The 142,168-nt window shown below is 37.7% G+C and overlaps 2 protein-coding genes, 1 long non-coding RNA gene and 1 pseudogene across 4 annotated transcripts; 1 reads left to right on the top strand and 3 right to left on the bottom strand.

The window, feature by feature from the left end:
• The first annotated feature begins 82,042 nt into the window (after positions 1–82,042).
• On the top strand, positions 82,043–111,154 carry LOC149192936 (SNF1-related protein kinase regulatory subunit gamma-like PV42a). Its single transcript, XM_089404746.1, has 2 exons — positions 82,043–82,385; positions 110,520–111,154. Exons 1-2 carry the CDS (start codon positions 82,044–82,046, stop codon positions 110,907–110,909), a joined length of 732 nt encoding a protein of 243 aa, XP_089260872.1. The 5' UTR covers position 82,043; the 3' UTR covers positions 110,910–111,154.
• Positions 111,155–114,630: 3,476 nt separating this feature from the next.
• On the bottom strand, positions 114,631–115,846 carry LOC149192935 (uncharacterized). The gene is made up of 2 exons (XR_016254920.1): positions 115,296–115,846; positions 114,631–115,195 (listed from the first exon to the last, which is right to left on the bottom strand). It is a non-coding gene; the product is annotated as an uncharacterized LOC149192935 (long non-coding RNA).
• An 11,728-nt stretch (positions 115,847–127,574) lies between these two features.
• Positions 127,575–130,959, bottom strand: LOC149192934 (uncharacterized). The gene is made up of 4 exons (XM_089407161.1): positions 130,903–130,959; positions 130,014–130,250; positions 129,832–129,879; positions 127,575–128,232 (listed from the first exon to the last, which is right to left on the bottom strand). Exons 1-4 carry the CDS (start codon positions 130,957–130,959, stop codon positions 128,062–128,064), a joined length of 513 nt encoding a protein of 170 aa, XP_089263287.1. The 3' UTR covers positions 127,575–128,061.
• On the bottom strand, positions 130,153–134,833 carry LOC149192933 (uncharacterized; annotated as a pseudogene). The gene is made up of 14 exons (XR_016254399.1): positions 134,702–134,833; positions 134,248–134,497; positions 133,933–134,046; positions 133,795–133,842; positions 133,403–133,500; positions 133,156–133,270; positions 132,988–133,070; positions 132,764–132,788; positions 132,608–132,705; positions 132,361–132,475; positions 132,193–132,275; positions 131,096–131,933; positions 130,903–130,939; positions 130,153–130,250 (listed from the first exon to the last, which is right to left on the bottom strand). The product of XR_016254399.1 is annotated as an uncharacterized LOC149192933 (transcript).
• Positions 134,834–142,168: the final 7,335 nt, after the last annotated feature.

Genomic DNA, 142,168 nt, shown 5'->3' with positions numbered 1-142,168 from the left:
TAACACCAACAAAATTTAACCTCAAAGTCTTTCTTTATTATCCAGACAAAAGATTACACCAGAGCTTCTTGCTAAGCACTCGACTCAAAGATCAGATAGATCGATTGACAAATGACCTCCTATTTAAAGATAAATTCTTTGATAGCTAGTTGGAGTGATCCTCATCAAAGTAATCTCGATCATTATGAAGATCAAAATTTCTTTTAATCTCATCCGTCGAAATATTTAATTTTGTGAGGAAATTCAAAATTTTCATTTAAATGCATTTTAATTGACTCAAAAAATAGAATTTTTGAGTTAATTTCCCAAAAATTTGACTTTGACTTAACCCCAGGGATCAAAGGTTTAAAATTATCAAAATAAATAATTTACCTTAGTCCCGGAACCTCTTAAATTTTTTTTTTTTTAGGACCTAGGACTTAGAATTAATTAAATCTCTGGCTTAGGATTTTAATTAGTTTTGGGCCAGAAAAAGAATACTTTGAGTTGCTTATGGGATATTGATATTGTATTTGAACAATCTAAGCTTCATCTTTTCCCTTTGATATCTAATCTTGTTAACATCAAAAATTTTGGTGAAGAAGTGCTCTCATTTTTTATTTTTATAGCTAATACCTTTCGTTGAATGATAGCTTTACATTGGCATCCTTAAAAGAGCATTGATAATCTTGTGGTATTTTTGGCTGTTTTATAAATAGATAAATGCTCTAAGCGTTACTTTGGATTTATCTTGAGCATATTGATTATTTTGTTGAGCACATCTTGATATCATATTAGCACTTGTCTTATGGTTAAGATTGTCTTTTGAATATCATTGTCAAGTACTTGTTTCCTTAACTCAAAATTTAATTATAACTTAAGTACTTAATCATTAAGCAAATCTTAACCTAAGACTCACTCAATATCCTTGCATTGCATCCTAAGTTTAGTTGCATTAATAACTTACCTCCAAGCATAAGCTTGGTTGATAGACTTCTAGGGCCACCCTTCTCATCTAGCTTGAGGGGCTTAACAACTCTTCGGTGGTTAACACAGTGACCTTGCAGTCATCAAAGCCACAGTCTCTGTAGCGCCGGAGGCATCGGGTGATAGGAGCCTAACAGAAGGTATCGTTAATCAAGCCCTTGCTTGCTTCCTGTTGGCCTCCTTCCCACAACCTACCTTGGAGCCTAGCTTCAAAATAGTTAAGGGAAGGTCATACTTAGATTAGGCATTTAATTAAAAATAACCAAGATCTTTGCATCACACCTAGGTCTTAGGATTTGCATTTCATATAGGTTAGTGAAGCATCAAAGCAACAATTGTCCATCCAGTTACTTGTGCAAAGTGTTGATTTGGGTAGCATCAAATGTGCTCTTGAAAATTGGTGGAGAGGCTAAAGCACATGAGATCTCCAAGACTTAGAATGGTTTGGGGAAATTCCACCCGGTTAGAGAGATATTAAAATAATTAATATTTTTAATGGGTTCCTAAGTCTAAACTTAGGAAAATAAAAATATTAATGGGTATTAATATAAAACTAGGTGAGAAGGTTCTAAATGACATGGATCAAGCCAAATCTAATCTTAGCCGTTGATTAGAGATTTAATCTCGGCCGTTGAAGACTCAACAAAAAAAGTATAAGAGGAGGCTTGAGGGTCAGTTGGAGACACACCAAGATTGATCAGTTAGTTCGATTTTCTGGAGCGGGGTTTGCTGAGAGAAATCGAACAAGTGATCTGAGTTGCAGCGAGGGGCAGTGAGTGCATAGTAGAGAGGCAGAGATAGTGTCGAAAGACCAGCGCAAAGGCAGAGGAGGCTACGCAGAGCCAGCAGGAGCCACACAAAGGGCCAGAGTGACTGTGTAGAGGCTAGCAGGGCCTGTGTGGGTGACGCAGAGGGCCAGAGAGCCAGTGCAGAGCAGCGGAAGGCGGACACAAGGGCTTCTGAGTGACGCAAAGGCCAGGAGGGCTGACACAGAGCTTCAGAGAAGCATCAGAGAGATTTTCGTGGAGCAGACTTGCTGAATATCTACTTCTGAAGAGAGGTATTACTGCCAGATAGATATCTCTGTTGGGTGAGCCAGTTTGGCACCCTAGTTGTACTCTAAAAAGCTGCTTAATAATAAAACCCTCAGAACTGTTGCACCGGTTTTCCCAAGTTGGGTTTTCTGGGGACGATTGTCCAAAAATAACGGTGTCCCTTGTGTGTTTTTCTATTCTTTCAGTTGATGATCTGTAGATGGTTGAGACTGTACTTGTGTTTATTTTCAGTATTTATATGGTTAAATAACTTGTTAAGTAATTAAACAAGTAGGTGAAATAAACCAGATAGTGCAGGAAGAATTATAATGGGTTAGACTTAGAAATTCCAACACGAAGTTTGTTGCCGGGAAGCTGAAGTGAATGCGAGTTTGGGGAAGTCTAAGGAGAAAGGAAAAATTGAAATTTTGGTGCCTCTCTTTCTCTGTTTTTTGGTCTGGATTGGGAGATCAAAGTCTTCTAAGTTTCAATGTTGCCAGAAGCTGCTGCCTAGTCGGAAGTTGCTGGAAGGGGTCGAAGCTGGGAGGCTGACTTGGCGTGGAGGGAAAGTCTGGTCTTTGTCTAGGGGTTTTTCCCTGGCATGTTCCTATATCTTGTGTCTCTTGTTTTGTGATCTTCATACACACATAATATGGTAATTGCTTGATGAAAGATAAGATAATAAAGAAGTAAAAGACGCCGACATGCTCAAAAGTAATTATCAAGAAAGGATAATCAAACCCTACTATAATTGCTTTAATTTTCCAACATGGTATCAGAGCTAAGGTCAGGAAGAGTCGAAGATCAGTTTGTTGGCATGGATTCTCCCTCTATGATGAAATACATAAGAATGGGTTTCAACACTGCTGGAAGTTGGATCAAGAAGGTGATCTACTACTTGTTCAACAAGGTCAAGAGTCAAGGATTCTTGATTGCTTTTACAGGTTCTCTTACTGGTGACTATGCTATTAGAGGCCTGGGATCAACATCGTTAAAGTTTGATAATGGATCGAAGATGCATTCTATATGTTCTAGGTTTGAAAAAGAATTTTCTTTTTATTGTTTAGAAGATAAAAGGGAAAGAATTGTTTTTGTTGATGGAAAAGTATTGGTTTGAGAAAAAGACTAGTATTGATAATGCTAGGGTTATTAGAGTTCGTGAGACTAGTGAAACTAGGTCTAAAGAGATTAGACCTCATCCATTCCGATGTGTGTGGGTCCATGTCTGACAAACCACTTGGAGGTCATCTCTACTATGTAACATTCATTGATGACCATTCTAGAAAGACATGGCTCTACCTCCTCAAGACAAAGATGGAGTATTTGATAAGTTCAAGGAGTTTAGGGCTGAAGTGGAAACCCTAATCGAAAGAAAGATAAAAACTCTGAGGTCTAACAATGGTGGGAAATACACTTCTAATGAATTGATTGCATATTGTAAGGAAGTTGATATTAAGAAGGAGCTCATTATCCCGAACAAAATTGATTGGCCGAAAGGAAGAATAGGTCAATTGAAGAAGGCATTCGAACTATGCTCCTTGATCAAGATCTACCAAAGTTCTTATGGGAAGAAGCAACGATGACAACCATATACATTCAAAATAGGAGTCCTCATAAGAGTCTTGATAATACAACACCCGAAGAAGTATTCACAGGAAAGAATCCGAGTGTGGATCACCTCCGAATCTTTGGAAGTCCAACATATATTCATGTGTCGTAAGACATTTGCTATATTCTCAAGAAGTATGAAGGAGAACCTCTCAGGACAAGGTAGGTCAAGGAAAAAAGGTATGCTTTATATACATTGATTTCTTTATATTGAAAGGATTGTTCATGTGACAGTATATTACTAACATTGTTATGTCTAGCTGTATTGCATCATAATGATTCTTGTTTTTGGGTAATTCATCTCTTGATAAATCTACCCACCCCCTCTCATACTCTGAATTGATTTTGTAGGACCCTACACAAATTCTGGAAAACCCTAACCAAAGGTTATGCTAATGTGAATGTTTGAAACCCTAAACTGCTTAGGGATATTATGAAATGCTATTTGAAGTTTGATGATTTCATGTTTGGGATTTTGGTATGATCAAGAAAACCTGACTTGTTAGGGTTGAATGATAAGGTCTAAATTCCCGAACCTTTGAAGTTTTGGTGATGCTAGGTTTGCTATGTTTATACATTGAAACCCTAACTCATTAGGGTTTGGTGGAATGTGTAAGCAAGATCCTTATATTGTCTTAGAAATGATTTACTTGGTATGTGTGTGTTTGTCTGATCAAACCCTAGTGTAATCAAGATGGTTGTGTGTCTAACTCTTATTGATCATTGTGAAGTTGGGTTTGACTAACACATGATATGAAAAGTCTTTGCATGGTGATGAAATCTGGGCATGTATGGATTCGTCTTTTTGGTCGAAACCCTAGCTTGGTCTAGGTCAGATATATTAATGTTGTTGAACATATCATATGATTATGAATTCCTAGATACATGTGTTGACCTATTTATTTATGGTCATAAGTCTTAGGATTTAATGGAAATCCTTGTCTGAGATTCTAGGATGATGATATTTGGAAATCTAGGGTTTTGTAGCTAAACACTAGTGAAGTTAAATTGTCTAGTATGTGTGATATAACCTGAAATCTATTAAATGATTGTTGAAAATGAAAATCTAGGGTTTTGCAGTTAAATCCTAGTAGTAACATTGTCTAGTGTGAAATGTAACAATCTGAGATCTATGTATTTAATGATTGTTGAGATTGTGAAAATGGAATTCTAGGGTTTTGGAGTTGAACCTTAGTCAAAGTAAAATCTCTAAAATATGATGATTTGAGATTTGTGTAAGATTGTTGAAATTGTGAAAATGGAATTCTAGGGTTTTGGAGTTGAACCTTAGTCGAAGTAGAAATCTCTGATGAATGTTGACAATATGATAATTTGAGATTTGTGAAAGATTGTTGAAATTTGAGTTTTGGATGGATTTGATGATTGATCGGAAATCTAGGGTTTGCAACTAACCCTAGTGGAAGCTGGTCAGGTTAATGACTAAGCTGTGATTGACTTTGATTGATTCTTTTGTATGAAATCTAGGATTTGTATGAATCCCTAGTGAGAAGTCTAACATATGAATTTTGAAAGGTTGTTAGATGCCTTGTAGATCTATATTTGTGTGAACTGTTTCTAGGGTTTTCTATATGTTGAAGTAAGGTATGTCATACCTTTGGAAGAAACATTGAAACCCTAGATGGAATGAAAAGTGTTATGAAGTAGTCTAGGGTTTATGATAAAGTCCCTAGCAAGATGTTGAAGAGTATATGTCTCTTGTTTGTAATTAAGTTTGGGTATCTGATATGTATAAAGATGAAATGCTTCTGTAATTCTGATATGGCTAACATCATGCTTCTATAGATTTGGTTGTACTTGCTATCTAAGTTGTGCAGGTACACAATCTTCAATTTGGTGAAGATGCTCGTTGATAAGCATGATGAGGATGATAGTAACTTTGATGAAATGGTTGGAAGCCACAAAAGATTCTCCTATGACGAAAGAAGTAGAAATCCCTAAGTTAAGAGGGACTCCAGATGAAATCTCCCTAGGTTAAGAGGGAGCTTGAATGAAAGGAATCTCCCTAGGATAAGAGGATGGTGACAATATTCCTTGTATAGGAATGATTAGATCCTTTTCATTTAAGAGGGAGTGACAGATATGATTCTCTGCTTCATGTGTCATGCACTAGACCAGGACTAACAACTGTAAGTTTTAGTGAAGGCCATGAGTAGGAGAAGGAAATTGGAGAATGCATTTTGAGGTGTTGCTGAAAGAAGGAAAGCAGGATCCGATTAAAGAATATGTTGCTGCATATGAAGTAGGAAGAAAAATGTATGATTGAGGAATCTTCTATCAAATATTCGGTTGATAGTCCTACTATGAAAAGTTGAGAAGCAACATCAAGTTGTTTGGAAGACCTCGAAGGTTTGTATTTGATTATGTACATATGAAAGTATTATTGATTGGGGTTCTGTTTGAACAGGTGAATCTCTCAAAGGTTTTGATAGCATGCTGGTTACCAATTAGTTTGATTGGGAGAGATTGGTCATTCTTGATGTTGGATCAAAGGGTGTTGAGGCTTTATGAGTGAAGTATTTCCTGGGAAGACATCTCGCTGGCATTTTGTGCTGATGTTTGGGTCCCGAAGTTGGAAAAGTGGTGTTTTGGATACACACCTAGATTTTTGGGTTGATGGTTAGCAAGTAAGCTTGAGGGTACCTAAAGGGGATGAAAGCTTGAGTCCATCTTAGTCCCACCTGGATAGATTGCCTTGGTCAGGAATCTAGTCCATGGCATTGCGATGCCTAAATTGTTGAGTGACTATTTGGATAGATTGCCCTGGTCAGGAATCTAGTCCATGGCATTGTGGTGCCTAAAGTTCTTCATGGTTCATATAGTTTGATATCTTCCATTGTATTTGTACATTATGAATACCTCCCTAGTTAAGAGGGAGTGTTGGAAAATGTAACTATGTTCGGTCTTCAATAATGTACTTGAGTCATCATGTAATGTACTTGTCAAAAGAATAAAGAAAATAATTATTATTATTATTATTGTGACTTATTAAAGCATGGGTTTCATGCTTAGGTCACCATGTTTTAGGTCAAAGTCCCCATTGAGGACTTCTAGGATTTATTCTGAGTCTATAGAGTCATTGTACATTTAAATAGACCCTTCTTGGGCTTTTGAATCATGTAAAAAGGTTAAGTATTGAGTCAAATATGATTTATGTAACCTCCACACCATGTTGGCCTAAAAGAAGATTAAGTCAGCCTAAGGACCCTATTCGACCCCACATGAAGCCTATAAAAGGAAGCTCATCGAATTCATTTGGAGCATCATTCTCTCACACAAGTTCGAAATCTCTTGTAGCTGGGAAAAAGTGCGAAGTTCTCTTGTAGCTGGGAAAGAGTGCAAAGTTTGTTGCCGAGAAGCCGAAGTGAATGCGAGTTTGGGGAAGTCTAAGAAAAGGAAAAATCGAAATTTTGGTGCCTCTCTTTCTCTGTTTTGTCGTCTCAATTGGGAGATCAAAGTCTCCTAAGTTTGTTGTTGTCAGAAGCTGCTTGTTGCGGAAGCTGCTGTCTAGTCGAATTTGCGGGAAGGGGTCAAAGATCTGGGAGGTTGACTTGGTGTGGAGGGAAAGTCTGGTCTTGGTCTAGAGTGAAAAGTCTCAAAGAATACTATTGAAAGGAAGAATTATCTTAAGTGGGTTTTCCCCTCGAGGGGGGTTTTCCTTGGCATGTGCCTATATCTTGTGTCTCTTGTTTTGTGATCTTCATACACACATAATATGGTAATTGCTTGATGAAAGATAAGATAATAAAGAAGTAAAAGAAGCCAACACACTCACAAGTAATTATCAAGAAAGGAGAATCAAACCCTAATATAATTACTTTGATTTTCCAGCACCCCCGAAATGAGTCGTTGTCATAGTGTTTGTACAATTTGAGAAACAACATTTTTTGGCGTCGTTGTTGAGGACCAATTTATTGGACCTTGGCTTTGCAACATTCGTATTAATCATCTTCATCTTCTCTTCTCTCATTTTTCATCCCTCACCACGATAAGTTCCTTGTCCTTGGTTCCCTTTACTAACTTCCTTCCTAGCATCTTGGGTTTCTCAGAGTTAGATTTCTGTTCGAGTGGCGACTCCAGTTCTTTCATCTTCTACAAGAACATGTACTAGTAGCATCCAAGAAGCTTGGCTAATCCTACTCCGGACACTGAAAAGGTTCTCAGAGTTCGATTACACAAGCTCTCTTCCCATACACTTCTTGTTATTCTCAGATAGGAAGCCCTCTCTGATATCCATTTTCTTTTCCCTTACCTGACTGAGAAAGACATCATGGATGACTTGTACCTTCCTTGTAATTTTGCTAACATTCAAGGTTATCTGCATGGCCTTCTTGATAAAGGTATAGAAGTTGCCTTTTTTCCAAGACAATAATGCGATAACTACTAAATCTCATCTTAACAATTTCAGGGATTTCATGAATAAATGGTGTGGTGGTGCTAACTTTAATCATGAGGATGTAAAGATTAATCTTTTTGTTCTCTCTTTGGAAGAATATGCTTTAGAATGTTTCAATAGGAAACCTGATCATTCCTTTAATTCATTGTAAATATTATTGCCTTTAAGGACAAATATGGAGAAAGGAGAGAAGAAAGGCACCTGGTTAAAGCTATTAGTGTCATAAAGAAGAAAGAAAATGAGAATTTGGAGGAATTCAATAAAAGGTTTGATGGTATTGTTAAAGAGTTACCTCAAGATTACAAATCTCCTGATAAGTCTCTTTTGGATTTTTATATTAATGCCTTTAATGCCGATACTTCCTATGAGTTGAGACGTGCTAAAACTAATGATTATAAATATGCCTAGGTTTTAGCTGAGGAACCTGAGAAGAATAAGAGAGCATCTGGGAAGTATGAAATTCCAGGTTTTGATAGGGGTCCAAGTAAATTGAAAGAACCTAAGGGAAAATAGATTAAAGAATCTGATGATGACGGTTACCAACCACTTCGTGGGTGATATCCCCACGAGAAATTTTTCTCCATGATGAACCTCAGCTGATAGCCAGTAGCCGCTTGCAGCCTCCTACTAGCTCATTGTGCCATTTCTCTGCCACCTATATTGATCGTATGTTTCAAGGTGGGCCTCTCAAATCTAAAGGTATGTCTTGTCATTTGGTAATTGAGTATTGGGTTTACTTATCATGGATACTTCTAGGTGTGGATTGATGGGGGGATTTGGCGGAAAGGGTGGACTTAGTTTGTGTTCTTGGCCCCTTGATCTCTTTTGCATGTTACCCTTGGATCTGAGTCCCATGGGATCTCCTTTATTAACCATATGGCTCTAGGGTAGTACTACTTGGGAAACCCCGACTTTAGACGTGTGGTCCTGCTCCTTTATTCGCATATATTACTCCCTTTTCACTCACTATACCCCCCCATGCATCATTTCTCCCTCCTGGGTCCACATTTCCATTTTGGGTCCACATAGGACCAACCTCTCTATCCCCTTGCCCCCACCTTGGGTTAGGCCTGGAATGATGCCCCAAAGGTTGAAGCAGTTAAAAGAAAAAGGGAAAAGCATAATTGGCCACATTTAACAGGAAATTGTACCACAAAATGCAAAATATGGTCAGGACAAAATAAATAGCATGTGGGCAAAAGCCCATACATGAGCTCTACCCTAATCCATGGTCATCACCCTAGTTCCATAGGCCCTAGATGAGCCTCATTTATCATCAAGAACCTATGATTGTCCCAACCCCTGGAGGGCAATGAACCACCCTACCTAAAAGGGGGTAATCATTGAGATATCTTACACATCATGCTCTTGTCCATTGAGCCCCAAACAATTAATTAACGAAAATTCCTAAAAGGCAAAAGGCATATAAAGAAGGGAAAAATCAAGTTCGGGGCACCTCATGTATCACGATTTCTTCCTCCTACACATTACATACCTGGGTGTGGGCTTCCCCTTATCTAGCTACCCCTATGCCCCAATATGTGGCCCAAGATTGCCCCTCTCATTCCCTACTCCATTCCACTTATTTATCACTCACCATCCCACATTAGAGGGATGTACCATGAAGATATAACAAATCCTACTCCCAGGAATATTGTAGCTTTGGAGCAACATTTTGATCGACATGATGCCACAAAGAAAAAAGAAAATAAGATGGATCCAGGGGAGTTCATTGAAGTAAACATTGGTACCTCTAGTGACCCTAAAATTGTGAAAATTGGTAAAGGTACTAGTGATGAAGAGAGAAAAAAGTTGATTGATTTACTTCATGAATATAGGGATGTTTTAGCATTTTCTTATGATGAGTTAAAAGGTTATAGGGAAGATGTCATGGAACACACTATCCCTTTAAAAGATGAAAATGCTAAACCCTTTCGTCAAAAACTTAGGCAAATAAATCCTAAGTTGGCTCCCTTAGTCCAAAAGGAACTTTCAAAGATGCTTGCAGTTGGTATTATTGCTCAAACTAGGCATTCAACATGGTGTTCTAACTTGGTGATTGTTAGAAAAAAGAATGGAATGATCAAACTTTGTGTCGATTTTAGAAACCTTAATCTAGCATGTAAAAAGGATAATTACCCTTTGCCAAACATGGAGACTATGTTGCAAAGAGTAACGGTTTAGGAATGATGTCATTGCTAGATGGTTTTTCTGGATATAATCAAGTATGGGTTAAGAAAGAGGATCGACACAAAACTACTTTCACCACACCATGGGGTACATTCGAATACATTAGAATGCCTTTTGGATTAACTAATGTTGGAGCTACTTTTCAAAGGGCTATGGACTATGATTTTAAGGGTTTAATTGGTAAAATCATTGAAATATATCAAGATGATCTTACGATTTTTTCTAAGGATGGTATTAGTCATATAGATCATCCCAGGTAAGTTTTTGACAGATGTAGAGAGTTTGGAATCTCCTTGAATCTTGCTAAATTTATATTTGGAGTGACTGAAGGGAAGTTGCTTGGTCACATCATCTCCAAAGATGGGATCAAATCCCTTCCGTCCTTCCTTTGAAAGACAAACTTTCTTAGAATATTCATTCCAAATTATGCAGAGATAGCTAAACCTGTTCAAAGTCTTTTGAAGAAAGATGCCAAGTTTTTGTGGAAAGAAGACAGTAAAAAGGGGTTTCAGGAAATCAAGGGTGCTATTGTAGAAGCTCCTGTTCTAGCTAGCCCCGATTATTCAAGAGATTTCATGATTTTTTTCTTTTGCTTCAGAGGATACAATTGTTGCTGTCTTGTTACAAAATAATTGTTGAAGAAAGTGTAACTAGGTTCGGTCTTCATAATGACGTGATCTTTGTAAATGATGTAATATAGAGAATAAATTATTTTTGTATATCTTGCTACATGGGTTTCATGAGCAAGAAGAGTCATAGGTCAAAAGACTTCTTCTTGATGTCTTTAGGATTTTATTTATATGTTAAAGAGTCATGTCATGTATTGAGAAGCTCTTTTATGAGCCTATGTGTAATGTACTCTAGTTTACAAAATGTGTAGAAGCCCTCCAAAGACCAAGCATAATCCTCCAATAAGTCTGCAAGTGAAAACAAGAAGGAATTCTTTATGTCGGCACAAAATAGAATTAATTGGATAAATGGAAGTCATGTCGGCTCAAGGAAATAGACATGTCGGTTCATGGATTCACGTCGGCTCAATATAGAGGCACAAACCACTATAAATACCCACTTAGGGTCAGCGCAAATCACACAAGAAGAATTCGCAATTCTTTGAGATTTCGTGTGAATATGGGTGCAGGATCCGCAAACAGGAAGATACAGAACTCGCATTTCTTTGAACTGTGGACAGATACAAGGTGCATGAGGGAGATCTCGATTGGGTATAAGATCTTGGAAGGCCTCATCAGATGCCTAATGATCACAGTGAGGAAGGATGATAATCCCCTCCTCCTCGGTGATGTACCTCTCAACGAAAGGAAACATAATCATTATCTCTCAGTGATAAAGAGATCTCTGGAACCCTACAGGAGCACTAATAGCCTCGGCATGATCACAACAAGCAGAAGTCTCAAAGGATATCACATTATAGGAATCGGATCTGTCTCCAACAATCTTGACATTCAAATGATGAAGTGATATCTCTGTTACAGTCTCGGCATCATAAAAGGCAGTGACAAGGGTTACATCGAAAATCCTACAGGGATCAATGATGAGGATCACGATGATCCCACAGTAGCGTATAGTTGTTATCCCTCTTGACATACTCATAGTTGTAACGATAATAGTTCACTCTCCTTGTTGACAAACATAGTATATGATGACTTGTATCACAGTAGTATACTCGGTGATCACTGTATCGTTGAATATAATCACAGCCTTAACATATTAATGATAAGGAAGGATCTCTGTGATATACACAGTCTTGTTCCTAGCATGGAGAATTATGGGATCATGATTTTGATATCTCAGTGACCTCATTGTTTCGATGGTACTGATGTGAATGTACATCAATGATGATCCCACACGAAAGGAACAGCAAGTGAAGATGCAACAGTAGTGTGATGACAGTGGTATGGTAGCAGTAATGATGATGATCTCAATGAAGACAAGAGATCTCAGTGACATGATGAAGAGACAGTAATGAAGATCTCAGTGATGCAGCAGTGATGGCTTCAATGGTGCAGCAATCATGATGATCTCAGCAGTGTTCGAGGAAGAGGATTGATGTCTTGGTCTTGGAGAGGCAAAATGTGTCAAGGGTCATGGTCTTGGTATTCATCAATTGGAATCTCTATAAGAAGAATTTTGCGTGGGTTTTCCTCTCCAAGAGGGAGAGGTTTTAGCCCTGGCAGAGAGCCAAATATCTTGTGTTCTTGTCTCTTTGTTTTGATAGCAGTTTGATGAAGTAATTACACACACTAATAATAATAAGAAGATCAAGCTAAGAAGAATTGTAAAAGAACTTCACAAATTTGTTATCATGCTAAGAAGAATCACCTTAATTCTGAATGCCCTAGATTCTTCAACAAGAATAAGGAAGGTCACGAGTTATTTCTTTCATGAGTAGACCACTTCAGAATTTTGAGTTAAACTCTTCTCCCATGGAAAAGCAAGCATATGCCTTGGTCAAGTCTCTTGAGCATTTCAGGATTTATGTGGGTTATTCCAAAATCTTTGCTTTTGTCCCACATTCTACTATTAAAGATATATTAACTCAGAGTGATTGCTTAGGGACTCGAGCTAGGTGGGTTACTAAGATCCAAGAGTATGACTTGGAAATTAGACCTACTAAGTTGGTCAAAGGTCAGGGATTGGTTGAGATGTTGGCTAAAGGTAATGAAAAAGCTCTTGGTTTGATTTGTCTTAATGATTCATCTTTGCCTGAGCTGCAAATATTAGGAGAGCATGATTGGTACAAGGACATCATTTATTATTTGTTAAATCTTACATGTCCTGACCATTTAGTTGCTCATAAAAGAAGGGCTCTTAGATTGAAAGCAACTAAGTATTGCCTCATGAAGGATGGCCTTGGATGGAGGAATCTTGAAGGTATAATACTTACGTGTGTGATGAAATTGAGTCTAGAAAGCTAATTTCCAAGTTTCATTCAAGATTTTGTGGTGGTCATTATGCTGCAAAAACCACCGCCCACAAAATTCTTAGAGCTGGTTATTACTGGCCTTCAATCTTTTCTGATGTGCATAAGTTTGTTAGGAGTTGCCAAGCCTGTCAACTATTCACTAGGAAACAAAAGCTAGCTGCCCTGCCCTTACAACCTGTGGTTGTTGAGGCACCTTTTCAGCATTGGGGTCTGGATTTCATTGGGAAATTTCATGAAAATTCTAGCAATGGCTACTCATGGATATTAATTGCTACTGATTATTTCACTAAATTGGTAGAAGCCATTCCTGCTAAGAATGCCACTAAAAAGGTTATTATGGATTTGATTGAAAATCAAATCATTAATAGATTTCGTGTCCCAGCTAAATTTACCACTGATAATGCCAAAGCCTTTAGTTCTATAGAGTTTTCATTTTTTTCTTAAGTATGGCATTTTTTATCTCATTCATCTAACTACTATCCTTAAGGTAATGGCCTTGCAAAATCAAGTAATAAAAATCTTAAACCATTATCAAGAAGATAGTAGTGTTAGTTTTTGTAGCATCGGATGTGTTCTAGCTTTGAAATTTTGTGGAGAGGCTAGAATACATTAGATCTCCAAAACCCAGAACTGGAAATTCTACCTAGAAATGACTTAATTAAATTATTAACCAATTTTTAAATATGTCCTAAGTCTAAACTTAGGGAATATGGTAAATTAATTAGAATATATTATGTCAAGGAGAGAATCATCTAAAAACTCACATGGATCGATCCAGAGATGATCTTAGCCATTGATTAAGTTTTAATCTTGGTCGTTGGTGCTCCAACAGAGGATTATAAGAGGAGGTTGATGTGGTGATGGAAAAGACACTTGAGAGGTTCAATTTCATGACCAGATTGATTTCCAGAGTAGCAACAATCAGTTGCCGAAGAGAGAGCCTGAGATCGAAGCAGTGTGAGAGGGGCAGAGACAGTGAAGCCGGAGGAAGGTTTCTAGATCCAGTGAGTGCATTTGCAGAGAGGTAGAAGAGACACAAAGACGCTGGCGTTGGGGCAACGCAGTAGCCTCTAGAGGCAAAGTCGATTTGCTGAGAGAGATTGACGTTTTCAGTTCCAGAGGCCAGGAAGGAGTCCCAGAGTGCCAGAGAAGCGTATTTCTAGTCAGCAGAAGGCAAAACGACTTCATCAGAGTCCAGTCCAAGGCTAGACGTCGAGCCAGCTATGCAAAGCAGTGCAGAGACTGACACAAAGTCTTAGAAGGTTGAAATTCTGAAGGCAAGTTGTGGTGGGAGATTGCCTGTGGGGTGAGGAAATTTCCTCACTAGATTTTTGCCAGTATTATATTTGCAGGATTGCCAGTATTCATCATCCGGATTGTACTCATATTATTTCACTGTTGTTTAATAATAAAACCCTCAACTGCTGCACTGATTTTCCTAAGTTGGGTTTTTTTGGGGACTGTTGTGGCACAAAATGTCTAGGCACCGCGACAACGGCTCAGATCGGGGGCTGTCACACTGATCTCCAATCACTCTGTTTGAGTTGTCTCCCAATAGCAGACTAAGGGGGGTAGACCCTATGGAAATGGAAAAAGGAAAGATTAGTTGGGAACCAACCAACCTAGGAGACACAGCTAAGCAACCAATACTTGTTTTAGATTGTGCAAGATTTTAAGGATTCAAAATGATTTGAAGAAAGTGATACCAGTGCCTTGTGGAGTCTACTATCTTGCGAAGAAAATAAGGTTCAAGTAAAGGAGGTTGCTGAATAGACTCGATTGTCTCATATGCAAATGCAAAATTAAAACTATGTGAAATGCAATGACTTGGTTAATTTTAGTTAAATGTTAGCCTAAATTTATTTCCGAAATATGTCTTAAATGTTACTTAACTTAAGACTTAGAAAGGTGGTGATCTAAATGTGAAAGCAGGTACTTATACCAGCACTGCAAAATGTAAAATCTGCACAAATAATTACTGAAATGCACAATGGACTGAAATGTAAAATGTTGGAATAAAACACCTTTAAATTCAAAAATTCATTTGTATGAAATACCCAACCAAGATCATTAGATGCATAAGTAAAACTAGATTAGTCCTACTTGCATAAGCATGTAAAAAACAAATGAATTTCAGAAATTAAACTAAATGTTTTAAACTCAGATCACATTAATGAAATATCAGTCTAGTAATTTGCTCTTACATCAAATGTTAAAACCAACAATATATTCTAAAACAACAGTCCTGTAACCATGCAATATTCAGAAATTTCTATGTATAACAACAGAAAATTTTAAATGACAAACTGATAACTACAATTCAGAAAATTTCTGAGTTTAATTCTTTCTGATCTATTGATGTATTGGATCTAAAAAACTCAGAAATAAACTATTGAACAACAGTAAAACAATTTGCAGAAATTTGTTTGCAAAAGTTACTGAAACTAACTTCTATTTTTGCAATTAAATAACAATAAAAATGTAAATTAAATCTGCTGCTAAATTTAGAAAATTCATGAGTTTAATTTTTTCTGATCTATTGATGTATTTGATTTAAAACTCAGAAAATTACTGAAAAAACAGTGAAATAATATTCAAAAAATAGCATGCAAAAGTTTCTGAAAGTAATTATATTTCTGAAATGTAATGCAGTGAAAGATGAAAACTAATTTGCTGCTAAATTTCAGATAACTAAAATTTTATGTCAGTGTTAATCTTTCTTTCAATTAGATCAATGAAAGAGGTAAGGGTTTAGAGGATGTGCACCAGTCATCCCTTAGGGGCTTGAAGACACCTGAAGATATGTTGCCCGAATCATTGAAAATCCTCAACTCAGAAATCTTTGGTGAAAAACTTTGTTAAAAACTTTTTGGTAAATTTTAGGAAAAATTAGTGAGAGAATTTTGGTGAAAGAGGGGAGGCCATAAGGCTGAAAGGGAGGCCGAGAAAGAGGCTGGAGATGGCCAGCGCAGGGCCTCAAGGCCCTAAAAAAAAATTGCCCACGATCTTCTTGAAATTTATCTTCAACTTGCAAACAAAATGGAGATGCCCTCTGGGGCTTAAATCTCTCTCTGGAATCCACAAAAATCACCTGCAATTTTCAGATCTGTTCCTGTACAAAAATATGAAATACCCAAAACCCCAATAAATTAAAAAATTTGATATTTACAAATCTACAATAATATTCTACAGATCTAATAGTTCTTCAGATCAAAGCCCTCTATTAGCGATATTTAAACAATTTTTTTGCACAATATTTAGAAATAAATTTGAAATTTTAAAGAGGCACAAGGCCAAGAAAAACCCTGCAAGTAAAATATTTTATAAAATGATTTCAGAAATTTAAAAAATAGTGGGATCTTTTAGATTCTGTAAATTGAGAGTCAGTTGGTCTAGCTGAGGACTTCCCCAAACACCCAAATTCTGAATGATAAATTCTGTACACTTAAATCTGCTTGTTAGATTAATAGAGATTTAAAAAATGATCATAAAATTATCAATAAATAGAGATACCTGCTACTTCTATCAAATTAAAATGATATTCTAGAAAACCCAGAAATTTGTGCAAGATATCTGTACACAGATCAAACCTCAAAGGCTATTAACCAACAAATACAAATAAAAATAGTAAAGTATTACGAACAATATTACCACATAAATATGAAGGAGGAACACCACAATCTGAAACCCCAAAGTCTTTGCATTTTATTAACCAGAAAAAGTTACAAGAGCTTTCTTAGAACAAGTACACGATTTAAAAATCGGATGCACATAATTGAGAGAGACTTCTCATTTATAGGAAAATTCTCCAGCGGCTAGTTGGCTTGATACCCGTCAAAACAATTTCAACTGTTGATGAAGATTAAATGACCTTTTAATCGTCATTGTTGAAATAAAGTTACTTTTTGAGGAAATTCGAATTTCACTTTTAATTAACTCAAAAATGATTATTTTGAGTTAATTGCCGCAAAAAGTTGACTTTGACTTAACTACTATGGCCCAAGGGTTTAAAATATCTTGAAATTTTCAATATTCCCTTGGCCGCGGACCTCCAAAAATTAAAAACTTCAAAACCTACGACTTATAAATGTTGGAGAATTTAATTTTTCCTAGGACCTAAATTAATTAAATTTCTGGCTTTAGCATTTTAATTTATTTTAGCCAGAAATTTTAATTAATTGACTCATGAGGGGATTATTAATTTTTCCAACCCTCTAATATTTAGCCATGGTGTCTAACTATGAGGGACCATGCAATAAATATTTTTTATATGAAATATTACATTTCTAAACGATGAAGGGGGAACACCCATTCGTTATAGACCGTCAATAATTACCCATTTCTGCGACACAAAATATAATCTAGTAGATTAAGTGACTTGTAATAAAATAATCTAACCAAATAGTTAGAATTATTCCCAAATCACTTTTACAGAGACTCGATAAATAACAATAGGACTCATTTAAAATCCCGATGACAAAATCCACCCTAGCTTTAGGGTGAGGCTGGAGGGAAAAACTCTGTCGATCATCCGTGTTTAGAAAAACACATGAATCGGTGAGACTAAAAACCTCCTAGGATAGAAATCATCATCAGAAAATAAATTTACCTAGGTTGTTACATACATTTGTCTTACTAGGATCATTTACATTACAAAATGCAGAATGGGTTTACAAAACTCCAGTGTACATATAGCTGATAATGATGAATCTGTGGATCATCTGAGTGCTCGGACACGATGGAAATCCATGCGCGAAAAGATATATACCTATGGGGTAGTTGACATGGAGTGGTCAACAGGGACATTTGTCCAAAAATAACTGCGTTATTTTTATGTGTGTGTGTTAGCATTTCTTCCAGCATTTATTCTTCCGTAGTTTTATTTGTGTAGATTGCAGTGTGATTTATTTAGTATTTGTTGTAGCATAGAGTAAATAAATTGTTAAATTAAATTAACAATTAGGAGTATAATATCCAATTGGTGCAATAGGATTCCAGTTTGGAATTTTCACATGGTATCAGAGCGTAGTTGATTAGCCGGAGAGAGAGCTCAGAGGCGAAGAGAGAAGGAATTTCGCTGCTTAATGTGGGTAGAGGGCCGAAATCCCCAAGGGCAGCGCAATCATTCTGCCAGGAGGCCGAATTAGGTGAGGAGGTTCGATTTTTCTAATTTAGGGGCATAAAAATTGATCTTTCTAGATCTGGTGATTCCAGAGGCAGAGGGAGCAACTCAGATTTTTCGTTGAGCAGATCTCTAGCTGGATACAGTGGTTTTTGCAGCAATTTGCTAGAGCAAAGCTAGCGCCGTGTGGAAGGAAGAGGAGATCACATAGAGGGAAAATTTTCCTTAGGGAACTTCTAGTCTCAAGAAGTTCGATTTTTCCTTGTAGATCAATAGTCATTGTGAGCAGGTCTTCTCACTCCCAAAGGGAGTGTGAATAGAAAAGCAACAACTGAGCAGAAGGAAAGAGGATATTTTCGACATTTGATTGAGATGGCCACTGTTGGGCTTCGTGATTAGGACAGGTTGGATGGGGCTTCCAACTATGTCATCTGGAAGGCAAGGATGCCCTTCGTTCTAGATGAGTTTGGCCTGAAAATGTATATGGATGCAGTGGTAGCAGTTCCCTAGGACGTAGATCAGCAGAAGGAGATGGCACAGGTGAAACGTTTGATCCTAGATGGAGTTCAGGATCATGTGGTTTCACACATAGTTGGAAAAGATACTGCCAAATAGGTTTGGGATGCCTTCTCTACGTTGTACTAGAATACTTCCGATTAGCAGAAAATGTACCTAGAGGAGAAGCTTTGGTGTGTTAGGATGCAGAAGGGGGAAGGCATAGACCCCTTCCTCACTAGGATTTAGGAGATTTGGCACCAACTTGCAACTGTTGGGGCAACACCTCAACCCACAGAGCTAGTACGATTGACACTCAACAATGTCTTAGAGGAATGGCAGGTATTTATCCAAAGTATCTTGGGCAAAGATACCTTGCCAAGGTGGGACATGATGTGGGCCAATTTGCAACAGGAGGAGTTGAGACAAGCTCTATTGAAGTGCTCCATCAATGGAAACAACAATGAATCGAAGCAGGTGAAGGAGGAGGAGAATGTGGCCCTCACATCGAAGGGTCCTAGTTAGGGACAGGGGGAGTAGAGGAAGAAAAAGGAGGACCTGTCGAAAGTCAAGTGTTTTAGATGTGGTGAACATGGTCACTACAATACCCAATGTCCTCTCAGGAAGAAGGACAAGGAGGAGAAGTAGGACCAACAGGCAGCTTCAACAGAGATCAATAAGCTATCCTCCAGGCTAGAGCAAGACTTCTTCAGTTTGCTGATATACCTCCAAGAGTGAGGTGGGGAGATTTGGTGTTGTATCCCTAGAGAGCTACAGAGATTGGGCAGGATCCTTGAGGAGCCCACCTCATGGATCAATACCTTGCTATAGGGGCCCACAGTTTTCAATAGCAGGATGGATTAGTGACAATTGATGTAGTCAAATGCTAGAGTGACAATTACAGAGACTAGTAACAGTGAGATGTTGGGGAGCACAGTTCAGAGTTGGTAGCAATTCAGTTGGCACAATGCAGAGTCAACAGCAACACAAATTCTTCAGTGACAGTGCAGATACTAGCAATAGTCAGACACTCGAGTGATAGATGCATTATACTCATCATAGTTGATTCAATATTTTGGATGCTTTTCAGTTGCAGTTGCAGCAACAACAGATGAGAGGGAGTTGTAGTGCAGATGCAGTGTTGGCAACAGTTCAGCGGGGTCAACTGCAACACAGATGAAACGTATATCAGAGTTGCGCAGTGGTTGGTGGGCAGTATGGCCAGACATTAGCATCGTGATAGGAGATGATGCAAAGACATGGTGCTGCTATAGGGTGTGCAATGGCACTAGAACACATTCTTCGCTAAGAGGGAGTGCTAGTTTTTGTAGCATCAAATGTGTTGCAGCCTTGAAATTTGGTGGAGAGGCTAGAATACATGAGATCTCCAAAACCTATAAATCGTTTCTGGAAATTCTGCCTAGAAATGACTTAATTAGATTATTAACAAGTTTTTAATATTTCCTCAGTCTAAACTTAGGGAATATGGTTAATTAATCATAATTAATTAAGTCAAGGCGAGAATCAAGGTTACTCGGGAGCGGGAGCAACATTTTCATAAGCTTCTAGTTCGGGAGCGAATTTTTATATAATATATATTTTTTTTATATTTTGATGCATATATGTCGACAAAAGCATGTAGAATGATGAATTAGATAAAACAAGCATAAAAACATAGATTGAACCATATAACATCAATCATTTAGAAGTTATAATCTTCATCAACCACGTCCACAAGTTAGTAACATACAACATCTTGAGTCTCATGATTCATCAATCTTAAAGTTTCAAGCTTTCAAAATTCAATATATAACATTTATCATCACTGATCACCAAAGTTATACTTGTAAGCTAAGTGTAACCATTACAACAAAGAATATCTAACATGAAATGAAATGTTATAAAATGAAATGAAATGAAACAACTTTCAACTTTCACGAAGCATTATATTCGTAATTCATTACCAATGACTTATAATTGCCAATTCCAAAATTCAAATTTAAATTGTCATATATTGTCTACAAAAAATATCATAATAAATATGAAATAGTCAACAATTATAAAAATTACTAGAAACTAGAAAAGACAAGTAAATCTATTATCTATTGCTAATGCTTGGGCCTCTTGTCGCCACGAGAAATGTCTAATTTTTTAGTCTTGTTGGAAAATTAGGATCTTTGTCATTAATATCACCCTCTAAGCATTAATATCTAGAGGTATCTTTGTCATTACCTCTGGATCTGTATAGGGATCTTTGTCATTAATATCACCCTCTAAGCATTAACATAAGATAAAAAAAACATAGCATGTCAAGTCAAGATTTTGTTTGAGTGATGGGTACATTTTTAGTAGGGTCATGATAGAGGAGTTTGACAACCAATGTCACTAACATCAAGGTACATAGAGGGATTGGTGCTCTTGATTAAATACGAGTTCCATACCCTAATACATGACAAAATCCAATGGAAACATTGCAATCCCCCCAATCTTGAAATCTTGAAAAACTGATAAGTCTGCTGGATTTTGAATGAGATCTAAAATTCTACTTTCTCCATATGAAATCCAATGAGGTCAGAACCACTCTCAAACATCCTGATTCATTTCATGGTAATGTTAAAAATTTAAGTAAAAGGATGAAGATTAAGGAGAATGTCATTTTACTTTAAGAATTTAATATTACCATGAATTGCATATCAATACTAGGCCATAGGCTTGATCATTAGGTTTCTCCACTAAAAAATTATTTGTTTCTTTGAAAAAAATTGCATTTGGAATGTTATTGCAAAACAAAAATTGAAAAAAGGGCTAGGGCGCGGAAATTTTGCTCTCAAAGGGAGTGCACTTTGGGAGCGGGTTTTTGGGGTGGAGCCACTCCCCCGCAACCTTGGCGAGAATCATCTAGAAACTCACATGGATCGATCCAGAGATGATCCTAGCCATTGATTAAGTTTTAATTTTGGCCGTTGGTGCTCCAACAGAGGATTAGAAGAGGAGGTCGATGTGGTGATGGAGATGACACTTGAGAGGTTCTATTTCCAGAGTAGCAACAGTTAGTTGCCGGAGAAAGACCCTGAGGTCGAAGCAGTGAGAGAGGGAAAGAGAATGAAGATGGAGGAAGGTTTCCAGATCCGGTGAGTGCATTTGGAGAGAGGCAGGAGAGCCACAGAGAGGATGACGCTGGGGTAGCGCAGTAGCCTCTAGAGGCAAAGTCGATTTGCTGAGAGAGATTGACGTTTTTAGTTCCAGAGGTCGGGAAGGAGTCCTAGAATGCCGAAGAAGCGTCTTTCTAGTTAGTAGAAGGTAGAACGACTTCATCAAAGTCCAATTCGAGGCTAAACGTCCAACCAGCGATGCAGAGGCTCAGAGGGTTGAAATTCTAAAGGCAAGTTGTGCCGAGAGATTGCCTGTGGGGTGAGGAAATTTCCTCACTAGATTTTGCCAGTATTATATCTGCAGGATTGTCAATATTCGGCATCCAAATTGTATTCATATTATTTCACTGCTGCTTAACAATAAAACACTCAATTGTTGCACCGGTTTTCCCAAGTTGGGTTTTTTCCGGGGACTTTTGTCCAAAAATAATTGCATTATTTTTATGTGTGTGTTAGCATTTCATCCAACTTTTATTCTTCCGCAGTTTTATTTGTGTAGATTGCAGTGTGATTTATTCAGTGTTTGTTGTAGCAAACAGTAAATAAATTGTTAAATTAAATTAACAATTAAGAGAATAATTTCCAGTTGTTGCATTAGGATTCTAGTTTCGAATTTTCACAAGTAGGAGATAATAAATGGTCCTGGGATAACAAAATCAAGTATGCATTATGGGTAGATAGGATTACAACCAAAAAGGACACTGGTAAAAGTCCCTTTGAATTGGTTTATGGTTTGGATGTTACTCTGCATGTGCACCTTAAATTTGCCAGCTTATCAACTCCTTCATCATTTTCCACTGATAAATATGTTTTTTTTTTTTTCTTGGTAAAGACTAATTCTATTAAGAGAAATATAGTACAATCAGGATGAACAAAAACCGGCAAACCGGAAATGATGGAGCCATCAACCTCGGTTCCGGAAGAAGGACTCATAATTACATCAGAAGACAAGAAATCACAGAATGCCTGATTACCCCTTAGGGCCAGAAACTACAACACATTGTTTTTTTCCTTTCTTTTGTTGACTTTTGTCCAGCCATCATGGGAGAATGAGCTAGGACAACTTGAAGACTGGAATTCCCTTCCATCTGGAAATCCTTTTTGATTCAGAGAGGTCTCATGGGTGCGTTTCTGGGCTATAGCTGGGTCCTGAGAGCGCCCATAGGATCCGTGGGCGGATCCATCGGCTGAGGCACCTGTTCCGAATCCGAATCGCTTTCCCCTTCCTCTGGATTGGGGGGAGGGCTGGATCTTCGATCTGGCTGCGGTGTACAGGGAGCCCACCGCTTGGGTTTGGTTTTCGCAAAGATTCCCTTTTTCGATCTTGCTGGTAGCGCTGGGCAGGAGGTCTGAAGATGCCCTGTTAGGTGACAATGGCGGCATCGGAAGGCAGTGTTTTCGTAATCGAGAAACTGGGTCCAAACAGTGTCATTGATCTTGAGATGGATTTGCTCTGGCAAACCCTTGCTGAGATCTAGCTCTACACAAATTCTGGCATAAGTGTAGAGACCTTGGATTTCCCGCATGTAGTCTCCCATGAGAAAGCTGCCCAAAGCGTTGCCTATTTGCCTGTATATTGCTGTGCACCATAGATGTAATGGGAGATTTGGAGCCTGATCCAAACAGGGGCTTTTGTGATAACTGCAGAGGCTGGGTCAAAGTCTGGGAACCATGGAGTTAGGAAGAGGCCTGCCGCTCCCATGAACCAAGGGCCTTCCTCTAAGGCATCTTCATAGTGCTCGAGGTTATCGAACAACACTATAAAATATCCCTTTGCGCAGAAGTAGACCTTGCAGCTGCGTGTCCAGTTGTCATAGATCCAGTCCAGAAGATCCTTTGAGCGTGGCCAGAGCCCATTGAATCTGCATATGATGGCCCTTTCTGCGAATTTTTGGGTTTCGTCTGCCAGTTTTGGGTAAGAGATCTCAATAGAGGGAATCTCCTCCACTTTGTCAACCAAGAAAGGCTTGGGAGCAGCCTGAACTGGTGGAGTTGTCTTTTCAGTCTTCTTGCCATGGACGGCATCTTTATATGAAAAAGCATTGGTTGAGGATGGTTCTCCTCTCAGCTCCTCCTCTTAAACGAAGGGTTAAAATGATAAATGCATCTTTCTTAATGCCATAAAAAGAAATAGGAAAGAGATCCTCAAGTTGTTTACCTTCATAGAGAAGCCGCTGAGCTGCAGAGGGTATCCCTAGTTTGATGTCCAGTGCATGCTTGAGATTCTGCACTTGATCCGTCGGGCTTACCCATTGTAGCATGGTTTTGCCCGTTATGAGCTTGATTTGAACCTGGAAAGGTGAGGAAGGTTCTGAAAGCTCCTTCCCCTGCAGATCTTTCCAAAAGCTAAGGTCAGAGGAGATACTAGGGGATCTGCCTGATCGTCCTTAGCCACAGCACCGACAATCTGAAAAGGGCAGCCAACTCGCGCTTTGGAAGCAGGGTAGCGGGCCAAGCTATCTTTGAACTCTCGGCCACGAGAGTTGCTGGTGCATTTGAGTCTGCGGCACAAGTTTTCATGGCGCAGCCATCTTTCACGCCGCGGCTGGGGGAATGGAGGCCGTGGCGATAAGTTCCGGGCCAGCGTTCATGGCCTGTCCATCTTGCGAACCTATATCTGAGCTACAGGACCTGACTATTTGCTTGGATCTATTGATCCCCTGCGTAGCCCGAACGATCAGAGACCCAACTGAGGCCGAGGGCAAGACGGCGGAACTAGGGATCAGAGACCCAACTGAGGCCGAGAGCAAGACGGCGGAACTAGGGTTCATTCTTGGAGCTCCGGTCGATTTCCGTTCATGAAGAGACCTCCCACTGATAAATATGTTGTCCAAAATAGAATTGATCAAATTATGGAGTTAGATGAAACTCGAAGAAAAGCTTTTGATAATATATGTAAAATTCAATCTAATGTTAAGAAAAGTTTTGATAAATCCTCTCGAGCTAGATCTTTGCGGGTTGGAGATATGGTGCTGCCTTGGGATCGCAAGAATGAGAAACCAAGAAGCCACAAGAAATTTGACAGTTTGTGGTTGGGACCTTACATTATCAAAGGCATTGTTGGACCAAATTCATTTCACTTGAGTACATTGGAAGGTGAACCACTTGATTTACCTACAAATGGCCAAATGCTCAAGCTGTTCTTCAAAGATGATATTTGATGCCATAGGGCATCCTCTGTTTTGTATTTCTAACCCTATTTGTTATTTCAACATTCTGTTTCATAGATAAAATTTCATTTATGTCTTTAGATTAGATTTATGTTTCATGTTAGTAGAATTATTACTGGTTACAGAGATTCTATTTCATGTACTTAATTTTGTATGATGATTTTTGGGTTATATTTGGATGGACGCTACTTATATGAATTTGTGTGTTGCTTGGGTGCAAATTCTGGATTCTCACATTCCTTTAGTGAAGCAACGTGTCCCCAAGTAGAGCCAAATGTTGACCACTCCGTGTCAACTACCCTATAGCAGTACACATTTTTGCAAAGGAATTCCATCATGTTCGAGCAGTCAAATATCCTGGATTCATCATCATCAGTCGTCAATTTATCAGAGTTGTAAACCCATTCTGCAAAATTTTAATGTAAATGATGCTAGTAAGACCATATATGTATGTAACAACCTAGGTAAGCCTATTATTTTGGCGACGAATTTCATCCTAGGAGGTTTTTTGTCTCACTGATTCATCTGTGTTTCTAAACACGGATGATCGACAAAGTTTTTCCCTCCAGCCTCACCCCAAAGCTAGGGTGGAATTTATTGTCAAGGTCTTAGGTGAGTCCTAGTGTTTTAGTCGAGTCTTTTGTAAAAGTGATTTGGAAATAATTTAAGTTAATTGGATAAATTATTTTATTACAAATCACTTGGTCTACTAGATCATATTGAGTTGTAGAATTGAGTAATAAATTGAGGGTCTATAACGAATGGGTGTTCCCCCTTTGAGGATTGAAATGTAATTATCTTATGTAAAAAATATTTTAGTACATGGTTCCTCATACTTAGACACCATGGCTAAAATATTAGAGGGTGGAAAAATTATTAATCCCCTCAAGTGTAAATTAATTAAATTTTCTGGCAAAAATAAATTAATTTTTAAGCCAGAAATTTAATTAACTACAGTCAAAATTAAAGTCCTAGAGAAATTAAATTCTGAATGGAAAAAATCGTGGGTCTTAAAGAAATTAATTTTTGGAGGTCCCCCATCAAAAGAATATTGGAGATTTCAAGAAAAAATGGACCCTTGGTCCTTGGTGGTTAAGTCAAAGTCAAATTTTTGAGGAAATTAGCTCAAAATAACTATTTTTTGGGCTAATAAAAAATGGTTTTTATGAGAAATTCAAAAATTTCTCAAAAATAAAGTTTTTTGACGTGGAGATTAAAAGATGATCAAATATACCCGGATGCGGGTGATTATTACGAAGTTAATGCAGATTAGACAGAGGGACGACAGGCGGCCAGGCCACATTACCACCTGCGTCCCCTTCCAGGCCAATTTATGGCAAGTTATAGTCGACCTGCAGGCACCATTACTCTGGTGCTCAAGTCGAGGATTTTGCAGCAGGCATAAGGCCATGGCTTCCACAAGACATAATTCAGTCACCCCTTCCCCGCTAAACTGCTCTTGCCCCCCTCAAGTTGCGGAGCCGAGCTCACGCACAATTATTGGGCGGCGATGTTGGATTCTCAGCTGTGTTGATTTGGGGAATGGCTTCCATTTCTCTCAAACAACTCACTGTGCACTGAATTCTGCCCAGAACTCCTTTGTTTCTCTTCTGAATAGCTCCATCAACTCCAGAGTTAACTCTACCTCCCCAATTGCAATCACTGAACACAACACTGCCATTTTGGCCCAGCTCAACAACCATCATTCAGCCATGACGTGTATTCGCCATCGAATTCGTAGTAGAATAGGTGGTAGTTGAGGCGGAAGCACTTGCCTCCCCTCGATGCCCAGCCCTGAACCAGCTACTTCTTCCTCATCCCCTTCTACTACTCATTCCAGAGGTCATTTCTTTGGCAGATACCCTGACACTCGCAGTGGTAGAGGTCGGGAACAGGCCCATGGCGCCAGAAGATTGAACGCTGCTACCCAAATGGCCAATCTCCTTACCCCCCCCACCCCTCTCACCACTCGACCCAATTTCGCTTCCACAGCACGTTGCATCGCCCTGATATCATAGCCGCTGTCACTGTGACCTTCAATGAGGAAATTAGTCCGCAGGATGAGCGGGATGCTCAGACCCATGACCTTGGACCAGAGAAAAGGAACAGCAGCGAGCAGTAGAAGAACAAGGATCACCGTGAACTAGAGAAAGGAAACAGTAGAAGCAACAGACGACAGAGAAAACGAGCAAGGTTGGTCTTGACAACATTCCGCATGGAGGGGAGCTCGCTGGAGGCAAGCATGTTATCGAAGGTAGTTCGGGTGGAAAGCAAGCAGTTGGTGGCATCCCGGGTGGCACGTCAGGAAAGCGTGCAGTGGAGGGCAGCTCAGCAGGCACGTAAGCAGTTGGTGGCCTCCCGCACGGCATGTCTACAGAGGATGATGACTGGTATGAGTACGTGTGTCGCATTGTGGAAGAGCCTCCACCAAATGACACCTAGGGGGTCTATTCAGACTATTGAGCCAGTTGTTAGGTGTCCATTCAGACTGTTGTTTCATGGGTTTGTTTTCATGGAGTTTTTCTCTACTGTTTTTTTTTTAAAAACCATGTTGCTAGTTTTGATTGGTATTGATTTAAGACCCCTGTGTGGGCCTTTTTAAGGTAAGTTCTGAGACCCCTGCTTGGGCTTTTTACAATGGGTTCACTCGGACTGGTTTCCCCTCAGTGGGCAGTCGAGTTTAGTCTTTTTGATTAATTTTGACATAACTTTGTTCAGCACCGCAGAGGCCGGAGCTTCGCTGTATTTTTATTTTTGCCTTTCTAAATAGAATAGTATTACTTAGAAAAAAAAAGAAAAGATGATCAAATATTTATCAACGAGCGAGATTATTTTGATGGGGATCTAGCCAACTAGCTGTTATTTTCTACTCTGAGGATATATCTATAAATTAGAAGTCATTTGCTTCTCCAAATAAAAAAATATTGTAAAAAAGCTCTAAGTCAAGCTCTGCTAGTTGTAATACTTTTTGATCAATAAAGCAAAAGACTTTGGGGTTTATTCATGGTGGTGTTCCTCTTCTACTTCTTGTGGTAAATTTTTGGATCATGTTCTTAATGCTCTATTGAATAATATTTTATAAGTTATTATTTCATTAGCCAATGATTGGATTAACTATTTGCACAAGTATCTTGCTTTAGTTACTAGGTTTAGAGAAACATTTTAACTTGATTGATCTAGCAGGTATCTCTAGATCTTGAGGGTTATGGTGTTTATCTAGCCCCTATTGATCTAATAACTTGATCTTAAGTGTGTAGAGACTTCAGGGATTCAGATCTTGGGCGTGAGGGGAAGTCTTTGGTTGGACCAACCAACTCCCAAGAAAGAAAGCTTAAGAGCCCACTTTGTTAAATTTCAAGGCTTATCTAACAATTGGTTTTGCAAAGATCTTGGTCATTGCTCACCCATTTAAATTATTTTACTCATCTATTTTTATCTATTGTGCATTTAATGAATAGATCTGCTTATAAGAGCCATAAATCATTGTGAATATTGTAAAATAAAATTTTGTAAATAATATCTTCTAACCCTTGTTTGTAGTTGGGGTTTTTGGTATTTTGGTTTTCATTTGTGCAAGTAAGATCCAAGTTATTTTGAGAGAATTTGCTGGGGTTTGAGCTAGATCTAGGCCTTGGAGGCCAAGATCTAGTCTTATATTTGTTTGTAGGGCCAACAATAAAGGATTATTCGGTGAAATTGATCAAATTGAAGATTTGAAGTTGGAGGAAATTTTTCGCAAGGGTCTTGTGAAATTTTTGGGCCTCTAGCCCTAGCGTTGAGCCCTCCATCCTCCTCTGAGTCGCAAGCCAAAACAGGCCTCTCAGCCCTTGTTGTGGGCTCCTTCTACCCTTGTCGTCTGGCTTAAGGGTTGGCCACAACTTCTCTCCCTCCCCTGCTAGCCTCCCTCCTCCGTCTTTCCTCTCGGTCTTCTCCTTGAAGCTTGCCGCAACTTTGCTGTGAGCTTTCCCCTCTACCTCTGCTCCCGTTCAGCCTTCCTTTGACCTCATTCTCTTTCCAACTTGCCTGTCGTGCCCTCCTAACCTTTCCCCTTGCCTTCTATCCTCAAACACAACCCTCTTTCCCTTCATTTTGGCCTACCGCAGGCCTTAGTGGCCTTGTTTCCTAGGCCGCAGGGCCTTACGCCATATTTCCTGCCCTCTCTCCCTTACCACAGACCTAAGTTGCCCTCAATCCCCTCTCGGCCAGCCTGTCCAGCTCTGCTGTGAGCTCTTTTGACTCCTCTCCCATCACTCCAGGCCTAAGAGCCCTTGTCCCCATCTTGGCATCCTCCCTTTGTCTCAACGGTAGAATTTTAGGGCTGAGCGTTGCCCCACCTTGGCCTTCAATTGCCTCTCCTAGGTCATTGTGGGAATTATTGAAAATTTTCTGAGTTGAATAATCGTTGTGTGCAGAGAAATTGGGGTAGAATTTGTGTTTGATGGAGGACTATCTACTCAAAGAAATTCGTGAGCAAGATTCCTAGCCTCATCTAGCCCTTGGGCTGACTGGTTTTCTTCTCTTTCTAACCTTACTAGCTCCCTTTTTCCTTGCAGCAGTCCATCAATAAATAAATAAAATACTTACATGAGTGGTAGACTATAGGTCATATTAATAAATCATTCAAGTAAGTTGGGCATCTATCATTTGGATTATTTCATGAGTTTTTGATGAATGTCAGATTGCATAACAAGGTCTGAAACTATAGCAGTAACATAAGTACCTCTCCACTGTTGGAATTTCACATTAAGAAAAATTGAAGGTTTGGGACTGCTTTGGGTATTAATTTGTTCACTTGGTATCATAAGAAATTCACTATTATCATTGCTAATGCTAGATATGATTGGAATGAAAGTAGCATAGAGAAATTTCCTTACTCATGCTCTATAGATCATAGTTGCTACTTGTTTCTTGGTTGTATGTGCCATTGTGGAAAAAAATAATTAGCATTACTGCCATGTCTAAATTATTTCAAGTACACTAATTGCTTGTCTTGAGTTGCCTAAATTTCAAAGTCTACACTAAGATCTCACAGTCTCATAAATATTGGTTGCACATTAGCATTGAAAATCCCGAGGGAATTGCTGATGTAATCATATAATTGCAACTTTGACATGATCTTGGCAAGTTCATTGGTTGCATTGTTTCATATCTCTTAAAGCATCTAAGTAGACATTGGCATGAAGCACATCCTCTTTACATATGCTCTAACTAAATCTAACTCTCTGCTGTCATAAAAACTTATCCACTGCTGTTATAACATTGGAAAACAAGTGACATAAAGGTTATCGTTGGTTCATGTTAAGTTGACAATAAGTGCATATTGTGGAAGGGACAACTAGCATTAAAGTGAGCTTATTGTTGAGTTATTGTCACATTGCTTCTATTGTCTCAAGGATATTAATTCATTCTTGCCTTATGTGATCTCTAAAGGTTTCAAGTTTTGCACTAACAAGTTCACTCTTTAAAAGGTACATTCATCTCATAATCTAATAAGCTTGATTGCCTAAGAGAATAATCTGAGTTGCTCATTGGATATTGATATTGTATTTGAACGATCTAAGCTTCATATTTTCCCTTTGATATCTAATCTTGTTAACATTGAAAATTTTGGTGAAGAAGTGCTCTCTTTTTTTATTTTTATAGCTAATACCTTTCGTTGAATGATAGCTTTACATTGGCATCCTTAAAAGAGCATTGATAATCTCATGGAATTTTTGGCTAAGTATTCTAAATAGATAAATGCTCTAAGCATTATGTTGGATTTATTTTGAGCATATTGATTATTTTTTTGAGCACATCTTGATATTGTATTAGCACTTGTCTTATGGTTAAGATTGTCTTTTGAATATCATTCTCAAGTACTTGTTTCCTTAACTCAAAATTTAGTTATAACTTAAGTACTTAATCATTAAGCAAATCGTAACCTAAACCTCACTCAACATACTTGCATTACATCCTAAGTTTAGTTGCATTAATAACTAACCTCTAAGCATAAGATTGGTTGATAGGCTTCTAAGGCCACGCTTCTCATCTAACTTGAGGGGCTTAGCAACTCTTCTGTGGTTAACACGATGACCTTGCAGTTGTCAGAGACACAGCCTTTGCAGCGCCGAAGGCATTGGGTGATAGGATCCTAACAGAAGGTATCATTAATCAAGCGCTTGTTTGCTTCTTGTTAGCCTCCTTCCCACAACCTACCTTGGAGCCTAGCTTCGAAACAGTTAATGGAAGGTCATACTTAGATTAGGCATTTAATTAAAAATAACCAAGATCTTTGCATCACACCTATATCTTAGGATTTGCATTTCATATAGGTTAGTGAAGCATCAAAGCAGCAGTTGTCCATTCAATTACTTGGTCTCAATTTTATAACAAGCAAGAGTGTTGAGTCCATAAGGCACTGGTCTCAAATATAAATTCAATCTAATCCTTAAAATCTTGCTAAATTTAACCAAGTAGCTAGGTCACTCAATTGTGTCTCTCGGACTTGTTGGTTCCCAACTTGTCCTTCATCATCTCATTTTCATAGGGTCTACCCCCCATAGCTTGTTGTTGGGAGATAACTAGAATGGAGAGGTAGAGCTCATGCTTGGCTTTTGCCCACGTGCTATTAATGTCCTGGCCATACTTTTCATTTTGTGATTTTCTTTCTTTTGTTTCTTGCTTGTGGCCATGATATGTTTTTTTTTTACTTTTCTTTTAGCTGCATCAAACTTTTGGGGCAAAGTTGTAGGCCCAATGCAGATGTGTGGATAAGGGGATGGGGTGTGCTAGAACCCAGTGGACCCATGGTCATGTGGATGCAGAGACGGGAGATGAAGCATAGGGTTCGTAATGTACGGAGGGAAGTGATAAATATGGAATGGGGAAAACGGGACCATGCTATCTTGATCAGGATTTCCCAAGTAGTGCCCTTCCTAAAGCCATGGGCCATTAGGGGAGGTCCAATTTCACTAGGATTGAAGATTAACCCCCCATTTAAGGCGAGGGAACAAAACCACGGTCAAAACCCTTCCTTCTTCCATGTCACCCAATAATCCATGCCAGATGTCCAAGTGAAAAACAAGCATAAGAACTCAATTGTACAATGAATAATGTACCTTTTGGATCATATTTCCCACCTTTGAACATGTGCTCTTGACAAATAGGTGAGAAAGCATATGGTTGATGTAGGTGGTGGAGATAAAATGGAACACATCAACTGCGAGGTGGCTATCAGGGGCTGCCGATTGGATGAAGATGATTAGGAGAAAATTTCTCCTAGGCGTAGCCACTTTTGGTGGGAAACACACCCTATTGTGTCAAAATCTAGCAGGTCTTGTGAGATGACTCACAAGGCAAAAGCTAGACTAAGACACAACAATAAGGTGGATACCACTGTCACCTCAACAATCCACCTCTTCTCTTTAGTGGAATTTCACCACATGGCAGGCTTCCCAGTTTAGATCACCTAAAGGATATTCTAGGTTCAAGGTTCAAAGGTGACATCAATAGGCTTACCCAAGGTACTTAGGCTAAGAACATGGCTCAATTTCAGGAGATAATGAATAGCGTAGCTACAAAGAAACCTACGAGGATGGACTTGTAGCCTAGTGTTTTCAATGTATGACTCAAAAATAGCTTGACTAGGCATACAAGGAGAGAGAAAAGGTTTGCCTAATGATATGATCAACAACAAGAGCCACAAACCTTTAAGTGACCCTAAATTGAAGCACTAGTGCAGAATTAGGGTTTTTTTAGCCCTAAAATTGCTTAGGCTTGATGACATCATCCTTAGGGAGGGACTTTCAACCATGCTAATTGCTAGATTTAAATGTTCTAAAGCTCAACAAGGTAGAACGAATTCCAACCAGCTCAACGCGCATGCTCAATTTGAATTTAGCCTCAAACCCTAACCCTAGCTTGTGAGGAGGCAAGCTTTGAAGTATTATTTTTCCTCATCCTTTCCTATCGAGTAGTTTTTCTCTTGAACCAATCCGTCCTGTTAGTAAAATTTAGTGAGGTCCCTGAATCAATATACCACGTAGATGACCTCGACTGATCGTGATCTACTTGTGTCGTGCCATGTGGGTTCCTCGGATATTCTCAGGTGTGAAATGGTCCAATGGCTTAGGTGACACGATCGTTCGGGAGTGCGAAGGTCTCACAGCCTTAAGGATCGGTTTACCCTTTGCCGTATGCAATGACGAGAGGTGCCTTAAGAGCCGAAGTAATAAAAAAGGTAAAAAGGTAAAATTTTATAATTTTTTACCATCAATATGGATGCCAGTGCCTTCTATCTACTTGGTTGAAGGAGTCTTAAGGGAATTTAACCATGGGGAAAACCCTAGGTTTTCACTTGGTAACCTTGGCTATCACTTTATGTAGGGATGAATTTACTAGAGAAGCTCTATCAGAGGTTCTCTAGGGAAGTTCCAAGATATAAATTAAAGCATGCAAACATTAACCAAGTATTTCATCTAAACATAAGCATTTAGACTTGGAACATAGAAAACCTTAACAACATTACATGCAATAATTATGAAAGATATTCAACAATAAGGTACTCACAATATATCCAAGAAACGAGCCTTCTTTATCCCAAAATGACATCTCCACAACAAGCAATTGTTTCTAGTAGCCAATTATCCCCAAATGATCATATCTCCACAAAGTAGCAAAGTACAACAAGCTAGGTCGCAATCTCTAAGAGAGGTTGAGTTCTCCACAAGTGATGATGAATAAATGAGTGAGGGTTACAAGCCAACCCACTAGCTTTACATCATAATTTGCCAATATAAGCCTACACGTCTGAGCCATAGGGCTAAATATGTGATAATGTCTTGCCCTCTCCAATGTGCTAGGTGTTCTTTAATTCTATGGATTCCCCCACCTTTAACTTTTTTCCCTCAATAGTTGCAGACTTTTACTCCTTGTTCATTTAAATCGTAGTGAACCCAAGCTGGATCATTCTTGTTTTTGGGGGCCATAAGGAAGAAATGAAAAATTTTCATAGAAAACCCTAGGGTTTTTAGAATTCTATGGCATTTTTTAAGAGAAAAATAAAATAGTAGAGACAATGAAATACCTGGAGAAGATCTGTAAATTTTGAGAAGTGAAGAAGCTCCAACCAATCTGAAAATAAACTCTTCAATTAGCTCCAAAATCTCCCTGAGGAATTTGCCAATGAAATCCTTCAAAAGAACCCTGCAAATTTCAATAATTGTTGAGAAAATATAGAAGAAAATAAAGGCCAAAAAAATTACAAATCTGAATTTTGCATAAAACACCAAGGTTTTAAAATTTTTAGGGAAAAAAAGAATAGATTTTTGAAGAAAAATAGAACATTAATGGTTGAAAAAAATACTTCGAATTTCCCTTTTAATTTTATAAAGAAAATCCGCTGCAAAATCCCCCAAAATCAACTGCATAAAAACACTAGGGTTTTTAATTTTTCTGTGAAAAAAACACTGATTTTGAAGAAAAATGGAACAAAAAAAAATGGAAAAAATTTCCTTGATTTCCTCTCTAATTTTTTTGGAGAAAATCAGCTCCAAAATCCTTTGAAATCATGGATGTAGCAATCCCAACAAAATAAAAAAAATTCTTCCACCAGCTCCAAAAACCATTAAAGAGAACCCAAAGATCTTTGTAAAAAAAAATCTTTGAAGTAGCTCGAAAATCTTCCAACCCAACAACTCTCCAAGACTCCAATACGTTCTTCAAATCTGCAAAAAATCTCCCTCAGAACAAACCTGCAAAAAACACTCTAAATTCTTCTCACCGAACTTAGTTCAAGCTAGATTAGGTTAGAAATTAGGAAAAAAAATTATAAAAAATAATAAAAAACAATTTTTTTAATGCCCGGGCCGTGCTCACCAAACCGGTCTAGATCGGTTCAGTATCGAACTGGCCGATTTGGTACTGAACTGTTCTTTTACAGTTCGGAGGGCCCATTTGGACTGGTTTTGCCTCCAAACCGGTCGGACCAGCCGGTTTTGCTGGAACCGGTTCAGTTCCGATAAAATTGATTTTAATTAAATGCCTAATCTAGGTGAATCCTTCTTCTCAATTATTTCGAAGCTAGTCTCGAATGCAAGTTGTAGAGTGAAGTCCACGGGAAGGAGGCTAAGGCCTCATTAACGATACCTTCTCTAGAGTTCTAACCACCGAAGTGTCTTCGTTCCTACAAGGGATTGCCCACAAGAGAACTGCAAGGTCACCTGTGTTAATTGTGAACGAGGGTCTAGACTTCTCAAACTGGGTGAAGAAGGTGGTCTTATCTCTCTTACAACCAATCTTATGCTTGGAGGTAAATTTTAAATATGCAATTCTACTTAGGATGAAAATGCAAATGATGTTAAGATTTGCTTCAATGAGACTTATAAAGATGCTCCAAGATGACAATATCAAATCACTTGTAAACAAAATGCTTACGAATTCAAAATCACAAGATGACAATAGTAGTAGATGAAGAACTTTAAAGATTATCCGAATGAAACAAGATTAGCAATATCAATCACTCAATGATGCTTATTAGAATTCCTCTTATGAGCAATATCAATCACTCAATGATGCTTATTAGAATTCCTCTTATTAAATTATAATGTGACGATTAGGATCAAGAAAAACTTAGAGCACAATAATGAGAGCAATATCCCTTATAACTTATATTATGAGCTAATCGGAAGCAATAGAGATTTGCAATGTTCCTTTAAGCATGATAGCAACAAGCACGAATAGAGATAAGCACAAGGAGAGATGACATTGCTAACAGTGATACACAATGTATGAAGAAACTAACAAATGCAACTAACTAACATGAGATGCTATGCAAAGATGCAAGAATAATGGCTTATCCTCAAGACCAAAAGAGAGACCAATGCACCAATGCTTTTATCATTCAATGACCCTTAAGAGGATGCACCAGACTTAAATACAAATTAGATCAACCCACTAATTATTGTGAAGACAGTCCCAAAAAGCACTTGCAAACAAAACAATAACAATGATGAATAAACCTTCACTTGATTTACAATATTCCCTTAGCTTATTAAGCTCAAAGAAGACTTGATTCTAGGACTATGTCTTAGAGATTTTACTGCTGCAACTTTTATGTCGGACCACTGAAGATTTATATCAGACTTCAAGACAGTCACCAACAAGAGAGAAAGAGGGAACTAACACAATGATTAGCCTTAGAAGTTAATGTGTGATGTTCCTTAAATGTCTTTAGGCTATCTTGGAATTAATTTAGGCTTGGTTCTTAGTGATTATGCCACTGTTATGATTAGCTTTAGATCTGGTTATTGATGTGACAGTCAAGAAAAGAGGAAAGGCTAGAGAGATCAAACCCTTAGGGCCTTATGGCCTTTGCTCCAATTCCAAATGGGAGAATTTGAGGCACCAAAGAGGAATGATTTGGCATTGTTTAGGCCCTTATACACTTGCAACCACAAATGATTAGTGTGAAAGACAAAGAACTGATCCTCAAAGCCTCATGACTAGGGATAATGAGACCTCCTAGGCCTATGGCCAAGGCAAATGACAAGTTAGAGCCCAAAAAATGTGATTTATGGCCTCCAAACAAGTGTGAGACACCTTCAAACACAAAGAATTATCCCTAGAATCAATTTTAGAGATGAATGAAGCCTCCAAATGCCTGCGGCTAGGGTAGAAATGGCCTTCTAGGCCTGCAGCTAGGCCTAAAGGCTAGTTTGAGCCCACAAAACTTCTTCAAAATGGATTGTAGCCCTGCAAAATCAATAATTAGCCAAGAAAACTCAAACCCTTATGGATCAATGGCAAATATTCAATGAGAACCCACTTCAACCCTTGCAAAAATGATGTTAGGCCTGCAAAACAAATTATTAGCCACCAAAACCACTTGCAATGATATTATTAGGCCCTTCTAGGCTTGCGGCTAGGCCTAGTAGGCCAAGATAAGGCTGCGGCTAGCTCTCAATGGCCACTTAGGGGTTGTGGATAGGGCTAAAAGTCCTCAAACCCCTGCGGCTAGGCTTGGAAAGGCCTTATAGGCCTGTGACTAACCTCAACAAGCCACAAGATGTCAGATTGATGCCCAAACAATGACTATAACCCGCAAAGAAACTTCAGATGAGAAAAACTTGTGAAAACCCCAGTTTCTGCAACAAATAAGCCCTCTAGGGCTAGCAACTCCCACAAAGAGGCTAGGCATTGAGTTTCTGGGACCTGGGTCTTGCAGATTAGGGTCTCTAGACCCTAGACCCACCTTCCTTGGCTGAACGCTCTCTTCCAAAAGGCTAGATGACCCTTCCAAAGGCTGAATACTGCCCAAACCCTAGCCGTCTAGGCTAGGTGAGGGCTAGGATCCTCTAACTTCAGATTTGTCTTTGAGACTTTTATCCTTGACACCTACAAGTTATATAAAGAGAGCCATCCACAAGATCTAAAAGAAAATTGAAAACAAAACCCCAGATAATTATTTACAAAGTGAAAAATAAAATACAAGGGTTAGAAAAAATATTTACAAATTATTCACAAATTATTTACAATATCTACAAATAAAATCCAAGCTCTAATTAGAAAATAAGTCTTTTTAGCCCAAGTAGAATTTTTTAAATAATTAATAGAAATAATTTGTATTTAATGTGCTAGCCAAAACCATGCACCACAAACCATTAGATAAGTTCAGAGTCCATACAAGGTGTGGTCACCTCAAAGTCCATGTACTTGGGGGTTTCCCAAGGGTTGAATCACTTGAAGATCTCTACACACTCAAAAGATAGATTATTAGTTCCAAAGTGGTTTAATTCACACAAGAAAACTAGAGATCTAGAGATACCTTCTAGATTTGTCAGGTTCTATGTGTTTACTCTAGCCCAATACATAAAGCAAGATACTTGTGCTAATATACAATCCAACCACTGACTATTGGAAAGGTAATCTTCAATAATGAACACAATTAGAGCATTAAAATCATTCAACGCATACCATGACTTATTGAGAGAGAGACACCTTGAATTGAAACCCTAAAGACTTTTTATTAATCTAGAAAAATATTCCAGCAAAGATTAGCTTAGTACATCATATCATCATCAAATAAGTTACCATGAGGAGCTAGAAAGCTTCCTTATACAGAAAATGAGAGGGATCAACCCCTCCAAGTGGAAAATAATGGCTAGTAGCTCGATCCATGACTTGATCCTTGTGAAAAAGTTTCGATCCCTTGATTAGGTGGGACAAATTTCCAAAATAATTCGTTTTTCCTTGTTTACAGTGATGGAGGAATCAAACTTTGACTTCTGGATAACTAGAGAATCTTCAAAAATAGAATTGTCGTTACTCATGCAAAATAATTCACAGCGTGGCCCAAAATATTCAATCTCCTGGGAAAATAGTCTTCTCTGGCCCAACGAATTTCTAGACTAGTCCATCTTGCCTTGGAAATGAGGCTTTTTATTTTTTACTTGCATTAATGATTATTCCCTTTGAAAATAGCCTCAATATTGTTTTTGAATAATTTTTCCACTTAGAGGGTAATTAATTCTTCCCTTCATTTTATTTTTTGTCAATTCCTGTCTAATTTGTTTTTTATTTTTTCCAGAAAATAAAATTATAGACTCAAGAGGGGATTACAAATATTTTTTCCACCCTCTAAGTGTATTTAAAAAATATTTTGGTAATGGTGTTCTAACTATGACAAACCATTCACCAAAAATATTCCTAGACACACTTTTACATCAAAATATTACAATAATCAACCCTTAGAAGGGGAATTTACACATAGACACAACCTCTTAAGACTCAATTAAATTCTGTTACTCAAGACACATGATTTAGTATGCTAAAATATATTGACTCGATAACACTAGGACTCACCTAAGACCTTGTCAATGAGTTCCACCTTAGCTTTGGGGTATAACTGAGAGAAAAACTCTGCCAATTTATTGTGTTTAGAAACACAAGTAATTGGGGAGGTTAAAAAACTCCCTAGAGTGAAACCCTTTGAGTAAAATCATAGACTTACCTAGGTGTTGTTAAATGGCTTAATAATCATACTAGAACCATTTTTACAATATATAACAAAATTTGGGATTACAATGATAATGTTGACTCAAAAATTTTATACAGTGTTCATACTCTACTTCTTGGACTGTTGAGATGTACATGGTCAATAAAGTAATTTAGATAGAGAATTTTCTCTCTTAGTGGGCTATGTGTATCCTTTTTCTACATTGATCTTAATATGATGTCATTTGACACTACAATGTTCCTTTAGAAGAAGGATGCCTATATCGATGAATATTTAAGAGAGATTTAAAATACATGATGTAATCATCATATAAGATCCATGGTCTACAAATCACAGTTCCATGAAATGTTACGTTTTCAATTTTTAGTTTGTTATAGCTTATTATTGATGTTTGACCTATTGTCACTTAAGATGTCCACCTGAGTGTGGGAAAAGTTTTCAACCCCACAAGGTAGTCTTTAAGGCGTAATGCTCAGAGCAGAGGTTGTCACCTATTCCCTATTCACTCTGTTGAAGCTCTCTCTAAGGCAAGCTAAGGGGGGCAATCCCTAAAGATGGATGTTAAAGGGAAACTTGTTGAAACAACAAGTTCTAGGATATGAAGGGCAAGACAATTATTACTAATATGTAACTTTATTATTAATTAGAGCAAATGTAAATATTTATGAGCAATGTATATGAGATAGATTCGATATGGCATTAAAATGATGAAAGATAAGAGACCAATGCCTTATAAACAATGCTCAAATACAAATCGAAATACTTGCAAAAGTAAATTAATTTTTCAAGTCACAATAATAACAATGCTAGAGGACAAGTGTTAGTACAAGAGATCAAAAGATTATATGCAATTAGAAATATTAGCAATAAGACTTGAGATAAGCTTGCAAGTAAAGATGCTTAAATATGATATTCAAGAGACAATAAGCTCAAAGTAAAGCTTGCAAGTAAAGATGCTTAAATATGATATTCAAGAGACAATAAGCTTAAAGTAAAGCTTGCAAATAAATAGTGAGCTCACAATTGTGACTACAATAACCAATTGAAAGAGAATGTTAGATGAATGCAAGATTTATTTGTGAGATGCAAGATCTTGGTCAATTTTAATTTATATGCCTACTAAGGTGAATGCCTTCTCCTCAATTATCAAAACTTTTCTTAGAACAAGGTTGTTGGGAGAAGTGCTGGAGAAGGAGGCTAAGGCTTCATTAACGATACCTACCTAGGGCTTCTAGCAACCCAAGTGCCTCTGTTCCTACAATGGACTCGGCCATAAGAGAATTGCAAGGTCACTCGTTTTAACCGTTGTTTAAGGGTCAATCTTATCACATTGAATAGTGGAGAAGGTTTGTCCTAGAGTTTCTATCAACCAAGTTTATGCTTGGAGGTAAATTTTAAGGATGCAAGTCTAGATTTGAAATGCAAATACAATGCATCAATGAGATAAGATTACGACAAGATGTTTTAGTGAGAGAAATGCCAATCCACTTATAATTGATATTTATGATGAGCACTTAAAACACAAAAGCATGTAAAGGTTTCCAAATGAAAGGATGATAATTATGTTGAAAAATGTGTAACTAGGTTCGGATTTCATAAATATGAAATGTACTTTTGATTCTTGTATATTGTAAAATGAAAGAAAAAATTATTATTGTTATTTTTGAAACATGGGTTTCATGCTCAAGGTCTTTTATTTTAGAGGTCAACCACCCATTGAGTGCTTCTAGGATTTGTCCTTGGGTCAAGAAGTCAAAAGATTCATTGTCATAAATGGAAGACCCCATCGAGCACATTGTAGCTTGTAAAAATGATTATTTTTGTATTTTAAAGTGTCAAGATACCTTACAAGACCAAGTTGGCCTGGAAGCTAAGAAGTCAGCCTATTCTAGGGTATTTCTTCCACCTTGGAGGCCTACATGTAGGAGGGAACTCGACCTCCATAGGAGATCATTCAAGCAAAGGAGCGGAAGAAGAAGACGGACGAAGAAGGAAGAAGGATGAAGACAAGTGTTTGGGTTATTTCTCTCCCTCTTTTGACACGTGCGAAGAAAAGGAGGCTAGGGTTTTTCTGCTACAAGATCGAATTTGAAGAAAGTGTAGAAAGAATGTCGAAGGAAGGCTCATTATGGCATCATCCAACGTTAGAAGAAGGAGAAACTAAAGCGAAGGTCAAGAGAAGCCATAGAAGCCCTAAATCAGCTCACACGTGTGAGCGCAGTAATCATTGGAGGGGCTGAAAATTTCAGACCTATAGTAGAGGCCAAAATTTTGTAGTTGGGGGTCGAATTTGTGTTGCTGGAAGAGATTTGATTGGGTTTGACTTGGACAAAGGAGGCATATCATCAATAAGGTTGGACTTGGTCTTGGAAGGGTATTGGTCTTGGTCTAGAGGTCTTGGAATTCGTCAATTGAATAATCTATAAGAAGAGAAGAGATTTGCAGGTTTTCTTCTCAAGTGGAGGGGTTTTGTGATGCCAACCTAAGCCGACAATACCCACATTATGCAAATAAAATTGCATGTCACTAGTCCCAGGCCTTAATCACCTGATCCATGGTGAAAACCTTCACAAATAAAGGCTTAAGGCTTCTTAATTTAAATCTCATGCGGAAACATTATATTTGACTAACCCAAAGTCTAAACTTTAGTCAACCTTTCCAGCAGAACTTTATTCATATACCGACGCTCACCTTTATCGGTTCAATCCTCCACCGTTGATTTCACTTCACCAAATCAATGGCTATCCATGCTCTAGGTTGCTATCCAAACAGTCCGCTCGATCTCCACCGTTCAATCAACTATCTCTGATCCAACGGTTAATAGCCATATCGCATGAGCCACTTGCACGAGGATTACCCGCTCGATAAAGCGGTTTCCTCTCTCCTGCGGCGTGCTACGTGTCGACTAATAAATGGAATTGGGTGACCACCCTGAATTACCACCTACCACTTAGAGCCCGCACGATAAACCATTTCTTGTTATGAAACTAATTTTCTCGCGCATTAACGCTCATGCATTTTACCCACACAATAACCATCGATCTAACAGATCTGTTGATCTGACGATCTAGATCAACTTCCGACGATTCCTCACCTTCTGCCATTACTGTCTGTCGATCTAAACGATCTGACAGTTCCCGTTCTTTTCTGCCTACGCCGTTGATCCTCTGCGTATTTATGGAATTCGTTTTAAAACACAGTTCCGCTAACACTTAAGTTTAATCTCCGCCGTTCATTTCTTTTACTTTATGCTGCGCGACTTAATCTTGATCGCCCATCACCTTCAACCTCGTTCTTTGATCTCCTAGATCCAACGGCCCCTGTACATCGTCACCTCATTTCTTCGTCCTTCCTCTACTTCGTTTTTATGCCATTTCTCAGTGTTTCTGTGGTTTCGGGTTTCTTCAGGGTTTCAATATTTAGTTGCCCTGCAACACAACTCCCTCTTGATTTAACTCTGCATGCTCTTAACACAGTCACTCCTGAATCTCGACTGTGATTCTTCGAATGGATTCAAGCGATCCAATATGATCCTTCATATCACTTCTTCTCTATGTTCTGCTCGAACTCCACCTGCATACATATACTATGCAGAAACTCTAGTTTTCACACACAATTCATAACTCCATTAATCAATACACACCACACAATTCAGAATCGAATTCTCTGTATTGATAAATAAATATTTACATACGAGTCTCTCTCTCTCTGGCCTGATATTCTAATCAGTGGCCTCTGTTTTCCTACCTGCTCGTAGGCTTACAATCAAACCCTCTAACTAAGTAACTAGCTAACCCCTAACTAGCTAACCCCTTTCTATGCCTTTTAGGCTTACATTTATACAAAAGGATTCTATAACCAATTCCTGGTTTAGATCCATAAACTTCTCAACAAAATCCTAAAATCTCATCTTTATCCCTAAGGATCCTCTTTAATCCACAAATCATGAAACCAACTCCTAATCTAAGATTTACAATTGATTCTCAAATCTTTCAACTATCCTAAATCTCTCATGTTCTCCAACATTCGAGAACATTTACAAATATGCCTCACAATACTTAATTAATTCCTATTCTCATTAAAATCACTCAAAAGCCTAAGTAATTACATTAATTTTAACACTTAGGAAACCAACTTCCTTAAAACACAAGACCCCCTATGTCCACTAAGATACAGTGTTTCTTTTGAGCTGAATGCTCTTGCATCAGACTCCCAAAGTAGAAAACATTCATGATCTCCTGATCATGTGTCTTCATATGTTGATAGAAAACCTCCAGGGTCCCAAACTTTAGTTTGTAGTTGTCTGAATGCTCTGCACCTTTGCTGTTGTTGTATGTTTGTTGTCTTCTGTTTCATCTTCCTCTCCTTGTCAATCAGGTTCAAGTTCTGATTGATCATCCTTCCTGTTGTCATTTCCCTCATCCTGGACTGTTTCATCATCAACTGCCATAATTCTTCAATCTCCATCTCCAGCACATCCTTGGGTTGGTCCATACTCTGCCACTTACTGTTACCTCTTTCTCTTTGTTTCAGGTTGTTGTTGCTGTTCACTAACTCTTCAAACTGTTGTTCTTCTCTTTGAAGTTGTCGAATTCTTATTGCCGCCCTTTCATCCTTACCCTCTTTCATGATTATCTCTTTCTGCATTGAATCCTGACTTTCTAGCATTCTCTCCAGCAATTGAACATCTTTGTTCCATGGATTAAATTCTTCCACAGAATCCTCTTCTACCATCTTTACTTGGCTGCTCATCTGTGCCAAATTTCCTCCAGCATCTGCAACTAAACCTGCACTCACAAAACAATTATTAAAATAAAAAACATAAGGCCTCAGTGCCTCTTCTTCCTTTGGCAACACTTCAGTATGCTACTCTGATTTCTCCTCTTCTATCAGCACATCAGTATGTTGATTCAACCTCTTTAAAGAATTCTCTAAAGTACTCTCAAGACTATCAGTTAGTCTCCCCTCCACATCATCTGCTCTAATGATGTCTTTCTGCTCTTGTCCACTGTAGTGAACTCCTTCCTCTGCAATCACACTGTCATACTCTGAATTTCCCAGCAAATACTCCAACAACTCAAGTTCTCTGTGACATTTCATAAGTACTTCATCATTACTTATGACTCCTGCATTTATACTTAAATTATCAATTTGAAAATTACAGAGTTCAACAGTCTCAACCGTTGCTTCACACATAAGTTCTTCAGACTGAATTTCAACTCCTCCTTTCACAAGAAATTGTTCTATTCTTGTATGAGCTTCAAACATTAATGTTTTACTAAAGTCTTTCTGATGTTCCAAGTCCTCTACATGACTCAGAAATATTTCGATGGTCTGCTCTTCAGCCTCTTCAAGCCCTCCACTTGGTTTCTTGATATCCTTCTCCACTTCTTCTTTCAGAACAAAATTTAGATTCTGCATGTCTTCTTCCTCCTTTATGACAATATCAGCAAATTGTCCTTCTTTACATGTTTCACCTGCAAACCTACACAAATCATCAGATTGAAAATCATGTGACCTTTTGGTCTCACTTGAAGTTTCAGTCTTCAAGTCCTCGTCTTCACTTAGAACTTCACCATGTTCTGGTTCACAAATGGACACTTCCATTTCCAACTCAGATTCTCTAAGTTCTTCCATCAGCCACTTCACTTGCTCTGTTGTAGCTTTCTCTGTAACTTAGACCACTTCACTGGCTTTTTCTTCAAGACCCAACCTAGTCTTTGGTTTTCCTCGAGTATCATCCTTAATACATTGAGTTGTTCTTTCATCTCAGCAATCTCTGTCAATTTCCTCTTGACTCATTCTCTTGCCATTTACCTTGGCATTCTCTTTCTTCACTTGGTGGCTTTTCTCTGGATCTCTGCTATGACTATCAGTAGTCATATTTTCCTCCATCTCTATGAGTTCCTCACTCACTCACTATGAGCTGCACAAGTCTCTGTAACAAGTCCTCCCTACTGCATGATACCTCACTAAGCTTCTCTCCTCTAAGCTCAGTCTTTTGGCATCTATTTGGTTCTCTCCTCTGAAACCATATGAGCACTCTAGGCTCTAGACTTCAATTCATCTGCACTTTTCAGAACACATCTGTCCTCTTGTATTTCAAACACAAATGAAATACTAGGTTCTGCCAATCTCTCAGAAACCTTTATTGGCTTCTCTCATCACTGCTCTTCATGCTATGATCTTCTTTCTGAGATGCTTCATTAATTAACTTTACCTGCATATCAATGATAATTAAACCAAAGATCATTTCCAACTTTCAAAAGCTTACTATTCAGCTTCCTTCTAAGAACACTCTTGTCCTTTCTGTCCAACTTTCAGTTGGATTCTTCAGGTTCACTTCCACCTGTTTATCTAGTTTTTCACTCTTTGTTCTTTAGAACATATACAACTTTCCTTGTCTGTCTGCTTCTATCAATCTTTACTCTGTCTTTAACCTGCAAAACTCAAACCAGAGTTAAATAAAACAATACCTGCATGATTTCACAAGCAGTCTCCATCCACTCTTCACATTTGAGTAAATCTCCATTTTCCTCAAGAAAACAAACATCACTGTGTTTTCTTTATGCTTTCACAATATCTTTTTAAGAGTATCACTTACTCTCATCTTATGTCATGCCTTTTACTTATCAGATTCAAATAACCTGATCTTCCTTTTCCTTCATATACATTTTTAAAACATAACACAAAATTTCCTTATTCTGTTCTAATATTAATTGTTTCAACCACAATTCTGCTATGATACCAAATGATGTCAGCCTAAGCCGACAATACCCACATTATGCAAATAAAATTGCATGTCACTGGTCCCACGCGTTAATCACCTGATCCATGGTGAAAACCTTCACAAATAAAGGCTCAAGGCTTCTTAATTTAAATCTCATGCGGAAACATTATATTTGACTAACCCAAAGTCTAAACTTTAGTCAACCTTTCCAGCGGAACTTTATTCATATATCAACGCTCACCTTTATCAGTTCAATCCTTGACCGTTGATTTCACTTCACCGGATCAACGACTATCCATGCTCTAGGTTGCTATCCAAACAACCCGCTCGATCTCCACCGTTCAATCAACTATCTATGATCCAACGGTTAATAGCCATATCGCATGAGCCACTTGCACGAGGATTACCCGTCTGATAAAGCAGTTTCCTCTCTCTTGCGGTGTGCTACGTGTTGACTAATACATGGAATTGGGTGACCACCTCGAATTACCACTTACCACTTAGAGCCCGCGCGATAAACTATTTCCTGTTATGAAACTACTTTTCTCACGCATTAACGCTCACGCATTTTACCCACGCGATAATCGTCGATCTAACAGATCTGTTGATCTGACGATCCAGATCAACTTCTGGCAATTCCTCACCTTCTGCCATTACTGTCCGTCGATCTAAACGATTCGACGGTTCCCGTTCTTTTCTGCCTACGCCGTTGATCCTCTGCGTATTTATGGAATTTATTTTAAAACACAGTTCCGCTAACACAAGTTTAATCTCTGTCGTTCATTTTTTTTACTTTATGCCGCGCGACTTAATCTTGATCACCCATCACCTTCAACCTCACTCTTTGATCTCCTAGATCCAACGGCCCCTATACATCGTCACCTCATTTCTTCGTCCTTCCTCTACTTCGTTTTTATGCCATTTCTCAGTGTTTCTATGGTTTCAGGTTTCTTCAGGGTTTCAATATTTAGTTTCCCTGCAACACAACTCCCTCTTGATTTAACTCTGCATGCTCTTAACACAGTCACTCCTGAATCTCGACTGTGATTCTTCGAATGGATTCAAGCGATCCAATACGATCCTTCATATCACTTCTTCTCTGTGTTCTGCTCGAACTCCACCTGCATACATATACTATGCAGAAACTCTAGTTTTCACACACAATTCATAACTCCATTAATCAATACACACCACACAATTCAGAATCGAATTCTCTGTATTGATAAATAAATATTTACATACGAGTCTCTCTCTCTCTCTGGCCTGATATTCTAATCAGTGGCCTCTGTTTTCCTACCTGCCCATAGGCTTACAGTCAAACCCTCTAACTAAGTAACTAGCTAACCCCTTTCTATGCCTTTTAGGCTCACTATATACAAAAAGAATCTATAACCAATTCCTGGTTTAGATCCATAAACTTCTCAACAAAATCCTAAAATCTCATCTTTATCCCTAAGGATCCTCTTTAATCCACAAATCATGAAACCAACTCCTAATCTAAGATTTACAACTGATTCTCAAATCTTTCAACTATCCTAAATCTCTCATGTTCTCCAACATTCGAGAACATTTACAAATATGCCTCACAATACTTAATTAATTCCTATTCTCATTAAAATCACTCAAAAGCCTAAGTAATTACATTAATTTTAACACTTAGGAAACCAACTTCCTTAAAACACAAGACCCCCCTATGTCTACTAAAATACAATGATTCTTCTGAGCTGAATGCTCCTGCATCATTTTGGCCCTGGCTTGCAACCTATATCTTGTGTTCTTGTGTATTGTTGATCTTCTTGTTTTGGTAGTTTTTTGATGATAAGAATAACATAATAATAAGAGACAAAGCTAATAAGTAATAAAAAGTAAAAAGACATCACAAGTAGTTAGTAAGTATAAGAGAAATCATCCTAAGTGTTGCCCTATTGATTTCTCAACATGGTATCAAAGCTAAGGTTGGATAAGGGTATGATGAAGATCACTACTCCCTTGAAGAAGTTTCTAAATTTTTCTATGGTAGCAAGTCATCTCAAGAATGGCATCAAGGCATTGTGGAATTTCATATTATCTATCAAGATTGATATGACCTAGACATTTACAAAGGACGAAGGACTATTCTTAGCACTTACTGGCACATTTGAAGATGAGAATATTTGGGTAATCGACAGTGGAGCATCAAGACATATGACTGGTGAGCACAAGCAACTAAAGACCTTATCAAGATGAAAATTTTCTTACTTCGTTGAGTTTGGTGACAAAAAGAGCTATCCTATAAGAGGAATTGGATCAACCTCTCTGGAGTTGGAGAATGGAGGAAATATTCATCTCAACAGGTTTGCAAAAGAATCTACTTTCTATTTCATGTCTAGAAAATAAGGGAGATAAAGTCGTTTTTATAGATGGAAAGGTTGTAGTATGGGATAAAAACTCTAGTATCGAAAATGCAAAGATGATTGGGATTCGTGAAGGAAGACTCTATGGATTGCTAACTCCTCCCTCTCAAGATTTGGTTCACATTGAAGTAAGTCCATGTGAACTTTGGCATAGAAGGCTTGGTCACCTTCACTACATAATCTTGCCAACTCTAAATTCAATGGTGAATGGTATCCCTGAACACGATGAGGATCAATAAGGAGTATGCAAGGGATGTGCATTAGGTAAAAATGTCAAGAGACCATTTGGAAGCAGTGCTTCAAGGTCAAAAGAAATTTTGGATCTCACTCATTCCGATGTTTGTGTTCCTATGTCTACAAAGTCTCTTGGAGGTCATCTATATCATGTGACATTCATTGATGACCATTCAAGGAAAACTAGGGTTTATTTGCTGAAATCCAAGGATAAAGTATTCATCAAATTTCAAGAATTCAAAGCTGAAGTGGATAACCTTACAGAAAGAAGAATAAAGATACTAAGGTCAGATAATGGAGGGGAGTACACTTCAAAGGAAATCATAGCTAATTGTAAGGAAGTTGGGATTAAGAGGGAGTTGATATTCCCATATAATCCAGAACAAAATGGAGTTGCAAAACGAAAGAATCAATCTATTGAAGAAAGTCTAAGAGCCATGTTACATGGTCATGATTTGCCAAAAATTCTATGAGGTGAAACAACAAAGACTATTGTATATATTCAAAATCAAGTACTCACATATCACTAGACAACATGACTCCTAAAGAAGCATTTACTGGGAAGAAACCAAGTGTGGACCAACTTCGAATATTTGGTTGTCCTGTTTATATTCACATACCGAAGGATAAGAGAAAGAAGTTGGATTCTACAAGCATGAAGGGAACATTTGTTGGCTATAGTAATACTTCAAAGGCATATAGGATCTACATAAAGGAAGGACACCGAATAGAATTTAGTAGAGTTGTGGTATTTGATGAATGTATTGCATTTAAGAAATCAAAAGACCTCTTGATGGACTTTGATGACGAAGAACTTCCAATATTTGAAGAGGAATGTACCAGGGAGGAAGAAGATTCAAATCATGAAGATGAAGGTCCCAGTGAACCCGTGCAACTTGTGGTCATCCCTGAAAGTAGAAAGAGACCTAATTGGTTGAAATCTACTCTTTTAGATTTAGAGGGACATGGAGCTGCCAAAGGCACATTTAGGGAAAGTAAGAAGCCTAAAAGATATTATGGATATGCAACCTATATGGTGTAGCTAATAGGAGTAGATTCATCCACCTTTGAAGAGGTTTTCAAACATCAATAATGGAAAGATGCCATGAATGAAGAGTATCAATCGATAATGAAAAATGGAGTTTGGGAGATCGTACCTAAGCCTAAAGACAAATGTGTGGTAACTTCTACGTGGCTCTAAGATTAAACATGCAATAAATGGAAGTATTGATAAATATAAGGCAATATTTGTGGCTAGGGCCTTCTCTGAACTGGAAGGCACCAATTATGAAGAGACATTTGCACCTAGAGCAATGTATACAACTATACGTTCACTGGTCTCTTGGCAGCATCGATGGGATGGAACATCCATCAAATGGATGTCAAGATTACATTCTTGAATGGCACTATTGATGGAGTCTATATACAATAATGCTTGGGATTTGAAGTCAAAGATAGAGAGACTTATGTTTGCAGGTTAAAGAAGGCTTTGTATGACCTTAAGCAAGCACCAAGGGCATGATATGCAAGGATGGATGCATACCTACAAAGAATGGGCTTCTCGAAGAGTTCTGTTGATCTAAAATTCTATATCAAGGTTGTGAAGGATGTGTTGATTTCGGGTAGCATCGGATGTGCTCTAGCCATGAAAATTGATGGAGAGGCTAAAGCACATGAGATCTCCAAGACCCAGAAATGGTTTGGGGAAATTTTGCCTGATGAAGGAGATATTAAAATAATTAATATTTTTAATGGGTTCCTAAGTCTAAACATAAGAAAATAAAAATATTAATGGGTATTAATATAAAACTGGGTTAGAAGGTTCTAAATGACATGGATCAAGCCAAATCTAATCTTTGTCGTTGATTAGAGATGTAATCTCGGCCGTTGAAGACTCAACAGAAAAAATATAAGAGGAGGCTTGAGGGTCAGCTGGAGAAACACACCAGAGTGATCAGTCAGTTCTATTTTCTAGAGTGGGATTTGCTAAGAGAAATCGAACCAGTGATCAGAGTTGCAGCTAGGGGCATTGTGTACGAGGTAGAGAGGCAGAGATAGTGCCAAAAGACCAGCGTGTTGAAATTTCTAAGTATTACCTGTTAGAAATTTTATCTGTATTCTCTGGTTTATTTCACCTACTTGTTAATTACGAACAAGTTATTTAAACATATAAATATTGAAATAACACAATACAGTCTCAACCAACTATTGATCATCAGTTGAAAAAAATAGCGAACACACAAGTGACACCGTTATTTTTGGACAACTCGTTCCCTGAAAAACCCAACTTGGGAAAACCGGTGCAGAAATTCTGAGGGTTATTTTATTATGCAGTCTGTTGTCGCACAGATTGTCACGACAACGCTCAGACCGGGGGCTGTCACTCTGATCCCCGATCTCTCCGTTTAAGCCTGTCTTCTGCGACTAAGGGGGGTAGACCCTATAGGAAAATGATTGACCAACTGTGAAACAGTTGGGTTGGGAGACACAAGGAAACAAGCACTCAATTGATTTGTTAAATAAATAGACAAGTGCCTTATGAAGTTAATGTTTAAATGATTACTTACTAAATGTTGCAGAATTGTAAACCATGTAGAGCAATCATTTAAATTCAAATAACCTGAGCGAAGATTAACTTTTATCAAATGCAAGAAAATGCTTAACGGCTTAATGATACTCCAGCAATTTAAAATTTCGAAAGATAAAGTTCGATACACAACCATGTAATTTTAAATGCTAACCAGATATCTCATTCATGTACCTAATCTTCAAAAATGATCATTCAAGCATGCTAAATCACATAAAAATGATAAACATTAATTCCATATCAAAATTTTAGCCTTAGCAGAAAAGATAAAACGTGATAAATCCCTGAGCCAAGATTGAATCTGGCAAAAATTTCCAAAATATTTTTATATTTTTCAGACAAAAATTTAAAACAAAAATTAAAACTAAATGAAACTTAAAAAAATCTAAATCTACACTTTAAAAGAAAAGAAACTTCTTTTTTATAATTTTATAATTTTTATAAATTTTTATGATTTTTTTAAATTTTTTATATATTTTTTATGATTTAAAAAAAAATAAAACTTGAACTAAATTATAAAATTGAAATCTAATTTTTTTTTTTTTTTTTTAAAGTTTTATAATTTTTTATGAATTTTAATTTTTAAACTCAAAATAAAACAAAGTTAAAAAAAAGAAAAGAAAAATAAGATCTAATCTAATTTAATCTAAAACTATAAAAAATCAAATCTAAATTAAATCTAAATCTAATAAATCAAAATCTAATAGAATAATACAAAAATGAAAACCGACCTTTCTTTTTTTCTTTTTTTTAAATCAAAACCTAAACGTAAGGATTTAAATTAAAATCTAAATATAAAAAAACGTGAGCTAAACTAAAGCAATGAACTAACGCGTGATGTATATCAAAAATCGAATTTTGTTTGGTTATATGGCTGCAGGTTTGCGTGGGAGGAGCAACTACGGGTTGAGCTACGGATGGGAGGAGGAAGGCTCAACAAATGGCTCAGCAGGGACAAGGGAAAGAACGACGAAGTTTGGGAATGTTGCGAGAGGGCTTTTGCGTGTAGCAGCGTTACTGAGATGGCCGCGGAGGAAAATTGGCATGAGGAGAAAGGACGCACGAGCAACAATATTGTCTGCAGGTTTGGCGGGGCGTGAAGGAGGATGCAATGGCAGCGTATGTCTTGCAGGCTATGAGGTCGATGCTGCATGAAAGAGGGGCAAGGGAGCAGATACTTCCGATGGTGGAAAAAACGTAAACGCAGTAGCTGGACAGGGAAACGTAATAATGGCAGCGTGAAGAGGGTTTCAAAGGCTGCGTGGAGAGGAGGGCAGTGAAGTGAAAACGTGGAGAAACCGTTTTGATAAGGAGGGACTGCAAACAACGATGGAGGAAGGGAAGATCTGAGGAGTGAAAAGTTGTAGCAGAAAATGGAAAACGCAGATTGAAGATAGCAGATTTACTTGCTGTCGTATTGTATGGAGGAGAGTTTGCAGCTGCGGATAACGGCCAACAGATGAGCAGCTGAGATAATACACTGTTCCCCTTATATTCTCTTTTAAAGCTGGGCAGTGATAGAATTAATGAAACGATGAGGATGGTTGTACGTGAGTGCAGAGAGACCCACTTCAAAATAAAAAAAAATTCCCGCAATGCAAATGAAATCCCAAATAGCAGAACTATGTCCAGGGCCTAGATCCGGCTTCAAGATTTAAGCTCACCTTCAGACTTGCAACCTGCAATAGCAGAACAAACACCCAGAGATAAAAACTAAAACCCTACAAACCAGCAAAAATTATTTACAGTTTTGTGACTCTTAAACAGCCAGATTTATCAATAATCAACAGTAATATTATCAAAATTTCAAACTTAATGTGAGGTGCTTCAGAAAACCTTGCATGCATTAATAAAAAATTTCAAATGATAAGCCCGGGATCAAGAAATGGCTGGGTTCTTTCAGAAAATACAATCCAGGAGTTGGCTGGTTTAGCCGAGAACTTCCCTAACACCCGGTAATCTGAAAAAAGGATTTCCTGCACAGCTTAAAATCGACCATTAACATAGAGGGATAAAACAATAGTTACACCCAGATCAAATGGAGATACCTGCCACTATATTTCAGAATCTAAACCATCATTCAAACCCCAAAGATCAGACAAGATACCTATGCCTAGATCAATCTTCATTAAGCTATCCTCAATGGCTGAAAATAAAATGCAGAAAAATAAAACAATCTTACAACATTTCCATAAGAGTAACACCAACAAGATTTTTAACCCCAAAGTCTTTCTTTATTATCACCAAAAAAAATTTACAAGAGAGCTTCTTCAGCACTAGACTTTCAGATCTAATCTGATCTCAAATGACCCCTAGCACCCTATTTAAAAGAAAAATTCCCAACGGCTAGTTCAAGTGATCCACGTCAAAATGATCTCGACCGTCAATGAGGATCAAGACATCTCTTAATCTCATCCGTCGAATTTTTTAATGCATTAAAAATTAAAATTTTGCATTTATTTACTCAAAAATATTATTATTTTATTATTTTTAGGTTTTTACTTTTATTTTATTATTTTATTTTTATTTTTTTAATTTATTTTATAAATTTTATTATTTTTTTATTTTTCAGTTTTTTTTTTTTTAATTTTTTAATTTTTAATTTATTTTTAAATGGATCCTCGAACTTAGCCTTTGGAAAAATCACCTAGGACCTAGGACTTAGGACTTATGAGGGGATTAAAACATTTTCTAACCCTCAAGACACTTTACATCATGACTTTTACAACTTTACATCTCAAGGGGGAGAACCCATTTGACATAGACCCTCATAAACCACCTAGTTCTACGATACAACTATAATCTAGCAGATTAACACACTAGGATTCTCCTAAGATTCTAATGACAAAATCCATTTCAGCTTTGGGGTTAGGCTGAAGGAAAACTCTGCCGATCATAGATCAGTGAGACAAAAAACCTTCCGAAACGTAGATTATCACTAGGAAATTAGGTTCACTTAGGCAATTTACATACATGACTCATATCTGCTAAGATTATTTACAATTCACACATGCAAACTGGGTTTACAACATAATATGATCAAGTCGACGATGACTGTCGAATGGCACAGACATGTCGATCAAGCGCTATCACTTTTTGCGAAGAAAAGGGGGTGTACTGCTATGGGTAGTTGACACGTAGTGGTCAACATCTGGCTCTACTTGGGGACACGTTGCTGCACTGTAGGAATGCGAGAATCCAGAATCTACATCCACGCAACACACAATAAAACATAAGTAGCGTCCATCCAAAAATCATCATATAACGTTAAGCACAGGAAAAATATAAGCTCTTCATTTATTAACTATCTAGTAACATGAAAAGTAAATCTAATCCTAAAACAGAAATGAAAATGCTAAAAAAACAAGGAGTAAGGTTAGAAATACAGGGGATGCCTCATGGCATCAGATGTGTTCAATATAGTGTATACTGAGCATTTTGCCTGCTTTCAAGCAAATCTGTCCGCTGCTTGTCGGATGTGCCATGTCCAATTCTACATATGGTAGGACTTTTTCCTATCCGAAAATCAAGCTGCTCACGGCCGTTTGATGCATCAAATCTTCTTCTCGTTCTCTTTCTTTTGCACTTTTTCTTCCTGGTAGGCTGTATCACTGATGACATGGAACTTTGTGCTTCAAAGCTATCAGATGAAGTATGTAAGATATGCGTGACATGTTTTCTTTATCCTGCATCTGATCTTTATCGTTTTTAATTTTATCTGGATCACCTTCAATTAACCACCTTTCAATCGAACCAATGACCTCCTCATAATAAGATGGAGCTTGTTGCAGCAAATGAGAAGGCTCTTGATCTATTGATGTTTCCTAGTTTCTTTCATCCTTAATCCATTGTTGAAATTTATGTACCTGTATTGTAATGGCATTTATCTGGCTAGAGTGTTCAACTTTCATAGCACTGATTTCCCTGGCATGATCTTCCTCTATGGTCAATAACTTTTTCTGAAGACATATCTGATTAGCTTCCATATCTTTTATTACTTTATCATCTTTTTCTTTTATGTTCATTAAGCAATGCTGCATAGAGTTTATCTCTTCCTTATGATTTGCTTGCATGGTCGCCATATTTTCCTCTAAGCCTGATAACTTGCTTTGCATAAAACTAATTTCTCTGTCATGATGAGTCTTCATGGCCTCAATTTCCTTAGTATGCTGATTTTGCATGATCTCTATCTCCCTATTACGCTTTTCCAGGTGGGTGCATAAAATTCTCACATCATTGGCGTAATTAGTTTGATTGATCTCCATATTTTTTACCAGCAGCATTAGTTCTTGTATAATTTGCTTATGATCTTCCTTTTCATTGTCAACACTGTTTTTACAATTTGTTCCTACTTTTCCACTATGATCTGCAATGGTACAAGTGGATGGAAAATTCTGATATGAAGCATTGTCTTGAAATCTTTCATCAACAGCTGAACCATTTATAAGATTACTTTCATTCTGTTGCACAATTTTAGGGGCACAAGGCGAGCTATCTGGATCACCATATCTATCTTTAAAAGCATCGACAATGTCTTGCAAAGAAGTGAAGGAATCTTCAGGACAACTATTAAACCAATTCAAAGCATCATCTTCTAAAGAAAGGACAAATAGACGCATTTTGACATCTTCATGATTATACTGAGGAGATCTACAATACATGATCATTATACGAGTAAACCAGCCTAGATGTTTTTTAACAACGACTGAATCACCACCCGAGAACACAGGTAATTTAGAAATGGCCACCTCCGGAATATCATGGCGAACATTAGTAAAATGACATGGTTTAAACAAATAATCCATGATGAATAACGAGGGACCAAATGGATGATAGGACGAGATCTCTGCTCAAGAAAATCAATAGATGAAAGAAATGGAGTTGCCACTTGAACAATGAATCTAATTCTAGGATCCAAAAAGCAACCAATAAGCAGATATGAGGGAGGCTTCTTGTCTGGGAAAAATAAGAAAATGGAGTCACCACCCAAACAAGAAATGAATTGAAGAGAAGTTGTTGATATGACGAAAGATAGGGTGATGAAAAGATCCAAATGATGCCAAAAAATGTTGACTCTGCCAGCTCAAATGAGATATGCGAAAGATGAAAGAATGATAAGAAGTCGTTGAAACACCGAGAATAAAGTATCCCCGGCAACGGCGCCAAAAAATGTTGTCGCACAGATTGTCACGACAACGCTCAGACCGGGGGCTGTCACTCTGATCCCCGATCTCTCCGTTTAAGCCTGTCTCCCGCGGCTAAGGGGGGTAGACCCTATGGGAAAATGATTGACCAACTGTGAAACAGTTGGGTTGGGAGACACGAGGAAACAAGCACTCAATTGATTTGTTAAATAAATAGACCAGTGCCTTATGAAGTTAATGTTTAAATGATTACTTACTAAATGTTGCAGAAATGTAAACCATGTAGAGCAATCATTTAAATTCAAATAACCCGAGCGAAGATTAACTTTTATCAAATGCAAGAAAATGCTTAACGGCTTAATGATACTCCAGCAATTTAAAATTTCGAAAGATAAAGTTCGATACACAACCATGTAATTTTAAACGCTAACCAGATATCTTATTCATGTACCTAATCTTCAAAAATGATCATTCAAGCATGCTAAATCACATAAAAATGATAAACATTAATTCCATATCAAAATTTTAGCCTTAGCAGAAAAGATAAAACGTGATAAATCCCTGAGCCAAGACTGAATCTGGCAAAAAATTCCAAAATATTTTTATATTTTCAGACAAATTTAAAACAAAAATTAAAACTAAATGAAACTTAAAAAAATCTAAATCTACACTTTAAAAGAAAGGAAACTTCTTTTTTATAATTTTATAATTTTTATAAATTTTTATGATTTTTTTTAAATTTTTATGATTTTTAAAAAAATAAAACTTGAACTAAATTATAAAATTAAAATCTTTTTTTTTATGATTTTTAAAAGTTTTATAATTTTTTATGAATTTTAATTTTTAAACTCAAAATAAAACAAAGTTTAAAAAGAAAAAAGAAAAATAAGATCTAATCTAATTTAATCTAAAACTATAAAAAATCAAATCTAAATTAAATCTAAAAAATGCTAACTTAAAGCCTTGATAAGATTCTAAATCTAATAAATCAAAATCTAAGTGAATAATACAAAAATGAAAACCGACCTTTTTTTTTTTTTTTTTTTTATCAAAACCTAAATGTAAGGATTTAAATTAAAATCTAAACATAAAAAAATGTGAGCTAAACTAAAGCAATGAACTAATGCGTGACCTAAGTCACCTGACACGGGGATTCGGGACACGTAGGATTCGGGATTCGTGGTGTCGGATTCGGGACACGCTGACCCCCCGGAACAGGACACGTTAGGACACGTTATATATTATTTTATTATTATAATATATATATATATATATATATATATATATATATATATATATTATCATATTTCTTACACAAATTTTAATTAATGATACAAATTTATTGATTTCAAACATAGATCTTCATCTATAGCTATTAGCATGCATAGTACATACAAAATTCAAATAAATGTCAGTGGTACTTGTCACATAAATGATAAATCTATTAAAAATTTAAATCATGATTCATAATTCATAACTGAAAGACAACTTACAACTACAAGATAGTAAGATAAACACACTGACAACTGTAGTTTTCTCATTAAGTCATCAAATCAAAATGTGTTACATAGGTAGTGTTGGTGCAATGCCAATGGCAAATAGAAATAGAAAATATAAAACAACTACAGGTATACAAGCCTCAAGGCATCAATCAGCATCAGAATCAGCATCACTGTCCCCATCATCATGGTCCCCACTGCTCTCCTCTACATCCTCCTCCTCCCCTGTATCCATAGTCGCCTTTGCATCTGCTGGTATGGAGGCTGACCCCTCTAAGTCATCAAATCTAACAGGCTCTAACACTGGATCATTGAGATCCATGTTGGCCAATGCCAACTCAACAATGGTGTCCAGACCCATATCATCAGGAACAGTGTTACTTGGGAGCGGGAGCAAAAGCGGGGAGCGGTAGCGACATATTCAGAAGCTCTTGGTTTGGTGCTCTTGATTAAATACGAGTTCCATACCCTAATACATGACAAAATTCAATGGAAACATTGCAATCCCCCAATCCTAAAATCCTGAAAAACTGATAAGTCTGCTGGATTTTGAATGAAATCTAAAATTCTACTTTCTCCATATGAAATCCAATGAGGCCGGAACCACTCTCAAACATCCTGAGTCATTTCATGGTAATGTTAAAAATTTAAGTAAAAGGATGAAAATGAAGATTAAGGAGAATGTCACTTTTACTTTAAGAATTTAACATTACCATGAATAGCATATCAATACTAGGGCCTAGACTTGATTATGAAGCTGCCAAAATGCTCTACTCCTTGCTGCAACAGCACAAATCACTTACCAAATGAAAATATTAATGAGCAAACACGCCCTTTTCATACCCGCGCGAGCTTAGCGAGTCCTAGAAACCGGACACGTGTCCTAAAATCGCGACACGCCCTCGAACACGACGTGTCTTGTGATTTGGACACGAATCCGGACCGAATCGTGTCGGATTCGCAGGGGGTTTAGGACGAATCCGGTTTCCTAGTGCGTGACGTATATCAAAAATCGAATTTTGTTTGGTTATATGACTGCAGGTTTGCGTGGGAGGAGCAACTGCGGGTCGAGCTACGGATGGGAGGAGGAAGGCTCAACGGATGGCTCAACAGGGACAAGGGAAAGAACGACAAAGTTTGGGAATGTTGCGAGAGGGCTTTTGCGTGTAGCAGCGTTGCTGAGATGGCCGCGGAGGAAAATCGGCGTGAGGAGAAAGGACGCACGAGCAACAATATTGTCTGCAGGTTTGGCGGGGTGTGAAGGAGGATGCAATGGTAGTGTATGTCTTGCAGGCTATGAGGTCGATGCTGCATGAAAGAGGGGCAAGGGAGCAGATACTTCCGATGGTGGAAAAAACGTAAACGCAGTAGCTGGACAGGGAAACGTAATAATGGCAGCGTGAAGAGGGTTTCAAAGGCTGCGTGGAGATGAGGGCAGTGAAGTGAAAACGTGGAGAAACCGTTTTGATAAGGAGGGACTGCAAACAGCGATGGAGGAAGGGAAGATCTGAGGAGCGAAAAGTTGTAGCAGAAAATGGAAAACGCAGGTTGAAGATAGCAGATTTACTTGCTGTCGTATTGTATGGAGGAGAGTTTGCAGCTGCGGATAACGGCCAACAGATGAGTAGCTGAGATAATACACTGTTCCCCTTATATTCTCTTTTAAAGCTGGGCAGTGATAGAATTAATGAAACGATGAGGATGGCTGTACATGAGTGCAGAGAGACCCACTTCAAAATAATTTTTTTTTCCCGCAATGCAAATGAAATCCCAAACAGCAGAACTATGTCCCTGCAGAACACTGATTCTGAGGCCAGATCTTACCCTCCAGGGCCTAGATCTGGCTTCAAGATTTAAGCTCACCTTCAGACTTGCAACCTGCAATGGCAGAACAAACACCCAGAGATAAAAACTAAAACCCTACAAACCAGCAAAAATTATTTACAGTTTTGTGACTTTTAAACAGCCAGATTTATCAATAATCAACAGTAATATTATCAAAATTTTAAACTTAATGTGAGGTGCTTTAGAAAACCCTGCATGCATTAATAAAAAATTTCAAATGATAAGCCCGGGATCAAGAACTAGCTGGGCTCTTTCAGAAAACACAGTCCGGGAGTTGGCTGGTTCAGCCGAGAACTTCCCTTAACACCCGGTAATCTGAAAAAAGGATTTCCTGCACAGCTTAAAATCGACCATTAACATAGAGGGAGAAAACAATAGTTAAACCCAGATCAAATGGAGATACCTGCCACTATATTTCAGAATCTAAACCATCATTCAAACCCCAAAGATCAGACAATATACCTGTGCCTAGATCAATCTTCATTAAGCTATCCTCAATGGCTGAAAATAAAATGCAGAAAAATAAAACAATCTTACAGCATTTCTAGAAAAGTAACACCAGCAAGATTTTTAACCCCAAAGTCTTTCTTTATTAGCACCAGAAAAAATTTACAAGAGAGCTTCTTCAGCACCAGACTTTCAGATCTAATCTGATCTCAAATGACCCCTAGCACCTTATTTAAAGGAAAAATTCCCAACGGCTAGTTCGAGTGATCCACGTCAAAATGATCTCGACCGTCGATGAGGATCAAGACATCTCTTAATCTCATCCGTCGAATTTTTTAATGCATTAAAAATTGAAATTCTGCATTTATTTACTCAAAAATATTATTATTTTATTATTTTTAGGTTTTTACTTTTATTTTATTTTTTATTTTTTAATTTATTTTATAAATTTTATTATTTTTATTTTTTCAATTATTTTTTTTAATTTTTAATTTATTTTTAAATGGATCCTCGAACTTAGCCTTTGGAAAAATCACTTAGGACCTAGGACTTAGGACTTATGAGGGGATTAAAACATTTTCTAACCCTCAAGACACTTTACATCATGACTTTTACAACTTTACATCTCAAGGGGGAGAACCCATTTGACATAGACCCTCATAAACCACCCAGTTCTGCGACACAACTATAATCTAGCAGATTAACACACTGGGATTCTCCTAAGATTCTAATGACAATCCATTCCGGCTTTGGGGTTAGGCTGAAGGAAAACTCTGCCGATCATAGATCAGTGAGACAAAAAACCTTCCGGAACGTAGATTATCACTAGGAAATTAGGTCCACCTAGGCAATTTACATACATGACTCATATATGCTAAGATTATTTACAATTCACACATGCAGACTGGGTTTACAACATAATATGATCAAGTCGACGATGACTGTCGAATGGCATGGACATGTCGATCAAGCGCTATCCCTTTTTGCGAAGAAAAGGGGGTGTACTGCTATGGGTAGTTGACACATAGTGGTCAACGCAGTCTTTCCTTGAGTACATATGGGTGCCAAACCGGCTCATCCGACAAAGAAAACAATCTGGCAGTGATACCTCTCTATTCGGAAGCAGATATTCAGAAAATCTGCCCCACGAAACCCTCTCCAGCCACTTCTAATGCTGAGCGTCAACCCACCTGGCCTCAGTGTCAGCCCGGAACCCCCTGCGTCAGCCCTCTGAGGCACTGCGCAACTTCTACGGCCCTCTGCGTCACTCCTGCAGCCTCTGCGTGGATGACGCAGGCCCTTCTGGCCTCTGCGCAGTCCCTGCTAGCTTTGCGTGGCTCTCTTTATCTTAGCGTTTGCCTCTCTCTGCTTCTATGTTGGTCTCTCGGAACTATCTTCGCCTCTCTTTCTTGTACTCATTGCCCCTCGCTGCAAACTGACCACTGATTCGACTTTTCTTAGCAAACCTCGCTCTAGAAAATCGAATGACTGATCACTCTGGTGTATCGTCCAACTGACCTTCAAGCCTCCTCTTATACTTTTTCTGTTGGTCTTTCAACGATCAAGATTACATCTTTAATCAACGGCTAAAATTAGATTCGGCTTGATCCATGTCATTTGGAACCTTCTAACCCAGTTTTATATTAATACCCATTAATATTTTATTTTTCCTAAGTTTAGACTTAGGAACTCCAATAAAAATATTAATTATTTTAATATCTCCTTAACCGGGTATTATTTGCACAAACCATTTTTGGGTCTCAGAGATCTCATATGCTTTAGCCTCTCCACGAATTTTCATGGCTAGAGCACATCCGATGCTACCCCAAATCAACACTCCCTCTTAGCGAGGACTGTGCTCTAGTAATACTCCACACTAAGCATCACTCTGATTATACGACACCAGTACCAGTGCTGATGCTAGGCCTTCGTACGCAACATCCTCTGCACTGTTGCATCCTCTACTGCTGCCCATGGCCCTACCACTGCTGCATCCATACGGTAGCTCCCTCTGCATCTGTGTTGTTGCTGGTCCTTTCTCCCAACACTGCTCTCATCATGCTGCATCGTGCTATTGTCAATTGCTACTCCATTGCAACTCAGTTACTGAGAAGTAAGTAACTGATCCACCCAACTACTGACGTCCCTGTCGGGTTAGAAACACTCTCAATGTTGAAGCTCTCTCTACCGCTATCAAGTGCTCACTCTACTGCCTCTACGTTGCTGCAATAACTCCCTGCCTCTCGCACCGCTACAAAGAGGAAACCTCTTTGCGCCATCCTGCACTGTTGCAACCTCCTCTGTGTCTCTCGCACTGTTGTAGCCTGCTAGCTATACGCTGCTCGGGACTACTACACTGTAGCACTCTTTGTCGCTTCATCCACATTCGTTTTTACCGACATCCGCCAGTCATGCTACTCTCTCTTCGGGGCTCCCGTAGCAAGGTATGATCCAAGAGTTTGGGTACCTCAAGGATCTTGTCCCTCATCGCCTGTAGTCTTCTTGACTACAGCTCGATGTCTCTGCACCTCTTCTCTAGAGGTACATGAGCACTCATGACACAATTTTCATCCTCCCCTACCTCCTTTTCCGCCTTCGCTGGCGCTACCTTGGTGTCAGACGTCTCTCCCTTAGTCTTCTTTCTCAGACACTGGTTCGCTTAATGCCCCAATTCCCCACAGTTGAAGCACTTAATCTTGGAGAGGTCCTTTTTCTTCCTCTTCTTCTGCTTCCCTGCAGATGCCAGAGCTGCATCCTCTTCCTCTTCCCTCTTGATCTGGACTCCTTTGTTCCTACTTCTCGTTTTGGACAATCGTCTGATCTCTTCTTGGCGAAGAGCTGCCGAATGTCCCCCACTCCTCGGAGACTGCGTTTAAAGCGGTCCTCACCATCAATTCCTGATTCAGCGTGGCTCCTATGGAAGTCAGTTGGTCCTGGTTCTCCTTCAATCTACCGAGAAAGTGATCTATTTGCTCCACCTTCTGCATCTGGTATGAGTGTAGCTAATTCTGAAGTAACATCTTCCTCTGCACGGAAGTATGTTGGTACAACGTCTTCAAGGTGTCCCACATTTCCTTTGCTGTACCCTTCTCGGCAATATGCTGGACCACATGATCCTTGACCCCATCAAGGATGATGCATTTCACCTTGGCCATTGCCTCCTCATACTTTTCATTATTAGTCGGGTCAACTAGGATAGCCACTGTTCTCAAGGCGAAGGCCTTGATGCGATGTCTATCTAGAATGGACAAGATCCTAGCCTTCCAGACCACAAAGTTGGACGCCCCATCCAGCCTGTCCTGATCCCTCAGTCTATTCACGACCATCTCTTTGCTCTTCCTTTCGACTCCTCGGAGTCTCTACTTCCCTCTGGAAGTTCTCTCTTCGACTCCCTCTGAGTCACTACTTCCAGTCTGAAAGTTTTTTGCTAGACTCCCTCTGAGTCTCTGTTTCCCTCTTGGAAATCCGCTTCCCAACCGTCGAGTTGCACCTCTCCGATCTCCTATGCACCTCCAACACTGATCTAGATTTCTTGGCTAGAAATCCGCCTAGGTAGCGACTCCCTCTACGTTGGTTTTGCTCGTTAGGTACTGTTTTGACTCGATAGCAACAACACCCCACCAACTTCACTCTCCACAATCTTCCCATAGCTTCCTCTGCCCCAACAACTAAAGAATTGAGCCTCTAGGCTCTGCGCAATCCTGACATTGGCTGAAATTCTCCCTATCCAACTGTGTCAAACCTCTTGGTCTTTGCGTGGCTCTTCATGAGCCTTTTTCTACCATCCTCAGCCTTTACGCTGGCCTCTCTCTGGCCCGAACTGATGACGCGGTCCCTCTGCATCAACCCTTCTCTGCTATTTTCTGCAAGGAACAACTTCTATCACTCGGGACAACTGTCTCTGCTGCAAATGCTTTGCTTCAGCTAGTGCCTTCAGCACTCCTGTGATTTGCAACCTCGCTCTGATACAATGTTGAAATTTCTAAGGATTACCCGTTAGAAATATCTATATTCTTTGGTTTATTTCTCCTACTTGTTAATTATGAACAAGTTATTTAAACATATAAATATTGAAATAAACACAATACAGTCTCAACCATCTATTGATCATCAACTGAAAGAAATAGCAAACACACCAGTGACACCATTATTTTTGGATAACTCATCCCCCAAAAAACCCAACTTGGGAAAACCAGTGCAGCAATTCTGAGGGTTATTTTATTATGCAGTCTTTCCTTGAGTACAACTGGGTGCCAAACTGGCTCACCCAACAAAGAAAATAATCCGGCAGTAATACCTCTCTATTCGGAAGCAGATATTCAGAAAATATGCCCCACGAAACCCTTTCAAGCCACCTTTGAAGCTCAGCGTCAGCCCACCTGGCCTCAGCGTCAGCCCGAAACCCCTTGCGTCAACCCTTTGAGGCACTGCGCAGCCTCTACGGCCCTCTGTGTCACTCATGCAGCCTCTACGTAGATTACGCATGCCCTTCTGGCCTCTGCGCAGTCCCTGCTAGCTCTGCGTGGCTCTTTCTGGCTCAACATCTGCCTCTCTCTGCTTCTGCAATGGTCTCTCAGCACTATCTCTGCCTCTCTGTCTTTTATTCACTACCCCTCACTACAAACTGATCACTAATTCAACTTTTCTTAGCAAACCCCGCTCTAGAAAATTGAATGACTGATCACTCTGGTGTATCCTCCAATTGACCCTCGAGCCTCCTCTTATACTTTTTTTTGTTGGTCCTTCAACGGCCAAGATTACATCTCTAATTAATGGCTACGATTAGATTTGGCTTGATCCATGTCATTTGGAACCTTCTAACCTAGTTTTATATTAATACCCATTAATATTTTATTTTTCCTAAGTTTAGACTTAGGAACTCCATTAAAAATATTAACTATTTTAATATCTCCTAAACTGGGTATAATCTGCTCAAACCATTTCTGGGTCTTGGAGATCTCATGTGATTTAGCCTCTCCACCAATTTTTATGGCTAGAGCACATCCGATGCTACCCCAAATCAACATAGCGCAGAAGCAGAGAGGCAGACGCTAAGTTAGAGGGAGCCACACAGAGGCCAACAGTGACTGTGCAGAGGTCAAAAGGGTCGGCATCATCCACGCAGAGGGCCAGAGAGGCTGCGCAGAACCTCAAAGGGCTGACGCAGAGGATTTCAGGCTAACACAGAGGCCAGGAGGGTTGACGCATAGGGTTTCAGGTTAACACAGAGGCTAGGAGGGTTGACGCAGTGCTTCAGATTATGCCGGAGAGGATTCATGGGGCTGGCTTTCAGAATATTTGCTTCCGAAGAGAGGTATTACTACCAGATTATTTATCTCTTCCAGGTGAGCCAGTTTGGCACCCAGTGTACTCAAGAAAAGCTGCTTAATAATAAAACCCTCAGAACTGCTGCACCGGTTTTCCCAAGTTGGGTTTTTCCAGGGACGATTGTCCAAAAATAACGGTGTCACTTGTGTGCTTGTCTATTTATTTTAGTTGTTGATTTGTAGATGGTTGAGACTGTATTGTGTTTATTTTAGTGTTTATATGGTCAAATAACTTGTTAGTAATTAAACAAGTAGGCGAAATAAGCTAAAAAATACAGAGAAAATTTCCCACGAGTAATACTTAGAAATTTCAACATGGTATCAGAGCGTTGTAGATCACAGGAGAGCTGAAGGTGTCCGCTGAATCAGAGAATTTGCAGTAGAAATAGGTGTCCCAAGTGACAGAAGTTATTCCTAGGCAAAAAGCAGCAGAAAAGGGTTGACGCAGAGGGCCTGCGTCATCAGTTCGAGCGAGAGAGAGGCTAGCGCAGAGGCAGAAGAAGGCAGAAGAGGCTTACGAAGATCCACACAGAGACCAGGAGGGTTGACGCATTTGGCCAAGGGAGCAAATCAGCGTTTCCGGGATTATGCAGAGCATGGAGGCTCAGCTCTTCAGTTGCTGGGGCATAGGAAGCTATGGGAAGATTGTAGAGAGTTAAGCTCGTGAGGTGTTGTTGTTGCAGAGACAAAACAATACCTAACGGGGCAAAACCAAGGTAGGGGGAGTCGCTACCTAGGTGGATTTCTAGCCAAGGAATCCAGATCAATGTTGCAGGTGCATAGGAGATTGAAGAGGTGTGATTCGATGGTTAGCAACAAGATTTCCAGGAGGGAAATCGAGACTCGGAGGGAGTCTAGCAAAGAACTTCCAGGAGGGAAGTAGAGATTCAGAGGGAGTCGAAAGGAAGAGCACAGAGATGGCCATGAGCGGACTAAGGGATCAGGACAAGTTTGACAGGGTGTCCAACTTTGTCATCTGGAAGGCTAGGATCCTGTTTGTTCTAGATAGACATCGCATCAAGGCCTTTGCCTTGAGAACTGTGGCTATCCCAGTCAACCCAGCGGATAACAAAAAGTATGAGGATGCGATGGCCAAGGCGAAGTGCATAATCCTTGATGGGGTCAAGGATCATGTGGTCCAACATATTGTCGAGAGGAGACGTTAAAGGGAATGTGGGATACCTTGAAGACATTGTATCAAGGCACTTCCGTGCAAATGAAGATGCTACTGGAGAATCAACTGCAGTCGTACCAGATACAGAAGGGGGAGCAGGTAGAATAAGGGAGAGGTGTCTGACTCCAAGGCAGCACCAACGAAGGCAGAAAAGGAGGTAGAGGATGATAAAGATTGTGCCATGAGTGCTCATGTACCTCTAGAGAAGAGGTGGGGAGACATCGAGTTGTAGTTAAGAGGACTACAGGCGATGAGGGGCAGGATCCTTGAGGTACCCAAACTCTTGGATCATACCTAGCTACGGGAGCCCCGAAGTGACAGTAGTAGGATGGTAGATGTCGGTAGAAGCAGATGCAGATGAAGTAGCAAAGAGTGCTAGAGTGAAGTAGTCCTTGGCAATACAGAGAGGGTTGCAGCAGTGCGAGAGGCACAAAGGAGGTTGCAGCAGTGCAAGATGGCATAGAGAGGTTTGCAGCGGTGGGAGAGGCACAAAGTTGTTGCAGCAGCTTAGAGGCAGTAGAGGGAGCACAGGATAGCGACAGAGAGAGCTTCAGCATCGGGAGGGTTTCTAGCCTGACAAGGATGTCAGTAGTTGGGTAGATCAGTTACTTACTTCTCACTAACTGAGTTGCAGTGCAGCGGTAGCAATGGTAGTGCTATGGGGAGCATGATGAGAGAGAACTGTCGTGCAGATGCAGTGTTGGGAGAAAGGACCAACAACAACATGGATGTAGAGGGAGCTGTCATACAGATGTAGTAGTGGCAGTGGTAGGGCCATGGGCAACAGTACAAGATGCATTAGTGCAGAGGATATTGGGCAGGAAGGCCTAGCATCAGCACAGGTACCAGTGCCATACAATCAGGGTGATGCTCAGTGGTGGAGTATTACTAGAGCACATTCCTTGTTAAGAGGGAGTGTTCATTTGGGGTAACATCGGATGTGCTCTAGCCATGAAAATTGGTGGAGAGGCTAAATCTCCAGGACCTAGAAATGGTTTGGGGGAATTCTGCCCAGTGAAGGAGATATTAAAATAATTAATAATTTTAATGAGTTCCTAAGTCTAAACTTAGGAAAATAAAAACATTAATGGGTATTAATATAAAACTGGGTTAGAAGGTTCTAAATGACATGGATCAAGCCAAATCTAATCTTAGCTGTTGATTAGAGATGTAATCCTGACCGTTGAAGACTCAACAGGAAAAATATGAGGAGGCTTGAGGGTCAATTGGAGAAACACACCAGAGTGATCAGTTAGTTTGATTTTCTAGAGCAGGTTTTGCTAAGAGAAATCAAACAAGTTATCAGAGTTGCAGCGAGGGGCAGTGAGTACGAGGCAGAGATGCAGAGATAGTGCCGGAAGACCAACGCAGAAGTAGAGAGGCAGACACAGACTCAGAGGGAGCCACACAGAGGCCAGTAATGATTGCGTAGAGGCCAGAAGGGTCTGCGTCAACCACGCAAAGGTTGCAAAAGTGACATAAAGGGTTAGAGAGGCTATGGAGAGCCTTAGAGGACTGACGCAGAGGCTAGGAAGGCTGATGTAGTGCTTCAGATTGTGTTGGAGAGGATTTCGTGGGGTAGACTTTTAGAATATCTGCTTCTGAAGAGAGGTATTACTGCCAAATTATTTATTTTTGTCGGGTGAGCCAGTTTGGCACCCAATTTACTCAAGAAAAGTTGCTTAATAATAAAACCCTCAGAACCGTTGCACCGCTTTTCCGAAGTCGGGTATGTCGAGGATGATTGTCCAAAAATAATGGTGTCCCTTTTGTGTTTGTCTATTTCTTTCAGTTGTTGATCTGTAGATGGTTGAGACTGTATTGTGTTTATTTCAGTGTTTACATGGTTAAATAACTTATTAGTAATTAAACAAGTAGGCGAAATAAACCAGAGAATACACATAAAATTTCTAACGGGTAATACTTAGAAATTTCAACAGGATGAGCCCGTAGTCGTTCTTCTATATGTGGATGATCTTCTCATGACAGGTGTGGAAGGTTGTATCCAAGAGTGCAAGGAGCAATTGGTAGCAGAATTCGACATGAAGGATTTAAGGTTGCTGCACTATTATTTCGTCAAGGAAAGTTTATGATCAAGATGATGAAGAGGTTTGACATAATGGATTGCAAACCTATGACAACTCCCATGATCAAAAACTTGAAGAGGCTAAGAAGTTCCGAATCAAGCCTAGTGGATCCAACTAGGTATAGACAATTGATTGGCTCGCTGATGTACCTAGTAAATACTTGACCAAACATTTGTTTTGCAGTGAATGTTCTCAGTCAGTTCCAGGTAGATCCCAAGCATGATCATTGGATAGCAGCTAAGCATATATTTAGATAGTTGCAAGGAACAATCCACTATTGCCTGAATTATGTTAAGAGGAATGATGTCCACTTGATTGGATATACAGATTTAGACCTGGGAGGCAGTGAGTAGGATGGAAGAAGTATTACTAGAGGATGTTTTAGTTTGGGATCCTCCATTGTCTCTTGGATGATCAGAAAGCAAGAATCAGTTGCTTTGAGTAGTGCTGAGGCTTAATATATTGCAACCTGTGAAGTAAGCAGAGGAGTTGTCTGGTTCAGGAAGTTGTTGTCCGATTTGTTTGAAGGACCATTGGATGCTATGGTTATACATTGTGACAACACGAATTGTATAAGGTTGTCTGAAGACCCATTGTTTCATGGAAAGACAAAAGACATAAATAACAAGCATCACTATATTCGAACGCTGGTGCAAGATGGAGTGTTGCAGCTACGGTATATCTCCACTGATGAACTGGTAGCCGACATCTTGACAAAATCTCTTCCTAACGAGAAGCTTGTGTACTTAAGAGACAAGCTTGGTTTGGTTGATATATCCTCCCTAGTTGAGAGGAAGAGATAGACACATCATTCTTGTCTTCACTTCATGAAGAAAGAACGGAGGATTGGGTAAGCATATGGCGTTTGATACTCTTTAAGGATGAGGTAGGGCATCCAAGATAAGAGTGGTCGTAGAGGAAATTCCTTGAGGATGTGGTATTCCAAGATAGGAATTGTTCTGGAAGGGCATACCCTGTGAACACTCGGGTGGGGTATGTGCCTTGAGAGACAATGATGATGGTGTTTGTCAATCATTGATCTCGCCAACATTGTGCTCTAATCTTGTGGAGAGATAGAGTTGTTAGGCAAGGCCTTGTTATTTGACAATGCTAGATGATTTGATGCAAAGAGATGGCTTACCATTCCGACTCTTCTTATGAGATCTTTTCAGATTGAGAATGTTCATGTACCATTTATGAATACCTCCCTAGTTAAGAAGGGGTGTTGAAAAATGTGTAACTAGGTTTGGTCTTCATAAATATGAAATGTACTTTTGATTCTTGTATATTGTAAAATGAAAGAAAATATTATTATTGTTATTTTTGAAGCATGGGTTTCATGCTCAAGGTCTTTTATTTTAGAGGTCAAGCACCCATTGAGTGCTTCTAGGATTTGTCCTAGGGTCAAGAAATCAAAAGATTCATTGTCATATATGGAAGACCCATCGGGCACATTGTAACTTGTAAAAAGAATTATTTTTGTATTTTAAAGTGTCAAGATACCTTCCAAGACCAAGTTGGCCTGGCAGCTAAGAAGTCGGCCTATTCTAGGGCATTTCGTCCACCTTGGAGGCCTATATATAGGAGGGAACTCGACCTCCTTAGGACATCATTCATCCTCTCATCATTCAAGCAAAGGAGAAGAAGGAGAAAGCCAACGAAGAAGGAAGAAGGACGAAGACAAGTGTTTGGGTTATTTCTCTCTCTTTTCACCCGTGCAAAGTGTTGTTGCAATATAGAATTTGAAGAAAGCGCAAAAAAAAGTTCTAAGGAAGTCCCATTAGGTCATCCTCAAGCCCTATAAGAAGGAGAAACTCGAGCGAAGGTCAAGAGAAGCCCTAGAAGCCCTAAATCAACTCACATGTTCGAAGGCAATAGTTACTGGAGGGGCCGAAAGTTTCAGACTTGCAGTAGAGGCGGAAATTCTGTCGCTGGGGATCGAAGTTGTGTTGTTGGAAGAGATTTGATTGGGTTTGACTTGGAAAAAGGAGGCACATCATCAAGAAGGTTGGACTTGGTCTTGGAAGGGTATTGGTCTTGGTCTAGAGGTCTTGGAATTTGTCAATTGAAGAATCTATAAGATGAGAAGAGATTTGTAATTTGAGGGTTTTCCTCTCAAGTGGAGAGGTTTTGGCCCTGGCTTGTAGGCTATATCCTGTGTTGCTATATAATGTTCATCTTCTTGTTTTGGTAGACGTTTGATGATAAGAATAACATAATAATAAGAGAAAAAGCGAATAAGTAATAAAAAGTAAAAAGACATTACAAGCAGTTACCAAGGATAAGAGAAATCATCTTAACTGTTGCCCTATATATTTCTCAAAAAATTAGATTTAAGATGAAAATTAGATTAGAACAATAAACCACTTTGCCTTTAATGAAGAGTTCTCTTTAGATGTTCTTCCTCACTAATCTTATCTTATTACAATTGCATTTATGGTGAGGAATTATATAGCCAATGCACATGTAATTGATGGAAAATGAGATTGCTAACAATGTAGATTAGAAAAGTCACTTAAATATAAAATGCAAATGAGATCAAGACATCAAATAATTCACACGATAGATCAAGTAACTAATAGTAATAAAATCAAAAGATTAACAATTGAAATCTTAGATCCAACAACAAATGAGAGAAACAAGTAAGTAAATCTAATCTAGAATGCAAATGAAACTAAAATGAGAGAAAATAAGATAGAGATCCTCCTTTTTAAATAAGGAGGGGGATACCATGGAAGCAAGTTCCAAGCTCCCTTAAGCAAGAAGATCAGTTTTATTATTAGAATTACAAGGAGAGCCTTTTGACAATGAGAAAGGCTCTAAATCCTTGAGGAAGTTACAAATTATGGATTTTGATAACAACCAATGTGTAATATCCCAAATCGAAATTAACAGTGATAAACAAAGCAAATTAAGCACATCTAGCAAAAGAAATGATACATGCAATCAAGGAACCAAAAATGCTCCAGAAACACGCCAAAAGGGGCCAATTTTTATTATCAAATGATAGGAGTACAATGTATGATGGAAGCAATGCACCTGGGCTTGCTCAAGGAAAGCTAAAAGCCTCAAGTGTCCAACAAAGTTTGCTCAACTGCTGTAGAATAACTCCTCCAAGAATCTGCGCTGGCCCTAGTGAGATTGCACTGCTGGCTGGAAAAACTAAAGATTTCCCCACCTCCAATGCTCAGAAAATTCTGCAAAATTAGCCCCGGTCCCCTCTTGACAAACCCACCAAAACCTAGAATGGGTTTGGTCTAGTTCTGACCCCCGAAATTGACCCCCAAATACCAAAACCTCCACAATTGGTTGGAAAATACGGCCCTTCTGAGAAACCTCTGTTGCAGCCCTCTAATTGGTGCCAAAACGCTGGGATTTTCTTCCCTACACAACCTAGCTCCTCAAGTCCTCTCCTCAACTCCCATGTGTGCCTAGAATTTGCCTCCTGCGCAAGCCCTAGGAAAGAGAAATTTGACATGCGCCAAAGCAACAATCTCCGGCCATCAAATTCTTCACAAGGCTCAGCCTTCCCCTGGAGGAGCTATAATAAATTTCTCCCACCAAGACACCCCCGGAAGCCAGCTGAAATGAGTGATACGATTTCCCAAATTCGTCCTCCCTGGAGTACGAATTTACTGAAGGAAACGTACTAAATTGAGCTCCGACTCCACAAATATCCTCATCCACGTAGCAATGGATTACCTCCCTAGGGTGGCACTCGGAGTCCACCGAAAGAAGGGTGAGCTCTCCCCTTGGAAAGTTCAGTGCTATGTAGCACTTCTAACCCAGCTAAATAGCTTGAGAAACAAAGAAAATAGATAAGTTGACAAAAGATCCCAATCGCTGTTATGCCCCTTCTATTTATAATTTTGACTTGCCTCCCCATGTGGATTCGTCCATCCACTATTTCGACCTCTTTCCTTGGAAAATTCGGTCGTTCTCTCTAAGGGGTGTGTATTACATGTGGGTGTGGCCCCCACATTCCACTAACAAAATTATTCTGGCTCCCATCTCCTAAGTCTCATCCCCAAAATTTTCTGGGCCCCCATAATAGTCAAAAATGCAAAATTGTGAAATTGTTTTTAGGGATATTATTCTAGGAAGGAACATTACAGTCCTCTCCCAAATGTTGCTTGTCCCCAAGCAACTGCAGTGCAAGATGCCGAAGTATGTGCTTGCCCTCCCTAGTGGCATCCTCACCCAGTAAGTTCCTCCAGCGTACCAAGTATTCCTTGATAGTTCTGCTCCTCAACTTCCTTTCTCTAGTCTCCAAAATGTCCTCCAGCTCTAACACTAGATGTCCCTCATTGTCCGGCGGAGGTAACTCTGTGGCTTTTGTGCCAACACCTTTTTGAGGAATGAGACGTGGAAAACATTGTGGATCTTGCTTCCGGGTGGAAGCTCCAGCTCATAAGCCACCTCTCCATCTCTCCTAATCGCTTTGTATGTCCCTTAAAAACGGGGCTCTAGCTTTTCGACCCCCTTCTGCTTTAGCGTGGATTGTTTGTATGGTTGCAGTCGCAGAAAGACCAAGTCCCTCTCCTTTAAATGCCTCTCGATCTTGTGCCTGTCTGCATACATTTTTTGCTGATTTTGGGTTGTCAGTGGGTTGTTCTTGAGAGCCTTGAGGATATCTTGGCTCTGTTGGATCCATCTTTGGCCATTGGGGCCCAGATGTCTCCAAAAACAATGTCAACAAAAGATAAAGCATTAGGTGACATACCGATGGACATGTGATGGGTGGTGTTGTAGCAATACTCTCCCAAATGTAACCACCGGATACATGCTTGTTGCTGCCTTGTCACATAGTTCCATAGGTAGATCTCCAGCCATTTTTTGACTCTCAATTTGCCTGTCCGTCTGTGGGTAGTAACTGGTACTGGGGGTGAGTTGAGTGCCCACTAATCGAAAAAGGTCCTGCCAGAATGCTCCCATGAAGCGGTTGTCCTTGTCATTGACTATGGTCTTAGGAAGACCATGCAAACAGAATACCTCTTTGAATAATAGCTTCGCTACTTGCGAAGAAAAGTACCAGGCTGGAATGTAAAAGAAGTGTGCATACTTGGTCAACCGATCCACCACCACATATATATAGTCTCTGCCTTACACCATGGGAAGCCTCGTGATAAAATCCATAGAGATACTTTTTCATTTCCCCTCAGGAATGGAAAGTGGCTGCAACAACCCGATTAGATGGGACAACTCTCCCTTGGTCCTCTGACAAGCCTCGCACTCCTGCACATGCCACAACACATCTCCCTTGAGGCCCTTCCACGTGAAGCATTCTCTGACCATCCTATATGTTTTCAGGAACCCCTAGTGTCCTGACAATAGGGATTCATGGGCTGCGTGGAGAATTTTCTCCCTCAATTATGAATCCGACACCAAAAATATGCGTCCCTTCTCAACCATCACCCTATAATGTTCATCAGCATGCGTACCCTCCAATATCTCGCACGCCCGTCAATCTTTGGAGTATTCTACCAACAACTATGCCTTCCAATCATGGCAGATGCTCATGAGTGAAAGTGTCGTGAGCCTCTTGGATAATGCATCCGCTACTACATTGTGCTTGCCCTTAACATACTCGATATCAAAATCGTAGGCCTGAACTTTGCTAACCCACTTTTGCTGCCTCGCATTGAGGCCCTTCTGCCCCAGAAAATGGCGAAGACTATTGTGGTTAGTCTTCACTCTAAACCTGTTGTCCACCAAGTATTGTCGGAATTTGGCCAATGCATGCATAATGGCCAACATCTCCTTGTCGTAAATGGAATACGACCTCTCATGTGAAAGGAGTTTTCGGCTTTCAAAAGCGATGGGGTAGCCATCTTGTGACAAAATTGTGCCAACGCCTTCACCTGATGCATCGCACTCCGAGGTGAATGGTTGAGTGAAAGTGCTAATACTAGACAACTGCTCATCACCTCCTTGAGGTGTTCAAACGTTTCCTGTGCCCTATCTGTACATACGAAGGCCCCCTTCTTGGTCAAATCAGTGAGGGGAGCTGCCAACTATGAGAATCCCTTCATGAACTTCCTGTAATAAGTACATATGCCCACTAAGCCCCTCAACTTGGTCACATTCTGGGGTACTGGCCAATCTCGGATGACTCTAATCTTCTCCTCATGCACCCTCACGCCATCCTCTCCAATAATATGCCCCAAATAGAGCATCTCTGTCAACCCAAACTCGTACTTTGATAGCTTGGCGTAGAACTATTGCTCCTCTAGAATGCACAACACTGCCTCCAAGTGCTACAGATGCTCCTCCTAGGTTTTGTTGTAGATCAGAATGTCATCGAAGAACACCAACACAAATCTCCGCAACTGCCTACGGAACAGATGGTTCATGCAGGACTGGAAAGTGGCAGGTGCGTTGGTTAGCTCAAAGGGCATAACTAGGAACTCAAAATGCCCATAATGACATCTGAAAGTTGTCTTGGGGATGTCCTGATCCTTCACTCTACTCTGGTGGTACCTCGAACGCAAGTCTATCTTAGAGAAGTACTTGGATCTTGTAAGCTCATCCATCAGCTCATCGATGCATGGATGGGGTAGCGGTTCTTCAAGGTCTTCTTGTTGAGTGCTCGATAATCTATGTACATGTGTAATGTCCCATCCTTCTTCTTCACTAGAACAACTGATGAAGTGAAGGGGCTAGAGCTAGGCCCAATGTGGCCAAGTGCTTGCAACTCCTAAATGGCTTGCTCAATCTCATCCTTGTAGGCCTTGGGATGTTTATATGGAGTGGTAATAATCACCTGTACCCCTAGCTCTAGCTCAATTATGTGCTCAAACCCTCTGTTAGGTGGCTTCCCTGATGGTATGTCCCCAAACACTACCGGATGCTTGTTCAAGATGGCTTGTATGTCTGGGTGTGGTGGCTTAGGCTGACTCCCAACCTCAAAAATCCTCAACTCCACTACCCACTCTATGTCCCCATGTCTCAAGTGAGCCTCCATCCTATGCGTTGAGATTGTCTGGGGAGGATATGAATGCATGCCCCAAAGAACAACTAACTTGTCATTCGGCCCCATAAACTCCATCTCCAACTTCCTCCAATCTGTAGTGACCCGTCCAAGAGAGTAGAGTCACTGGACACCCATCACCACATTGGTGTCCAGTACATCCACCACGAAGAAATGATCCGTCACTGAGTAGTTCCCCATTGTCACTATCAAAGTGGGGACATATCAGGTACATTGCATGGTCCTATCCCTTGGCACAAGGACTGAAAACCCCTCAAACTCCTCTGTAGTGATACCCTGCCTCTAAACCCTTTGTGCATCAATGAAATTGTTAGTGGCCCCACTGTCTACCAAAACCGAGACACGTTGCCCATGTACCATGCCTCTGATCCTCAAGGTAGAAAATTTGGGAACCCCACGCAACGAAGCTAGGACGCCTCCAGCTAGTGCAAAAGGTGCTCCCCTGGGTGGTGTTGGTGGAGGTGGTCCCCTATCTGCATGTGTCTCACTGTCACCCCCGCCTATCTCCAACTCCACGTGATCCTCCTGGTCATGGGTGTTGCCCGCTATGCATCTATGGCCCAGTGACCAAGGCTCCTGACAGGTGAAGCATAGCTTCCTTCTCTGGAGGTCTCTCCTGGTCTCCTCATCAAACTGCCCACGCCCTTGGACTGCTCGCTATGGTGGGGGCCTCGTGTCATGTCCTCTTTGTGGATAGGGAGCTCGTGGTGATATAGGTGCTTGAGTCTTGGGGATTGCCCCCTGCAAATCCCTGGCACAAGTCACAGCCTCTTGCAAAGTAGTGGGTCTGTGGGATCTCACTAGCCCACACAATGGCTCAAGCAAGCCCTCTACAAATGTGTACACCCTCCCGACATCGGATAAATCTGGCACCATGACTGAGACCCTCAAAAACTCTGATATATACTGCTCAGGGTGGCCAGTCTGCCTGAGTTGGGTCAGCTCTCTGAAATGGGTCTCTGGGTCCTTCCTATCAAAACGCTCCAGCACTCTCCGTGTGAAATCCTCATAAGAGGTCATGCTGGCATGCCCTAGTGTGGTTAAGCCGTGAAACCACCAGTTGTGTGCCTCTCCCTCTAAGTGCAAGGTAGCCATGTTGATGGCCTCCACCTGTGTCATCCGATTAAGTTGGAAATAAGTATCCAACTTATCTACCCAAGCTTGAGTTGTGCGCTTGGTAGATCCATCAAACGTGGGTAAATACATCCTCCCAATGGTATGCTGTGACTCTAAACTCTACGTGCTAGACCCACTTGTGCTCCTGCCTCTCTCGTTCTACTTGAGTTGGCAGAAATCTCTAAAGGACAATGCTGCTTTGAAATCCTCCCCCATGGACTACCACTCTCGGAAATAATCTCCCATGGGCATCCGATCATCTTTCCCCAGTTGCTCACTCGGACCTGCTGGCAAGAATGTAGGTAACATGGTCCTGGTTGGTCCACTATGGGCCTGAGGATGAGTGATGGGTGATTGGTGGTCATATTGGTGAGATGCACCTGAAGTCTCCCCAAACAAAAAGTCTCTACTAGGTCCCTTCTCCTTGTTCTGATGCATGAATTCCTCCAATATCTTCTTCTGCCCCCTTGCCAAATCGTTTAGGGCATTTATGAGACTCTTGAAATCCCTATGCTCTTTGCTCTTGGGCTCTTCTATCTCTACCACCTCCTCTTGCTGTGCTGGTCTCTCAGTGTCAAGGGTGATTTCCAACCCTCTTTCCCTCCTCTGGTACCCTTATCTCCGGTAAGTAATATTTTGCCTATCGTCCTTGTTCATACGAAAAATCCCCCATGGCTGAGCCAAGATCTGAGCTTTGATACCACTGTAATATCCCAAATGGAAATTAATAGTGATAACAAAGCAAATTAAGCACATCTAACACAAGAAATGACACATGCAATCAGGTAACCAGAAATGCTCCAGAAACATGCCAAAATGGGCCAATTTTTATTATCAAATGATAGGAGTACAATGTATGATGGAAGGAGTGCACCTGGGCTTGCTCAAGGCAAGCTACAAGCCTCAGGTGTCCAACAAAGTCTGCCCAACTGCTGTAGAACAACTCCTCTCCAAGAATCTGCGCTGGCCCTAGTGAGACTGCACTGTTGGTTGGAAAAAATGAAGATTTCCCCACCTCCGGTGCTCAGAAAATTCTGCAAAATTAGCCTCCGTCTCCTCTCAACAAACCCACGAAATCCATAATGGGTTTGGTCTAGTTCTAACCCCTGAAATTGACCCCCAAATACCACAACCTCCACAACTGGCTGGAAAATATGGCCCTCCTTAGAAACCTCTGCTGCAACCCTCCAAATGGTGCCAAAATGTTGGGCTTTTCTCCCTCGGATGACTCCCTCAATTCCTCTACACAACCCAGCTCCACAAGTCCTCTCCTCAACTCCCACATGTGCCTAGAATTTGTCTCCTACACAGGCCCTGGGAAAGAGAAATTCGACCTGCCCCAAAGCAGCAATCTCCGACCCCCAAATTCTTCACAAGGCTTAGTCTTCCCTTGGAGCAACTATACTAAATTTCTCCCGACAAGACACCCCCGGAAGCCAGCTGAAATGAGTGATATGATTTTCCAATTGCGTCCTCCCTGGAGTATGAATTGGCTGAAGGAAACCTGCTGAATTGAGCTCCAACTCCACAAATCTCCTCACCCACGTAGCAATGGATTACCTCCCTAGGGTGGCACTCAAAGTCCACCGAAAGAAGGGTGAGCTCTCCCCTTGGAAAGCTCTGTGCTAAGCAGCACTTGTGACCCAGCTAAACAGCTTGAGCAACAAAGAAAATAGATAAGTTGACAAAAGATCCCAATAGCTGCTATGCCCCTTCTATTTATAATTTTGACTTGCCTCCCCATGTGGGTCCCTCCATCCACTATTTCAACCTCTTTCCTTGGCAAATTCGACCTTTCTCTCCAAGGGGTGCGTATTACATGTGGGTGTGGCCCCCACATTCCACTAACAAAATTATTTCGGCCCCCATCTCCTAAGTCTCATCCCCAAAATTTCGTGGCCCCCCATAATAGTCAAAAATGCAAAATTATGATTTTAGGGAAATTATTCTAGGAAGGAACATTACACAATGGATATCCTCCCGCAAGTTACAATGAAATAGAGATAGATTTTAAGGCAAATATCACTAGAATCTCTTGGAATGTTTGACGAAAATCTCCCCCATTTAAGTCGTTACAACCCTTAAACTCTACAGACCTTTGATGCCCACGACCAACAAAAGTACAGGCCAAAAATCCTCATAGCCTTGCAGAGAAAATAGGCTCAAAAATTTTAATTAATTTTTGTAATTAATTTGTAAATTTTTTAAGCCTTAAACCCTTGAAAATGATTGATCTTTTCTGCAAAAAGAAAACCAAGGGTTAGATGAGATAAGATATAAATGAAAGGATCATGCCCTAGAGGGCTTGCGGCCTAGTGAAAATGGTGTGAATATGCCTACGACCTCTTCAAAACTTTGATACAAGGTCTGCAAACTTGAAACCCACATGAGATCCCTTACATAAAAAATTTAAATTTAAATTCAAGGGAAAAAAACTCTTCAAGGCTTACAACCTTCTAAAAAATTTGCAAATAAAATTCTATGGACCACAATACAAAATTTTAAATTTTAAATCTTTATCTTAAGAGGCTAGGAAGGCCTCTAGGCTTACAAATTCTCTTATCAATGCTAGATCTGCAAAATATGTGAAACCCCAAGTTAGATCTCAAAATTTTGCCTTCAAAAACCCTTGTAAAAATTTCGATTTTGAGGCAAAGGAAAGCCTCAAAACCCTTGCGGCTTGAAGATAAAGGTTTGAAATGATGGACGAACCTCTAAAAATTTTGATCAAGCCTAGAACCCTAACCGTCAATCTAGATGAAGGTTTAATCTTAAAAAAAACTCTATTTTCCTTGGTTTTGAAGAGGATCCACCTGCAAGAAAAATATTTACAAAAGATCTATGCCAAACCCTTTATTCTTCTCGTCAAATCTGGAAGGAAACAAGTAAGAAAAACCACAAAATGTATATACAAGAATTATTTTACAAGGAGTTAGATATATATACAAGATATATTTACAATTTACAAGAATAAGCTCTTGAAATAGTAGATTGATTTGTTAGAAGCATAATAATTGAGAAAAGTAGCTTAGAAATAGATTATATCACAAACCAAGGCCAAGAAACCCTTGCAACCAAGAATAATCTCGAATGATAAGCCTTGGAAGATAAACAAACCAGGCTCTTCAACCTTTATGCCTTGGGAGCTAGCTGTTCCAACCAAAGACGTCCTCTAACGCCCAAGGTTTGAATCGAATGATATTTAAACACTTAAGATAAAATTGTTAGATCACGAGGAGTTAAATAACACAGTAAATCAAAATATCTAGAGATACCTGCTAGATCAATTAAACTTAAAATGCTTCTCTAAACTCAAGAACTAATGCAAGATACATGTGCAAATAGTTAATCCACAATTGGCTAGTGAAATAAAAATTATTTGAATTTAAATCAATAGAGCATTAAGAACAATATTCATAAAAATTTACCATAGAGAACTGAAGAGGAACACCACCATGAATTAACCCCAAAGACTAAGTTATATTATTGAAAAAATGGAGCTTCCAGAACCAAGAGCTTGTTTACAGTGATCAGAGACCGACCAAAGATGGTTTATAATGAGGAGCATGGGCTCAATTTATAGAAAAAATGAGAGATCTAGATCCCTCTACAAGTGAAAACGGCTAGGCCCAACAAGCTGCACAAATTTGACTTGATCCCAGAGGAAAACGGCTAGTTAAAAGCTGGATACATGTCAAAATAATCTCGTCCCTTGATCTTGAAGAAAAAAATTCGAATTCCTTGAAGGTGGAGATGATACTGGTCCAAAAATACTTTTCCTTGAAATTTCCTCATTCATTTTAACCACCTTGGACCAAAAAATTCGATTTTGCTTGGAATTTTTTTTTCGAGGCCCAACGATTTTTTTTGGGATTTTTTCTTGCTTGATTTGTGGAGATACCTTTCTTGGAAAGTGCACATGCCTTTTTTTAATATTTTTCATTTGGAGAGAATTTTATTTTTCTCTCATTTTAATTTTCTGACCAATTTCCGGCTAATTATTTGTTATTTTTTTGCCAGAAAATGAAAATAATAAAAATTTGAGGGGATAGACATAATTTTCAACCCTCAAAGTGTGTCTAAATAGAAAGTTGAGGTGTTGAGGTCAAATTTTGATTACTCATACCCCCATCAATTTTTATAGACATTACATTTTACAATTTATGTTGAAATAATTATTAAAATCCCGACTAGTGGGAAATTTTAATAATTAAAATTAGACACTTAGACACAACCAAATTATGCGAGACTTTACATATGATCTATTATGGCATTTTATATCAACTCTATACACTAGGACTTACTCAAGATTTCACCATCAAGCCCTACTCTAGCTTTGTGGTATGTTTAGAGAATAACATAACCAATTATTTGCAGTTGAGAGACACAAATAATTAGCTAAGGAAAAAAACCTCCCTAGAGTGAAACTATCTAGAAAAAATCATAAGTTACCTAGATGTGTTACATGGATTTATAAACATACTAGAATCATTTTTACATCATGACCCTGTAGGGCTGCAGAATTTGGATTACATAGCTCTGACAATTTGCTGAAAGGTGATGATGATTTTTGGATTTTTGCCTGCTCTGACCATGAAAAAAAAAGTACTCTGGTATAGGGTAGTTGACACATGAGTGGTCAACATGACCATTCGCATTGAATTAGTGCCTGAAATATTTCAAATACATAATGTTGTCATCGTATAAGATTCTTGGTCTATAAATAACAGGTCCATGGAATGTTAGGTTTTCAATTTTGGTTTATTGCAGATTATTATCGATGTTTGACCATTCACATAGAATTAGTTCCCTACTTGTCGTATGTAGTCAAGGCTTCAAGCTGAGAATATTTTCTATGGAAATGTTGGGCATGAAGGAGAGTAAGTTTAGAAGTAATATATGAGATTATGACAGAAACACTTGAGTACTTATTGCAAGGATGCCTTTTCACAGGGAAGATGTACTCTATGATGGCGATCTCTTGTCACTTATCTCAGGCATTTGGAAATAATTATAAAATTATTCTATAATATCTCTCTAAACTTTCTGTTGATGTTATATATTCAGTATTTATCTAAAAGGATTAGAAGTTTAGCTTTTATTTATAACTTTCTAAAATATTGTAGTCATGTTCAAGCAGCATCTTGTTTTTTCTTTCTTTGACTGATATTTGTTCTGATAGGATTTTTTTGCCAAAGCCAAATACTTTCCTCTCAGATTCCTTATCTTTATTTAGTTATTTTTTGAATGGAGGATGTCAGCATATGCTGTGAATCTCCTAAATGTCCAGGCGCATGACTTGGTTTTCATTGTCTTGGCCAAGTAATTTTCTATAAATTTATGTGTTAGCGTGTTTGACTTGTGTTATTATTTGCAGGGTGATGGATGTGATGGAGCCATTCAGCAAAGGTATTCACAGGGCATTAGTTCCCCTGGAAAGTCACATGGACCATGTTGGGTTGGAATTGAAAGAGTCATCGCCAGGTTATCGGATGCTGACACAAATGGATATTGCTCAATTCTTTAAGTTGCATAGCAATGAACTTCAATCTTTCACTACTTCTAGTGTTGGGCAGTTGGGTGCAGTGAACAAAGGAGCTTTTGCAGTTCCTTCTGGCATGCAAGTGACAAATGTTGTCAAATGGATGCGAAATGCCTCTTTGACTGCAGTTGCAATTGTGGACGGTTCACCAGATAATGAAAAAGGCCCAATGCTAATGACAGTGAGTGCACTCGATTTTACACTGTTCGTTTTTGAATGTCTTGACATTTGTTACATTGCGGCTCTCTGAATTTACATTACATGAGATTGAAAATCATGGGAAGTGATTCTTTTCTTATTCTTGAATTAGAAAAAAAGAGAGGAATTTACAAAAGGATAGAAATGGGATGGTTCCTTGCAATGACTCATATGATATCTGGGAATGATGTCAATGTTGCAAAAATATGGCAGTAGTTTGAACTTTGAAACACCATTAGACTGTAAACAATATTACTGAGCCATTTTCTGCTCTATATCATCAGATCATGGATGAAAGGTTTGACGCTTAGTATGTTGATTATAATCTTCATTTTATTTTTCCTTTCAAACTGAAATATTGGGATTTATATATAGGGTGGCCTTTGAGACTATGTATGAAAGGAACCAGAGGTGTGGAATAGGCCTCCAACACTAATCAATGAGAGAAAAATATGCAGAAATTAGATAAACACAGTTGCAGTATTAAACAACACAAAAACAATCATTAGACTGATTTTTTGAGGAAAACCCTTTCAGAAGAACTTTACGGTGTAAAGTATAGTTAATGTATTTTTAACAACTAAAAATCTAAATGGTTACAATCAATGTTTTACAACTCCGACTCTGACACCGACTCGGCCGAAGGTCGACTCCGACTCGGTATTGACTCGGCCGGCTTGATTTCAATGACTCGGTCGTTGTAAAAAATACATCAAATATTTTTTTTTATAAAAAAACATAATTTTAAAGATTTTCATTATGTTTCCAAACACACAGCATTAGAATATAGATAGAAGACAACATATGATCAAAGTAGGCTCATGTATATATCGATTATATCAAAATGGCACCCAGTGCATTGTGCAATACATACATGATGATATAGAGATCAAAACAAAAATACATAACCAAGGAGGCTAGAAATGGCCTCTACAACAAAAGTAAACTGTGACCAGTACTACTGGCTACTGCTAGAGGAGCCAAGATCATCTAGATCAACCTCTAGATCAGAGTCAGACAGGGGGGCCCATGGCTCCTCCTCATCAGCATGTCCAATTGCAACTGTAGAAGTGGTAGCAGTAGCAGGCTGTGCAATAGTTGCAAGCTGAGATAGACGAGATATGCACTTCTGTTGTGGCTCCACAAAGGAAGCGCCTGCAACTGGAGGACTTAGGGCTGGTCCTGAGGCTGGTACAAGTAGATCTGCATTCAACTGAACATTATGTTCGAGTGATGCCTCCACCTGTAAATCCAAATCAAGATCCTCATCAGAATCAAACTCTGTTGGATGACTCTCCACTACCCAATCTGATGTTGGATCAATGTCTTCCAACACAATGGGATCTAAATCAGGTCTTTTGTTCAACAATTGGTTGCGTCTGAGCTGGAGGTTGTATTGGACATAGACTAGATCATTTAACCGTTTTTTATCCAAACAGTTTCTCTTCTTTGTGTGAATCCTCTCAAAGACAGACCAATTGCGCTCACACCTAGTAGCACTGCAAGTTTGACTCAAAATACGAATTGCAAACCTCTGCAATTCAAAACAATGGCTACCAAAAGCCTCCCACCATTGTGCTACAAAAAACATAGGAGTGTAATGAGTTAGCTCAACAAAATTACAAATTGTATCCAACTTTCAAATTATAAATGATTTAACGAAAATTGAAATAAGTATTAAGAATTTGAAAATTGAAATTTTTGTTTACCTGGCTCATCTGCTTCCCTTGCAATTTTTGCTAGGTTCTTACCAAAGGTACCTGAGGCACTACTGAAGGTTGTGGCCTGTCGGTGTATCTCCAGCTGATCACACTCCAATGGAATCATGCAATCAATGTAGTCAATCAATCCATCTCTAACCTCCCCCTTCAAAGCTCTTGTCACCTTAGCTTTATAATGATACCGTGGGTTGAAAAAATACCCAGCTGCATGTATAGGGCGATGGAGTTGATTGTTTCATCTTTCATCAATGATTGCCCAAATGGGCCCATACTTAGCCACTTTATCCTTGTATTCCATCTTTATTTGCTCCTTTGCTTGATCCATAGCCTCATAAATGAAGCCCATAGCCAATCTTTCCCCATCCACCAACTGCAACACCTTAACCAGTGGCTCAGCAAGCTTCACAATCTTTGTTGCCTTTCTCCAAAATATTTTTTCATTAACTTTCTTTTTCAATTCTTTCCCTTCCAGTTTGTGAGACCACTGGCTTTGATTCCATTCTTCACTGGGAAAAATCTTTTGCAAGTTTCTATGTTGTAAAAGCATAGATTGCAATGTCAAAAAATGAGTAGCAAATCTAGTGATGGCAGGCCTAATAATATCCCTGCCCCTTGTTTGTTTCCTCATCAGGCTCAAAATCCATGAATGATTGTAGATAAATTTTGTTATGCTTTTGGCATGATCTACAATGTTTTTGACTCAATCTAATTTTCCAATATCCTCAAGCATGAGGTCTATGCAATGTGTAGCACATGGGGTCCAAAATATGGTTCTTTGTTTTTCCTCTAACAGTTTACCAGCAAGAACACAGTTAGAGGCATTATCTGTGATGACTTGAACAACATTAGCCACCCCCACCTCCTCAACAACCTCATCCAATAGCTGAAACAACAATTGTCCATCTTTTACCTTATCAGATGCATCAACTGATTTTAGAAACATGGTTCCCCGTGGGCAGAAGATAAGAAATTTTATGATGGTACGGTTTCTTTGATCAGTCCATCCATCTAACATGATGGTACATCCTGTTCTTGCCCATGAGTCCTTGAAATATTTCAAATACTCATTAATGGAGGCAATTTCTTTCTGCAAATGATACCCCCTTAGCTCATGCATAGTAGGGCCTTTGAAGCCTTTTCCAGCAGCATGTATGGCATCAAACATAGGCTCATAATATGGTGAACGGGAAGCATTGAAGGGGATATCAGCATCATACCACCATCTAGCTATGTAATCACAAGCAGTCTCCCTCAATTCTTTCTTCCAATGGTCATCTAAAGTGGGCTGCATATGACTTCTACTAGCTTGAGGACCATGTGCATCTGATGGAGAGGAGGGAGTGAAATAACTTTTGATATTCATATCACCCTTTTTCATTTTACCCTTTCCCTTTTCTTGAATAGACTCAAAAGAGGGAGGAACATATTGGAAGGGGTTGGATGCATCAATACAAGGGATAGAGAAAGAACCCTCAAAATCAAAATGGGGGTTGGTAGCTAGCATTTTTTGTATATACTTGTTCTTCCCAATTTCAACCTCTAACTCTTTTTGCCTAACCTTATCTTCTTAAAACTTCTCAAAGCTGGCTAACAAATCCTTCGTAATCTCCCCAATTTCTGGTGAGGTACATGGAGTAATTTGGCCTCTAATCCCCGCCAAGTGTTGTTTCAGCCTATTAATGCCCCCAAGACCGACCTTAATTTTTCCTATGGCAAAATTTGCAATGCATTTGACTATCAACCATTTCAACATATGCCCAAGCAACATTTTTCACTCTAGTTGCCATTTTTTGACTTGGAAATGAAAGCAAAGAATCTGAAAATGAAAACAAAACAAAAAAGCATTGATTCAATGTTCATTTCTTTCACAAAAAACACTTTTTTCAATTTCCAGATTTGCACATAAAATTTAATAAGCAAAAATAGATTTTTACAATTGAAAAAAAATACCTCTAGGCACAAACTGTCTCCTCAAGGTTGCTCCAAGAAACCAACTCCTCAATGGAAAATGCTGCTCCAAATGGCCGCCCAAGCAGCTCCTCACTCCAGCTACAATGCTTACCCAAGACTCTTCACCGCTGCTCCAAAAACAAACTCAACAACTCCTCACAAACTCTCACTCAAATGCATGAGATGGCTGTGAGAAAATGAGAGGGGTTAGGTTGGTTAAATAGGGTTTAGGAGAGGGGAATGGACCCCAAAGACAACATAGGCAAAATAAAATCTGGTTTGGAGTCCCCCAAAAGAACATTTAAAAAAAAAATCGTTGTTTGATGGGTTTACAGGCCGCTGTTTCCAACCCGGCCAAGTTGTTAGACAACCCGGCCAGCTCGGTATTAACCCAGCTGGCTGAACCGAATCCTAGGTTGAATCACTGCTGGAGGGTCTGGCTCGGACCAACTCGGCCGAGTCGGTTCCGAGCTGGCCATTTTTGAAAACAGAGGTTATAATGCATTACAGAGTCTGCTTGCTCTCAACAAGAGTGTCCAGCAGTTGCATAAGGACTCCGAAGAAATTCCGACAGCATAACAGTAAGTTAAAAGTTAAAATTCACACATTATTTTTCTCCAACATTGGCACTCAATAAATGAGCATAACAATAACCATAAACCATTTATGGTTTTTCAATTCTACATGCTGGAAACCACCAACAATTAATTGGCCAACTATTGTTGCCTAGCATTGATTGTGTTCTAGTGATATGCATTTATTCCTTATCACTACTCAACAGTTATTCTTTGCTATAGCTCTACATTTATTACCGGCTCCATCACAGGACTGCAAGGTGTATGTTACACTCATCTTGATATTATCCCTCTTGTCATATGCATTACAAGGGTATAGGGGAGAACGCACCAAACTGCAGGTTAATCGCTAGGGCCCACAAGTCTCACAAACTCACAACACCACTTGACTTTACCTATGTTCACTGGGTGAGTCAATACATTAGCAAGTTTTTTAAAAATTTCAACTTTCTGTACTATCACCTTGCCATCCTCTACTATGTTCCGAATGAAACAAGTAAAATGGCACTGGATATCTATATGCTCTGTCTTTGCATGAAAGATTGGGTTGTTAGCCAAGCAAATGGCATTGTTACTATCACATTGAATTGTAGTAACTCTCTGACTTAGCCCTTCTTTTGAACACAATTTTATAAGTCAAATGGCCTTCTTATAGGCATGAGTAGCTTCCATGTAGCATTTCTCAGCAGTGGATAAAGTGACCATAACTTGTTGCTTGCTCATCCAACTTACTACACCAAACAATTGAAACATGTATTCGCTCGATTTTCTTCTATTGGCATCACCTACCCAATTAAAATCCACATAACCTTTGCATATCCATTGAGCGTGGGTCTCCTAAAACATCACTATGATAGAAAATGGAATATCTAGGAGCAGCTTGCAAATATTTGAAGACTCTTTTCATCGCAACACAATGTTCACATTGAGGATTAGCCATGACTCAACTCAAGGCTCCCATTGCTTAGGCAATGTTTGGTCTAAGTACAGACCATAACTTACATCAAACTAACAACAACACTAGCATAAGAAGCATAAGCCATATCCTCCATCCTTGTGGGTGTTGTAGGACATTGCTTAACTAAAAGCTTGGTTCCCCTAAAAATTGAAACATTCAATGGTCTACAATTTGCCATGTGAAAATGTTGTAGCATAGAGCTTACATACATTGGCTCAACTAGAGTTTCTATTTTCTCTATCTCGCCTAATCTTCATTTCGACAATATATTTTTTGTAGCTCCCATATACTTCATATCAAATTGTGCTAAAATCATAGTCAAAGTATGAGTCACATCCTTAATATTATTAAAAAATAGCATATCATATACATATAGAGTGATATCAAGGAAATAATCACCATCATGTTTGTAATACGCACAAAGATCTCAAAAACCTCAACCCCAACACAGAAGAATCAAACTTTTGGTACCACATTATGGGAGACTATTTGAAACCATATAAAGATTTTCATAATTTGCAAACCAATGACTCTTTACCTTCAATGTAGTGCTTTAGTTGTATTAATTAGATATCTTTCAATTCACCAGGTGGGAATGTTGTTTTCATGTCCATTTGTTTGATCTCTTAATAAAAAATGTTTCTGAAGATAATAGTAGCCTAATAGATGGTAACTTAGCAAGTGGGGAAAAATCTCACCAAAATAAATCCCCTCAATTTGGAAATATCTTTTTGCAACCAACCTTGCCTTGTGTTTATTGACATTGTCATTGTTGCCTCAAAATTTAGTAGGCTTTGTGAGTGGCCTCCAAAGGCAAGAGCCAGACCAAGATGCAACAATGAGGTCGATTGCATTGTCACCTCAACGCTACTTTGGCCTTTAGTGGGATTTCACCACATAGGAGGCTTTCCAATCTTCACCGAAAGGATATTCTAACCCTAATTCAATTTGTCCAAGGTGATATGCCTGAAAGGCTAAGCAAGGTACTTCTTAAATGGACAAAGGCACAATTCTTTATATACAGGAACAATGTACCACAACAAATCCTTAAAAGATGCTTGATACCTAGGGTTTCAAGGTGTAGTTCAACAAAGGACTATCTAAGCTTGCAAGCATAAAGAAAACACTTGCTTAATGAAAAAATCTGTTATGCAATCAACTCACAAAATAGAAGAAAGAGATAGATCAACGACTTCAAAAGTAGCCTCTTCGAGGGGGCAACCTCCTTTACATTACATAAAATAAACAATTCTTGGATGATACAAATGACAAGACCTCCTTTCTATATAGGAGTCTAACAGGTCACAATATAATTAGAGCCGACATAACAATAATAATGTAAGGGTACAACAATAACAATAGTGGGCTTCTATAGGGCACAATAATAACAATATGGGGACAACATGGGCACAACAATAACAACATGGGGTACAATGACAATAATAATAAGGGAATACACTAGTATTATAGGGACCTAACATGCCCTTCTCCTTCAAAAAAGTGTTGTCCTCAACGCTTGAGTAGTTCTTGATGCTTTTGTATAAAATTTCCATCCTCCCATGTGGAATCTTTAGCGGGTAAGTTCTTCCACTTGATGAGATAATCTGAAATTGATCAATTTCGTAGCTGTGGAGTTCTTGTTTTTGTGACTGCTTTAGGTTCCAATATGATTTTTCGTTCCTCGTCAAGTTCTGGCAATATTGTTTGAACTGGGAGCTTGTCACTTATAATCTTCTTTAAGCATGAAACATGGAAAACTAGGTGCACTCAGAAAGATGCAGGAAGTTCCAATTTGTGAAGTCTGATGTAGCTAAGACCAGTGCTTGGCACATTGCCTCTTTAAGATGTTCAAAGATCTTTGTTGCTTCTAGAGTCCAAGAAAATGCATCTTTCTTCAGTAATGTTGTTAGAGGTGTTGCTATTCTCCCATAATTCTTAACAAACCTACGATAATACCCAGTGAACCCAAGAAATCCTCGTAAATGCTTTATGGATGTGGGGGTTTTCCATTCCTTAATGGCTTTAATTTTTCTAGGGTCTACCTTAACACCTTCATGAGATACAATATGACCTAAATATTCCACCTCTTGTACTCCAAAGAAACATTTGGATGTTTTTGCATATAATTGTTTCTCCTCCAATAGTTTGAGCACTCTGTCAACATGTTGAACATGATCCTTCCAAGACTTGCTATAGATTGGTATATCATCAAAAACTACTAACACAAATTTCCTAAGAGTGGGTTTGAAAATGGAATTCATCAAACCTTGAAATGTAAAAGGTGCATTGGTAATGTCAAAAGGCATGACCAAAAATTCATAATGACCCTCATGAGTTCTAAATGCTATTTTCAGAATGTCTTCAGTCTTCATTTTGATTTGATGATATCCTGAACGAAGGTCCAACTTGGTGAAGTAAATTTCTCCATGCAATTCATCCAATAATTCATCAATGACAGGAATGGGAAATTTATCTTTACTTGTGAGCTTGTTGAGCTCCCTATAATTCAGACACATGCGCAATGATCCATCCTTCTTGTGCACCAAAACTACTGGAACAGAGAAAGAACTTTGACTAGGTTGAATTATACCAGCCTCTAGCATTTCTGCAACCATACATTCAATTTCACTCTTTTGGGCATAGGGATATCTGTAAGGCCTGATGTTTGGAGGAACACTTCCTGGAATCAAATGAATAGCATGATCATGATCACGAATAGGTGGGAGGCCTTTGGGAGTCTCAAATACCCTGGAATGATTGTCCAAGACTTTTTGGAGATCTGGAGAAATAGATGATTCCAATGTGGGAACCTCTAGCGAACATAATTGTGCAATTACGCCTTGTTGTTCTTTCTTTAGAAGCTTTGTCATGTCGTTAGAGCTGATTATCTTTCCCGGTTTCCCTGCGATACCCCTTAATTCAACTTCCTTTCCTTCCAAAAAGAAATTCAAGAAAAGTTCTTGAAAATTAAAAGCTATCGTACCTAAAGATTGTAGCCATTGGACTCCTAGTACAACATCAGCACCACCCATTGGAATGGAAAGCATTGGACTATTCAACACATATTCTCCCATGGATAGCTTGATATTATGGCACTTTCCAAAGAAATTTATGGTTCCTCCATTTGCAACCATCACTTGACACTCTGATGCTGGATATAGGAAGCAATTCAATTCCTTGGCTATCTTACAATGAATAAAATTATGGGTACTGCCCGAATCAATCAACACTATTACCTTTTTCTTCTTGATATGTCCTTATATCTTGATAGTTTGAGGAGTGATAATTCTGGCCAATGCATTACAAGATATGGTCAGATTCATTTCTTCTTTCTCTAGGGTTTGTTCCTGGTGTGTATCCTCTTCTTTTGATGTTTATTGTTCCTTTTCTTCCTCCTCTTCACAATCTATGTAAAATAATTTATTCTCAGCACACTTATGACCTTTATTGTATTTGCTATCACAACTGTAACAAAACCCTTTTGCTCTTTTTTCTTCCAATTGTTGTGGTGTCAACCTTGTAAGTTGTGGAAATCTAGGGGAAACAACACTTCCATCTTTATAGTTGTGAGTGGTAGGTTTCCTTGTTGCCATAATTTTGCTTTCAATTTTTCTTGCCAACTTGAATGCCTTCTCCAATGAATCAAGTTCCCAAAGGCGAACTTCATGTTGGATGTTATCCTTTAAAGTCCCTATGAACACATCAATCCTATGCTCCTCTGGAATATCTTTTACCCTTATAGAATTATATTCAATTTTTGGAATTCCTCAATGTGCTCCACCATTGAACCCTTTTGTTTGAGATTTATCAATTGGCTAAAAAAGGTGTTGCTTTTTGTATCCTCATAATGTGCTATTATTTCTTCCGTCAAAATTGTCCAAGTGACAATTTGTTTATGAGAGCAAAGCCATCGATACCATACAAACTAATTGGGTTCCAAATATAAAGTTGCAATGCGTACCTTTTGTGTGTTTTGCACATTATGGAGATCAAAATATTGCTCCATCTGTAGTACCCATGTTACGGGATCCTTGCCATCAAATTTCTTCATATCGATCTTTGCACCATGGTGAGTCTTCAATCCAACGTTAGAGTCTATGAAATCATGACTAAAATTTCTTTTGTTCTCATCATGAGCTTCCTTTACTACCCTTTCGCCATTAGTAAACATTCTTGTAACAACTTTGTCAAATCTATCTTCAAATCTTCCATGTTGCCTTTAAGTTTTGCTTATATACCATCCATCTTAGATTCCATGCCATCCATCTTAGCTTCCATTCCATTCTTTAAACCATCCATCTTAGTTTCACTTACTTTTTGTGAGAGTGAAATTTGTTGCACTTGGTCTCGTAATTTTGATATATTATGTTGCATTTCTTCTTCTTCTTCATGTGTCATAGTAGAGATTTTAGGTTGCTTACTAGGAGTTTCCATTTTCTTTCTTCGGGTCATCAATGAATGATAATTATGCTTCACAATTCCCCTTGAATCACTTCGAACTACTTTCTGAAACAAAACTTATGCAAATTTTTAAAAAAAAACTACACACCTTTTTTTTGTCGCTTTGTATGAGCTCGATCTTGAAACGACTGTAACTCTGTAATTTCAAATCTCCAAGTTCTGAAATTTCGGCCTGTGATAGCCCTATGAGTCCTCTTTCCAACCCCACAAGTCTGATCACGATTGGATTCTCGAAGAAAGAATTATGCCTAATCTCCCGCAATGACCTAATTATAGACTTGTCCAGTAGAGAAAACTTGTACGACATTCCACGTGTCATTGTTTCAACCTTCAGCTTTGAAAACGATATCCAACAAACTACAGTTTGTCCTCTTTCTATCACTTTTTATAAAATTTGAATTTGATGCTCAAAGAGAAAGTTATGACGATTTTCCCAAGGTGACCTGTTTGAGATCGAATTCAGGAGCCTACAAAAACCCTAACTTCCTCAGTTCATATCTCTGAAAATATAGCGAGACAAGATTTGAAATTCAGTCACGAGGTTCATCATGATTTTGGCTCAAATGGGTTTTAATTTTAGCTTCTGAAGCTTCGTAGAAAAAAAGTTATAGCGAAAATGCCACGATGACCTATTTGAAGCAGCGAAACCCTAGAATCCAAAGCTCTGATACCAATTGTTATGCAACCAGCTCACAAAAAAGAAGAAAGAGATAGATCAATGACTTCAAAAGTAGCCTCTTCGAGGGGGAAACCTCCTTTACATTACATAAAATGAACAATTCTTGGATGATACAAATGACAAGACCTCTTTTCTATATATAGGAGTCTAAGGGGTTACAATATAATCGGAGCCGACATAACAATAATAACATAAGGGCACAACAATAACAACAGTGGGATTCTATGGGGCACAATAATAACAATATGGGGACAACATGGGCACAACAATAATAATAAGGGATACAATGACAATAATAATAAGGGAATACACTAGTATTATAGGGACCTAACAAAATCAACTAAAAGGAGATGACGAACCTTCAAGATAAGCCCCAAGTTGAAGCCTTGATTAAGATTAGGATTTTGTAGGGCAAAAATTGTCTAGTGTTAATGACATCAACTCTATTAGGGAAAATTTCACCACCAAAAGAGCTAGATTTTGAGTCTAAAGGATCATTGAAGGTGAAGTCAAGCCAAAATAACCTCAAAGTCCTCCTTCACGAGGGCCTAGTTGAATTTGTTCCTATCCCCTAACCCTAGCGGCTTGCCTTAAAGGGCTTAGGAAGGTAAGAAGGAACATATAACAAATTTTATGAATCTTGATTACCACAAGGATTTTTAGTGCCTTTCCCTACTTGGGTGATGGATTCTTTAGGGTTAAATTTAAGAGATATAAAATCTATGCATAGAGTAAGGGGAAAACCCTAGTTTTCATTTGCGAACCCTAGGTATCTTTTTATGAAGGGAGAAATTTACTAAAGGAAATCTCTCTAGGAGGTCTTCTATGGCATTCAAGGAAAATAAATTTAACATGCAATGATCATCTAAAGTTGTCCAATAAAAATATGCATTTAGACAAGGTATAATAGAAAAACCCTAGCAAATATTCATTACATAAAAGGCCATTAAAAATCTGCAATAATACTCACAATTTTTCCAAGAAACAACCTTCTTTCAATCCAAAAAAGACATCTCCAATGCGTAAACTAGTCTCCAACAGAAATACTCCAAAAAGATCACATACCCACAAGTAGCGAGTTGAAAAAAGGCTAAGTCGAGCTCTCTAAAGGAGGCCAAAATCCACAAGTGGTGTTGAATAAATAGAATGGAGTGATCCTTCTTATATAGGAGGTCTATCACATCTATTAATTTGACTAAAAGCCCTATAACAAGTTTGATTTTAGGTAGACATAAATTAAAGGGGCTACAAGCCAACCCAATAGCTCAACAAAAGAAAATATGCCACTATTTTCCCACATGTGTGAGCTGAAATCCCTCTCTAAGCATATGTCATGCCCATTTAGGGCTATTAAGGCTCAAAAAGTGCAATACAAAGGCTACATGCATCTCCAACAATCAATTGAGGAGGGATCCTCAACTCAAGCCTCAAAACATATCCTTGTGTCCAAAAGCCATTTTTGGGTGCCCTGCGTCATCTCCATGGGTGCAATCTAAACAACGTGGTGTAGTCTCTCTCTAGCATTGGCGCTCCATGAGGCATTACAAGCCCTCTCTAATCATCTTGGGGATGATCATCGTCATCTGGCTCCAGGTCAAGGCATGTCCATCAAGTGGTGTCAAGGCTAACCTGGGGGCATGTTGGGTATGTTGGGTACGTCATCAAGAATCCTCAATGCCAAGCAAAGTGGGCTCAACATTCTGCCATTGGAGGGTGATTTGGTGTGTCAATCAACTGTTAGGATCATCAAAGTGCCCAACGCTTTGCTGTAAAAGGGAAACGTTGCATCTGCAAGGTCATCATGCTCTCTGGAAATGTAGTATGACTTACACATCATGTAGATTAGGAGTGGAATAGGTGTGCTCTCAAGGTCTCAGCTACTTTGTGTAAAACCACCTGGAAAAACAATCTTAAACTCAAGTAAAAGAAACCACTCATTAGAGACAATGACCATGGATGCATCATAGTGGACCATACTTAATTGTTAAGGGCATAGTAATACTTCAAATTGGGATCACCTTCAAATATCTTCTAGACCAAGTATCATAATAGTGTTCCCTACCTTTTTAAAAGTGGCTAGGTAATTAATCTTGTTAAGTGATTCTAGCCTGTTGCTGCAAAATCCAGTAGGCCTTGAAAAGGGGTACCCTACAGGGCAATCACTAGCCGAAGTGACAACAATAAGGTAGTAGCTCACCGTCACCACAACTACTACCCCTTGCTCTTTATGGATTTTCACCAATGGAAGGAGTCCTGGTATGTAGGTCACGTAAGAGATATTCCATGCTTAAAGGTATAAGGTGACTAAAAGGCTTCAAAGGGAGGACTCAACTTAAGGACAAGGTTTAAGAAATGAAGAAGAAGCAATGTGCTTCCCTTAGACAAGCCAAATTAGGGCACGCTGGACCTAGGGTTTAAGTAATAACATGGAAAAAGGAATGGTCCAAGGTCAAGGTTTAAAGAAAAGGTTTTCAACAATGAATAAATTTGGACTAAGCCCTAATTGGGTCGTTTGGCCTTAAGAGGGAAAAATTAGAGAAGAGAGAGAAAGTGGATTCAGTTTATGGATAAAAGATGACTTGATCACCAACAAGATATGGTCAGTGCCTAGTGCTATGGCTAATAGAGTCCTTGGATTCTTAAGAATGGCTAAAACTTGCAAAGGAGTAAGGATATGGATAAAACTTGCAAAGGAGTAAGGATGCCTTGATGCCCTAGCAACAAAACCCTAACTATTATCTGTCTGAGGGATCAAAATTCACATGGGAGAGCTAATGAAAGATTCATTAAGGGGGTTGTCATTCACTTATCATACAATGAATAATACATGCAATAATGAGACCTAGCTTACATACAATCAATATTCAACAAATTAGGGCATAATAGAAAAACCTTGATCATCAATTTATTCCATACACTAGACACAAAATCAGAAATTTTCAATAATAAAGCACTTACAAGACAATATGCATGAACAAACCAAATATTGATCCAATGATTGTGGGAGATATTCCTTGGATTACTTCTGCAATATATCTATATATATATATATATATATATATATATATATATATATATATATATATATATACCTGAGACTATCTTTTATGGCATGGAGAAAGTTTAGTGATCAAGAAGTGAGGATCACTGATATACTCCATCAAACTGAGCATGAGTTGAGTGCATCACTGTAATTACTAAAGTTGATACTCCATGACTATTGTAGACCTGCTTGTTGTATATTTGCTCCTTTAATCCTTTCAACTTGCTTTGATGTCCTTGAAGACAAATCCTTGTATGTCTCTTTTGTTGCCCTTCATTTGACGTCAGCACCTTAGCTCTGATACCATGTTGAAGAATCTAGGGCAATTAGAGTTAATGTGATTCTTCTTAGCATGATAACTATTTGTGAGGTATTTTATCTTTAGCTTATTAGCACAATCTTTTCTTGATATCATTAGTGTGTGTATTTCTTACTTCATCAAATAGCTACCAAAACAAAGAGACAAGAACACACGATGTTGGCTTTCTGCCAGGGCCAAAACCTCTCCTCTTGAGAGGAAAACCCTTCAATCTCTTCTTATAGATTCTTTTATTGACGAATACCAAGACCCTTGACAAAATACTTGACTCAATTCTTCTTCAAGACACTTGTCACTATCTCTTGCATTCTTCGGCCTTCACAGTCTTCCTCCTTCGCACTGTTATTACACTGTCACTAGGAGAGTCTCGGTCTCCTTTTTCCTTCGCAACCCTAGACACAGTCCTCGGCCTTCACTGATCTCTTCTTTCAGTCCAAGATAGCCTCTTTGTCTTCGGTCTTCTTCTATCACCATTCAATGCTTGATATAACCCTTAACTGTAGCTGCCATTGTCTTAGAACATACTTCGATCCTTCGCTTAGATGACAGACTTAGCCCGAGAACCCTTAAGACATTTACGCACCTATAGTCACCTTCCTTCTTCACTGTAATACCCTTATCTTCTTCGCTCTGAGATTCGTATTTTTTCAGATCAAAGATGTCTGAATTGCTTGACGATTATGAGGTGAGGTCACTCTATATATATAGTGACTTATGCTTGTCATTTAGGCTGACATGAGATCCTGGAAATAAGCCGACATTACCTTAAGGAGAATATTGTCCTTCTTTTAGCCGATTGCAAGAGAGATAGTGACAATGTCTTGGAGTGTAACTTTGACATGTGTAACATGACTTCATGACTTCTTAATTATATTCATAACAAGACAACAAAACCTAAAGACATCAAGAAGAAGTCTTTGACCTATGAAAAACACTTCTTGCTCATGAAACCCATGATGCAAGGAATACAATAAATACATTTGTTTCTTCTTTACATGAAATCATAATTACAAGTCATTATGAAAAACGAACCTAGTTACACCTTTATTCAACAATGGTCACATCAAAATACATCAACTCCTTCAAAACAGGGTATGGTCCCATCAAAATACATCACTAAGTGTAAAATACTTAACATATGTGCATGGAGAGGAGCACTTCACTAAGGAAGGTGCTCCATATCATCACAACTAATCAAGCATCAAAATCTTCCAAGTAAGCTAGGGCTTCCAAGCAACAGATCTATAGCTAGCTCAAAGCATTCCATATATTATCTGTTGAGAGTGTTAACAATCTTTCATTGGATTCGACGAACTTCAATGCCCTCTTGCAAGTCTTTGTATGCATGATTAACAGTGATTGTGATGGAAATCATGAGTGAGACCTCAAGGGGTGACCTCAGAAAATTTTGGCCCTCTGCAACAGAATGCCCAAAAAAATGTGAACCAAAAAGAGATAAACTAATCCACACATGCAAGTTGCTAGAGAGAGAAGGGAGAGATTTTGTCCTTCTTTTTGTCTTATTTCGTCCTTGTCCTTCACTAGCTTCCGAGAAACTATCTTGTGTGAGTGACATCGAAAGTGGAGGAGGTCGAACCGCCTTTATATAGTAGTTGTCTAGGACGAATGGGTGTGTCTTTAGCCAGGGCCGACTTGACTTGGAGGGAAGCCGACTTGACAACTTTTGGAGCCAAAAATTACATTTCAAAAATTCAAATTTTCATCTTTAAAATGTCGCAATGGGACTTTGACTCAATATAAATTTTCTTTGACTCTAGCATTTATAAATATGCTTTACAATGATAAATACAAATACATTAAGTGACCAAATGTACATTATGATGACCGACCATAGTTACAAATTAAACACCTCTGACATTGAAATAGATCTTGCTATGGCAATCTCGGCTACTCCCTCTGCCACTGCTGCTTCCTAGTCGTTGAAGCATATTTTTTGTTTGGCATAGTCCACTCATAGAAGGCATATTGATCTTAGAGACCTTCTATCTCTAAGCATCTAGTCTAACAATCTTGCAGTCCATCATCTGAAGGATCTCAATATTATACTTGCCTTGACTAAGGAAGTAATGCATCCAATCTAGATCCTTCATCTCAAACTTAGAGGTCAAATCCCTCTGGCACTGAAGCAGGGCTTGAATGCTCCCTCTATCATGGAAGCAAATCCTCCTACCACTGCTACTCACTCTATCGTGTGAGTCCTATTGCTCTGGTCAGAAACAAGTCATATAATAACAAGATCAACTAAGACTCAACAAATATTCATTAATCCAAGAATACCATGCCAGAGGTCCATTAAAAGATTTCTTCAATTTGCAAACATGAGATTCCCTCTCATGTACCCCAAATCCCCGAGGTTGTTCTATGTTTACTTCTCAAACACTTCATTGAGGAAAGTGGACATCCATTTCATGTATCTCCAATCCATAACAAAAGCAATAGAAATAATAATTTTAATAGAAGTGTACTTGACAACTGGAGCAAATGTCTCCTCATAGTCCTCTCCCTCTTTCCAAGAGATCCTCACAAATCTCACTTTGTACTTCTCTATGTTGCCATCTACCGCATGATTTATCTTGCAGATCCATTTGGAAGTCACCACTGACTTACCTTCAGGTATGGGCACAATTTCTTCCATTATGGCATCCTTCAAACTTGTTGGACTGCCTTCTCCCTCTAAATAAGGAGCTCTTTCAGATATCTGGAACAGTTCTAGATGTTAGTACAATTTCTCCCTTTTGAGCACAAATCACTCTAGCTGAGTTTATGCTCGATCTTGGGAGAATCTTCTTGCTACAAACTTTTCTTTTCTCTTCCCGATGCTTCCATCTGCTGCTAGAGACTTGGCAGCGTTCATGATGTACCTGCAAACCTCATTAGGAGGTCATGAAAGAAAATTATTATAACCAAGCAAAAGATACAAAGGCAAGAGGTTTACCCAAAAATAAAGCAATAATCAAGGAAGAAAGATATAAAGTATTTATCTTTTGATCTGAGGATTGTTGGGAATTTTCAACTCCCTATTGATCCTTGCCTTCATGCAGAAATCATTGAAATCCATATGCAAACTCATCATGTTCGTCTTCATGATTAGTATGTTGCTTTCCTTTTCTTCCTTACATGAGCTAGGTTTCTTTGTTTAGCTCTAGGGTTTTATCCACAAACCCTGGGGTTTTTTAAATCATAACCTTCAACATTTTCCTAGGGTTTAGATATCCTAAATCTACCAACTCTTTGAAGAAGGGGTCATCTTTAGCATAAGAGTTATGAATTTTCTTGCTTTATATGAGAGAGCCTTTCTACTTAGCTCCCTCTCGCTCTGGAGTAACTTTCCATCTGATCCAGAAAAACCCTAGCAACATTTCTCAACGAATACAATTTTTAACTTCAACAACATATACAAGGCATCTTCTTACACATACATGAGCAACACTCTTGATTCTGTCTCTTTCTAAACAAATTCAACTTTGTCCTTGAAGTTACCCAACCAGTCCTAAACGAGTGCCCTTTCTTAAGATTAAAGTTGGCCCTACTACTCTGATTTATAGAGTTCTATTCAGCCCTTTTAATAAAGACAAAATATTGCAAGTTGAGACATCACAAATCTCCAGAATAGCATGTTTCATGAATGTAAGATGTCTTCATCAAAGAGGGAATATGGCATTCCAATATCCTCAAAAAAAAATCATCAACAACCTCCAAGTTTCTCCTTGAAAATTTTCAAATTTTGAGATTACTTCCTTGCTTGAATTCAAACTTTGTTGAAGCTTTACCTCTTCAAACATTGTTTTGTTGGCCTTCCTTAGCCTTGAGGTACTTCGGACCCGTTTTTTCTAAGGTCTGAGGCCTCTCAGACCCTTTTAGGTCTGCAGCCTAGCCTTAGGCTGGTTGCGGTTCTCATTTGTGCTTTTGTCCATGATATTTATTCACAGAATAGAGGTTTTGGCCCTCTTCAATGACCTGAAAATTGATCGTAGCTGATACTTTGCAAGATTTAAAAATTTGGGTCTTTACAAATACCTTAGTTCTCATGTGTTCAAGTATGAACAATTAAATTAAACGAACTTGACAATATAAAACAAGCATGCCATACTCAACATAAACTTATGGAGAAATACGAGAAAATTGAAGAAACATCACAATAACAAAGTGATAAGGGAGTTCGCCCAACTTGGACTACGTCTCCGGGCCCTACTTCAGTACAGGGGTGGCCTCCTTATTGATCTCAGCATCTAGATAATGAATACATGCAATTTTCGTCAATACAAGAGAAGGTCTCTCTTCTCGAGTGGCATTGTCTCTCCTACAAAGAACTCTCACTAAGATTCATTCTCTTTCAACAAACAAAGAAAGCATAACAAAAGGACAATCTCACTTGCAGTTGTAACATGTCCTTGTCTCAAAACCCCAATCTGAAGCCCACCTGCAAATCAGTTGCTCAAATGAGAAAATAGACATCCACAGATGAATTCCTTGCAAAATTTCGAGTCATTTGAGTATAAACTCGACTATGTTTCGCTCAGGCCCTCTAGGCCTCCCTTTGGACACTATGTCGAAAATAGTGGAGGAATAATACTTATTTATTCAAATCTAACTGTTATATTATAACGGCTAAAAGAAAAAAATATCATCCATTAACTTTATGCCAAGATCTAGTTCTTCGCCTTGTCCTAAAGATGAACCACACTAGATGGTTCGAAACGCATCGACAAAGCTCTAATGATGTGATTTTTACCGAAATTTTTCTTACTTTTCAATAGTGGAGGAATTAGTACTAAGCCACCCAAACCAACCATGGTGTATTGGCTAGCTCCAATGGAAATTTTGATGCTACCATGTTGCTCAAAAAGCCCAAAAACCCCTATATGTGCTCTTACGATGCTCAAAAAGGTTAAGGAATGAGCAAATACCTCCCTTCTCCAAAAGGCATTGTAACGATTCTACAAAAGCCTTGCGCTCTGCTAAATAAACAACAAACCAGGCCTATCGCCCAATGATTGGCCGCCTTTATTAGCAACCTGGTGGTCGTGGGTTCGAGTGTTCAGGCTCAGTGGTCATAACAGTGATTTGTTTTAAAAAATTAAATTGGGGTTGTTGGCCCCACCCATATCCTTCGTCGTGGTCACATTACTTCGTATGACCTGGGGCCAAGCTTCGCTCCCTACGCCCACATTGTTTTAATGGGCCATATAATATGGCAGGGTCCGTTGCATGGACCCGCCTGTTACGTCGTAGTCCTTGGTTGCATGCGAACCATATAAGTGTGGGCCAAGCTGGTCAGGCAAGCCCGTCAGCCCACCCATTACCCCCAACTGTTGGAACACTTGTATTTACATATAACCGCTCCACCAATGCTTAACAAGTGACACGGTTGGTCTAACGGTAATGTGACGGATTGTTTGTCGACAGGTCTAGGATTCGATTCTGAAGGGCCCTCCAAACAAATTTTTAATTCAAAGTTCAAGGCCACATGACAGCCTTTCATACAGCCACGTGGTGCCCTTTGATTGGCCCACGTGGCAGCATATGATTGGACCACCTCACCAACCGCACGCCCAAAAAATTGTTGACGTCAACTACCCAGTCAACCATTGCACTGCCACGTGTCCTCTCATCATTCGTCCATGTGCCTGTCAATGATTTCGTCACTTGTATGCTTGTTATAGGGTCACATGGCGATCCCTGACCAAGCCACATGGCGTCCATCCATTATGTTGAAGAAAATGTAACTAGGTTCAGTGTTTATACATGTAATTTTGATCTTTGTACTTGTAAAGAAAAATTACTTTTTGTGAATTATAAGAATAAGTTTCTTGCTCATTCCATAGGTCTAGGGAAGTCAAAGACTCAAAGAGTTCTTCTTGGGCATTTATGAAATGTATATGAGTCAACCTAGAGTCAAGAACAACCCTCCAAGGCCAGCACAATCCTCTTGAAGACAAGCAAGCAAAACGATGAAGAGAACAGTCAAGTCGGCCAGCAAAATTGATATAAAGAATAGACACGTCGGCTCAAATGAAGTGACTCAACAGTTCATTAATTCATGTCGGCTTGAATGCATGGACATACACCTATAAATAGGCAGTTGGGGTCACCACAAAAGAACATAGAAGCATCTCGCATCTCTTTGAAGAAACTCGGATGGGTACAGGTCTGTGACTTCGCATATTTTGAAGGAGCACTCTCTCGGATAAGTACAATATAGATACCATCTCAGACTCACCTGAAATCTCGCAAAGAAGTCTCAGTCTCCTCCTTGTTACAGGCCTCGGTGCATTGCTGATGTAGTCTACTCCTCAGTGGAAAAGAGATGATAAGAAGTTTGGTGTCATGATAAGTGCAATCACAAGTATACACCCTTGGCAAGAAGGATCTCTATCAAACTCTGTCTCGGCCTTCATCTAACATAAACACAGTCACGATTTTGATGATCATTGTCTCACTGTCTCGGAATATACATGGTAAAGAGGATCTTTGTGATCTTTGTGTGATGAAGCAGCAATGAAGCTCATAGTTATGACGAGTCTCTCAATGGAAGCACAGTGATGTTACAAAATTAATAAATGTCTTCATGATGCAGTGATGATGATGAACTCAATGATACAAAGAAGAGAATTGGTGCCTTAGTCTTGGAGTAGGCTCAATCAGTCAAGGGTCATGGTCTTGGTGTTCATCAAATGGAATCTCTATAAGAATAATTTTGTGCGGGTTTTCCTCTCCAAGAGGGAGAGGTTTTGGCCTTGGCAGAAAGCCAAAATTTTGTGTCTTTGTCTCTTTGTTATGATAGTTATTTGATGAACTAAAGAAGACACACTAATGTTAAGAAAATTGCTAATAAGCTAAATGTTAAATTCCTCACAAGTAGTTATCATGTTAAGAAGAATCTCATTAACTCCATGCCCTAGATTCTTCAACATGGTATTAGAGCTATGATTGTAGTCTAAGGAAGGGCATAAAAGAGACACTTAAGGATTAGCTTCAAGAAGGACATCATAACAAGTTGAAGGAATTGAAAGATCAGTGTTCAACAAGCAGTATACAACAACAAGTCAATTCAAGATCAATCTCAGTTAAAGTGAAGTCTCAATTCTAGTACTCAGAAGTCGGATTACTCTGAATCTTCATATGGTACCTACAGGTACAGGACCTCGGTGATGAAGTTCTTCTCTATCAGTCTCAATGAGCATAGCAAAGTATGATATCTCAGCATTCTTGTGATCACAATACAATCGTTGTCTCGACCTCCTCATAATTGTAGTCCTCAACATACAAAATGATGTCACTACGTAATATATTATTAGCATGCTCATGATGGAGAGATACTAACAAGTCTTGGTATCTTTGTCTCGGTAATCTCTCGGTATAAGAATGATGGCTTCAAAGATCCTATAGCACCACTCAGTTTCGATGGAAAGAAACATGGTAATTCCACAGTGGTGAACAATCTCATAAACACAGTCTCGAATAAGAAACTTAGCAATACTACAGTAATATATATATTCTTCGCACAACCATGACAAGTAAGATCTCAATGATAAACACAATTACATTCTCGGTCAAGGAGCAGTCATGATCCTAACATAGGTTATGATCTCAGTGAAAACTATGAAGAGACAATCATGATCTCGATAGATCAAAAGACAGATCTCCAATACACATCTCAATAAAGACACAGTGATGAATTCAGTGACAAGTTCAGGCTCACAACACAGTGCACAATTCGAATGAACAACACTCATAGACATCATTGTCTCGGTACAGTGTTACAACAATATACTTGTCACAGTTCTGGATCTTGTCTATAAACATGATCTCAATAGCATGATGCTCGGATCAGAGCATGAATTTGTTGATGCTGAAGTATAATAAGGTCCACTTGTGGGATGGTAGTATCACGAGCATGTCAGTATAGGAGTCAAAAGAATCAAAAAGATGAATTAGGAATCAAGATGATCTCAAGATCATAAAGTAGTTTCGGTGATGACAAGATCACAAAAGTCATGATGCCAGAAGGTCTCCAAAGAAGTTTTGGTAAAAGGATACTAGTGGTTCATGATGGGAAGCTCAAGCAAAAGAAGCATCAAGATGAATATCTCCTCTTCACATACCAAGTAAGTATCTTTCATGTTTTTGGTTTAATAACTTTGTTTTGCAAGGAAATAGAAATATTGAAGGATAGTCATAGTCCTCATGAAAAAGGTCCTTGCATAAAATAAGGAGGATTTTCATAATCCTCATAGAAAAGAGAAATCATTGATGTCTATGGAAAGGTCTCTGAAGGTCAAACAATGCTTGAATATATCAAGAGACTTATAGGAATCATATGAAATCACTCAAAGGTCCTCACATGCTAAAAGAGGAGACATAAAGAGAGATATATGAAATCTGAAATTATAGTAAAGAAGGTCACATCACTTAGACCCACACAAAATCTTGGTCCTCAAGCAAAGCAAGACAGAATAAGTATAGCTAAGATTCAATGCTATAGAAAGATTTTGGAAGCTCATATCACTGAAAGATGGAGGAAGCTGAAGAAAGGGACCAAGGAAAGAGGGAGTAACAAATCTCTCCTATGAGTAAGATAGTATCCCTAACAAAAAGGGTCCTATCATAAGCTCCTAAATCTTGTTCTATAAGATATGACAACGGTAATAAGATGAATCATGGCATCATGAAGCATTAGAAACAAGAGCTCATGACATCACCATGGGAATCATGAAAGACAAAATCCATGGTAGACAAACATGTAGGATATAGCTCTTGAGAACCTCAGTGGACATTGAAGGAAAGGAAGAAATCATCTAAGACAAGGCTCATCATACATCAAGTCAAAAAGGAAACATCTGCTAGTTGGGGATATACAAGATCCTCAAAATTCTCTGATGGAATCCTCATCGTAGGGTTCACTAATCTAGAGAGGAAGCAAGTGTTTCAACAGGAACTCCAACTTATGGAATCCATGAGATGATGATGTGATGACATAAAGCAGATCAAGGGATTGAAGATCTCTTCAATCAAGGAAGTTGTTGGAAGAAGCCTCAATGACCTGAAGGTAAAATAAGGTATGTATGCTTGTGTTTAATATTATAATGTCATGTCATATGGTTGCAGGTAACATGGATCATTGCTTCTATCTTAAGAAGCATGATCAAGAGAAAGAGGATCTCCTCCTATGAAAGGATGTAGGAAGGCATAAGTCACACTAGATGAAATCAACATAATATGTCCTCATATGAAGTATGAGGTGGTTGACTACAATGAAGAAACTCTGATTAAAATCTACCGAGAATAGAATGTGGGAGGAAGGAAGAGATAGTGAGATATGCAACCCTGATGAAGGCGATCAACATCCAAAAGATCAAGAAGACTTGACTAGAAAATATCTCGGAAAGATATAAAGACTCTGATGGAAAAGATGAAGACCCTTGACAATGGATATCTTTGGGAGATGTGTCAACATGTATGCAGGGCGCTGGTATCTACAAAAAGATGTCATGATGAAGAGCCATCTCGTAAGGTATGATTTGATGTCATATGATGTTTTGATTTCTTGAATAATATCTGGATAATGCAGGGCTACTTGAATAAGAGTTGTAAATACAAGTACAACTAGCATTCATGTGATGGATGGAAGAAGCATGATGAGAAAGACGTAGTCATATAACGAAGGTTCCAGATATGAAGAAGGCCACTTTCCATGAAGAAAGGAATGACATGACGAACAAAATGACTTTAGGATTTCGGTCAAATAGTGGTCAATGTTGGTCAAACTTCAAAACACTTCGATCTTCTTCTTCTTCGCACGTGTGAACAGAAAATGGATGTATTTGATGATCCGAATTGATACCAAAATGAAGGAGGTTGATTGTCCATATATAGTGGTCGAGTTTTGACCAAGGGTCCAACCCATTCAGCTAGTGGGGCTGACCTGTGTTTTTGGAGCCTACATGAGCTTCAAAAATAATAATTTTATTACCTTTAATTAGGCCGACTTGAATAGCAAAAAATCACAACATTAATAGATTTTTAAAAGCCAAATAATGAAAGTACAAGTCTTTTCAATCCACCAAATCCACAAATGAGTGCCTCTCTTATTTAGAGTATAACCTAGAAATGCATTAAACAAAGAGTGTATCCTCACCAACTGAAAATGACAAGTCAACATAATGATAAAATAATCACGAATAGATGGTGGCCATGCCACATGTCTCAATATTTAACAAAATGCCTCTCCTCCAAATGGGTGATAGAGCATGTCTAAGCTCTAATGATTCCCCTCAAAATTCTCCAAGTGAATCGATCCACTAAATGGATGTGCAATCAATCATGCAATGTTACAATCATACATGTCCATATCCTTCGATTGAAGTGAATCTACTAAATCCTCTCCACGTGTTCCAATTAATCTTCAAAGCATTGATTGGCCTAATGAAAAATAGCAAAATCCTACAAGTGACATGCCTAGATCCTTGAAGTGGATCTACTAAATCGTCTCCACATGTGTCCAAGCAATCTTCAAAGCATTGATCTGCCTAATGAAAAAATAGCAACATCTTAGAAGCAATGTTATTAGAACCGAATTGGTGATTGAATTGAAAAACCTTGTGGACCGAGTACCGGTTGGGACCAGTAAAAAAACCGGACAAAAAAAAAAGTTTACCAAAAACACATAAAATATGCATATAGAAAAACATATATATTCATGTGCATCCATATGAATCCAAACCATTTATACACAAATATGCAAAAGTTCTCATTTATATAGCAAGTAATAGTGCATATAACAAAAATAACACTTGGTGCAAAACATCGTTGAACCAAAAAACATCAAGAAGCAAGCTCTAAAAGGCCTTTATAGTCCAAAATAACATGATAGTATGATACTACAATCTACAATACTGCGGCCATATCCTGCAAGTGCTAATTGTCAATGTCATCTTCAAAATCATCATTTTGATCATCCTCTTGATCCTCATGTGAAGAATGAGTAGCATCCAAGTCTGCAATCATTGCCTATATTGGGATTTTTGTCATCAATATAACCCTCTAAGCACTAAAATAAGGTAGAAAAATCGCAGCATGTCAAATCAAGATTTTGTTTAAGTGATGGGTACATTTTTAGTAGAGTAATGATAGAGGAGTTTGACAACCATTGCCACTAACATCAAAGTACATAGAGGGATTGTTTCTCTTTATTAAATACTAGTTCCTTACCCTCATATATGACCTGCAACCCTGATATCTTGAAAATTTGTTAAGTCTGCTGGATTTTGAGTGAAATCTAAAATTCTACTTTCTCCATATGAAATCCAATGAGGTTGGAACCACTCTCAAACATCTTGAATCATTTTATGTTAATGTTAAAAATTTAAGTAAAAAGATGGAAATGAAAGATTATGGAGAACCTCACTTTTACTTTAAGAATTTAACATTACTATGAAATGCATAGCAATAATAGGACCATAAGCTTGAATATTAGGTTGGCCTAAGGGAGAATTAGAAGTGGGCCAACCAAATGAGAAAATCAAAACACAAAAAAAAAGACAACTTTTTGACACTGACCTAGGAAGGTACAAACTGCACAAAACCAGTCCTAAACTGGCCGGTTCAGTGGAATAGGTCGGTTCAGTACCGAACCGGCCTATTCCGGTTTGGACTGGTTTTGGGCCAAAAACAGCCAGACTGGTCAGTGCACCAGTTCCGGTCTGGTTCTGGTAACATTGCCTAGAAGTGACATGTTTGGATCTTCAAATGAAGTGGATCTACTAAATCCTATCCACGTGTCCAAGCAACCTTTCAAAGCATTGATCAGTCTAATAAGAAAATAGCAACCTTCAAATCATTGATCGGCCTAATGAAGATTTTCTCATTAGGTAGGAGTTTTCTAATTATTTATCGTATTTATTTTATTTTGTGTATATCTTAATTATTTTATTTATTTATTTTGATCTTTGGCAATTTGTTGGGATTAATTATTTCATTTATTTATATCTTAATTATTTTATTTATTTATTTTGATGTAGAAGAATTGGCAATTTGTTGGGATTATTTGGGCAAGGCTCCATTTTAAGGTCAACTGGATGCCACTATAACCGCTATGCTGGTGTCAATAGTCTTTAAGTTAGCACATGACGGGGAACTTATGACTTAGCAAGCCTTGAGGCATCTCAAGGCACATTGAGAGTTTGACTTTTTATATAGCAGTCGTCTATTTTTCTAGCCTTATCACAACAGGTTAACATGTCCCTTTTCAGGAATTGTTTCCTGATCCCCGGTGGAGGGGAAAATAAACTGTACTCCCAAACACTTGAGCTAGAGATAGAACCCACACATTAGTTATCTTAATTACAAAAGGATGGAAGATCATTGGTTTAACTATATATTAAAAATGGTCTCCCAAAGCAAGGACGTCTCCTCAACAACCTCTGTAGCATGGCCTCCAATGTGTAACAATTCCTCAAGGGATGTGTAACAATCTAGGTCCAAGGTGTAGGTAGTCAACGGATCATATGATAACATCCCTCCACTTGCTAAGTTCGTATAAAACTCAAGAAAACTCTGTCAAAGGAGGGTATGGTCCCATCAAAATACATCACTAAGTGTGAAATATCTTAACTTATGTGCATGGAGGGGAGCACTTTCCCAAGGAAGGTGCTCCATATCATCACAAACTAATCAAGCATCAAAATCTTCCAAGTAAGCTAGGGCTTTCAAGCAACAGATCTATAGCTAGGTCAAAGCATGTCATAAACTAGCTATTGAGAGTGTTAAGAATCTGTCATTGGATTCGACGAACTTCAATGCCTTCCTGCAAGTCTTTGTTATGCATGATTAACAGTGATTGTGATGAAAATCATAGTGATCATGATGAAAATCATGAGTGAGACCTCAAGGGACTCACTGATTGGGGTCCACTTTCTTATTCACTTCTTATCTTTGTTATGTTGGCCATTTCTTCTATGTCCTCCCCTCATGGAAGTAGGGCCTTTGGCCAGAAAGGCGTATCTATGGGTTTTGTTCCGCTGCAGGTTAGGTTTGCATGCATGCATTATTCAAGACACCAACATTTTGATCATTTTTTCCTAATGATTGCAGCAATGTTAATGTTCATGTGGTATTTTGTTCTTTATTTACAACTTTGCAAAATAGATGGTCTAATAAAGTATTAGGATCTTCTTTCAAATGTTTGAGCTAGTAATGCAAGTTCTCCAAGACAAGGTAAAGATGAGTGAAGCATCAAAATGGAAATACTTATAAGCATCTTCTTTTTCCATTTTCTTCTTGAATTCATTTTCGTGTAGGAGGATACAAGCAATATGAAAGCAAGTCCCATTACCAACTTCGGCCTCTGGAGCTTTGGTGTTTGGAATCAATTTGCAGTAGTCCCACCCATGTTCAAATCTCTAGAGGCGTCACCCATACGCCCGTAGTGTAGGAGGATACAAGCAATATGAAAGCAAGTCCTATTACCAACTCCGGCCTCTGGAGTTTTGGTGTTTGGAATCGATTTGCAGTAGCCCTACCTGTGTTCAAATCTCTAGAGGCGTCACCCATACGCCCTAGTGTAGGAGGATACAAGCAATATGAAAGCAAGTCCCATTACCAACTCCGGCCTTTGGAGTTTTGGTGTCTGAAATCGATTTGCAGTAGCCCCACCCGTGTTCAAATCTCTAAGGCGTCACCCATACGCCCGTAGTGTAGGAGGATACAAGCAATATGAAAGCAAGTCCCATCACCAACTCTGACCTCTGGAGTTTTGGTGTTTGGAATCAATTTGCAGTAGTCCCACCCGTGTTCAAATCTCTAGAGGCGTCACCCATATGCCTGTAGTGTAGGAGGATACAAGCAATATGAAAGCAAGTCCCATTACCAACTCCAGCCTAAGGAGTTTTGGTGTTTGGAATTGATTTGCAATAGTCCCACCTGTTCAAGGATCAAATACGCAATCACCATGGGGCGTGCTAGTTTATGGTCATCCTAGGCGTGCTAGTTTATGGTCATCCTAGGTGAGTACTTGTTAATAGTTTTGATGATGTCATTATGGTCTTAAAACAACAATGTATCATATTGATATAGATTTAATCTGACTGGACCAGGAAACATACTTTGGCTAGGATTCAAAAGTCACTAGAAAATTTCAGACACTGCATGAATAAATTCTGCATCCACCTAGCTACCTTCCTACTTTCTGATATTATTTTGAACGCCACAGATAAGCTTTAAGTTTCTGCAACATACGTTAATCAATATATTCTGTTGCATTACAAATTAAGAATTAATTTTGTTTAGTTAAATGATATTGTCATGTCTAGCATATTTTTTAGTTAAATAATACTGTCTTGTTTAGAATCTGTCGGTCTAATTTTACATGTGCCAAGTGTGCAGTAAAACAGTTCTTCTTTTTGCAGAGCCAGGGAAGAAGACTGTTGGGTAATTTTTCAGCCACTGATTTGAGGGGCTGCCCACCTAGAATGCTTCAGACATGGCTGTCTCTTCCTGTTCTTGAATTCGTTGAGAAGTTATCCAAAGCTGCGAAATTCACAGACAGTTCAGCTGCAGCAGCAGCTTTAACTAGCGGCAGTCCTGGTTCTCGTCCTCTAATCACTTGTCTCATGACTTCGTCACTTGAGGAAGTGATTACTAAAGTTGTGGATTACCATGTACACAGAATATGGGTTGTGGATCAGGAAGGATTGTTAATTGGACTTGTCTCACTCACAGATATCTTGCGAGCGATTCACGGCAAAATCGTTGCTCTTGAAGCTTCTGACATTACAGGGTGACTATCCTCCTATCTTGCTTGAACAAATTGTTGATTGTGGATAGTTTTTTTTTTAGTGGAAGAGCTTTGGCGTCTCCATTTTGAATTCAGACGCCAAAGTTCCATGGATCATCCTTAAGCCTTGCAAGTCATCTCATCTTCCTCTTTAACTTAAGGGATAGTGACCCCCTTTCTTACTATTCCTGTGACCTTGTTTTGCCAAATCAAATCAACCATGGATCTCTCTCTCTCTCTCTAAAAACTTCAGCATGGCTACTGTTTCAAATCTAAACTTCCATTTTAGAGTATGGACACATAATGCTTTCATCAATGTATAAGAGAATAATATTTTGGCACTGAATAATGCATGCTTCATCAATGTATATGAGAATGTAATATTGGTGGTTGTTGAGAAATCATTCGTCATGGGTGCATATATGAGTAATGTATGAGCACAAGGATGAAAAAACCAAAGCCTCAAATAAATTTCGAATCTTTTAGAAATATAGTTAATATGCAAAATAGATGATTGACAAATCAATAACCAATTTTGCAATGCGTCATACATTATCTGTTGAGGGTATTGTCGTCATATTATATACTTATTGTGCAATTGATTGTTTACATAAATGTTGTTTTAAATGTTACTGATGATTGAACTTCATTATTCAAAGAAATGTTGATATTCCAATAAGTAGCTGTGTTTAATATAATACTGATAATTGAACTTCATTAAAATAATATTTAAATGAACCAATTTCATGTCTTCTGAAAATATGTTCCATATTCCTAATAGATGATTGTCATTCAGGAATGGAATTGGATGGATGGGTAAATTGCTAGATGATTGTCATTCAGGAATGGAATTGGATGGATGGGTAAATTGCTAGATGATTGTCATTCAGGGATGGAACTGGATGGGGAAATTGCTAGATGATTGTCACTCAGGGATGGAGTTGGATGGGTAGATGGAATTGGATGGGTAAATTGCTAGACGATTGTCACTCAGGGATGGAGTTGGATGGGTAGATGGAATTGTCACTCAGGGATGGAGTTGGATGGGTAGATGGAATTGGATGGGCGAATTGCTAGATGATTGTCACTCAGGGATGTAGATGATTGTCACTCAGGGATGGAGTTGGATGGGTAGATGGAATCGGATGGGTAAATTGCTAGACTCCATTACGGGGGATGGAGTTTGGTGGGTAAATTGCTAGGAATTTGTTAGGCGAATTTCTGCTTATGTGCCTGGTCAATTTGTCCATCAAATACCATCAAACTTCCTTTAAACCGAAACCAGTATAGTTGCTCTTTATTTTGGTACATGTGAAGTGATGTGCAGTGGGATCACAAGTTTTATTCCTTTAAACTGAAAATACAATCAAAACTTCCTTTAAACTGAAAGTAGTATAGTTGCTTTTTATTTTGGTACATGTGAAGTGAGGTGGGGATCACAAGTTTTAGAACAGCTTGGATATATTTAGTTTTTGAAAACATAGTTAACTATATATATGGAATTTCTTTTAATCATTTTTTTCAAAATTTATTTAAAAATTTAAAGAAACGTAAGAATCATAAATTATATAGTTGGTTGGTTGATTGAGAGCACAGAATCCAAGGTCTAAAAGAATTTATTTTTAACAAAAATAATATATATATCATATAAAAATCGATAATGTTTATATAATTTTATTTTATATAATCTATGTAATCTTATTTTATATAATCTATAATCTTATAACATAAGAATGGTGAAATGTATGAATTTATATCTTATTACATTATTTTTTTCTGATGTGAATCAACCAAAAAAATAAAATAAAAAATTGAGATATTTAATTATAATTAAATAATTATTATTTATTATTTATAGCAAACTTAATAAAAATATTATTTTGCACAAAGTTTCCTGCTTAGCATAGAAGAATATCTACATTATGAAAACTACTCTACCATGATGAAATATATGAATTTATATCTTATTACATTATTTTTTTCTACAATGATCATCCAACCAAAAAAATTGAGATACTTAATTATCATTTTTATAATTAAATAATTATTATTTATTATTGGTAACAAACTTAATAAAAATATTATTTCGCACAAAGTTTCCTGCCTAGCATAGAAGAATATCTACATTATGAAAACTATATTAGAGTAGTTTTCATAATTGATCAAGGTGAACTTTCTTTTCCCATTTACAAAGTTTTATCAAATTTTCTTAACAATAAATATAGATGCAAAATATTTATTTAATTTGTATGAAGGTATTGGGGATGTATTTATTTAATTTGTATGAAGGTATTGGGGATGTGCAATGTTGTATAAAGATATTGGGGATGTACAATTAACTACATTATGAAAACTAGAGTAGAGTAGTTGTTTATCAAATTTTCTTAACAATAAATATACATGCAAAATATTTATTTACCTTGTATGAAGGTAATGCAAAATATTTATTTACCTTGTATGAAGGTATTGGGGGATGTGCAATGTTGTATAAAGATAGGGATGTGCAATTAACTATATTATGAAAACTATAGTAGAGTAGTTTTCATGATTGATCACAGCTGAATTTTCTTTTCCCATTTACAAAGTTTTATCAAATTTTTTTAACAATAGATATACATGTAAAATATTTATTTAAGTTGTATAAGGTATTGGCAGAAGTAACACCCCAGGCTATGTGAAAATTACTGTAGTTACTGAGTTTAGTTTTTATGTTTTACTGCATTAAATTTTTTATTTGTGTTGTTAGAAATAACAATGACTGAGGCTGGAAGGCTAATATACATTTGGTTACCTAATAAATGTATAATTAAGAGTTCAAATATGTTAGTTAAAATAAAATTGTTTCCAGTAGTTAAAAGAAACAATTATCAAGAAACAGTTACCATCTGCTCTAGAAAGGGGAATATAGATGTGGAAAGAATCGAGTGAGAGATCGTAGAGTTGGGTGGAATAAACCGGTGGGAAAAACACTTGAGGATAATTTGAAAAGGTACAGGACTTGAGGCTGGACAGTGAAGTCCTGAGGCCTAGGACTTGAGGCTGGACAGTGAAGTCCTGAGGCCTAAGGTATTCGACTGTAGCTAGATATATTCACTGACTGTAAGGAAACAAAATGCTCGAGGGAGAGTTTGGATGTAATTGCCAGACGCGAGGCTGGGAGGAGAGGATTTCCAGGCAGAATTGGGTTATATGTTTACAAGCAGTAAGAAGATAAGTAATATAGAATTCTTTTAGAAATGATATTGAATTTTAGAAATTATCCATTAAAGTACTGGAACAAATTAAGGGAAAAACTTCTCGAAAGTATATCAGAACAGAAAAAAGAATTGAAGATGCTAATTCAGGTATAAACAGTAAACATTACAGTAATGCCTAAACGTTAACCAATATATAAGCATTCCATGAAGAGTGTTTCCCTATATTAAATAGTTACAATACGTAATCTTAAATTGTAGAAAAATCCCTTTTGTTAAAACTGTGTGAACAGTTTCTTGGATAAATTATATTAGATCAAAGAACGATATTGGTAACGATAGTTCCGGGGTTTCCAGACTGATATCATAAGAAGCCATCCGTAACATTTATTAACTGACTATCTAACTATCTTTTAAGTTGTTGCTTGAAATAGGAAAGAAACAGGAATAAACCTTGCAGTAATTCAAAAGCACGGATAGCGAAATAGCAAACTATATATATATATATTCCATTCCTTTAAAAGTATAAGCATATCCATCCGCGGTAGCAACCGAATAACTTAAGTACACCGCAAACAACGGTTGAACAACATGAATGTGCCAACATTAAATCAAACAGCAAAACTATTGAATATCAACAGAGAAACCATGTTCTACATTGGTTCTCAAAATAAAAGGCAACCATGTAAACTAATGTCTGGGACTCTTTTACAGTCAAACCCTTGTGCATGCCGAGTAAACCGAATTTAACTTTTATGCACAAAATCTAAATAAAACAGGGATTCGACAAGTTCAGGCATAAGCCTCTGTCGACAATCAAACCATCTGCTTAGCATTTCACAACACGATCATGTATGGAACCAGAGGAGAGGTTTCCCAACCTGAAAGAAACCACGCAATAGACAAGCCTTAAGAAATTTGGCATACGTTGTCGTAACCACGAACAGAGCCGAGTGTTGGTGGTAGCTTACTTGCAAGCCAATACCATCGATAACCGAGTGGTTAGAGTGCAAAACTTGCTAAGAAAGCCAGATAAGTTAATGACCAAAGGGTGGTAGAGTTACATGTGCTTGGAGGGCTTCCATTGATGGCAGTCTGCCTTCCTTGCAACAAAAAGCTATTAACCAGTCAGAACTAGAATCTAGACTCTAAGGCAATGAAAATACGACCAGAGGAAACAAAAAGATTCATATGCTTACCTTCATCAAACCAGCATCGATCCCAGTCACCTTTTGTAAAGCCAGAGGATCCTCAAACCATTCCTAAATGTTAGCCGCCAAACCCGTTGAAAGATGGAAAAAGAAACCAAACTCAAGTCACATGAGAAGCTTGAATTGTGCGAAGGTAGGTGGATAGGAATACCTTGTGGTAACAAGTTAACGGAGGTTACCATAGCTCATGGTAGCAGAGGTTGTAAGCCAGTCGGAAACCCGCAAGCCAAACTAGTTGCAGAGCGGCAAGAACCTCCAGCATACAACCACAAATGACCTCCCATCCGACCCGACATGGTGAATCGGGTAGTTGGGTAAACCCTAAACCCTTCTCACCATTGGATCACCTCCCACAGATCAACGGATGAGAGTTAAGCCAACTGTCGCAGACAGTGTCGCCTCACTTACAAATGCAGGCAGAAGGATAGGGCTTGGTCATGCCACGTGTCCAGCATACAGTGAATATTTAATAGCAAGTCGTGTTACGGGTTCAACTTTCGGAACTCCATGTGATCATTTAATGCTAAGTATGCCCATTATTAACAACTGTGTTACATGGTAAGTGTTTAATCAGAAATAAAAACTGTAAACTCCATATCTGCCACCCTCTGTATATTTAATATAATCCAGGTTTTTATTGATTTTCTTATTTTCTGTTTAATAGGTTTATTATAGGTGTGTAGGGTGTTACCGGAGATGTGCAATGTTGTATAAAGATATTGGGGGATGTGCAATTATCAAATTTTCTTAATAATAAATATACATGCTTAAATATTTATTTAAGTTGTATGAATGTATTGGGGGATGTGCAATGTTCTATAAAGATATTAGGGGATATGCAATGTTGTATAAAGATATTGTGGGATGTGCAATTACAACATATTGGGGGATGTGCAATTTTTAAGTTGGACTTCATATAGTAGTCGTGTGAACTATATATTATAAAAATAGGTAAAGTTGTAAAGAAGTGAAGGTGAGATTGATGGTTTACAAGTATATTTAAATATAATATAAAAATTAAAAATATTTTAAGTATTAATTTTATTTTTGATGTTTATAAATGAAATTTAAAATTGTTTTTATTAAAAAATTGTTTTCTATCAATATGATAAAAGAAATTATTAACAAAGTTGTATACAATTATATTTTTTAAAATCAAATAATTATTATTTATTATTTTTAATAAACATGATAAAAATAAATATTTTGCACATAATTTCATGCCTAGCATATAACAAGGCCACATAGCTAGTATTTTGTGCTGCTTAGTTTAATTATTGAATTTGGAAAGGCATGAACCAGCTCCCACATTTGAACAAGGGCTATAGAGTAGCTACTCTAGATTAGTTTAAATATAGTTAAATTAGAGTAAAAAACAATAAAAACAAACAATTGTATATTAATAAAAATTACAATTAAAATAGCAAGATAATTCATGATTGCATTATTTTTGGCTAGGCAAAGATAATAAGAACTTTGTTTGTAGATGGTTTTTTTTATAAACTTTAATATCATATTTGTTCATTTTAATCTATTATTTGTATAGATTTATATGGAAAATTTATATTTTTTCGACAAAAGGTACAACTACCTTCTAGAAACGCTCTCATGGGAAAAGACGGATGTGTGGTGTTAGATTAAAATATAGTTAAATTAACCTAGTTTAAATATAGTTAAATTAAAATATATGTTAAGAGAGTGGTGGAAAATTGAGTCTACCTAGCCAAATGTGAGACAAATATCACCTAGTTCGTGACTAAGGGAGCTTGAAGTACTCCAACAAATACATGGTTTTGAATTAACCTTTCCAACTTCAAGTGAATGTGTATAAATGGTTTTATTATATTAAAGAATTGTATAAATGTTGATTAGATAGTGGTTAAATAAAGTTTAAATGTCAAATAATTGAATGCATTGGATTTAAAAACTATTCTATAATGTTATTCCACATTAGACATTGATCAAGACTAGGTCATGATGTACTAGATTATAATGCAAATCAATAGAATAAGGCTCTCCTTTCAAATTCTAGTTTATGGTTATGATATATTTAATTTTGTTGTTTATCTATTCTATAAAATGACTATTCTTTGATTGGATAAGTTATTGCACCTATTGGTTAGAATGATATTATTAGAGATAATGGTTATCAATTAACTCTTTATGTGGTGATTTTGGTATGGCGATCAATGGTCTATAATATTGATTGTTTGCTAAGGATGAGTTTTAGGATGGACATTGATCATGTTAGCTATATTAATTAAATCCATAGACAACCATTTATGGTTGGGTATAATGTGAGTGAAACATCTCCCATCAAGGGGATTGAAAATGCTAGTACCTAGATAACAATGAACCTCTTGTTGGACATCTATTTGTATCTAGGCCTCAAATTGATAGAAAAAATGGTTTCATCATGGGATATTATCATGAATTTTGTATGGTTTTGGAAGTATTATTTTCATGTTAACCTAGGGCTATGTGGAGCATCATTAGTTTAGAAGAATAATCCTATTTTTGAGTTAATATGCCAAGGTTGTCAATATGCATTATTGCATGATTACCATGACAACTATGATGTCATCTCACTATAATCACTAGTTGTGTTTTTGACTAGATGAGTAGAGTAGGGAAGCATCCTTGACTAGCCTAGAAAGTGAGGAGAGGGATTTAGTGAAATGTTTAGAACCTAATTGTATTGTATATAGTCAATCTTGAAGTTGTAAGAGTTGTTGATTTTCATGTTAAAATCATAATAGAAGGATACATCACTGAATTTGCAACTAAATTTAGCCAATATTTTTCACAAGTAGAGGAGGAGTTCAAGAATAGAGCTTTTGGAAGGATGGTAAAAGAAATTGTAACCTAAGCGAAGATGGTTTTGGTGAAATGAGACTATATTCCTTTTAACGCACCAATCATGATAGCATAAGAACTTGTGCTTGATAGTAGTCTACGATGAATCCAAAAGAATGAATAGTTAAATTCAAATGTACTATGGAAGAGGCATAATATCAAGGAAGAGGAGCATTATAAGAAGTGAGGTGTAATATTTGAAAAGTGGTGGAAGGACAAGGTATGGGAGATTCTTTTAGAAAGATGAAGTGGTGAGTGGAGTTAATGAAGAGAAGGGAAGGACTAGAGCATGAATGGACAAGTTGAATATATGGAAAAGGGGATAGAAATCTAACCAATGGTTGAGATAATTTTTCTTGGTAGTTGAAGGAAGATTGTGGAGGAAGTGTTAGAGGAACCACACTAGGAGCATGAATGTGATATAGATAATTTATATCATATATATTGCATCAATAAGATACCTCTAAAACATTTCTTGATTAGTCAATAGAAGAAGCCATGGGAATGGTTAGGTATATATTTTAATTTTCTTCATTTTTTTTTGCTCTTTTTTGGTAAAAGGGAACAAAAATGAGAAAGCTAAAAAAAATAACATAATAGATGGAAGAGAAATAATTTTCAACATCAAATGTCATCTAGTAAATACTGACAAGAACAAGCTACAATAATTTCTACTACTTTGCTTTATTGTAAGCAATAGTAAGCTCTAGAAAGCACATGCATATATTATTCCATAACCTAACTATAAGTTTGTAGGGAGGATGGATAATTGTTTTAAAGATACACTATTATTTTATTAGGTAAAGACAAACTTATTATATTTATGACAATGATATTAATCACTACCTCTTTTCATTTCACTTCCACTAGTATAATTCAATAGTTAGTGATTGCTACATAGAGCATTACCAATTATATTTTAAATAATTATTTTAAACTTAATTCTAACACTATGTCTAAACATCTTGTATTTTGTTTCCAAAACCATTTGAATAATAAAAATTAAACACTAAATTGTATATCAATAATTACTTATAAAAAATAAACTTAAATAATAATAAATAATTTAGTATTATAAATTATCTATTCATTCATGAATTTACAATACTTATTTATGATTTTAATCCATTTAAACAAATAATTATTAAAAAGTAGTTAAGATACTTATTTATTATTTTCTTAAAAATAAAATTAATATTTAATATTCAAATTAATTAAATAAATATTTACTATACAATTTACTTTTTGAAGTATTCATCTCATTTTTACAAATTCTCCTCTGTTAAGATTAGTGAAAGTGGATGAGAAATCAAGTAAGAAAAAAAATGTCAAATTCACTCAATGTAACCACATGCATTTTTGAGTTGAAAAAATTCTCATTTAATATTGATGAAAATGAATGAGAAATTGATTTAAAATAAAAATATACATTATTACATCAACATATTTGTTTTTAATTTAAATAAAAAATGAAAATAATATTAACACATGAGTAGTGTATGATTTTTTTAACTCCTAAAAAATGTTTTTGAATTTTATAAAACAAAAAAATTTAAGTATTTTTTAAAAAATAAAAAATAAATTTTCTTATTTTAATTTTTTTTGTTATTCCATATTTTTATTATTTTCATAATTAATAAATTAACATGAATAATATGTAATTTTTTTAACCCCTACAAAAAAAATGTTTTTGAATTTTATAAAACAAAAAAAATAATGTGTTTTTAAAAAAATAAAAAATTAAACTTTTTATTTTAAAATTCTTTTGTTCTTCCATGTTTTTATTATTTACACAATTAATCAAATTTAATAATATTAAATTACACATATGACTCAGAAATGGTCCCTATTTTATGGGGCCACGAGGGTTATACTTGAACAAATGGCATCCGGATTTTGATCCTGTTCAAGACGTTCCCACAGCGGTTCCAGTTTGGGTGCGCCTTCCACATCTCCCTCTCCATTGCTGGAGTCAGAGCTCGCTGAAATCCATCGGCAATGCCCTAGGCAGATATATAGATCAGGCTCCGAGAAAGGACCAATTCTCTTGCGCACGCATCTGCGTGGAAGTCGACCTAGAGGTCGGGCTCCCCGAAGCTATTAAGCTAACAGTGGCCGACTGGTCGCACATCCAGGAACTAGACTATGAACAGTTGCCTTTTAAATGCCGGCACTGCCACGAATACGGGCATTTTGTAAGGTACTGCAAAAAAAAATGGAGGAAACAGCAGAAAAAGAAAAAGGTGATCAATGGAAGCAAGCAAAGAGAACAGCGAGCAGCAGGCAGAACAATAAAAACAAAACAAAAGAGACAGCGAACAAATCAGGGCTTGAAGACACAAATAACCAAAACAGTGGAAGTAGAGAAGCTGAAAGCAGTGCTGGAGACAAAAATCCCTTCGAATCCCTCACTCCTCCGGAAGATCTACCAGAGGCTGAACCAGAAGATCCACCGCAGAAGAACAACGAAGATATACAAGAACCAGGTAATATTCCAAATCCGAATCCCAGCATCACTCCCTCTCCTTCTTATGCAGACATAATAAAACAAAAAAAGAAGAACCAAGAATATGCGGGTTCATCTGATGAAGAGATACTCGAAAGGCCACTAAAAAAAGTGGGTAGAAGAACAAACAGGGAAACCAGAGAAGAAGAATCAGAAAGGCAGAAAACCCTAGGCAGTCAAGCCACCATAGAAATGTCCATCGGAAGAAACACAAGACCAAGGGCGTCCAAGCCAGGAGGCCCCCCTTCATCAAGTGGTAAATGATGCAGTTGATCTCCTGGAACTGTAGGGGGCTGGGTAATCCCAATAAGGCAGAGGCTATCAAGGACTTACTGAAAATGGAAACCGCAGACATCCTAATGCTCCAGGAGACCAAGATAGAAGGGGAAGCCCTTCTAAACGCTAGCATGCTGAAATGGAAATATGACTCAGGAAAGACTGTCAGTGCAAGGGGATCGGCCGGTGGAATAGGCACGTTTTGGTCAAAAAGCTCATTCACTTTGGAACGATCCACAGAGACCCAACATTGCACAGATTTGCGACACACTGTAAGCAATCTCTCCTTGGCTCTTTTTAATTTGTATGTTCCTGTCCACTATGAAGAAAAGAGAGAGTGTTGGAGGACACTAATGGACTATTTAGAACAGATCAACCCCACAAACATAGTCATTGGAGGGGATCTGAATATCATTCTAGACCCCAAAGAAAAAAGAGGAGGGATCTATTCTAGAGACCCCTTCGTCAACACTGTGGGCAATCTGATTTTACAGTGGGACTTAGTTGACTTCAAACCTATAAAAGGCAAATACACCTGGTCCAACAACAGATCAGGAGAAAATCAAATCTCAGCTAGGCTGGACAGGTTTCTCATCAGCAGCACATTAATGCTGGACAATAGAATGGTTTTCTCCAAGATCCTCCCCAAGCTTACATCGGATCACAAGCCAGTTCTACTTTGCATTAAAAAAGAAGAAGATCTCGACCCTCTTCCTTTTCGCTTCAGCCCTCTCTGGGCAGGCAGAGACGGATTCTATGAAACTGTTCAAACAGCCTGGAGGATAGCTGTTTACGGATCCCCAAGTTATGTGTGGGAACAAAAAATAAAAAACACCAAAAAAGCTCTGAAAGATTGGATAAAAAAATCTTTGCAAACCCCAACTAGCCAAAGAAAGGAAGCAGTTCTTCAGCTGGAAAGAGTCCAATTCGAAATGGAGGAGAAAGATCCCTCTCCCACAGATTTAGACATAGAAAAAACTGCCCAAAGGAAAGCATATTGTTGTTTCAGAGCTGAAGAAGAACACTGGCGTTTAAAGTCCAGAAGTTTGTGGCTCAAATCTGGAGACAGGAACACCAAATACTTTCATAGACAGTGCAGGGCACGAGTTTCCCGCAATCACATAGCAGAGATAACTAGCACAACCGGACAGGTGTATAATGGATTTTCACAAATCAAAGAAGCAGCGGTCACTCACTTTCAGAATCTTTTAAGTGCGGAAAGAAATGGAAATGAGGAGGACGCAGAGGAGTTCCTCTCAACCATCCCAAACCTAGTCAATGAGGAGGACAACGATTCTCTGTTGAGCCCAGTCACGGAAGAGGAGATAACCAATGTAGTTTGGTCCATGGAACCGGATAAAGCTCCAGGACCCGATGGGTTCTCAGCTCACTTCTACAGAATCTGTTGGGAAATCATCAAAAACGACCTATTCAGAATGGTAAGAGGAATCTTGAGGAAGGCAAAAGTAGGCGGAGGAATAAACTCTACCTTCCTAGCCTTAATTCGCAAGGAAACAAACCCAAGGACCTTTGACAAATATAGGCCGATTTCTCTCTGCAACTTATCTTATAAGATTGTGGCCAAGCTGCTGGCCAACAGAATCAAGCCTCTCCTCCCAAAGCTCATCTCTCAGGCACAAGGAGGATTCGTAAGAGGCAGACAAATTCTGGACAATGTCATCCAGATTCAAGAAGCCCTTCATTCTAGCCTAACCCGGAAAGAACAAGGTATGGTCATTAAATTGGATATGTGCAATGCCTTTGATCGTGTTAATCGCTCCTTTTTGTTCAGGGTTCTAGCAGCTTTTGGCTTTAAACAGGATTTCATAAACCTTATCAAAGCTTGCACAGAAAACGTTTGGATCGCCCCAATGGTGAACGGCAGACCAACGGAATTTTTTCAAGCAACCAGGGGATTGAGGCAGGGCTGCCCTCTTTCGCCCTTCCTATACATCTTGATGGCAGACGTTCTAAGTCGTAAGCTAACCCAAGAGAAACAAGTCGGTACCATTCCAGGGATAAGGATAGTCCAAGGCATAGCCCCGGTGAATCATGCACTATTCGCAGATGATTCAATTCTGCTGGGGGGCGCATCCATAAGAATTGCAAGCGCTTTTAAAACCATTCTTCAACAGTACTGCAACATCACCGGTGCATTAGTCAGCGAAAGGAAAAGTGCAATATATAGTTGGAATATTGATCAGCACGCTACAGACAGAATTGCCAACGTTCTGGGGTTCAAAGGATATGCTCTGTGGGAGAAAATCAAATATCTCGGCTTACCATTGACGAGGGGCTCCAATCGAAATCAGCTGTGGGAAGAAGTGATATCTAAATTCAAAAATAAGATAACAGCGTGGGGCGGAGTTTGGCTCACCACCGAAGGCAAACTCACCCTCATCCGATCCGTGCTCTCTGCCCTGCCCACATATCAAGCCTCGCTGCTGCTGGCTCCAAAACAAATCACTGACCAAATTTCCAGCATCATTCGAAACTTTCTCTGGAGCGGAGGGAAAGGTAACAAAGATCGCTTCCATCTCATCAAATGGGAGACAGTGAAACGCCCAATAGTTGAAGGCGGACTTCAGATCCGCGATCCCCAACATGCAAATCTGGCATTGGGAGGCAAACTCCTGTGGCAATTAATCACAGAGCCTTCGCACCCAATCAGTCAGCTGCTGAACCTCAAGTATTTACAAAAGCAACCAATCTCATCTTTCAATCCAGTGCAATCCCCAAGAGGAACGCAGGCCTGGAGGCTGTGTTGCAGAGGGATCGAATTCTTCCAAAACCATTTATACAAAATCCCTGGGAATGGCAAAAATTCGCTACTATGGAAAGAATGAATCATGAATCACTCCCCTCTTTCTACCATCAACAAAATAGCAGAGTTGAGAGCCTGGCTAATCTCAAAAGGAGTAAGGAAAATTGAGGATATAGCAAAGTGGGACCTCAATGGCAACTGGCAGCGTTGGACATTGCCAATCATCCCAACCCACTTAAAAGAACAGTCAAAAATTCTGTTAGAGGCAATAACAGATTTTACACCTGTGCATAAGGAAGAGGAAGATCAATGGGGATGGGGAAAAACAGGAGAGTATACGGTCAAACAAGGCTACTTTCAAATGCAAGGAAAACAGGAGTCACAGTACCCGGAATCAGTTTGGAAACAGATATGGGAAAACTTCAGCATCCCCAAGATCAACTTCTTCAGTTGGACCTTATTCCACAATAAAATCTTGACCGGAGACAATTTGTGCAAAAGAAACTTTGCAGGCCCGCATCGTTGTGCCCTCTGCAAGAACGCTTCAGAAACTGCAGCCCATTTGTTTATTGACTGTGAGTATGCACAGAAAGTGTGGAACAGCTTCTTAATAGGGCTGAATGTGAGTCCCCCAACACGCTGTCAGATCACAGAATTGTTTTTGACATGGAAAACTCGGTACCCCCACAGCATCAACGAAAAATCTCTTTGGCACAAGTTATGGACTGCTGCACCGAAATATGTATGCTGGAAGTTGTGGCTCTCTAGGAATGAAGCTGTCTTCAACCAAAAAGACATAAATGCAGAAGCAGTAGCAAGGCAGGCCAAGGATCTCCTCTTAGAAACTCTGAGACAAACTAGTGTCAAAGACAACAACCTCAGAAATGAAGAAAAGACGTGGCTGGAAGGCTATACACCCATGCCAATTACACATGCCATCATCCGCCCAAACCACAAGGAAAACTGGCAGTACAGAGACAACTCGGACAATTTTCAGAATTGGTGGAAGTCACAAGGTAAATGCACAATCTTCTTCGATGGGGCTTCGAAGGGAAATCCAGGCAGGTCAGGAGCAGGGGGAGTCATTTACTTTCAGAATGGCAGAAAAGAGGAATTCAGTTGGGGACTTGGGCTAAAAACCAACAATCAAGCGGAAGCACTCAGTCTATTAAAAGCTTGTCAACTGACCAGAAAAGGAAACGCAAATGAAATTATAGTTTTTGGAGATTCAGAACTGCTGATAAGGTCTCTAATACACAAGAAAAGCCTCAAAGATCCAGTTCTAAACAAGCAGCTAGCAAGAGTAAACAGATTAATGAAGGAATTCTCATCAGCACAGCTCTTCCATATCCTCAGAGATTTAAACACTGAAGCAGACAGGTTAGCAAATGCAGGATGCAATCTTGAAAAAAGTATGATCAGCATAAATGCAGAGACTCCGAAAATGGCAATCATTCCTTAGGAGTACTAGAAAAACAGAGAAAAGCTATGAAAGTGATTTGTAATTCTTGCTTGGCTTTGGCCTCAAATAAATAAAAATACTCGTTTCAGTTAAAAAAAAAAAATTACACATATGACTTTAGTATATCTTTTAAAATACACTATTATTAAATATAAAAGATAAGTATGAGTCAAAAAGATGTCAGGAATTGTTTGGTTTTGTATCTCTGAGGTGCTTGACTTTGATGTTTGTTAGCCAAAACTTTTTAACAAATAATAAATTTAAAGTCACAAAGTGTTTTGATAAATTTGTTGTTTTTTAAGTGTGCTTCAGTTTTGATATTTTGTATGCCAAGCCGTTTTAACCAGTAATAAATTTAAAGTTACAAATAACACAGATTTGCAATTAATAAAGCTATATACTAGCAATTGTCCCAAAAGGTACAAAGAGAGGCCGATAGGATTAGTGAAAGGAAGAAAGTTCTATAGATAGTCAAGCATATATAAAGGTATGTAGTGACGAAGGCAATAACCACGTTGACCATCCTGTACCAGTACATTTGATATTAGAAGAACAGAACCAAAACCAAACCATTCATATTAATATAGTAAGTGTAGAACGCGTTCATACTTAAAGCTCAATAGGTTCAATAGATTATTGGCAGCACGGTTTTTTTCTAAATAAAAAGTAAATTACAACGTTGTACATGGTAAATGAAAAGTGGAGAAATTTGTGATTTGCAAATGTTAAAACAAATTACTTACATTACTGGTTGACAGTAGAAGTAAAACATTAACATTATTAAAATTTTGAAACCGATTTTAAATTCATGTATTGTATTTTTCAAAGTATTTTGTTTTACATACTTAAGTTCTCAAATATAGTGGTTTTAGATTCCATTTTGGCAAACCCACCATTCAAAACACTATGTATTTCTCTGGCCCTCAAAGCAAGCTTTTAGCACTTATTAATCTATGCTCTGTCCAAGATACAATTCAGACTTTCATTTTCAAGCATTTTAAGAGGCAAAACAGTGCAAATATTTTAAATGTTCTATTTACTTGTCTGAATTTCTACAAATAAAATATATATCTTACATCCCCACCCCACGTTTAAGGGGTTTAAAAAGAAGAAAGAGCGCTCTAAAAAAAATTAGAAACCTTTAATATAAGGTGAATTTTTAAAAATTTACATCAAGAATTTGATTCTGGAAATTTCTGCAATCCCTACACATCCTTCCTTTAAAGGGCATTTTACAATTTGGCTTTCCAAAAATGGAAATAGTCTCAACCAAAATTTTCAGTTATACTTTAATCTGTGTCTCCAGATAACAACTCCCAATGATCGCCAGTTCACACAGAACATTGGTCACACATAACACTGCTTATGCATCACTCATTCGCAATAGGTTAACAGGTTTCTTTGATATCCAATTCTAACAATAGTTTTAGACAATCTTTGTGTTTTGCTTCCTCACATAATCTGTGTCTCCAGATATTTTTCCTTCTACACTCCCATACTCCCATACACTCGTTTTCCTTCTACTCACACCAATCATCTTCAACTTTGATTTCAAACCAAGAAAGGGGTTCAAGGTTTCTACAATTTCAAATTCAATTAAAATGATTTAAGTTTCTTGGAATTTTCTCTGGAGCAATCTTTGCTGCCCCAAAACTGTGTATACCCTTTTCCATAAGTAGGATACATACGCAGCGACATTTTTCACTCAAACCCTGAAAAAGAACAAGCCTTCAGGGAATTTCGTCTGGATCTTTTATCATTAATGTAAACAAAGAAACACAATCTATAAATTCCCACTGTTTTCTTGAAAAAGGAATCAGAAGAATTTACATTTTAAATGGCAAATATGAATACTTTCGAAATTGTGATGAGTTTCTTCTTCCGTATCTATCACATAAGTAGTTTTAGTGCCACCCCATTGTTGGCCACTCTTCGTCGCTACATCTGTAACCTGGACACTTTGCCTACTTCAATCGCCCTGCACAGTTCAGATCTCTCTTGCTACAGGATATACGCATCAATTCTGCACTCAATGGCTCCACAATTATAGCCCCAAGCATAATTTGTCAGGGATTACCCTAGATTTGTCACGGTAACAATCTAGAAAGCAAATACTCAAAACTAATTGATTGAATATATCTCAGTCCCAGATGAAACATATAAAATTAACATTAATGGTAAAACTTAACAACATTTGAATCCTGCAAATACAGGCAGGGATTGCCTATAGTTACAGCCAAGAATAATGCCTTGTTCAGGATGATATACAATAGAAAAATTCGTTATGGAATGAAACGGTTTCATTATGTCTCAAGAATCAAATATGTAGAAATTTTGCATTATGTAATGAAACGGCAGCATTTCATCTCAATGATCAAAGATCTCTTAATCAAAATGATGGTTTCCATTAAATGAATGTCATTACAAATTGCAGGAAGAATAGTTAGGAGCTCTTTAATGAAGAGCAGATCCCCATAATAATCACATGGTCCAGAGAGATATCCCGCAGGTATGTACAAGTAGTTGAGAGTATAAATGAACAGAACATATGTACAGGTAGTCTAATAATCAGGACCCATGACCAAATCAAATGACTCACTAAAACAGAGACAACTCAGAAAGCTGTTGCTTCATCTGGATCAGTAAGTCCTTTGTGTTATGGAAACCAACGGAAGATAAATAAAATCAACTATACAGTTAGAAGAACATATTGTATTTCCAGGATATGAATGAAGAAGCTTTATGGGCTTTCTAAAATAGTTGTTTTTCTGCCAATAGCAGGAACTTTATAGATAGCCCATAACAGTCAACATGGGATCGGTAATGGAGAGGCCATAACTGTTTGCAAGGCCGGACAATAGACACCTACACAGTCTATGATAAAATTTCATCAGGCATAAATGTTAATATGAGAGGAACAATCAAGGGTTCCAGCTCCTTCCCATCCCATCCATTCTTCCCACTCGTCCCAATAAGTGTTATTGATTCCCATCATGCCCTCGACAGAGTAATCAGCAGAATAGCTTTGCTGCTTTGCCTTTGCTAAACTGGACATTAACGTCTGCTCATTATCACAAAAGTAACAACAATCAGAAAATCGTGGGCCTGCATAAGAGTCCCATATTACAGAATGAAAATGCATATAGATAAAGATTACTCTTAGGCAGGCAATTTACCTCATAAGCCTGATTGATCTTGTGAAATTGAACCCCACGCACATCTCCTTTGCAAACATCTGGATGATACTGTAAGCAGATTATATCAACATATGAGTGCAATATTAATGTTTTCTGACATTATATATGACCAGGGATATTGCCAGACAAATTTTCTTAAAAATTCTCAAGAATGTGTGAAGTCTGACATTTTTAATTTCTATTTCAAACCTGTATCTCTTTTTCTATTTGCTTCAGAAATGGAAGATTTATTGAAAATATCTGATCTGTATCCCTAAACCAAACAGTGTAGAGTCTGATTGGGATTCTACACCGGGGAGATCCCCTAGCTGTTGGCAGTAAATTCCAGCCCGTCAACAGATACCTAAAGGCATAATTATATCAAATCCATAGCAAAAGTTGGTTCACAGAAATTAACCCCCCGAGCACATGGAATCACACCATGACAAAGAATATGTATGAAAATAGTGAATTTCTCATTCTAGCCACAATCAAACCATTGCTTCTTGTTTGCCCAAACTAAATCAAGGATGAAGTTAATAGTCTAATACCTAGAAAAATTACAAGTTCATAGCCAACCAGGGAGTCTTGTTGGTCCAATCAAACAACGGTACCATCTCATAATTGCTCATAGCTCCTACCATAAACGTTTTGGGCCGTAACCAAATTCAAAATGGGGAATATCACAATTCACATCACTTCTATGTCTTGCTCAGGACTCCAATTATGCCAAAGTAAGAACTCTTGGATCCGACAATCGATCAAGAGCATTGACAGGATAAACTATAGCAGACCTACCGAATAGGTAAAAATCAAATGATAGAAAAGTAACCCAGCCTAAGAAAGGCCATCTTAATGCAACGACTAATTCTCTATTAGAACCACAAAGTAACATAAACCTTCAAGTTCTTCAATTATTCTAGAATTTGACTGAAGCAAGGGGAAGGGAAGGGCAAGAAGAACGCAAGCCTCAAGTGAGGGAGGAAAACCCATACTGAAGGTTAAAGTGACTTTCTAGAAAGTTTAATTGAAACTCCTTGCATACCTAAGGATTAATAGGCTGAATAAAAGAAAGTGACAAGCAGAATCCCCAACGTGATGGCAAAGAATCTTTTACTTAATAATACCAGAACAACAGATAGATATTATGTAGAAAAGTATTTCATCATTCAGAGTTACAAAGTTGTACTTGAGGCTCATTAGAAAGGCATCTAGGTAACCCTTTTGGCTGCATTCTATTGGACAATAGAGATCTTGCAGATTCAGCTCCCTGCTAAGATTGGGCTTTAAAACAGTAATTCTATTCTTTAGGTTGTCACATGTCAAATTTTGTGTCACTGAATTCAATATCGAGCATAATTGAAAAGAAATTTAACCAACCCTAGAATGTATGATGTTCACCTCGTTTGAAAAGAACAGTAAGCCAAATTTATCATAGATTATGATTACTTAAAAAGGGCATATCAGTTTTGCTTAGTACTTACATGTATAACAAGTACTGGGCATTTCACATGTTCAATCTTGTTAAGATTCTGCAAAAATAAGAGAAAATGTTATTAGAATTTCTGCCTAAGGTTTTGAATGTTTCTAGAGATGAGAAAGTTTCAATACAACAAAAAACCATGGTTGTAAAAGTTTTGATGAGAAGGAAGCTTCATTGGTTTACTTTGTAGATATCAAACCAGAATGTAAGTTTCACTCGGATGAGCACGCGTAGCCCTGATAGTATAGCACTGTGAAGAATAACACCCCTCAACCTTGGTAAGCGGGCTGCCAAGTGTAACGTGGGTCCGCTACCAACAGACTGCCCATACAAAATCAAATGCTCCTGCCCAACTCCATACTCTCTCTCCAGACATTCATAAACTGCTTCTATGTCTGTATATGTGTGGTGCTCAGTAGGCTGTAAAGAGCAAAAAGCTATCTCAAAAACCCGAGCTTCAAACTTTATTCAGAGAAATCGTAAGACAAGTACAAGTAACAAGAGAAAAGAACCATGCTACCACAATCAAGCTCTTGAATCACACATGACGCGACGATTATAGTGGGTCTGCCAGCTGAATCTATCCAGAGGTGCCAAACAGAGTTTTTACAAATTGATTGCAAATGGACAGCTATGAAATCTAATCTCTAGGCTATGCAGTCTCCGTAGGGCATCAAATAGGGCTATCTGAAGATAAGTAATCTATAGCTTTTCAGTTTTTTATAATTTACCAACAGGTTAGTCAAAACTCCCCCCAAAATAAAAAATACTGGGATTGTTTTTCCAGAATCAGATCAAGCAGAAAAACAGAATCATTTTTTTCTTCTGAGGTGAAAATAAAAACAGTGAATACAGCTTTTGGCCCACCCAACAGACTACTTGAAATTTGTTTAATAGCAAAGAAAGCCCTGGAATTCTTCTTGAACCCAATGTTCTTCGTTTTCCTCGAGCCGTGAAACTAAAAACACATTTTTTTCCCTGGGGAGAATCCTTATCGAATACATGTATGCACACTGCAATCTAAGTGACCAAAGAACACAAAATTCCACAGTGTTGCATAAAAGTAACTTACCTTGCCAGTGGAAGCTCCATAACCTGAATAATCATAACTGCAAAAAAGAAAAGCCATCATCATAAGCCCTTGAAAACCGATTCAACGACTCCAATGTATCATAATTGCAAACATTAAAAGCATGCTTCCCCAAATTCATAAAAAAGATCTTAAGATGGACTCACAGAAGAATTAAAAGAAATGGCAGCATTACCCAATATCATGTGAAAACAATGGAATGACCTGAATGGAAAAAGTAATGATTAAACCGAACAGGATGCCCAACCCAAATGTCTATAGGTCTCGTGTGAATTCTATGATAGGTGCAACAAAATATATAAGAGTTCAGTTTTGCAGAATCAAAGGCCCACTTCCTTCAGAACTCTGATCAGGTAGAGAATTCTCAACAGCTTCAGATACATCAGAGGATCTGAATTCTCCGGCAACGTCATCACAGCCATAGACTCCAGGGAAGCAGAGGCTTGTTCAAGCTCATAATTAACAGCCACTAAAACATCCTCTATCAGGCTCTCATCAGCCCAACCATACAAGGCCTTCAGTTTCTCTACTGCAACCTTTTTCTGATTTGCATCATCTGTCGCACCCTGCAGCATAACAGTGCTAGCCAGGGTTGTATTAGGATAAGGATCAATAAATTTCTCTGGCCTAACAGCAACTTTTTCTATTAATTGAGAAAATCCTTTCCAGGGTTTGCCTCTAGAATCTCTCAAGCCATCAATGAGGGACTTAACCTTCCCGTGGTATTTCTGTTCCCTCTTCATGAAGACTGAGACTGCGGGGATGTCCTAGAAGAGGAGACGCTGCCCCAATATTTTTCCGAAACCTCTGCATGTGCCACGTGTCAAAACAATAAACTTAACACCCTCATCTAGCAATATACTGATGGCTGGTTTGAAAATTTCATAGATTGCTTCAACATTCATTTTCTTGCCATCATTCTCCAGGATTTGAAGAGACTGAGACAAATTTAAAGAAGATATTGACTCTGCCATAGCAATAAGTTCAGACTCATTAGGTGAAACAAAAGTGACCTGCACAGCAATTCAAGCAATGAGTTAGGGCATACTAAATATTTCCTCGAAGATGCAAATCTGCAGGAGGCACAAAAGGAAAATAGATGGGCTGCAACAACCTCAATGAAAGACAATTTGCAATACATAAAATTACTCATTACTTACTAAATATTTCCTCGAAGATGCAAATCTGCAGCAGGCACAAAAGGAAAATAGATGGGCTGCAACAACCTCAACGAAACAGAATTTGCAATACATACAATTACTCATTACTTACATATTTTACAATACTTCTGACTCTAGCTGATTTGGCAAATGATACAGGCTCAAACCAAACAGGTGTATTTGATTCCTTGGCCACTGCAAATCAAGAGAAATCTGATGCATAAGATCACTGTTGCCCATATAGATGTAAGTACAACAGCATCAAAGTCTGTAAACTTACAATTGCAAGCTGCCTCAAGGGCCAGAGGATGTAAATTTGCATCAATCATCAACAAAGGTGCAGAGCCAAAATAGCTCCTAAACTGATTTATACATTCTGCTGTCAAGGATTCTTCCTGTCATCTCAAACGGTCATGAAAAACATGAATTATGAAATTTAACAGTACACTCTTTCTGGCATTCTCCCAAACCGCTTTAGAGAGGATGTCTACGAAAAGAATTATTTTCCATGGTCAGTTGTAACTTACAACTGCCTGCACGTCTGCAACAGCGGATGCTATTTCTCCTGCACTGTCAAATATGTTTGATACAACAGGGGTTGCTACATTCTTACACTTGCGGATTCCTGAAATTCCAATACAAAATAACATGTTTGGACTACTAAGCAATGAGTTAGGGCTTACTAAATATTTCCTCGAAGATGCAAATCTGCAGGAGGCACAAAAGGAAAATAGATGGGCTGCAACAACCTCAATGAAAGACAATTTGCAATACATAAAATTACTCATTACTTACTAAATATTTCCTCGAAGATGCAAATCTGCAGCAGGCACAAAAGGAAAATAGATGGGCTGCAACAAACTCAACGAAACAGAATTTGCAATACATAAAATTACTCATTACTTACATATTTTATAATACTTCTGACTCTAGCTGATTTGGCAAATGATACAGGCTCAAACCAAACAGGTGTATTTGATTCCTTGGCCACTGCAAATCAAGAGAAATCTGATGCATAAGATCACTGTTGCCCATATAGATGTAAGTACAACAGCATCAAAGTCTGTAAACTTACAATTGCAAGCTGCCTCAAGGGCCAGAGGATGTAAATTTGCATCAATCATCAACAAAGGTGCAGAGCCAAAATAGCTCCTAAACTGATTTATCCATTCTGCTGTCAAGGATTCTTCCTGTCATCTCAAACGGTCATGAAAAACATGAATTATGAAATTTAACAGTACACTCTTTCTGGCATTCTCCCAAACCGCTTTAGGGAGGATGTCTACGAAAAGAATTATTTTCCATGGTCAGTTGTAACTTACAACTGCCTGCACGTCTGCAACAGCGGATGCTATTTCTCCTGCACTGTCAAATATGTTTGATACAACAGGGGTTGCTACATTCTTACACTTGCGGATTCCTGAAATTCCAATACAAAATAACATGTTTGGACTACTACTTGCAGTGCCAAAAGTGATCGCATAAATGAAAATGACCGTAGTAGCAACTTGTTATTCTTAATGTGAATACGTATAACGAAATCAAAAAACTCTTGGGTTCAATTCCCATGATCTTAAGTAACTAATATAATACACAAATAGATACAAGAAAGATGCAGCTATTGACGTAGAAATGCATCCTCGACCAAATGCATACCAGTTTGTGAACTTAACGCAACTAAGCAAATTAAGGATGAGAGTTAGTTTGAACTTACCATCTATGGACAAACCAAGGGACTTACAGTTTTCAAGCAATGTTTTTCCTGCACAAGACAATACAGACAGAATCCATAGAACATCTCGAATAAATCGACAAGTTACCAGATAGATGACTAAGCAATACGGAACCATACCTGCCATGTCTTCTCCAACAACACTGATGATAAAGGGCTTAACTCCGAGTCTTTGCATACACTCAGCGACATTTCTGGATACTCCCCCGCTTAAATGTGACCTGCAACATATGCCTGAGACTATTGCTGATTCAAACTTCGACAAAACATTCAGAAATGGGCATTACATAAATTTGAAGCTAACTCATTTCTTACAACATATTTTCAGAGAATAATTCAATTTTTTGTCTACTGATTTGAACAAAGTAGGAAATGCTAAAATTCAAGAAACAGTTTTTTGAAATAAGTGCTTCCTTTAAACTTGAGAAGTATTACAGGTAACTCAGATATGTTAAGCAGCAAGGCAAGAACCAGAATGCTTGCTTCCACGTTGAGGGAAATCGTCTGGTTCTCCTGCTGCGCACCAACTCCAAGCACAGCGCACCATATGACAACAAAGGTCATCAAATGCCTCAGAATTCCATACATTTCTTCCATGTTCAGATTTTAACGAGCAATAATAGCAAGAACACACACGCCAGAACAAAGCCGAGAAGCTCGAAACTCAGTTCAACTCGTAAAGTGCCTGACCACAGAATTGATACAAATACAGCAATCTTAGCATTCAGACAACGTTATACACTAAAATATGTCTATTCAGGGCCTCAAATTACAAAACAGACACTCGAAATACAATCTTCAAAGATTTCGAAGGTTTCCGTGTTAAATCCGTCTACCCTTCTTTAAATTCTTTAAATTCTTGCCGAAAAATTCTGAAGCTGTTACTTACAACCGCATTCCCTGAAATTGAGAACAGACTTCTAAACCCTATCGAATGCAGAGGGAGGAGTGAGTTTGTGCAGACAGGTGCATGTACCTGGACTTGGGATTGTGCTGCACCACTGGAACTCCCGCGTAAAATGGTAACAACTGACTGTGAAATCGGCTGCAGAAACCACTCCGCCAGGTGTCAGCCTGATAATCAACCATGAACAAATACGAAGCAAATTGCCATCCTGCCAGGTGTCAGCATGAGGAACAAAGGGACGACGAAAGGTCCCTTTCAAAGAAAGGCCTATCGGCCTAATTATCGATTTTATTTTAATTTTGGAAAAGGTTTAAGCGCAGACAGTTGGCAATTAAAGCATTGGCAATTAATAAAGTTATATATTATAAATTTTATTTTAATTTTGGAAAAGGTTTAAGCTCACGAGTTTTGTTGATTGTAAAGACAAACGTCAAAAAAAATAAAAAATGTTGTGCAATGTTTTTTCCAAGAGAAAATGGAGTACCCATGTAACACATGTCTAATTACAACACAAAGCTAATCACAACACATAAATAGTACAATTTAAAGCCCTTTTCAAATTTCTTAATTTAAAGATTTAATTTAATGTTTTTTCAAATTAGACCCAAAAAAAATAGTGAAATGATAACATTTCATAATTAAAATTTAAAATTGATCACACATTCATTCAATCTTGTTAAAGAAGAATTAACAAGAATAATTATAATTAGAAATTTTAATTTCATAAAAATTGATAATCAACTCTATATGGATTATTTTCCAAATTCAAATCAACTCACGAGAGAGGAGGTGTATTTTACCTTTTCATCGTGACATAATAAGAGTCTAGCATATTAAAAATAAAAAATAAAAATAAAAAAAATATTGTTTTATAAAGTTAACATTACAATTTGTTATTTGATTTTTATTCAACTCAAGCTTAATCGAATGAGTATTTTAGGATGCGTTATACCTGCACTATAGGGATAATAATACTTAACTACATTATGAAAATTATAGTAGACTAATTTTCGTGTTTGGTTAAAGCTGACATTTTTTCCCAATTACAAAAAAAATTCTATCAATTCTTTTAACATTAAATATATATACGAAATAATTCAAAGTTGTATGAATGTATGGGGGATGTGCAATGTTGTATGAACATAGGGGATGGGCAATTTTTAAGTTAGACTTCATATTCATATGGTAGTTGTGTGAACTATATTTTATAAAAATGGGTAAAGTTATAAAAGGGTAAAGCTGAGATGGGTTTTCTCCAGGTATATTTAAATATAATATAAAAATTAAAAACATATTAAGTATTAAGTTTTTAATAATAATTTTATTTTGAAGTAAAATTTAAAATAATTTTTATTAAGAAATTGCTTTATGTGAATATAAAATAAAAGAAATTAGTAACAAAGTTACTTACATGTACTTATTATAAATAATCAATAACAAAGTCGTTTATAAATAATCAATAACAAAGTCGTTTATACATTTTTTTCAGAGAGAAATCATCATATGGCCGAAGCCCGCAGATTTTTTTTTACAATCTATATGGCCGAAGCACGACATAGCCGTTACAAATGTCGTTCAGATATCTCCATAGCGTGGGGGTCAAATATGCGCCTCCACAGGAATCGAACATGGCTGGGGGGTGCGAAAGCCATCCACCCCAGCCATTACATTATGCACGTTAAGTGCTAAAGTCGTTTATACATATCTATTATAAATATGTTGATATAATAGTTGTAAGTAATTCAAAATGATAAATTAAAATAATTATATATAACAAAAATACAAATTTAAAAATAAATAAAAAATGTAATACCAGCAATTTTTATATATTATTATATATAATCTACAAACTTATTATGTTATATATAATCTATAAACTTACAACATAATAATGATGAAATGTATAACTTTATATTTTAGTACATGATTTTTTTTCTACAAACATGATTTTCATCTCACCGAAAAAACAAAGAAATCTTCATACTTAATTATAATTCTTACAATTAAATATTTATTATTTATTATTTATAATAAACTTGATAAAAATAATTATTTTGCACAAATTTCTATGCTTAGCATATAATAATACTTAACTACATTATGAAAAACATAGTAGACTAGTTTTCATGATTGATCAAAGTTGAATTTGTTTTTCCCATTTACAAAAAGTTCTATCAAATTTTCTTAAGGATAAATAGACATGATAAATATACATGCCAAATATTTCAGTTTGTATGAAGGTATGGGGTGTGCAATGTTGTAGGAAGATATTGGGGGATGTGGAATTTTTAAGTTGGAATTCCTATGGTTGTTGTTTAAACTATATATTATAAAGGTGGTTAAAGTTATAAAAGGGTAAAGGTGAGATGAATTGTTTATAAGTATATTTATATTTAAATATAATATAAAAAATAAAAATATATTAAGTATTAATTTTTTAATAACATAATATTAATCGAAATTAATTTATTTTTTATATTTATAAAGTTATTTTTTATATTTATAAAGTTATTTTTAATTTTAAAGTGAAATTTAAAATTGTTTATTTTAAGAAATTGTTTTCTAACAATATAAGATAATTGTTAAGATAAAAGAATTAGTAACAAAGTTGCTTACTCTTATTTATTATAAATTTGTTGATGTAATAGTTGTAGGTAATTCAAAATGATAAATAAAATAATTATAGAACATTTATTTTTAATAAAAATATAAATTTAAAAACAAAAGATTTAATTCCAACAATTTTTATATCATCTTATTATATAATCTATAATCTTATAACATAATAATGGTGAAATGAATGACTTTATACCTTAATACATGAGTTTCATCTCACAAAAAAAAATATTTACTTAATTATACTTTTTACAATTAAATATTTATTATTTATTATTTATAATAAACTTAATAAAAATAAATATTTTGTACAATTCTTTATTTCTAGCACAATTGAACTATATATTATAAAAGTGAGTAAAGTTATAAAAGGGTAAAGATGAATTGGGTTGTTTACAAGTATATCTAAATATAATATAAAAATTAAAATCATATTAAGTATTAATTTTTAATAACATAATATTAATCAAAATTAATTTTATTTTTGATGTTTGTAAAATTATTTTTAATTTTGAAGTAAAATTTAAAATTGTTTTTATTAAGAAATTGTTTTTTATCAATATAAGATAAAAGAAATTAGTAATAAGTTGCTTACACCTCTTTATTATAAATATGTTAATCTAATAGTTGTAGGTAATTCAAAATGGTAAATTAAAATAATTATAAAACATTTATTTTTAACAAAAATATAAATTTAAAAATAAGAAAATTAATTCGACAAATTTTATATATCTTATTATATATAATCTATAATATTATAACATAATAATGGTGAAATGTATGATTTTATATCTTAGTACATGAATTTTGTTCCCACAAACATGATTTTCATCTCACCAAAAAAACCAAAAAATATAGATACTTAATTATAATTTTTCAATTAAATATTTATTATTTATTATTTATAATAAACTTGATAAAAATAAATGTTTTGTGCAAATTATCATGCCTAGTATATAATAATACTTAACTACACTAATTACATTATAAAACCATAGTAGACTAGTTTTCCCTTTATCAAAGTTGAACATTTTTTCTCATTTACAAAAAGTTCTATCAAATTTTATTAACAATAACTAGCAATTGTCCCAAAAGGTACAAAGAGAGGCCGATAGACTTATGAAGTTAGAATTGTTGAATTTTTATAAAGGATTTAAAAGTACAAGTATTTTTGTAAAAAATATTAAAAATAGAAAATAATGAATGTTGGAAACCATATAAGATGTACAGTCTAAAATATTTTATTCACATATATATATATATATATATATTAAAATCTCAATTGTATTTTCAATTTGGGTATTGGTTAACTTTTACGCAAACATATGCTTCCACAATTGTAACTCTTCTTACTTAGAGTAATTTACTAAATGACAAAACTCATGACTCCTATAGATATTGCATCAAGCAAACTTCAAATTCAATTTGGGTAATGCAACTCTCATATATGACCAAGCGGGCTTCTATGGTTCAGCGTTGTTACTTTTCATAAGGCTCACTAACTAGTTTATACGGTTTTCTCAATAATTATGCTTAAAAGGCAACACCAAGGGAATTAAGAGAGCAGAACAAAAAAACACATTGTTTTCATTCAAACGTACAACTACTGAAAAACAATTTAAAAAAGGTAGAGACTCTTTAAGGCACGTAAAATCCCTTTGTTTTTCATGTTTTTTTGAAGTCTTTCAGCTAGAGTTCTTGTTTTGAGGTTACAATTCTTATTTGATAGGTTACAATGTTGTACGAGTAAAAGTGTAAATGTCCAAACTTAGTAGTGGTTACTACCCATCAAAAATTTGTGCAAGTCTTTATCCCTTAGTAGGAAATTAAGTTTCCACTTCATATATCAATTTGCAATTTTTTTTAAAACATAACATCTACTTAAGTGGCACGGACTACCCTGCCCTACAACACTTGTTTTAATTTATAAAGTAAAATGGACCTTAACTTACAGCTACTACTTATATGTTACATATTTTAATATGATATGTATATTATGATTTTCTTTTATCTAAAAAATTATTCACAATTTTAGTCATGAAAACAAAATTACAATATAACACATTGAATAGCACATAAAAACTTACAATAAAATTACAAATGACAAGATTCTTAACCATGGATATTCACTCCCACTTTACCATGGATATTATTAACTTGTAAATAGGCTTTGTTACAATATCATGGCTTATCAACACCACATGCCCAAAAACTATAATTTATTTCACAATCAAAATATTTTATAATAATATGACAAGATTTTTAATCGTGCACTTTAACATAGATATTATTAACTTGTAAATAAGCTTTGCTACAATACCATGGCTTATCAATACCACATGCCCAAAAATCCTGACTTATTTCATAATCAAATTATTTTATAATTATTTTATTTTAATTTATTTTATAATATATTTTTAACTAAATCTAAAATAAATAAATAAATGTTGTAATTACTTTTGAGATATATTTAAGCCCTCTATCCTCACAACTACTAATAATATTCATATAGAAATTAAAGAAAGATTTTAACAAAAATAAAAATGAGAATACTTTTAGATATAGAGATGTGAAATTTATATAATATAAATAATATTATTAAGGACTAGCATAAATCCATCTTAACTAAGGATCCAAGTGATGAGAGCAAGCAAAGTGACTAATAATGATAGAGGAAAGATAACACATGATTCTTTTAAAAAAATTATTATTATATTTTCTTTGACATGATTGATCCAAAATATAGGTTTAATATTTACAACCAATTGAGTTTTTTTAATTTAGATATTTGCTAAATTACAATATAATGGGATGAAATTTAAAAGAGAGGGGGGGAGATAGTGACAAAGTGATGGGGGAGAGAAAGAGAGAGAGGGAGGTGGGAGAGAGAGGAAGGAAGAGAGAGAGGAGGTGAGAGAGAGGAGAGAGATGGAGTTGGAGGGGGAGGGAGAGGGAGGAAAGAACAAAAACATTGGGAGATAGAGGTGGGAGAGAGGGAGACAAAGGAAGGAAGAGAGAGAAGAGAGAAGGAGGAGAGAGAGGGAGTTGGAGGGGGAGGGAGAGGGAGAGGGAGGAAATAACAAAGACATTGAGAGATAGAGGTGAAGAGAGAGTGTGACAAGGAAGAGATGGAGAGAGAGTGGGGGAGAGAGGAGAGAGACAGGGAAAGAAGGGGAAGAGAGAGGGGGGGAGAAACAAAGATGGAGGGGAGAGAGATGAGGAGAGAAGGAGGGAGATAGTGAGAGAGTTGGAGGGCAAAGAGAAAGAGGGAGAGAGTGATGGGTGGAGAGACAGAGGGAGGCGGGAGAGAGAGGAAGGAAAAAACATATCAGTAGAGAGAGAGAGAGAGAGAGTTGGAGGGGTGAGAGACGAGGGAAGAAGAAAGACATAAAAAGAGAAAGGTGGAAGGAAGAAGGAGTAACAAGGGGGGGTGAGGCGGGGGAAGGGGGAGGGAGGGAGTGAAAGAGATAGATAGATATGTAGAGAGAGTGTGTATGATTGAGGGTGAGATAGAGAGAAAAAGTAGATACAAAGGGAGATAGAGATATAGTTAGAGGGGGGAGAGAGGTAAGAAGAGAGAGATAGAGGGAGGGAGGGAGCAAGAGAGAAAGATATGGATAAAGGGAGTGTGTGTGTTTGGGGAGTTGAGATAGAGAGATAAAGGAGATATGGATGGAGATATATATATAAATATAGATGGTGAGGGGAGAGAGAGGGAAAAAGAGAGAGACATAGAGGGAGGGATAGGCGGAGAGAGAAAGAGAGACAGTTTGGGGAGAGAGGGAGTGGGGGAGAGAGGGAGGGAGATAGACACATAGATGAATGTGGGAGAGAGAGGGAATAAGAAAGAGACATGGAGACAAATATAGATATTTTATAGTATTATATAACCAGCCTAGATCCATTTTAAACCTGGATCTATCAAGCGTCAAGATGGATCAAATATTTCGAGGTGCAAACCTTTCCTCAAGTTTTGCACTTAAAAAAGAGGTTTTCACCTCAAAAGATTTGATCTCTTGGGCTAGAGTTAAGATGGATCTAGGCTAATTTAATTATTAATTTTATTTTTCTTGTTTAATTTTTATTTTCATGTAATTTCACTAAGTCAAAATTTTTTATTTAATAATTTTATTTTTTATTTTTATTTTTATTTTATGTAATTTTATTGGATCAAAATGTTTAGATAACATAATATAACAGGACATTACAACATCTCTTCCATACTCATCTCTTCCATATTCAGATAGAGAGTGTCTCTCGCCCAAAAATGTAATAAAATTAGATTAAAAGAATGTGTATATTTACAAAATATTTTGATTGTGAAATGAGAGATGGTTTTTCGATGTAGTATTGATGAGCCATGGTATTTGCCCATGGCATGGTATGGTTAATAATATCCATCGTAAATTGGGGTTAGTATCCATGGTTAAAAATCTTGTTATATTGTAAGTATTTTTTTTATTTTATGTTTTTTTAATGGTTTTTTTAAATTACTTTTTAATGTTTTTTTTTATTATTATTAGATTCGTTTTATTATTTTTTTTAAATATATTTAAAAAAAATTGTTTTTAACTTGATATTTATTATGATTTAAATATTTTTTAATATATATATATATAGATTAAATTGCTTTTAATTTGTATTTAGTTTGCTGGTTTTTTATTTGTTTATTTTTTAGTTATCCAATTTGCTTTTTGTTTTTTTTGTGTTAAATTTTTTTATTTTTATTTTTTTTGAAAAAAAATTATGAGTTAATTTTGTTTTTTTAAACACTTTTTTATGATTGAATATTTTTTTGTGTTTTTTTATATAATTTTTATGTTTGATTTTTTT

The sequence above is a fragment of the Pinus tabuliformis genome, chromosome 2_2, assembly GCF_031772625.1.
Source record: "Pinus tabuliformis cultivar Carrire ecotype Pingquan chromosome 2_2, CPIR1, whole genome shotgun sequence".
NCBI classification, from domain to species: domain Eukaryota; kingdom Viridiplantae; phylum Streptophyta; class Pinopsida; order Pinales; family Pinaceae; genus Pinus; species Pinus tabuliformis.
Note: the sequence above shows the minus strand (reverse complement) of the source record. Positions and strands in the feature narration are given on the sequence as shown.

Excerpts from the sequence above, each read along its gene's own strand:
- LOC149192934 (XM_089407161.1), bottom strand. The coding sequence starts at position 130,959 with ATGGCTTTTCTTTTTTGCAGTTATGATTATTCAGGTTATGGAGCTTCC. Across the intron at positions 130,251-130,902 it reads ATGGAGCTTCCACTGGCAAG|CCTACTGAGCACCACACATA; the intron begins GTAAGTTACTTT and ends TGCTCTTTACAG. Across the intron at positions 129,880-130,013 it reads TCTGGTTTGATATCTACAAA|AATCTTAACAAGATTGAACA; the intron begins GTAAACCAATGA and ends TTATTTTTGCAG.
- LOC149192936 (XM_089404746.1), top strand. The coding sequence starts at position 82,044 with ATGGATGTGATGGAGCCATTCAGCAAAGGTATTCACAGGGCATTAGTT. Across the intron at positions 82,386-110,519 it reads AAGGCCCAATGCTAATGACA|TTCTTCTTTTTGCAGAGCCA; the intron begins GTGAGTGCACTC and ends GCAGTAAAACAG.